At 41.6% G+C, this 144179-nt stretch overlaps 1 protein-coding gene across 2 annotated transcripts; it reads left to right on the top strand.

Moving 5' to 3' along the window:
- Positions 1–97976: 97976 nt before the first annotated feature.
- LOC148012536 (uncharacterized) lies at positions 97977–139677 on the top strand. Of its 2 annotated transcripts, none has more exons than XM_087668938.1 (2): positions 97977–98496; positions 138150–139677. In XM_087668938.1, the coding sequence occupies exons 1-2, from the start codon at positions 98097–98099 to the stop codon at positions 139097–139099; spliced, it is 1350 nt and encodes a 449-aa protein (XP_087525064.1). In that variant the 5' UTR covers positions 97977–98096; the 3' UTR covers positions 139100–139677. The 2 variants fall into 2 exon arrangements, with proteins under 2 accessions (XP_087525064.1, XP_087525065.1); XM_087668939.1 differs by having other exon boundaries at positions 97980–98496; positions 138153–139675.
- The last annotated feature ends 4502 nt before the right edge of the window (positions 139678–144179 follow it).

Genomic DNA, 144179 nt, shown 5'->3' with positions numbered 1-144179 from the left:
TCTGCACATAAGTAGAAGCTGTATTCTAGCATTGGTTCAGGACCACAGAATCAATCATTGAATGCTATAAAGTGTCAGGGCAAGTAGCCACTTTAGAAGAATAGCACTGGAACATTTCATCTATCCTCAACTCCAAATGGTTGACATATAAGACAGCTTGTAAGACCACATCTCCCATATACAAAGCCAGATCTACATCATCTAAAATTAACAAATCACCTCGTAGATACATATAAGATAGCAACATGGTTTCCAAAGTCACAGAATCTTCAAAGACCATATGGACAACTTCTGTCAGCAAATCAGAAGGGCAAGCTCCACTCCAATTATCCTCTGGAAGAGGTAGATCCATCGTTGAGAGCTTAATATAGAAGGCAAACTTTTGCAACTGATAGTGGATAAAAAAGGAATGGTTGAGAGGAACATACTCCTGAAATTGCTCAAATGTGGACCATAATAGATCCATCATGGACTGCAATCTTTCCACTTTATCTTGAAACAACGGACATAATGTGGCCTGTCTCTAGAGAACTGCCAAGTCCTGTTGAGATATAGAAGAAATCATGGGGACACTAGGGCTTAGAGGGATGGACCGCGACTGCGCCAGTTGGTCCTTCAATTGTTTAATTTGGGAAGCTTGGGATTCCACTGTATTGTGAGCAGTCTGCAAAGTTGACAGTTACGTATCCAAAAGAGTCTTACACTCTTGAGCTTCTTTGGACATTTTCTCTTTCTCTTTCGAAACTCTAGTGACCTCTGACTGAGCCTCTACTAACTGAGTTTTCAAATAAGATATTTCTTCTCTCCGAGTCTCAATCATTTGTGTCTATTGCTCCATCTGCTTAAACAGATCGACAAGAGTGTCTTTAACAGAGGCTAACTCAGTGGTTGCCTTATGCATCTGGTCTTTGGATTGCATCAATTCTTCATAGAAAGAAGCATATAACTGTTGAACACAAGCTGTCACTGAGAGTTCAATTGATGCCAGGAGGCATATTCCACGGTGGATTCCGTGAGGTTTTGCGGTAGATTTCGTAAAATTTTATTGCTGGGGCTCATACACAAGGCGGATTCCTTATGCAAAAAGTCGATGGGGACGCCTGTCCTTTTTGGGTGTCTTGTTAATTTAATGTGCAAGTGGGTGATTCCATATCGAGTGATTCTGCAAAATATATATTTAAATTAATAGACGTTTATGAGTTTAGAGTGCGCACTCGTAATAAATTAAGGTTAGGATTGAGTTCTAACCAATTTATTTATTTTGTAGCTGAAGATTGCTAGGTATTCACTTTTGTCAGTTTAATTTTATTATTTTCTAACAATTGTGAATGCTTCAGTTGATGTGTAGAGCAGGCAGCGGTGGCGTTGGGAAGCACTGAAGGATAGCGTGTATTCAAATCATTATCATTTTTTATGGGCACGCATCTTAGGCATGGCATCAATATTTTGACGCGCTTATTTATTGAAGCGCTTGATATTTATTTATTATTTTTGTATGCACATGGATGCACGATTTAAATATTTGTATTAGACATTGTATTTGGGTACCGTCCGACTCCTTGGGCGCCCAATAGCTTTAATTCTTTAGTGAGACAAAAGCAAACACAAAAGCTAAAGCATGCTAATTATAAATTGGGCTATTTTTTGAGCTTTGAGATCAATAATATATCAAATACATACTTTGTGGAGCGCTCACACAAGGCACGGGGGGAAATTGTACCCAATTAGTCTCTTGCTTCATGTCGTGCAAGCTTTCTTCTTTATTTTTTATGCAAAAGAAGAGTTCTTTTGTTCTTGGGGACTTTTCGACGCTCACTACGCTTGCATACAGCGTCGGATCTGTGCACCATTGGGGTATGATGCCAGGAGGCATATTCCACGGTGGATTCCTGAGGTTTTGCGATGGATTTCGTAAAATTTTATTGCCCGAGCTCATACACAAGATGGATTCCTTGTGCGAAAAGTCGATGGGGACACCTGTCCTTTTCGGGCGTCTTGTTAATTTAATGTGCAAGTGGGTGATTCCATAGCGGGTGATTCTGTAAAATACATATTTAAATTAATAGACGTTTATGAGTTTAGAGTGCGCACTCGTAATAAATTAAGGTTAGGATTGAGTTCTAACCAATTTATTTATTTTGTAGCTGAAGACTGCTAGGTATTCACTTTTATCAGTTTAATTTTATTATTTTCTAACAATTGTGAATGCTTCAGTCGATGTGCAAAGTAGGCAATGGTAGCGTTGGGAAGCACTAGAGGATAGCGTGTATTCAAATCATTATCATTTTTTATGGGTGCGCATCTTAGGCATGGTGCCAATATTTTGACGCGCTTATTTATTAAAGCGCTTAATATTTATTTATTATTTTTGTATGCGCATGGGCGCACGATTTAAATATTTGTATTAGACATTGTATTTGGGTACCGCCCGACTACTTGGGCGCCCCCAATAGCTTTAATTCTTTAGTGAGACAAAAGAAAACACAAAAGTTAAAGCATGTTAATTGTAAATTGGGCTATTTTTTGAGCTTGGAGATCAATAATATATCAAATACATACTTTGTGGAGCGCTCACACAAGGCATGGGGGGAAATTGTACCCAATTAGTCTCTTGCTTCATGTCGTGCAAGCTTTCTTCTTTGTTTTTTGTGCAAAAGTAGAGTTCTTTTGTTCTTGGGGACCTTTCGATGCTCACTACGCTTGCATACAGCGTCCGATCTGTGCACCACTGGGGTATGATGCCAGGAGGCATATTCCACGGTGGATTCCTGAGGTTTTGTGATGGATTTCGTAAAATTTTATTGCACGAGCTCATACACAAGATGGATTCCTTGTGCGAAAAGTCGATGGGGGCACCTGTCCTTTTCGGGCGTCTTGTTAATTTAATGTGCAAGTGGGTAATTCCATAGCGGGTGATTCTGCAAAATACATATTTAAATTAATAGACTTTTATGAGTTTAGAGTGCACACTCGTGATAAATTAAGGTTAGGATTGAGTTCTAACAAATTTATTTATTTTATAGTTGAAGACTGCTAGGTATTCACTTTTGTCGGTTTAATTTTATTATTTTCTAACAATTGTAAATGCTTCAGTTGATATGTAGAGCAGGCAGCAGTGGTGTTGGGAAGCATTAGAGGATAGCATGTATTCAAATCATTATCATTTTTTATGGGCACGCATCTTAGGCATGGCGCCAATATTTTGACACGCTTATTTATTGAAGCGCTTGACATTTATTTATTATTTTTGTATGCGCATGGACACACGATTTAAATATTTGTATTAGACATTGTATTTGGGTACCACCCGACTCCTTGGGCGTCCAATAGCTTTAATTCTTTAGTGGAACAAAAGCAAACACAAAAGCTAAAGCGTGCTAATTGTAAATTGGGCTATTTTTTGAGCTTGGAGATCAATAATATATCAAATACATGCTTTGTGGAGCACTCACACAAGGCATGGGGAAAAATTGTACCCAATTAGTCTCTTGCTTCATGTCGTGCAAGCTTTCTTCCTTGTTTTTTGTGCAAAAATAGAGTTCTTTTGTTCTTGGGGACCTTCCGGCGCTCACTACGTGCACATACAGCATCCAATCTATACACCATCAATAGAATTTTGAATGTCGTTACAAAGGAAAGGAATGGCATCCCCTGACACTAAGATGTTAAGTGAAGGAACTGATATTTCCAAAGAACCCTCTCAATGTGCCCTGAATAAGTTGTTGCATGTGAGGTAGGTAGGGAGGTCACTTCCAGAGGTGGCAGGAACTGACACTGAAGGAATGACTAGTGAAAATTTCTCTGCTACATGCTTCAAGCGCTTCCGTTGATTGACCAATGGAGGAGGGGAGTCAATATCCTCTATGTTAATGGGTTCTGAATCTTTTGAAGGTGGAGGGAGAGGAACTGGATCAGATGGAGGAGGAGGTAACACACCCTTCTTAAGGCCTGAATATGTCAAGAAAGCATATAAATATGAACCATAGGTTACATTGGTAACATTCCCTCGAGTCACTTTGACAAAATGCTAGTCCATCTTCATAAGAAGGTAAGTACTCCAGTCAATGGCGACCCCTTTTAACACCATCTGGGAAGCTGTGAAGAGCTCCTTGGACAAAAAGTGAGATGATGTCTTGGCAGGCATGAACTTGTCCTGAAGAAATTGGTAGACTAGCTTCCAAAGAGGATGAGTGATCATTGAGAAAGACACTCCTGAAGTATTAATCACCTTCTTGACATTGAGGACCTCTTTAGTCTGCTTTTATAATAGCTTGAGAATCTCATCATTTAAGAATAACTGTCTGGCTATAACAAAGGGTTCTCCTTTGTAAGGAAGAGACAAAGCCTTCCCTAACCCTCTAGGTATCAAGACCATGGAAATACCACGCACCAAGCCCGATTTCTTACTGTATGACGCAAGAAACTCATCATAAGGGCTGGATCATCTGGAATGAGAGGGAGTGAAGCAGCCATAAAAGATACAAGGCCAGCTTTCGCAATAGGCTCAAAAGTCAGTAGGGAAGAATAATCCCTATTGATCAATGGGACATACTAAACAGGAGGAGGAGCTTGGGGTGCCATTCAGATCGAATATGCACACACACACACCATAGACACAGATAATCACAGTGAATGCCTACAAAACAACAAAATAGCTATAAAAAAGAAATCAACCAAAATAAGCACACATAGGCGTAGCTAACCGACTAACCACCCCAAACAACCCACATCCTAGAAAATTTTCGGCATGACCCCTATACATATGCGACCGAGAGCTTCATACTATGCAACAAGCAGACACCCGAGACCCCGTATCAGGCAGAAAAGAAAACTACAGAGACTGCACCCGTAATCGTATCATACAATCAAACCATAATACATCAATAACCCACTCAGGACATAACCAGAACTTCTGTAAGCAATGACAACTCGAAATATTACACATACCCATCCCACGAAGCGCATTTATTGAAAAGGAAAAAAAGTGCAGTAAGGGGAATGTTTTTAGTGAAGGGTTCATTTTAATAAATTATTAAAAATGGGTGAAATTTTATTAGGTTGTAAACCTTAATAAGAAAACGGTGGTTCATTTTTAAATTGTTAGTTACAATTTATTAATGTGAAACAGTGCTTTTAACGAAGCTCAGACTTTGATACCCAGACTCACGTCTCTAAATGCATATTCATTGATTAAAAATTTAATGTGTCTGAAGCGCTCTTCTTTTTCAAAGCGTGTATTTTTGTGACGGTTGGTTTATTTTTATTCAAAATTAAAGTGCCTCTAAAGCGCACGTAGCGCGTGCAAAGTGAATGGCGGGTTGATTTTAATTTATTAGAAAACTATGTGTTTAGCGCGAGCACGCGTGAAAAAGTGGGTGAATAAAGTTCATTTTAACAATTAACCGTGGTTAAGGGATGACCAAAAATAAATAAAGCACGAAAGATAGATACCTGGTAAGGATGTGTATGCAAGAGAGTGAGGGCACACTGAGTAGTCCCAAATGCAAGGAATCCAACAAAAAAGTAAAAACCACTGATTTGAAAAAATAAAACACCTTATTATTTTTTAAAAAATAAAATAAATATCAAGGTGATGTTAGTGGAATCACATTTGGTTTAGTTAATGTTGATTAGTATTTGGGTGATATTATTATTATTTTTAATTATAATTTAGGTATGTTTTTATTTTTGTCTATTTTTTATTTGTTTGTATTTTTTTTTATTTTTTTGGTTATGTTTGATTTATTAAGGTATCAATCAAACCTAAGTGAGAATGGAGCCATCAAGTTTCAACAATGAATCTGTATTTTTTTTTTTGTAGTTTTGCAACCTATTTTTGGAATTTAAAATGAATTTTTTATGAGTTTAGATTAAAAGTTTATCATTTGGGTCCGAAAATAATAGGGTGATCCTGTGTCAAGACTTTTTCAGCTTATAAAATATTCCAAAAGTAATCAAATGCATTGATGGGATTTTTTGTGATTTTTTTGAATTTAATTCCGATTTTTAGAAAATTTTAATGAATTTTTCTCAATTTTTAGTGAATTTTTAAAAATAATTTTAAATATTTTTAATTTTTTACAATTAATTCTCTATATTATAATCAGTAAGATAAACCAAAAAATTACCCCATTTAGTAATGAATTTTCAATAATTTTTTGTTTTTAAATTAAATTTTTATGAATGTTTTAATATTTTTAAGTGTTTTTAGGTTTTTTAAGCGGGTTTGTGGAAAATCAAAGGAGATACCCGGGCTTCATGTGAACAGCTGCGTGTGATCAGGGACGGCACGCATCACCACACGGATAAGACCAAACACGCGTCCTCATGCGTGAACACCCGCTGGCAGCTCACGTACGCACAGGCACACCGCAACGCCCGCGCGAACACATACACACAAGGGACCACCGGGCAGAAAAGGGCCCGCGTGTGGGGGGTTTTGGTGTGGTTGGGTGAAGTCAGTTTTGTGGTGTTGTTGAGGGGTTTGGGTGTGGGACTGCGGGTGGAGGTTGGGGGAACGAGGACTAGGAGGGGGGTAATGGGGTAGGGGTGTGAAAGGGGGCTAGGGTGGGGGTTAAGTTAGGGAAATGGTAGGGGGAGGTGGGGCAGGGTGGGCAATGGGCAATGGGCAATGGGGGGGTAGGGCCAAAATGGAAGGGGTAGGGGTAAATTGGGTAGGGCCAGGAGAAATTGGGTTGGGGGGGGGGGGGGGGGGGGGGGGGGGGATGGTAGGGAGGGGGTGCAATGGGCGGGGCCCAAGGGGGCGCGGGCGGGCAGGATATACCAGGCAAGCGGGGTGGGGGCCCCAAGGCTAGGCGGCGGGCGAGGTGGGGATCCCACGAGCGAGGCGAGGGCGGTGGGTCAGTCGCAACAAAGGAGGGAGGGAGGGGAGGCATGAGAATGAGGAGGCGCTGCGGCGACGACAGAGCCACGGGCGGTTGGAGGGCAAGGAAGAAGCGCGGGAGGAGGCGGCGACGGAAGGAGGGGACAACAAGGAGGAGGGAAGGAGAGGGGCCGCGGGAGGGAGAGGGCGTGCAGGAGGAGGTGAGGGTGTGGAGGGAGAGGAGAAGGCGCACGGGAGGAGGCAAGGGCATGGAGGGAGAGGACGCGTGGGAGGAGGGAAGAGAAGACGATGACGAGGTAAGGGAGGAGGGCGTGGAGGGAGAGGACGCGTGGGAGGAGGAAAGGGAAGACAACGACGAGGTAAGGGAGGAGGTCGTGGAGAGAGGACGCGCGGTGTGACAGGTAGGTAAGTCAGTTTTTGGTTTTTTTTTCATCTTTTTTTTTCTTTTGTTTCGTGTTTTGTTTTTTGTTTTTTTCTCTCTCTCTCTCTCTTTGTTTGGATTGGTTCTTTTTTGTTTTTTTCTTTTTGTTTGTTTTTTTCATTGTTTTTGTTTTTTTTTCCTTTTTTTTTGTTTTTGGTGTTTTCGTTTTTGGGTGTTTTTGTTTTTTTCTTTCTTTTTTGTTTTTTTTTTTGGGTTTTGTCATTTGTCTGTTTTTTTTGCCTTTTGTTTTTGGTTTGTTCTTTTTGTTGTTTTTCGTCTTTTTTTTGTTTTGGTTTTGCTTGTTGTTGTTTTTTTCTTTTTTTGTTGTTTTTTTCGTGTGTGGTGTTTTTTTTTTTGTTTTTTCATGTGTGGTTTTGTTCTTTTTTTTTTCCGTCTTTTAGGGGTTTTTCTTTTGTTTTGTTGTTTTTGTCGATTTGGTTTTCTTTTCGCTTTTAGTTTGTTCTTGTTTTTATTATTATTATTGTGTTTTTATATATGTATGTGTGTGTTTTTTTTTCTCTGTTTTTGGTGGGTTTTGCGAAAGCCATTAAAAGGTGAGAGCACCCCTATCCCGCGCGCATGCGCGGGGCGGGAATAAAAAAATTTTGCATCGGCGGGATCAGACGGGGAGAGGACGGTGACACGCGAGGCACAGAGGCCACGGGGGTATCCCAAGGCACTTAAAACCAAAAACATACTCGTTTACGTGCAACACGAGAGATGCGGCTACACGTTAAGAGGAAGAAAAATGAATAAAACCCAAACTGTACACCGGATTGAAAGACCGTAAAAAAGAAAAATGTGTCGGGAGACGAGGGGAAGATGACATAAAACTGTGACATGGGTGTTGGGGAAAAATCAAGGTGTTCACATGGAAAAAACACAAAAAAAGGCTTCAAAAATACATACGGGGGTTAATATGGATAAATCTGCTCGTCGGAACGCAAGGCGAAAAGAAGACAAAATGTGCCAAATAACGTGCCTGACAATCTGATCATGTCAACATAGTTTTGACTGAGAGAGGATGCGTTCACATGGAAAAAAACCTAAAGAACGGACTCGAAAATGGGCTCAAAGATGAATACAAAAAGAACCGAGCAGCGAAATGAAGAGCAGTAAAAAGGAAAAATGTCCATGGAAAGGGGATGCACAGCGTTGTCATGTCAAAACTCACTTTCGGTGGAGTTAGAAGGGGTTACATGCGAAAAACACAAAGATGGAACCGAAAATATATTAAAAATTTAATAACAAAAAATACAGTAGTCGAAATAGGGTGAAGAAAAAAGAAAAAATGTGGGGAAAGGCTGGAAGACACAACACTCAAATGAAATTGGAATTCTAGTGAAAATAGGTCATGTTCACATGGAAAAATGTTAAAAATATACACGAAAATGGCCCGAAAATGTGCAAAAATTAATATCGGATGAACCGTGCAGCAGAATGACAAGGAGAAAAAAGAAAAGTGTTAGGGGGAAGATGGAAGACATGGCTATCACGTCAGATTGCTATTCGGAAGTAATAAACGTGTGTTCACATGGAAAATCGTCCAATTTACGAGAAATGCTTCAAAAGTTAATAACTCAAGAACCATCGACCGAAACAAGGATTGGAAAAAAGGAAAAATGGTCAGATCAAAGGTATGAACAGGGTTCTAAGGTTGAATGTGGGTTTCAGTGAACATAGGATGCATTTACATGGAAAAACGTCACAACAAGTGATAAAGGGAAAAAGAGAAGGAACGGCCCCAAGAGTGGGGTGAACATGGACGGGTGGGTGGGGAAGGGACCCCCCCCATCAGGATAAAATCAGTTCATATCATACAGGCAGGATTAAAGTGAGGCATATGTAGGGGGCATCATAGACGTGTGGGGACTCATCCCCCCACTGAAAACCTTAATGGATAGGGTTAAATGTAGCAACACAACCTAGGACTTGTCAACCGACTGGACTCTGGCATCCCCACACTTAAAACATAACGTACACTTGCAATCATAAGGATAAGGTTAGAAAGACTTGGCCCGTTTTGCGTATGGTCGAAGGAACCATCACTGCTACAAAAGGGTTGGAGTCGTCTGCATGAGGTACCACAGCTCGCTCCAGCGTTCAGCCAGCATGGCAGGAACCATGCCGCAGCACCCAGGGAGGTAGCTGGTTGATGAAACCCATCGAGGTAGGTGTCGTTGACGAAGGAGAGTCACTCAACTCACGGGTACTCAAATGGGATGAGAGAACAGTCACTCGCCCCATAACTTACATCACGCAAGTGAATATTGATGGCAACCCAGATCTCACACTCGATTTAGAAATCGACAAGAAAATGGTGCAAAGGGAGTATGCCAAGGTGTACAGTTGATGGTGCATCAGTGTGTCCAACCCGTCTGGCATAGGTGCAAGGAGGAAGGCTAGGATGCCTTGTAGTGCAGTGCATAGAATAGAGTGGCGTGCCCTGTGACGATGGCAAAGACCCATCCCGTGGGTGCATAGGGAAATAGAAACGTACCTGACACCAATTGTCATAACGTCCCTCAACCTCACCTCTCGGAATTGATTGAGGAGAAACACCAGTCACACTCAGCCCACCCTCTGTCTCACACTTTGTTGAAAGATATAGAGGGCAGCCCGTTCCTGAAACCCATTAATGTAATCCTCACAGTCACTTATGCAGAGGTCATATGCCTTATGTGAATTTGATGGTGCAATTGTGCATCCCACCCTGTGCCAGCATATAGTGCAAGAAGGAAGGCCAGGGAGCCTTATGGTGCAGTGCACAGGAACAAATCGTGCATTGTGCATTGAGAGGCCCATCCCGTGCATGCAACACTCAAGTCACACATCTCGCCTCTTATTTGATTTGAAGGGAAAGACTAGTCACTCACCCCACCCTCTGTCTCACTCTTTTAAAAGATACAGAGGGCAACCCATACTCACGTCCCCATCCTGTTAGGATAAAAGCTTGTGTTACTCAGGGGGTTGGTGATGAAGATCACTTTGTTTAGCATTGTCATCAGGATGTTAAAGACGAGGCGTACCCAGGGAGGTAGCCAACAAGTCTGGTACTTCAATGATTTGTATAAAATGTCATTTGTTAAGGAGGACAGACTAACTGATATTGCAGAGACAACACACCAAGGGAGGTGTCTTCAAATTACTTGCGCAAAGATTCTGCTGATAAATCAATTGTCCTGAACTATGGGGTGTTACCACCTTTTCCACAGTCAGCTTCCCGCCCAAGGGTGTTTCCACCTTTTCTTAGAATGAGGCCTGTTATGACAGTGAATCTCTTCCTTTTCTCCCATAACAGTTTTGCATGTTTTGTTTTTTTTCCTTTTTTTTTGTTAATAAAGAGAATGGTAGAAATACCATGTGTCAGGACCAACCTCACCACCGTTGTTGGATCAGATGAGAAGAGAACAAGCTAGGGTTGAGAGGTATCTGTGAGAGGCTAGTAGAACGAGATCGCCTCATGAGGAATATCATAAGGGCTATCAGAAGCACGAAGAGAATGACAGTGCAACGCCCAAAAGGGAAAGGGTGAGTCAACTGTGATTGTCAAGATCCCCAAGGAGGGAAGTACTTCTTTAGACGATAGCCATTTATAAAAAAGGGATCCTTAGAAGTGTCAATGGCTTGCACTTGGACAAAGCCATTAGGATTGACAACAAGTACCTTGTACGGGCCCATCCACTATTGTTGAAGCTTGCCAAGAAACTTGCCAAATCTTGAACCATAGGCCAAGACAAGATCACCTTCTTTGAACTCCTTGTGCTTGATGGAACTGTTATGATAGGCCTTGCGTCACGCTTGAGTGGTTTCCATGCACTGTAGGGCCATCTGTCGAATCTCATCCAAGCATACCAAGTGCAGGAGGCGGCGTTGCAGTGACTCATCATCTCCCAAGCATTCTTTAACTGCCACTCGTAAAGTGGGCAATTCCAGTTCAACAAGAAAGACAGCTTCTGTACCATACACTAGGCTGGAAAGGGATCTATCCTATAGCTGCCTTTGTGGGAAGTTCTGTATACCTAGAGGGCCTCTGTAAGTCGATCGTCCCAGTCACGATGATGTGTGGCAAATGTTCTTGTCAGGATCGAGCAGAGAACATGATTGGTGACTTCAACTTGGCCGTTGGCTCTGGGGTAGTAAGAAGTGAACTTGCGATGGCGGATCTTATATAGCTCCGTTAGCTCCTCCATGATTTTGTTAAGGAAATGAGTACCTCTGTCATTTACCAGCTCGAGGGGACTGCCAAAATGGGTGATAATATTTTCGTATATGAACAGAGCTACGCTGTTACCATCGTCCCACTTCAGAGCTTTAGCTTCACACCACTTTGTGACATAATTCGTACATACCAGGATGTATTTGTTCTGCTTCCATCGAGTGGGTGGATCAATGAGACTCAGAAATCAATCCCCCACTTCTCGAACAGCTTTAGGGGGAGGATAGGTTGCAATGGCATGGCACTGGTCTTGGTGGGTTTTCCCATTCGTTGACAAGCATCACATCTCTTGCAATAGTCATATGCATCCTTGTGGAGGGTCGGCCACCAATATCCCGCCAACAGAGCCTTCCTGGTTGTCGCTTCTCCTGCGAAGTGTCCACCACATGGTTCGTCATGGCATGCTTTCAATACTATTCCGATTTCGTCTCCTGCAACACATCTTCGCAACACTTCATCTTTGCCTTTCTTGTACAGTGCACCGCCTAGCAAGGTGTAGGTGGTTGATTCTAACAAAAGCTTCTTCTTCTCACGGCTTGAGATGCCAGGAGGATACTGTTGAGTTGCTAGGAGGTTGGCTATGTCTACATACCAGGGAGTAACTGTTTCAACTAAAAACAAGGAAGCATCAGGAAGGTCTAGATCATTCTATTCCTCTCTTGCAGTTTGAGGAATCAATGATAGATGATCGGCTAGGACATGGGAATGGCCAGGCTTAGTGACCACTTTAAAATCGAACTCTTGGAATAGAAGCAACCATCTCATCAGTTGTCCTTTGATATTTGCTTTGTTCATCAGGAAGGACAGGGCTTCATGATCCGCGTAGAACTTGAAATGCGTTGACAATAGATAGTGTCAAAACTTCTCCAATGCAAACACCATTGCCAAGCACTCAAGCTCTATCATTGTGTAGTTCCGTTCCCTATCAGTGACCTTTCGGCTTGCATAATATATTGGTTGATCTAATTTAGAGGGGCCCTTTTGACATAAGACATCACCTAGCCCTTCAACTGATGCATCTGTGTGCACATGAAACTCCTTCGTCTAATCAGGAGGCTGCAAGATAGGTGCTTGGATAAGGCATTGTTTTAGGGTATTAAAGGCTTCTTCGCAATCATCAATCTAAAGGAAATTCATATCTTTCCTTAGGAGCTTGTGCAGAGGGGCTGCCTGGGTTGCAAAGTGTGCAATAAATATTCTGTAGTAGCCCACATGGCCAAGAAATCCTCTCAATTGCTTGAGGTTTGCTGGTGCTATCAAGGCAACAATCTTCTCAATCTTCACCAGGTCTGTTGCAATCCCTTGTACAGAGACAATATGGCCTGGAAGAACTCCTGATAAGATGCCAAAGACACATTTGTTGGGGTTGAGAGAAATCCCATACTCTCGGCATCTGTCAAAACATTGCTCTAGGTGTCCCTAGTACTCACGGATTAAACTATAGACACAGAAGTCATTGAGATACACCTCAATGAAATCATGCATATGATTCTGAAAGGTAGCCATCATTACTCGTTGGAAGGTGATAGGAGCATTACAGAGCCCAAATGGCATCACTCTATAGGCATAGGTCCCCCATTCTGTGGTGAAGGTTATTTTGGATTGGTCCTCTTCTGCGATTTGGACTTGGTTATATCCGTTGAATCCATCCAAGAGGGAATACAGCTCATGGCCTACCACTATGTCCAACAGTTGGTCTATAAAAGGGATAGGGAAATGATCCTTCTTCGTTAGTTCAGATTTTGAAAGTCTACACATATTCGAAGTTTCCCATTCTTCTTAGGTATTATCACAATGGGCGAAACCCATTCACTGTTAGCCATGGGATAAATGAACTCGGCTTCAAGAAGTTTCAATAATTCAGCCTTCACCAGCGCAGAATAATTAGGATTCATACATCTTTGTCTTTGCCTTACAGGTTTGGCATCAGGCTCTAGGTTAATATGATGTTGGCATACTGTGGGATCAATCTCCTTTAGGTCTTTGTACGACCAAGCAAACACGTCTAAGTTCTCCTTTAGTAGATCTCGCAGGACCCCTAGTTCTTCTTCTGGAAGATTGAGACCCATTTTTAGGTGACGTTTAGTATTGTCAGTATCCAGGAATGTCACTTTCCTTTCACCTTTCACTTCACGGATAAATGTCCCATGGATTACTTCTGGATAGAGGTCTGACTCTTTCAAGGAAGTAGTGTCCTCGTCTGATGTTCCACTAGAACCAGTGTCCTCCTTCTAAACAGATGACTCATTTGTCTGTTGAGATTGCTGAAAGGGTATCAGAGCTTTGTTTGCTTCTATATGACTAGTGATTTCTTCTAGACTTAGGGATTCATCTTTAGAGGATGCGTCTAGGAATGTCACATAGCACGGACCTTCTATAAGCCGTGACTCTGATGGCTCTGGCTTCTATTGACAAGGGGCATCATCATCATCTTTTCTCTAAAATGAATGGTCAGGGCAACAGAAGCCACTAGTGAACTTAATTTTTATGCCTTTGATCCATTGCTTATGCAGATTCTGCATACTTTGTGGTCCATTGGTCAACCCAAATGGAACCACAGTCATTCCTTCCAACACCCCGAGATCTTCAGTCCTCTGAGGTCTCTGTAGGGACATCAACAAGATCATCCGCTATCAAAGGATCTTCTTCAACTGCACTTTCATAACCTGCTTTGTCTCCTTCCTCATCATTTTTATCCTCTTCCTCTGGAGGCTCTATCTTTGCTTCTGTAGAGGCTCTGTAGGAGAAGAACAAATCTTCCGCCTCTACGCCTGCTTCTGCTTCTGCTTCAGTCTCTGGCTCCATCTTTATTACTGTCTCTACGACTGCCATGTAACATGGAGAACAGTACATCCATGCTTCTATTTCACTGTCAGAGGTGATTTCAGAAGTCAATTCAGGTTGAGGCAAGAGGTATTCTCCCATGGACAAAGACTTTGCTTCCTTTGGTAGTTGGCTTACACTGCCCATTGTTAGGGATTGTGCCTCTGTTTTCTTGGGAAAGATTTGTTTAACAGCCTCTTCATCTCCTGATGTACCATTTGTTACCTCATTGGAGGAGTCAATTATGACTTCGATGGATGTGGATTCATTACCTTTTTGCAATCCATACAATTTCAATACCACTTTATTAGGTCCTTTGCCTAGGGTTAGGGTCCCTTTGAACCAATCCGTCCTAGCTCTTGCTTCAAAAAGCCAAGGTCTTTCCAATAGTAGAGGGTATGAGGTTCCGTAAGAATTTGGTTTGACCACCAAATATGTCAGCCAATAGTCTCTTCTTGCAAGGGTTTTTTTTACGTATGGGAGGATGCCCAACGGTTTAATTCTGCTTTGATCTGCCAATTTGATAAGCCACTATGTAGGTTGAATTCCTTGCAACCCTAAGTCCTTCATTGTCACATCTGTCATTATGTTTACTGATGAGCCTCCATCAATCAATGCATCTGAAATAAAGCATCCTTCTATCCATACACTAACCTCTGGGGTTCCAGAATCTATGAAGGCGTTAGCCACATCTACTTCCTTTACAGGCTCTGGGGCCTTATTGGTCTTGGTCGTTGTTGAAGGAGCAATCCTTAGTCCACGTCTTCTTGTTAAGATGCTTTTGAATTTCTTTCAACAGCTAGGAGACAGCATCAGCAATTGTCGGAATGTTAAGTTTGGTTTAAAAGTGTCTAGGTCTTTTACCAAGTCATATTCTTTGATAGGATCCACTGGCTTCTCCAACCTATTGGGGAATGGGGCTACACCCATTTTCATCTTTCCTTTTTCTTCTAGCAATGGCATCATCAGCACTTCCTCTGTTTCTGGAGGTGCTTCTGCATCTATTTCCTGGATCTCTGGTCCTGTTTCTAGGATTGTCTTTGTGACTGTCTGTGGCACTACAATGCTCTGTACTGCACTGTTATGTCCTGTACTGCACTGTTATGTCCTGTACTGCTCTGTCCCTTTGTTGGCAGATTAAACTTCACAATCTTGGCAAGGGAAATTATTCTCGTTCTGGACAACTGGTTCCTTCTTCTTTTCGTGGGTGATGGCGGTAACTTCCAACTCTACCAAATTGGAGGCAGGCTCTTGTGCCTTCTGTTGGCTATCAGTGGCATTGGCCTTGACAGGGGCTGGACTTGGACAGTCCTTTGCAGTGTGGCCTTCTCCTTTGCATCGGCTGCATAAGGGCTTGTAATCCATAGATCTTCTGGGGTTTGGACAATTCGGTGAGATATGACCCTTTTCTCCACATTTGTAACATTCCACCTCGGATCTCTGACCACCACCAAACTGTCGTCCTCTATAACTTTGAGAGGGAAACCTCCTTGGACCGAAATTAGGACCAAACTCCCTAGGCTTTGGTCCAATATCCTATGTTGTCATTTTGGATTCTAGCAAGTTAAATCTTGCATTTTCATCTTTCTGTCTTCATTCGTGTATCTCTTTCAAAGAGCAAATATCCTCTGTATGGTTCTTTTGCAAACAGTAGGAACAAAAGGCTCTAGGAATGGTTGGTTTTTGGGTACATTCAATGGCTAAATGTCCCACTTGATGACACTTTCTGCACCATGTATTAGAATGCATCACATCTCTCCCAGCTCCCGCAGGGGTGGATAAATTGGCGGTATTCACCTTCAGCGTCTGTAGCTACTCTGTAATCACATCCATAAGCTCTTTCTTGATACTTGCAACTGAGTTGGATAAGTAGTCCTTCAGATTTTCACCTCTTGAAGTACTTGTAGTAGGGTTTTGGAAAGCTTCTATAATTACTGTATATACTGGTTGGGTTGATCCAGAGGGTCCTCTATTTTGGTTCTGATTCAGAGCTCCTGTTGAGACTTGGGGTTGTTGATTCCAGTTGGTAGGGTTCCACTGTTGTTGAATCACCATTGGAGGAATTGTTTGAGGCCACTGTTGTTGTGGTTGAACCATCATTTGAGGCACTGTCGTCTGTGGCGACCACAGTGGATTAGGTGCATTATCTGCGGCATTGTTTGCATGTGGAAATAGGGATAGGGAACTTTCCTTGGGACTACATTTGGTGGGTATACCATTCCTAGCATGGGAGGAGGTAAGACTCCTCTTCCTAGAGTCATCAACATCCTTGCTTCAACTTCATCATACAATCTTGCACCTTCCACTGCAGCTTGCAAATTGAATGGTCTTCTCAATTCCATGAACTTGCGAACTTCTGGTTGTAGGTATCTAAGGAACACTCCTTTCTGGATGCCTTTGTCCAAATGATGGTTAGTCCATCTCTTCAGGATGGATTCCATTCGCGAGACATAAGCTTCTACTCTTTCTCCAGAGGACTGACTTAGGTTCATGAACTCCTCTCACATCCGCTCTTCAAAACCTTCACGCCTGAATTTAGTGAGGAAGGCCAAATTCAGGTCGTCCCATGTATCAAAAGTTCATGTTGCTTGTCTCTCATACCACTGAAATGCCGCGCCTTTGAAAGTGGCAGGGAATATTGCTAACAAATGCTCAGGGGTTCTAGCATTGTTAGCCACACATGCTACCATAAATTCTGCTACATGCAGATCAGGGTCTTCATTGTACTCTCCCTTAAAAATTGGCAGTGGGACTACATTTGTTGGCCTATCATCAATATTTCCAAGACGAATCTGACTAGGAAGGGGACCTTGAGTTGCCATAGGGACTTATGTAAAGAGTGCTTTTAGGGCGTCAAAGGAGCTTCTGTTGTAAGCTTGTTCTCAACCTTGATTCTTGCCTTCTCTCTTCTCACATATCTCTGGACTCCTTCTAGCACTTGCCTCTTGATTGCATCGTTCATCAGGGGATTGGCTCCAACCACTTGGTATGCACTCAGCAGAATAGAATCAGTGGGGGACTTCACTCTTTGGGGGATTCTCTGGCCAACATCTCTTCTACTTCCTTCTTTTCAACATCTCTGAATTCGGCTTTCAAACCACTACAGAGGGGGAGATATTCCGTTTTGAAAGTATCAAAACTCATTCTTCTTAGGATCACTGTTGTGCCATCATTATAATAATGCCAGGTTCTGAGGGTTTCAATAGTGTATGTTGTGAAAAACACTCTGTCTACCAACTTCCAGTGGGTTGCTAATTGGACAAACAGAAGATTTTCAGTGCACCAAGCATCCCATGTATCTTGCTGTTGAGCATCTACGAACAAATTCCAACTATTTTTCTTCTTGTTTTCGTGAACTTCCACTGACCATGACTCCTAAAGCTTCTTCACAATCTCCCACTTGATGATGTCTGGAAACTTCTCAATGAATGCCAAATCTTCCATGGATGGTCATTCTCTCTATTTCTACCCTTCAGTTTGTTCCCAAACAATTTGCCACCAAGATGCAAGTTTCTGCTACTTCAACAGGAAGAGGAAATAGTCCTCCACATAGAGCTTGCATCATGATGGTAATATGTTTTCGCCGTTCGCCATTGTGGGATAAACTTCTTGTGGAAAGTGGCTTTGGCAATAAGAATCTCCAACTCTTCAGTGGAAGAAGGAACTTTGCAAACATCCATTGAATTCTCCTCTTCTTGGCAATGCCATTTCCTTCATTTTCAGCCTCTTCTGATGCTTGTTGATGGCAAGTTTTCCTGGCTGCGCATTAAAAACATGGAGCCCCAAGAGAGACACCAAGGAAAATGGGATTCTACTGCAAGAAAATCTATCTTGTAACATCAACAAGCTTTTATTTCATTCTTTTGATGACCAAAACAAAGAAAACAACAATTCTTCATGCAGCATCATAGTAGATATCTCCCACGGATTTGATAGAATCAACCATAATCTTCAACATCTTCATAGAATCCATCAATAGAACAAGGAACATAAAAGAATACACCATTTTTGAATGGAAATCAATCACATAGTATTCATTTTCAATGTCTTCATTGTTTTCTCTCTTGATCTCTCGTATACAGATACACTCTTTTGATAGAATTGGCTCTCTCTCTCTCTCTCTCTCTCTCTCTCTCTCTCTCTCTCTCTCTCTCTCTCTCTCTCTCTCTCTCTCAACAATACGTCATCTCCTTACTACAATACTAAATAATAGCACTTAATAATCCCTCTTAGGTCGTGGATGCACCTCCCAAGAGGTATGGGAGGTATGAAAGGGCACCAGAGCCATTACAGTGTCTCTTCATAGCTCACTACTGTCACTATCACTTCAGTCTTCTCTTTAGTCTTCAGCAGCTGCTTCTTCCATTTGTTTTAGCTCTTTTGAACTTAGATTCATCCTTCCCAAAAGTTAGAAAACTTTTCGAAAGTCATACACACATTCCACAAAACACTTACAGAAGATCTACAGAACATAACAAAACATGACAAAAGCTCTACATAAGGTTATATATGGTCATCAGAGAACATCAAATCCTTATAATTCATACTAAAACAATTCCAAACTATCAAAAACTATTCAATAAACTTTCAAAAAACCTCAACCTTCATGAATCATCAATCCATGCTTCATACGGAAGAAAATTAGAACAAAATAAAAGCTATACAGAAGGTATCAGAACCAATCAGAACCTCAACAGAACCTATCAGAACATCAAAAAGCCTCATATTTCTACTGAGAATCATCATCAGATTCCAAAACATAATCAATATCATCCAAAACACTCTCAAACACTTCCATTAACAACCAAACATCACTCTAAATCCATAAAAAATCAACCATTCAGACCTCAAAAATAACAAAAATCAACCAAAAAATCTAGTCATTTCAACAACACAGGATAGTTCTAGATAGATCATTAAATTTGGTTCCAAGATTAGTAAAAGCAATTCTAACAAAAATTAGTGGTCATAGGTGGTTAGGGGACTTTATTATCAAGGTCTCAAGACAAAAACTACTCTCACTTAGTCTACTCACATGTATAAAATACAATGAACTAACCTGCTACTTGTTGATGATAGATTAGTTCAAGATAGTTATAGTGACAACACTTACCAAGCTTATTATGTTGTAGTCGCATACCCCTTTAAGCATCACTCCATGTTCCACATGCATCGTCCTCACTCATGTACTTGCTTCTATCATCACCCATGCAAAGAGAGAAGACTTGTAGGCAAGCTTGAGGAGAAGAAGAGGAGTAGAGAGCTTTTTCCCATGCGTCCCTCACTCTCTCAAACAACCCCCCCCCCCCCCCCCCCCCCCACACACACACACAAAACTCACCAAGATGGAGAGGAGAAGAAAATATTTTTTAAAAAAAGTACTTCACTCCTTGTCCCCCACTCCCTCACTCTTTCATACACTCCCTCTCCTTCACCCTCCCTCAATAAGCAATATAAGTTTTTACAATTAGGGTTTCCGCCTCCCCCTTAAGCATCCATCCCACATCTAACTCTCTTGACTTGTCTCTCTTAGCCTAAGCCTTAATCGTAGTAAATTAACTTATACACATTCTCACATTATTGTATGATTCAAAATGGCTTATGGTTTGCACAAGAGGGCACCTGACTCTCAATCACTCACATGAAATATCCAAAGTTGATAGTAAAATAGCTTCTGAATTTCTTTCCATAAAAATTTTTGGCATTTCAATATGCGTTTATAGTAACTGATTTTATATAGAGGATGCCTACCACAATTCAAGGTCACTTCAAAGTATTACACACTCTCAATTCATCTTCACCCTAGTCCATTCTAGCACGTGGAAGTTCAAGGTTGTATTTTCACTCTTACACTATATTTACAACATTCATTTATTCATTCATTTTTCTTTCATTCTAAGTTACTCTTCACCTTTGAGTTATTTTTTGTTTTGTGAGTTGGGTATGCGCAACTAGGTCGTGCAAACTCTATCACAAGGACAAACCCTTAAAAGCCTCTGGTTTTGTCAGACTATGCTGCTTATTTCTACTCCCTTCAATTGATAACTTTGGGGGGGAAGGGAGCATCACAATGGTGAGGATAGGCAACAAGCACACCTTTTAGGGGCCCAAGTAATCCAAGATTTGAGAAAGGATCACCCTAAACCTCACCCAATAAAAAGCCCCATCCCAATAGGTTCCCACAAAGGGGAATGTCATGCCCATATTATTACCTTTGAGTTCTATTGTATAATCATTGTGTTTGGTATACACTTCATGTTTATCTTCTATGGTCTAATATTTCTTTACACTCCAAACAATAAGTGGTAGCATACTATTGGATAATGTTCTTTATACTAGCAAGTTAAATGGGCCAACACCTCCTTTAAAAAAGTGGTCTCCTTGCGACTTGATGTGGATAAAGCCTTCAATAAAGTGCATTGGCACTAAGGATGGGATTTGATAAGAAAATAGTTGAATCACCATTGCTATTGGGCAATAATTTTGTAGGCTTTTATCTCTATGAATGGTAGCCCAATGGATACCCTTGATGTGAAGAGGGGATAAGTCATGGATGTGTGATTATTCTCTTTTATCTAGCTAATAGACCCATTGTTCTACTTGATTGACAATCTGAACCAAGAGTGGTAGTGCTTTAATTATAGGACTCATGTGTATGGGGCAAGGCTTCACAAGATACTCACTGATGATTTTTGGAACTCTTGAGAGAACACCAAGGAAACATGGATCTTACTGCAAGAAAATCTATCTTGTATGCATCAACAAGCTTGTTTTCATTCTTAATGTAACCACAATAGGAAAAAGAACACCATGCACAACAAATATTCATGCAGCATCATAACAAGAATCTCCCATGGCTTTATCATTCAACAAAATTGATCACATTCTTCATGTTATTCTTAGAATTTATAAAAGAACCACAAAAACACAAAAGAATACTCCACTTTGAATGGAATTTCATCACATTGTATTCATCTTCAATATCTTCATAGTCTTAATAGTCTCTCTCAATCTCTCACATAGATACAATGTTTTTTAGTATAGAAAACGACTATCTCTCATACTTGATCTCTCTCACACATATCCTTATCAATAGTAAAATAGAATTACAATCAATAATCCTCAATAACCCTCTCTTAGTTGTGAATACCCCCTCCTAAGAGGTATGCATGATATGAAGAGTCATTACAATGTCCCTTGAGAGCTCATTATTGTCACTATCACCGCAGTCTTCACTTCAAGTCTTCTTCAGCTACTTCTTTTACTTCTTTGAGCTATTTTGACCTTGCATTATTCCTCTTCCAAGATTACAAAACATTCCCAAGCTAAACATCCATCCCACAGAACATTCACATAGTAAATAGAAATAGAAATTGAACATAAAAACCATATGTCTTCAACCAAAACTACTTCAAACCATTCAACACACTCTCAATCAATCCTCAAAAGAGTTATCACCATCCCAACCTCACCAACAAAAAGAAAATTGATCAAAATAGAGGCAAAATAGACCATAACAGAACCAAATAGAATCATCACGAAACTTACTAGGACATTAAATCTCAACCAAAAACCATCACAACTCTCCCAAACATACTCAAACTATCCCAAAACACCTCTAAAGTCATCCAAATTCAAATAACGCACCCTTATATCAACCAAAACCATCCAAAAATCAACAAAAAATAGCTAAAAATACAGTCATTTCACCGCTCAACATATCCTCATACTTAGTCAAGGAGCACCCGCGTGACCTTAGAAAAGGAGAATAGAAGCTCAAAATACTAGCTCATCACTTTATCTTCATTATCAATCAATCCACATTCAAGAACCAACCTCGACCCCATCAACCTACAAAAGAACTTGGATCTAGCAAACAAATTGACGAAAGGAAAACACCTTAAAGTATAGATCAATCCCTAGTTTGCCAAACTAGAACTAAAAAATTTAGTAAAGGATATAAGAGTTTTCTGCATTGCAGCACATAGTTATCCAGACAATCTTGAACTTCAACCTCCAACCAGCTTTAGCTTCAATATTCTTCAATAGCAACTTCATCATTGACAAGGATAATATACACCACACACATCATAGAACATAGAACACAACACCCACAAATACACAATAAAATATAGTTTGTATGGCACCAGTCCCCAAAAATAGAGCTAAAAAGAAGGATAATTGTCATTAAAATGATGGCACATCCAAAGACTACACCATAGCTATGCATGATGAAGATGCTTCTTCTTAAACTTCATGTTAAGCTTGAGACATTCTAAGGTTTTGCTTTCATCCACAAAATGAGAGGTACATTATGAAGGAACTACAAATAACACATCCATTCCAATAAGATAACGAATCTGATAGGAAACTTCTGTGAAAGTAGTAGAGCACATCCATTTGGTCAACAATCACATACTCATTAGGATTTATTGTCAAATTTCAAACGGTCTTCCAAGTGTTCAGATTGGACTATTGATGCATGAGGGCAAGACACCAATAGAAATGTGTAGCAAAATGTACATATGTATCTTTAGACTGAGCATGCACATAAGAAAATTGAAGATATGAGTTCAAACATGCTGAAGAAGTCTCTTAGGACCCAGGAATGAGAGGCCAATTAAATACTACTCCGATTTAAGGGTCATTTAATAAGAATTTATTGTATCACTTATAGGTTAATTTAAACAAATCTTTCATGTTGCACTAAGTTACTCACGGAAGTATGCATACATTCTGAAAATGTTTCGAGGTAAACACCCATCCAAATAGGTAGAGTCAAAAATCTGGTGTTGAAACTGTAAGCTTAGTTCAATGGGACGAAATGAAAACATTCTCCTTGCTTACCTTAAATACATAACCTAATAAAATGCTCTCAAAAACCGGCTCACTCACCTAAACTCTCATCGCCATGAGTTTAGATACCCGAACCGCAATTAAATGGATTTCAGCTCTTCATGCGAAGGCCTCTATACAATAAAAGTAGAGAAGTGACTTTTGCTTTGAACCGGTTAGATTTCGTAAAACATCCAATTGTTGTTCTATTTATTGCTTTCATCCATTTGGATTTGGAGTCAATGCGATGATATCATTTAAGTGTGCAACACCCATTCATGATGATTCATCTGAAAAGAAGGTATACTCTATTTGTTTTTCAAATATACTAATAAGATTTCATGGACATTAGAGTTCATTCTGAAGTGGTTTGTTTGTAAAAAATGGGGTTCATGCTAAAATTGTAATTACTAATTATTGAGAGATAGAATAGTGTTAAGGGAACTTACAAGTGAACTAAGATTTCATGTTAGATAATTTCTTTAGTGTAAGTGATGGAAGAATTGGATTTAGAATATTAGCCGCTTTACTTTAAATTGGGGAGTTAGTTCATGAAATTTAAGAGGTTTTAGTTATATAAGTGAAAATGTTGATTTTACTACATATGCTATCTTAAATGTTTGGTTTAAATTTGGGAGTTAGTTTAGTATTTTTACTTATAAATGCTATTTAGTTTTAGTCAAAAATTAAAATATCCCTAATAAGTGCTCTAAAGCATAGACATTAAATTAATCTTAAAATATGTATCCTCATGATCAATGCACCTTTCATACAAAGTTTTGTTCTTGAATTTTATCAATAACTCTTAATATTCACTAATTACGTTCTAAAAATATCCCAAAGCTATCATTTTCACCCTTGGAAATTATGTATCTTCATACCTAAAACTTCATTATGGCTCAAAATCTACAAGTGGATCCCTCTTAATATAATCAAACACTTTTAACACCACACTCTTAATCTCTCATTACTATTCTCAATTATCCTTAATAAGCATAAAAACTGTCATTTTTCAAACTAAATCCACTATATCTCTTAATGTACAAATAATCTATGCATGAAATAGTGCATGTAGGAAGCATGTTAAATTTAAGAGGTTTTAAATTATATAAGTCTTAGAATATGCTAAGTAAGGGTATCATTTACATTATCAATTTGGGATTCTAAGACTCTACTAGTTCACCTTTGGCCCTTAATTAGCACAACAACTATACATCTATTCATTTTGCCAATGTATCTGGGAGGCTCTTAGGGGCCGTCATTTTTTTCAAAAATGGAGATGCCCAAAGGTTTTAAATTATATAAGTCTTAGAATATGCTAAGTAAGGGTATCATTTACATTATCAATTTGGGATTCTAAGACTCTACTAGTTCACCTTTGGCCCTTAATTAGCACAACAACTATACATCTATTCATTTTGCCAATGTATCTGGGAGGCTCTTAGGGGCCGTCATTTTTTTCAAAAATGGAGATGCCCAAAGGTTTTAAATTATATAAGTCTTAGAATATGCTAAGTAAGGGTATCATTTACATTATCAATTTGGGATTCTAAGACTCTACTAGTTCACCTTTGGCCCTTAATTAGCACAACAACTATACATCTAATGATTTTGCCAATGTATCTAGGAGGCTCTTAGGGGCTGTCATTTTTTTCAAAAATGCTATTTAGTTTTAGTAAAAAATTAAAATATTCCTAATGAGTGCTCTAAAGCATAGACATTAAATTAATCTTAAAATATGTATCCTCACGATCAATGTACCTTTCATACAAAGTTTTGTTCTTGAATTTTATCAATAACTCTTAATATTCACTAATTACGTTCTAAAAATATCCCAAAGCTATCATTTTCACCCTTGGAAAGTATGTATATTCATACCTAAAACTGCATTATGGCTCAAAATCTACAAGTGGATCCCTCTTAATATATTCAAACACTTTTAACACCACACTCTTAATCTCTCATTACTATTCTCAATTATCCCTAATAAGCATAAAAACTGTCATTTTTCACACTAAATCCACTCTATCTCTTAATGTACAAATAATTTGTGCATGAAATAGTGCATGTAGGAAGCATGTTAAATTTAAGAGGTTTTAAATTATATAAGTCTTAGAATATGCTAAGTAAGGTATCATTTACATTATCAATTTGGGATTCTAAGACTCTACTAGTTCACCTTTGGCCCTTATTTAGCACAACTATACATCTAATCATTTTGCCAATGTATCTGGGAGGCTCTTAGGGGCTGCCATTTTTTTCAAAAATGGAGATGCCCAAAGGAAGAACCAAAACATGCCAAAAAGCCAAGTTATAGAGTGGCATCTACAATGCCCAACCTTCAAAATCTACAAAAATTCTTTCTCTTTCACCCATAACAAACATCCATATCCATCCATTAGACACACAAGGGATTGGCATCCTCACCATCTTCAAGCTTGCCCTCTTCCATGGATGGAACACAAAGTATAGAGAGATGCAATAAAATTGTGCTAGAGAGAGAGAGAGAGTGTGTGTGTGTGTGTGTGTGTGTGTAATATTTCCACAACAAAATATTAAAGACCCGAGACCCCGTGTAAAAGCAATCCAAAGTAATCTCTGGCAACAAAAAAAAAAAACTTTGGGCTAAGTGCTCCATCCTCGTGCACTAACAAACACCAGCCCGCGTTGTGCATAGGAAACCCTGGCTCAAAACCGTAGTCCACCGTGGGAACACCCCTTCACGGGAAAAAGGATAATGAATTATTTGAAATTTTTTTAAATAACTCCCTCTCCTTCACCCGTTGCATGGCGGGGAGAGAGAGAGGGAGTATGTGTTGGAGTGTGGAGGGGCATGGGGAGGAGGACATGCAACCTGCCACTTGTGTGGCCACCCCCCCCCCCCTTTCACCCCATATAAACCCCCCCCTCCCAAGCTTGGGAGGGGCATCGTGGAGCTGCCATCGTCGTCTTGCTGCTGCCGCCACCATACTGGCCACGCCGCCTGGATGCCGCCGCCCCCATCACCATCATCATCATCGTCGTCGTCATCGTCGTCATCGTCGTCATCTTCACCATCATCATCTCCCCATCACGTCTCCGCGTCATCTCCCTGTTTATCCAGAAGCTTGAGAAGCTTCTATTGAAGCTTCTCTAGGCCAAGTTCACCCGTGTCTCTCGGTTTTTTATTAGACCGTGTCTTGCAAGGCCAGTTTCCTGTGTGCGGAAGGAAATTCTTAGGCAGTAGTGACTTCGAAACGTGTAAGAGAGCTAAGGGAGAGTTCGCTGAGTCGAAGTTTACTTCGTCAATGGCTCCTAAGCAAAAGTTGAGAGGAGCACACGCGGGAGCTTCCACCCAAAGTACGAGAGTGGACAATGCTGTGGGAGCTTTCGCTCAATCACCAAGACCCTCGGACCGCTTATTGTTTTAAGCGTTCCAAGCCAAGCACTAATGGCTACCTCTCACATAGCCGACGCGCCATCCATATCTATGGGTGTAGTGAGCTTACCTCCATGCCGATCGAGTTACCTCCTCTCTCACGCACTCTGGTAGATCCACTAGTGCAAGCTTCAAGCAAGCTCCATCCTCAAGCTCTACGCTCCAAGCTCCATTGCCACGAGCAAGACAAGAGAAGAGAAGAAAAGAGAAGAAGAGAGGAAAATATGGAGAGTTTCTCCTCCCCAGTCCCTCACCCTCACACACTCACTCCCTCCCACTCTCACACTCCCTCTCTCAAGCACAAGCTCAAGCAAGCAAGAACAAGAAGAAGAAGAAGAAGAGGAGAGCCACTTTTGGTCACACACAAGAATGAGCTTCTCATTCACTTTTTAACTTTATATACAAAACCCTAAATCCCTTTTGGGCGGTCATCCCCTTATCCCCTTTTTTACATGGCCGGCCGTGGCCTAGGCCCTTTTTCCCATTGTCCTTTTATCTTTCTAGCTTCCTTTCCACTGCCTATCTACATTTACAAATTGCACGGGTAAGAGCCCGGCGCTCCTTAGATTAAATCATGATGCGCTTGAGCTCTTTTACAAAAGTAGTGACTTGTGCTTTTCCTTGTGCGCCTTTCTCCCTTATTTAAGACTCTTCTCCTTGTGCGTCTTTGTCTTCCGTTTCACTTTGCCTTGGCCTTTGTCTTCTACTTTAGCTTTTCCAGGCGTGCCTTTGTATTTTAAAATGCACCTTTCCCCTGTTGCATTTGCTTGAACTTTTAAGGTTGCCCTTGCGCTTTTGGCCTTTTCTCCTCTTCTTTCTTCAGTTGGGTTACCTTTTTTCCGCCTTTTCCTTGCGTCTTTTTTATTTCCTTTTGCTTTCTTAGTGTTGGGATTAACATTACTCCCCTCCTAGATGAGTGCCAGTCCCATGGCACTCTTCGTCGAAGGTAGCATGCGGAGCTTGCATCGAAGACGTGGGTGGAAGGGACTATTTTGGTTTGTCTTGGAGGAGTTTTGATGTTAGGTGGTATGAAGTTCGTTGGTGGCACTTTGCTGTTCTGATTGGCTGGTGAAATGATTGTTGTAGGTGACGATAGGGCTACTCTTTGTTGGGAATGGTCACTCATAGCCGGCATGAGTGTTGGTGTTCTCGGGATGCTCATGGTGGATTCTGCTCGTGATGATTCTTTGGTGGTCTTGCATGATGAAGTAAAAGGACAAGAGTTCAGAGTTGAGTGTTGATGTAGAGCTGACGGCGCTTTCATTGGAGTCTTTAATACTTGCAATTTGAGAACCTCTCATGTGGTCTCTCCCTAAGGGGTAGTGCTAGTCTTTTTATCGTGCACAAGACATATTTTGATTAGTTTGGGAGACAGGTCAAACTCTAAGCAAGCCTAGAGTATTGTCCTGCACTTGAGGACCCAAACCGTGTATAGGTTATAGTGTGAATATTAAGTGAATACACGTGCGTATTTAGGTATTATTTAGTTAGAAGACTGTCGGCCTAGTTCCTTGTATAGCAATGGGTCAGTGAAGCAAGGGGCTAAGTTGATGGAAAAATTTATCGATGAAGACGGGGGAGTACACTTGAAGATTGCTTGAGACATCATTATGGTCTTGTCAAGGCAATGTAGCATAATTGAGCTCCTTGATGTCTTAGCTTCCGGTAGGCTAGTGGCTACTTATAGTGCTTGAAAAGTATGGTGTACTTTTTCATTGTCTTTCATGCCTTGCTTACCACTGTTGATTGTAATGGCATTGAGATGGAGTGCAAAAGAATTGTGCAAGTGGTTCAGGGTGATAGGTCTAACCATAGGCGAGGCGAGCTCCCTAGGTATGTCTTGCCCTTGATATGCCCTGAACAATTGTGGGGGATGTACAAAGGGCTAGGGGATTAGGGACGGAGCCAGCCGACCAAGGTCACTGGACATACCTAATTTGAGGACCCCTAGGTGCAATGCTGTAATCGTGTGTGCCTTTTTTTTTCTTTCTTTCTTTCTTTCTTTTTTCCTTTTCTTTTCTTTTCTTTTGTCTCTTTCTTTCTTTTTTTTTTGGTGGAAAAATTGAATACAATCAATGCCATACATTGAGGCTGTCAGCCTTTCATTTGGATTGAGAAATGTTGGGATCCAAAGGCTATGAAGAATGGATATTACAGAGATGATTGTGTCACCAGTCTTGATGCTAGAGAAACTATTGTTGAGATGAAGAGATACACTTGAGATTTTGCAAACCTCTTTGTAACATGTGAGACAATCGAACAATTGAGGTAGCACTTGGAGTGAGCTGTGTACGATAAGGGCAGAGCATCTTGCAAATTGAATCCTGCATGATGAAGAGACGTTCGCCCTTCTTGAGAGTATGGCTCCTGCCCGAACATAGAGTCTGGCCAAGAAGGAGGAGGTAATCGATGATTATGCTTTGGCCATGCTCAGTTGCAATATGTGCTTTCTACAGAGGTGTCCTTGGGTTCTCATCCAGTGGCGCTTCCATCATGGCTTTTGTTTCTTGGTATTCCTGTCACTTCCTCCATAATGGTTCTTTGTGGGGTTGGTGGTCTTGTGGTGACTTGAATATTAAACACTTCTAGACATTGACATGTGTCATTCTGCATTCACTTGGAAAGGCGTGAGAGCACGTGCAAGTCACATGCTTCAACCATAATGAAAATGTCCAACTAAACAAGACATCGCCAACCTGAATCCCTTAGTTTTGACTTGATGCATATCACCTGCACTTGGTCATCATTGCTCATGGGGTGTGTTGGCCTTTGCTTCTTTTGGTATTATTTACACAGTCACAAAACACGTTGTTTATTTATGTACATGCTCATGAAACCATGTCACTTCATGAGGATAAAAACCAATTGTAGAACTCCGGATTGTACTGGAGTGTGGCGCACGCATCTAGTACTCGTGGCAGCTTACTCAATACCGATAGATATTTTGCAACATCGAGTAGCATGGAACCTTGTCTGAGTCTACTGGCAACATGTAACTCCTCCTCAGTGAGAACCTTATCAAACAGAGAGTTCTCTTGGCTAGTTTCAGCTAAGTCCGTACTCCGAATGGCAGTTAGCACTTGAAAGGAAGTTGGTGCCACATAGGTTGGGTCTCTTTGAGACTGCCATTTGGCCAACGCGGTTTTCACACCAACGTTGTTCAAATTGACTTCGACCCTCTGATAGTCGCTTTAGTTGCTCTATCTCTAAGAGGTTTGGTTGGTAGAGCACATCATTGAATGTGACAGTTAAGCGTAGTTCGTTGACTTCCTCATCTCAGAGATGAGTCGTATGCATTCATATAGGAGCCTATTATAATGCTCGTCAAGATGTTCTTGCTCTTCCCAAGATAAGGAAAATGGCAAGTATTCTTCAAGCTGCTCTTTAGGGAATGCATCCATGTCTACCAGGACGTAGACACGTGAGAACACTTTGAGCTTAGCATCCAACTCGGTTAAGCATTCTGTGACACTTCTATATTCAACGAGGGCTTGCTCGGTTGCTATCTCATGCAAGGTTCTAGGAGTTTGCCTGGGCTTTAGCATAGCTGGGGGCTCAGGTCTAGACGAGCAAGTTTGGCCAACGCTAGGATTTCTTATGCTCTAGGGGTTTCCATGTTTCTCCTGGGGCTTCATTATTGCGTCATGGTTCTCCTTGGATGTGACTAGTATACATTTGTCACCCTGTTGTGACAGTGTTGTATCCACTCTTGATTGGTCAATGCGAGTTCTATTGTCGATGGATTGAGTGTTGCAAGCAGCCGTTGATGGTAACGACTGCTTTGATTTTTCAGAGCACATGGATGTGTCTGATGTTTCACTGCTACTAGGAGAGAAATCAATGGGTTCATTGGTGGATGGTCTCGATGCTTTATTCCTCATCCCTCCAGCGCTCTTGGTCTTGATGTTCTTGGGGTCCACAACCACCTGTAGCTGTTGTTGTTTTCGTTGTTTTCTCCTCTTTTTCTTGGTTAGCGAAGGTGCATCTCTCCACAACTCAGGACCCTGGACTAGTCAACTGTTGATGTGCTTGGTTGGGCCTCAGCATTCTCTTTCTCTAGTGTGTCCTTATGGGACATAATCGTGGGCCTCAGCATTCTCTTTCTCTAGTGTGTCCTTATGGGACTATTATGTCAGCACCTTCCTTGCCTTTCCCTATGTCATGAAGGAAAAATACAACATTAATATTTGCACCTTGGATTAATTCCAGCCTTTGTAAATTTAGCTTTAGCCTATGTGTACATGTGTGAACAGCCCTTAAGTTTGGAAGAGGGTTAGAATAAAAGGGACTAGAGGCCAAAGGCAATACATCTTTTGATCATTCAATAATCTTGGCTTTACCATTTTCTTGGAGTTAGCTTCTTATAGCCTATGAAGCACTCAGCCATGGCCGTCATGTATTCTTGAAACCCCAACCATTAATACATGATGAGGATGTCTTGGTGCAATAGATTTGTTAATTCTTTGTTGTAGCTTAGTTAATTTTTCAATTTCAGTTAGATTTCATTCCATGGTTGATTGCTTTCATTACATTGGTATCAGAGCCGTAGCTTAGATCCTTGCAGAAGTCATTTTCAAGTACTAGATTCAGTTTCCTAGGCTAGAGAGAGCAAACCATAGTTAGGAATTTGAGTGACAGGACTTGACAGGACATGAAGATTTCAAACCGGAGTTACATGTGAAGGTCTGCTACAAACAAGGATGAAGATGGTGATTCTTGGCATTACCAATGGAAGAAATGGAAGGCTCCAGCCAAAATAGCAGGACGTGATCAAGTTTTGAGCAAAAATTGGGGTAAGTGGACAAACTAATGGTTACAGGATTTAGAGGAAGGAAAAGTTAGAGTTACTTTTCATGAAACAAAGGGTTTCTTCTCTTTCCCTTCAAACTGTCCACAAGAATCCATGGCCAAGACAACATCAGATCTTCTCCTTCTCACTTCTATCATGAGAATGAATTGGATGACCTTCTTCCCTGCTTCAAGAGCTTCAAGTGGAGTAGCTAATTAAGCTACTTAGCATCATTATGGATTTCTAGTACGTGAGTATGTACTTACGCTGTTTGCGCCGCCTGTACATACTCTTCTAATGCGTAAAAAATTCAGAGTTATGATGCCTCTTAAGCATTGCTAATGATCTTCAAACCCTGGGCAAGAGATCTCTCACAAGTTTCTTCAAGATTCTTACTAGTTTGGAGTTTTCCTCTTCTTCAAAACCCTGGTTATGACAGTTTTGGACAGCACTCATATTTCTCAGATTTCTTCATCAAGATCAAAGGGTTTTTGTTCTATTATACTCCCTGAGGCTTCTACATACATCCTAGTACCAACATTGATTGATCTTGAAGCTTGAAGCTTTGATGGAGCTTGGATATGGAGATTACAAACTCTATGTATAACAGTTTGGGACAGCATTAAAGATTCCTGAAATTTTTAAAGCAATTCATGGGGCTTTTGTGGGCAAAGCATCTCTGAAGCTTCCTCAACCATTTCCCTTCAAGAATCCATCAACATTGGACCAACATTGAAGAGATTGAAGCCAATGGAGGTCTAGGTGTTCAATGGACAGCATGAAGCTTTTATGCCATTAAATTTTGGCATTCCCTCTCAAATTTCGGGATCTCTTGGATACATTGAAGCCCTCTCTATTACCTATTGCCACCTACTTCAAGTAGAGAAGGTAATTGGTCTTCATCAACCCTCATTTGGAGCATTCATGGAGTCATGGAGCTTTCATGGGATTAATGAAGCTGAAGCTTATCAAGGAAGGGATTATCCTTGAATATTGAAGATCTCTTGGACTGATTTTAGACGAATTATCAAGCTCAGCTCACCTATGTCAAGCATTATGGATTGAAGGTCATTCCATCAACAATGCTCTTCTCCAATCAATTAAATGAGGTACTCTAATCACTTTTAATTTCTCTTTACATCCAATTGCTGATCTCATTTCCAATTGCTGAAGAGAAATAAGAGGATTAAATGAAGCTTTCATTCATAGCCTAATGCATTACATGAAGCCTATAGGTTATCTCAGTCATTGTCTTTACTAAACCTCTTCAATTTACTGAAATGGCCATCTCTAAATGTCTCAAACTCTTCCATAATGAATGAGCATTACCCATCTACTTTCATTCACTGAAATCAATAATTTCTTGAGCTTCATTACTCAATCTTTATTGCCTAACCCTGACATGAAATTGATTGTCTATTTTGCCTCTTGATCATAAGAAAATCATTACCCAATTGGTAAGTGAGAAAAGCTTTGTAAAGCAGTGAGTCACTGCTGAGGTAAATACCTCTCCATTTCTCATTTACATTTCGGCTTTTTCAATTCCAATCTTGCATATCATGAAAAGGGCAAATGAAAGGCAATTGTATTTCCTTCCTATTCCATGCATATCATACTGATTTTTAGAGATAGAATTCACTTGCCATATACTTTCCCACGAGGAAAAGTGGATGCCGGGCGAGTCGGTAGGACAAAAGAGAGGTGACCCTCCCCTACCGACGAGGACCCTGAAGGGAGCGCAATCCGGCCCGAGAGGGAAATTTGCAAACCCCTCGGGTCTTGGATCCCACGTATTTTCAAGTTTAGGTGCAGGTACAAATCTCAAAGGCACTTGAAATCAGCCTACAGCATGAGTTATGGGCAGTGAGTTCTTGAGATTTTGGCAAATGTATGGTATGGCAAATGTATGAAGACTTATGGCTACAGTAAAATGTATGCATCCTATGGTAAAGACACTATGGTTCAGCATTAAAGTTTGGAACAGAGTATGTATACATACCCTCATTAAAGATTGCAGTCTACTTTGAGTTTGACAGCCATTTTACTGGTTACATAGGTCATTTTCAGTATGGGCAGACGTATGAGACTCTCCTACAAGGTTATGAAGTTGGTACATGCTTGGTATTGATGGTACAAGCCATTAATTGACTAGAACAGGGTATTCACTGCTTGCAGAAATTTTCAGACAGCAACAGAAAATCCCTTACAGAAATTTCTATACTCATCCATTTTCTACACTTGACAGATCGTTGGATAGAGTGCTCTTCAAGCTTTGAACAAAGCCAAAGACCTCGTAATTTGGAGCTCTAGAAGTGAAGATAATCAGGTTTTTCTATTGCAGGAAATTCAAGATAGAAATCAACCCATGGCTAGGAATAAGAAGAGAGACCCTGTATTGGATACTATCAATGAAGAATTGAAGGAATATCAGCAGGAAAGGGATGAACATCAACAGGAAAGGGGTGAACATGACACTTCTCAAGATGCCATTTACCGAATGCATTATGAGAACGATGAAGTCGATGCAAGTTCCACCCACTCCCCTACCAATCAACCCATAGAGACGTCTCATATCTCAATGAATTCAAACAGTTTTCAACAATTGTCAAATGACATAAAGGATATAAAATCAGGTTTCGAGGGTATGAGATTGGGTATTGACAAGCTTGTAGCACTTCTTGGTGAGAAAATGTTGCCTACAGCTGGTCTTAATATCCCACATCGTCATAGGGCTGAAGAACCACCTACTCCTAAGGTGGTAGGTCAATTTGAAGTCAGAGAGTCATCTAAAGCTAAGGATTTTGTTCATCCCACTTCACTTCAGCCACAATTCCATCAACAAAAGGGTCACTTTCAGCCACATGGGCAGGATCTTCAAGAAAGAGTGCAAACAAACTCAAAGCATGATGAAGACATCCATGGGTGCAACTCTTTCTACAAGCAATTTTACCCTCAAGCAAATGTTGGTGGCTATGAGCAAGGGCATGTTAATTCAGCCCCAAACTCTTATGGGCAGCCCAATAGGCCAAGTCCCGTGTTAAATCATGGTTGGAATCAGCCACAACATAATTTCTCTACTCAAGTGCAGCCCAATAGGCCAAGTCCCGTGTTAAATCATGGTTGGAATCAGCAAAATGATGGGCAGCAACCACCTTTCAACTCACCGATGCATGGACAACCTCCCAATGTGAGAAACACATATTTTCATCCTCAAGGACATTGTTTCCAGCCACAAAGTCATGCTATGCATTATGGACAGCAAACTCCTTATGCACAAGGGCATGGAAATAATGAATATCCTAGGCAAGGACCTTTTGGCAATTCTTATGGGCCACAACACCATAGTGGACAGCAGCACCCTAATGGACAACCTCCTCAATACGAGAGAGAGTACAAGGAGAAAATAATTATCTCAAACTTCAAGGGAGAGAACCCTTCACCCACGGAGTTGGAGGAGTGGTTTGACAAGTTAGAGATGTATTTTTCCCTTTACCCAAGGCCCGAGAATGCCAAAGTAAAATTTGCAGCTCTTCATCTAGAAGGCTATGCTCACACTTGGTGGAGATATATGGCGAGGATGGGACATGACTTCTTGTCTTGGGATGCATTGAAAAATGCTATGATTGAAGTCTTTGTTTTCCCTATTGAAAAAGAGCGGTTAGAGAAAAAGTGGTATGCACTTGAGCAACGTGGCCTTTCGGTTAGAGAGTACTCAAATCAGTTTTTGAACCTCTCAATGTATGTTCATGGGGTTTCCGATAGTGCCAAGTTGAATAAATACATATTTGGTTTGGAACCTATTCTTTCTTCTGAAGTTGGAGCCATGAATCCTACATCCCTACAAGCTGCCATTCAATTGGCTGAACGTTATGGACAGAAATACAAGGGTTTTCAGCCAAAAACAGGGCATTCTTTTCAGCCTACGCAGTTCCCAAGAACATCAGGCCATTATGGGCATGCTAAAACTGATTTTCAGCATATTGGGAAGCCACCAAATACTTTCAGCAATACTTACAGCAAGATACCCACTTTTCCTACTGTGTTTGGGTCAAAACAAAGCAGTAATTTCAGACCTAATGCTAAAAATAGATTTGATGGAAAGAGGACTGATATAAATGCCAAAACTTCAGCCCCTACTCAAGGCAAACATGTATCGAATGACAAGCTCAAAGATATGTATGCTAAAGGTCTATGCTACAAATGTGGAGAGAAATGGTCACCCGATCATAAGTCCAAATGCAAGGCCAAAAATATGAAGATTAGCATGATCATCGAGGATGATTCCGATGTTGAACCTATTGAAGGAAGCTTGGCTCAGCTTGATGTCACAACAACTCAAGAAGAGGCGCATGAAAATGAAGAGAATGGCCATGATGAGTTCTATGATCCGATGGATGGGTTTCCTTTCGACCCGGGTGGTCATTATTTGGATGATTCATGGACTGATTTACATCCATCGCTATGTGCCATATCAAGTGATGCATGGAGTGGTTCAAGAGGGGATAATACCCTACGCCTTAAAGGTCAAATCAAGGGAAGGACCGCTCATATACTCATAGATACGGGAAGTACACATAGCTTCATTAATGCTAAGTCACTCAATGGGCTGAAATTGAATACGCATGAAATGCCTACATCACTCAAAATCCAAGTGGCAAATGGAAATTTTGAGATGAGCAATCAATGCTGTCCAAATGTACCTATCACCCTTTCCCCATTGTGCACTACATCAGTGAGCCTAATTGCATTAGAAATGGGTCCCATTGATATAATACTTGGCTGCAACTGGCTGAAATCTTTGGGCAGATTTACCATGGATCTCAACAACATGGAAATGGAGTTTAAATGGTGTGAACAACAAGTAACACTACATGGAGCTGAAAAGAAAAGAATGGAGATGATCAGTCCCAAGAAGGTTAAGAAAGAGATAAATGCAAAGGCATATATGTTCACCATTCTTCTTTCCAAGATTGAAGAGGATCAGCCCTCTTCTCCTACCAAAAATATGGACCCATGTCTTTGTAAATTGCTGAAAGAATATGATGATATTTTTCAGCCACCTACCTCTCTTCCTCCCAAAAGAGAAGTGGATCATCCCATTGACTTGCTGCCCAATACAAAGCCCATCAACAAACCACCATATCGCCTCTCCAAAGTGGAAAGAGAAGAGGTAGAACGCCAAGTCAAAGAGCTTTTGGAAATGGGTCTCATTAAGGCAAGCCAATCACCTTTTGCTTCTCCAGTCCTTCTTGTGAAGAAGAAAGATGGCTCCTTTCGAATGTGCATTGATTACCGCGATCTCAACAAGGTCACTATCAAGAATAGGTATCCAATACCTAGAATAGATGATCTCTTAGATGAATTGAAGGATGCCAAGGTGTTCTCCAAAATTGACTTGAGATCGGGATATCATCAAATACGCATGAAGGAAGGGGATGAATTCAAAACAGCCTTCAGGACGGAGAGGGGTCTTTATCAGTTTATGGTTATGCCTTTTGGGTTATCAAATGCTCCAGCCACATTCCAGTCTCTCATGAATAAGATACTTCAGCCATTGCTCTTTAAAACAGTTTTAGTATTCTTTGATGACATTTTAATCTATAGCAAGAATAAAGAAGACCATTTGCAGCATGTAAAAGAGGTCTTTGACATATTGAGGATACACAAACTGTTTGCCAAGGCCACTAAATGCTCTTTTATGACAAAAGAAGTTGAATACTTGGGTCATATAGTGGGAGAAGATGGAATCAAAGTGGATCCTAAGAAGGTTCAGTGCGTTAAAGAATGGCCTACACCAACCAATGCCACTTCATTAAGAGGTTTCCTTGGTTTGTCATCTTTTTACCGACGGTTTATGAAGAACTATGCTCATGTTGCAGCTCCTCTTACCGATCGGCTAAAAAAAAAAGCCTTCTTTTGGGATGAGATCGCTGACAAGAGCTTTAATGAGCTGAAGCAATTGCTTGTTTCAGCACCCATACTAGTTTGCCCTGACTTCTCCAAGACTTTTACCATTTATGCAAATGCCAGTGGTAGAGGTTTGGGAGCAGTTTTGGTACAGGAGCATGGTGTCATTGCATTTGAGAGCAGAAAATTTGATGACAAAGAGAGAGAGATGCATGTTTATGAGCAGGAGATGCTTGCTATTTTACATGCAATCAAGAAATGGCACCACTATCTCTATGGGACACACTTCAAAGTCAAAAGCGATCATAGGGTCTTGAGATATTTTCTCTCGCAGTCCAATCTTTCTCCCAAGAAAAAGAGATGGTTGGCCACTTTGCAATCATATGATTTTGAAATATCATACATGGCTGGCAAGGATAATGTGGTGGCTGATGCGTTATCAAGAATGTGGGCATGCAGTCTATCTACTGTGTCTACCATCTATAAGGATTGGATTGAAGACATTCAAGAGGAATATGTGCTTGATGAGCATGCTGCCCATATTTTACAGAAATTACAGCAAGGGTGTGATGCTGAATTTCCTAATTTTAAAGTGCATAATGGCCTCTTATGGTTTAAGGGTAAAGTGTACTTGATTCCCAACAGTAAATTCAAGCTGAAGGTGCTTCAAGAGATGCATTCATCGCCAATGGCTGGTCACTTGGGCCTTTTCAAGACGTTTGATAGAGTTCATCAAAGCTTTTATTGGAAAGGTCTATGGAAAGATGTTAAAGAGTATGTATCTCAATGCTTGGAGTGTCAGCAAAATAAGGATTCCACTCTATTACCAGCCGGCTTACTTCAGCCTTTACCCATACCTACGGGCAAATGGACAGATATTTCCATGGATTTCATAACGGGATTGCCTACTACCAGTCATGGATGGAACAGTATCTATGTGGTAGTTGATAGATTGACCAAATCAGCCCACTTTATCCCAACTAAAGTCCAATATTCAGCAAGGCAAGTAGCCGAGCAATTTATGGAAGGTGTGTTCAAACTACATGGTATGCCTATGAGAATAGTATCAGACCGTGATTCGAAGTTTATGGGCAACTTCTGGAAAAGTCTATTCTCCTCTATGGGTACTTTCCTCACTCCTAGCACGGCCTATCACCCTCAAACTGATGGGCAAACGGAGAGAGTCAATCATTGGGTGGAAGTGTACCTTAGGCATTATTGTCATGACACACAAGCTTCATGGGATCGTTGGATCCACCTTGCTGAATTTTGCTATAATAACACGCATCACATGAGCATTGGGATGTCTCCGTTTGAAGCTCTTTATGGGTATAAAGTCCAACTTCCATCAGTTTTATTCCGTGAAGACATCAACCCACAAGCAAAGGAAGAGTTGGAAAGAATGGAGTTGCTCATGAGGCAATGCAAGGACAGCATAAGGAAAGCACAAGACGTAATGAAGGTCTATGTTGATGAGAAAAGAAGACATTTAGACTTCAAGGTTGGAGATTGGGTATTTCTCAAAGTGCCCAAGACGCATTATGCTTCATTAAAGGGTGGGAATAACAAGCTTGCTCATAGGTTTTATGGACCATATTTGATTTTGGACAAAATTGGAGAGCTTGCTTATAAACTTCAGCTACCATCCTCCACTAGAATACATGATGTATTCCATATTTCACAGCTGAAGAAGTATGTTGGGCCCGATGTACAAGTATTGGAAGAATTACCACCATTGGATGAGGCAGGACTGATCATATATGAACCTGAAAGCATTATTGGAAAGAGAGAGAAAGTTCTCAGAAATCGTACTCTCATTGAGTATCTCATTAAGTGGAAGAATTTGCCCATTGAAGAGTCTTCTTGGCAACCATCCACTTATGTCAGTAACTTTCCTTGGTTATTACAGGATGATATATGATGCAGTATGTAGTGACTGTGCAGAGACAGCTTGCTGTATGAAATTTCTGCAGACAATAAAACTATCCTGACTTCATCAAAATTTGATTCTGATGCTATGGGGTAATGCTTGGGAGTGTATACTTCATTTCCACACCTCATATGCCTTATTTGGACCAATATATCAAAAGTTATGGCAGTTTTAGTGAATCAGCCCTGTTTGGACAGCAGCTAGTTTTCTCACAGTTTGGCATGCAAAAGGTCTTCTTTTCATGGACAGTGCTTTCTTATCATTTGGAAGATGAATGGGCATGATTACTATCATTCTTGACTTGGATATAGGCCATTACTTCTTGGTTTTGAGGACAAAACCATCTTCAGGAAGGGATGGTTTGTCATGAAGGAAAAATACAACATTAATATTTGCACCTTGGATTAATTCCAGCCTTTGTAAATTTAGCTTTAGCCTATGTGTACATGTGTGAACAGCCCTTAAGTTTGGAAGAGGGTTAGAATAAAAGGGACTAGAGGCCAAAGGCAATACATCTTTTGATCATTCAATAATCTTGGCTTTACCATTTTCTTGGAGTTAGCTTCTTATAGCCTATGAAGCACTCAGCCATGGCCGTCATGTATTCTTAAAACCCCAACCATTAATACATGATGAGGATGTCTTGGTGCAATAGATTTGTTAATTCTTTGTTGTAGCTTAGTTAATTTTTCAATTTCAGTTAGATTTCATTCCATGGTTGATTGCTTTCATTACACCCTAGAGGTTGGATGAGGTCACCCTTGCTAAAGGTTGTGACTATCCTCACACCTGGTAGTGTCAGGTGTATCCTCTGTGCTACATAGTCGGCCTCACACATGGTCTCCCTTTTGAAGGGTCTTCCTAGGAGGGTTTCCTTCCCGTAACTAGCACTATTTGGAGGAACATGAAATAGGATAGGCAAGCTTTCAATTTCAATTGTCGCAAGGATTTTACACTTCCCTATGAGTGCTTGTGGGTGTCCCCCGTAAGGGCTAGGAGTTGCATTAGTCTGTGTGAGCTCTGGTTGGCCTAGTAGGGTCCATGATTCATATGTCAAGATATTAAAATCTGCTCCTTCATCAATCAAAGCATCAATAGTATGCTCTCTTTTTGCAGTGAGTTTGACCCTAAGATAAGCAGGTGGTACTATGTCTTCGTCTTTCAGGTCTTGGCTTGTAAATTTAAGCCTTCTGACAAATGCCCTTGAGTCCTCAACTGCACGACCAGATGTGGATTCTCCACCGATGTCTTGGGTCGTCTGTGCAGTGCTGCTCAAGGTGCATCTCTCATCAAGAGTGTCATGTCTAGTCATCTTCGCATTTGTAGCTTGCTGATGTTGCATTTTGCTCTGACTAGACACAATCTGAACACAATGTCTTTGTGTTCTCGTGGTGTGGCCCTTTTGCCTTTGATGGCTAGATTGGCATGTTGAGGTTCTAGGGTCTCTTTTTGTCTCTGTTTGGGTGTGGGCTTCTGTTTGCTGCTTTGTAAGTGAAGATCTATGCTTGTGTAGAGCCATTACTACACTAGGGCCTAATCCAGAGGACCTGTCACAACGTGTGTTTTCTCTCCAACCTACTTGGGGGAGGTGCAGAACCCCCTCTACGGGGGTCTGGGGAGCAGTCCCCCCGGCCCATAGGGCCGTTACGATAAACACCATGCGTAATTTGGAGGACCATTTATAGCCAAATTTTGAACTATTTGCTCTAAGTTTCAGCCCAGTGATGGATCTGTGATGTGCCTTTAGCTCAACGTAGCCTTTGGGATCAATTTCGGGGTTTAGATGCATCAAAATTTGTGTTCTAGATACCTGTCCGATTTTGACAGTTTTCTGTCCGATTCTCAGATGTCCGATTTTCAGGAGTCCGATTATCAGAATCAGACGTCCGATTTTGGGTTGGTCCGATCGGCCCAGTGGTCCGATTTTGGTCACGTTCGATTTCGGGAATCGGACGTCCGATTTTGACAGGTGTCCGATTCTGAGTGGTCTGATTCCCTGTGTCCGATTTCCAGGGTCTGAGTGTCTGATGTTCAAAATCGAATGGGCGAGTGTCCAGGGCAAGTGTCCAATTAGTCGGACAAGGGTGGTCCGATTCTGGGCCCGGTCTGATTCTGGACTAGTCTGATTCTGGGAATCGGAAGGGTGGTCCAATTTTTAGAGTCTGATGATTTTCGAAGTGGTCTGATTCTAGGACTTGGACGGCCTGGTTCAATGGCGTGGATGACGGCCGCGAGTTGGCGATGCCTCTAGGTCAATGTCTACTCCACCGAATCATCCAATGCCTTCCAGATAGGTGTGAAACACTACAAGAAAATGCCAGACATGCCTAGAATCACTATGGTGCTCGAATCAAACGGCACTCCAAGGATCTGTGCCCCTATTTCCTTGTTTCAACATGTTATATAGCAACAAAAAACCCTACTGTTTGCTTCTTTTTCTTTGTTTTTTCCTACCCTAAATGCATACAAATTATAAAGCAATCACCTACACTACTCCAACATGCTTTTCCAAATCTAAAAAACCAAAAATCTACTTGTTAAGGAGATCGAATACCTCTTCAAACTCCCTTGCTTCCTACCTATCTACCTCAAGCACCGGTTCGGGGAAAACCCTACTTCAATACTTGATTCGAAGCGTGCAAGCGCTCAAGGCTTGAATCCGTTGTCCCGGCAACAGAACCAAAATGTGGGAGCTTTCGCTCAACCTCCAAGACCCTTAGACCCGCTTATTGTTTCAAGCGTTCCAAGCCGAGTACTAATGGCTACCTCTCACATAGCCGACGCACCATCCATATCTACGGGTGTAGTGAGCTTACCTCCATGCCGATCGAGTTACCTCCTCTCTCGTGTACTCCGGTAGCTCCACGATCCAAGTGCAAGCTTCAAGAAAGCTCCATCCTCAAGCTCCATGCTCCAAGCTCCATTGCCGCGAGCAAGACAAGAGAAGAGAAGAGAAAAGAAGAAGACAAGAGAAGATGGAGAGCTTCTCCTCCCCAGTCCCTCACCCTCACACACTCACTCCCTCATACTCTCACACTCCCTCTCTCAAGCACAAGCTCAAGCAAGCAAGAACAAGAAGAAGAAGAAGAAGAGGAGAGACACTTTTGGCCACACACAAGAATGAGCTTCTCATTCACTTTTCAACTTTATATACAAAACCCTAAATCCCTTTTGGGCGGTCATCCCCTTATCCCCTTTTTTACATGGTCGACTGTGGCCTAGGCCCTTTTTCCCATTGTCCTTTTATCTTCCTAGCTTCCTTTCCATCGCCCATCTACATTTACAAATTGCACGAGTGAGAGCCCGGCGCTCCTTAGATTAAATCATGATGCGCTTGCGCTCTTTTACAAAAGTAGTGACTTACGCTTTTCCTTGTGCACCTTTCTCCCTTATTTAGGACTCTTCTCCTTGCGCGTCTTTGTTTTCCGTTTCACTTTGCCTTAGCTTTGTCTTCTGCTTTAGCTTTTCCAGGTGCGCCTTTGTATTTTAAAATGCGCCTTTGTATTTTAAAATGCACCTTTCCCCTGTTGCATTTGCCTTGAACTTTTAAGGTTGTCCTTGCACTTTTGGCCTTTTCTCCTCTTCTTTCTTCAGTCAGGCTACCTTTTTTCTGCCTTTGCCCTGCATCTTTTTTATTTTCTTTTGCTTTCTTAGTGTTGGGGTTAACAAAACGCCCCGATTTTGAATGCCCAAGTTCCGAAAAATATTTTCACATGGAAAGAATGCACAAAGCATGTTTTAATTCACATAGGAAACTTAAATGCATTGGAAAATTTGTATACTTGCTCGATTTACAAAGTGTAGTTGCACGACAAGTACTTGCATTTGCTTGCACTTCCATAGTCAAGGGTAGTCACATTTTTGAATGTATGCATAAGTTTAAAGATGAAATTGTGCTAAGACTGCGTCCTTGTTGCATCACGCAAAGGATAGGGCATATAAGACATAATGCACTTATGTAATAATTGAAAGGGAGCGACAGATTGAAGGTTGAGAGCTATGGCGGGAGAGCAAGAGCAAGAAAGGGAGAGACTAGAAATGGGAACTCCAACAGTCACAATGTGTGACCGGGCCTTCCTTTATTCAAACTGTCACCAAAAGAATAAAAAATAAAGTGACGGTATGGGCGCCTGCCACCTGCAATGTGCAATGGCCGTGACTATCAGTGTAGTAATACATGGGCAGCTAGGCAGAGGTGCCTTTATCCCCAACAACCTCCCACTTAAAGGCGAATCTACCCCAGTGAGGAGTGAAAAGAAAAAGAAAAAAGACAGTACAACATGTACACATGTACAACAGGATGAGGAAAGACATCATCTCATCCCACACCCATCAACCTCCTGAGGAAGGAAAAGCACTCTATAGAGAGGCTTTTCGTGAGCAGATCTGCAGGATTCTGGTTAGTCGAGATCTTGACAAGATCAACACACTTGTCCTCAACAACCCCACGTATGAAGTGATACTTCACCTCAATGTGTTTCGTCTTTGCATGGAAGACCGGATTCTTGGCTAACTGAATAGCACTCATAGAATCCGAATGCAGTGTAGGGATAGCATCAATACCAAGGTCAGCAACTACACAACCCAACCAAATGGCCTCCTTGCAAGCCTTAGTGGCTGCAACATACTCGGCCTCTATAGTAGAAAGGGCCGTGCATTTCTACACCCTGGACATCCAAGAAATAGCACCTCCAGCATAGGTGAATACATAGTCGGAAGTGGACTTCCTACTATATGCATGTCCTGCATAATCAGAGTCAGTGTACACACGACTCCTGTATCCTAGCTGCCATAGCATATGCACATATCTCCAGTGCCCTTCAGGCACCTCATGATACCCTTCACGGGATCCCAATGCTTCTTGCCAGGTGGTGTAGCCATATAGCGTGCCACAACACCAACTGCAAAGGCAATATCTGGACGAGTGGCTATCATGGCATACATAAGACTACCCACTGCGGATGCATGGGGAACCTTGGCCATCTCGGCCCTCTGCTCATCTGTCTGCGGACAAACATCCAGTGATACCTTCACATAAGAAGGCAATGGACAACCAATAGGCTTTACGTCCTGCATGCGGAAATGCTCAAGGACTTTATGAATGTACTCCCTCTGTGACAAGTAGAGGAGTCCCTGATGCCTTTTGCATCTAATGCGCATACCAAGTATGTGAGCAGCCTGTCCCAGATCTTTCATCTCAAAGCTCTTCTTGAGCTGAGCCTTAAGAGCATCTAGCTCATCATGAGCTTTCCCTGCTATTAGCATATCATCCACATAGAGTACCAAAATCAATAAAGAACCATCATGGGCTTTCTTCATGTAAAGACACGGATCCATAGCACTCCGGCTATAGCCCTGCGACTGCATAAAGGCATCAAACTTATGATACCACTCCCTAGGTGCCTGTTTCAAGCCATAAAGACTTTTCTTCAATTTGCACACTAGGTGCTGCCTGCCAGGTTCTGCAAAGCCCTTAGGCTGTTCCATATAAATCTCATCATGCAAATCCCCATGTAAGAAAGCCATCTTGACATCCATCTCGTATAAATCCAAGACTAAGCGCAGGGTGGTCATCTTAACCACAGGAGAAAAGACCCCGTCAAAGTCCACACCATGCTCCTACTTAAAACCCTTTGCTACCAATCTAGCCTTGTATGCTGGCTTGGGGTGTCCATGCGTACTTTTTAGCTTATACACCCACTTGCATGGCAAAGCCTTCTTGCCTGTAGGCAAGGAAACCAAATCCCAAGTGTCATTCTTATGCAGGGAGTCTACCTCAGATTGCATAGCCCTCTCCTAGGACTGACTGTCACCCCTGCGTATAGCCTCATCATAGGTGAAAGGCTCTCTTGCATCTGTAACCAAGACATAATGCATCGAGGGCTGAAATCTATCAGGTGGACGTCTGTCTCTAGTAGACTGTCTCACAGCAGGCTCTGCTGCCTGCCCAGCTACCTGTCCAACACCCTAACCATGAGCATCTGCTGCAGCTGTAGGCTGTCCAATTGGTTATGCATGAGCTCTCGGCTCCTCCTGAAATATGACCCTGTGGATCTCAACAACTCTCTCAAGCTGCCTATGCATTTTGTCTTCATGGAAGCCTACATCATGATTACGGATGACTTTTTGCGCGCCTGCAGATCCTAGAGATGGTAACCCATCTCACCTGCATCCCCGTAACCAAGGAAAATGCATTTGACACTCTTGGGATCCAGCTTACTTCTCTTGTCCCTAGGCACATGGCCAAATGCCTCACATCCAAAGACACGGAGATGCGCATAAGAGGGAGGTTTGCCAGTTCATACCTCCTCTACAACCTGGAAATCCAAACTACTAGAGGATGATTTGTTTATGACATGCACAGCTGTACTAACTGCCTCAGTCCAAAAGCTCTGTGGTAGGCTTGCATGGCTAAGCATACTGTGTACACGCTCCTGGATGGTTCTATTCATCCGCTCAGCCAAACCATTCTTGGGGGGGTGTAGGGGGTGGTCAACTGATGCTTAATACCCCTCTCATCACATAACTGCTTAGAAGCACGTGAGACATGCTCACCCCCATTATCTACCCTTAGGTATTTTCGCCTATACTCAAATTGGTTCTCAAACAATGCAAGCCAACTCTGAAACACAGCCAAGACATTGGATTTCAGCTTAATGGAATAAGCCCAAACTTTCTATGAAAAATCGTCTATGAACATAACAAAATACTTTGCATCACCCATAGACTGACAAGGGATGGGCCCACAGACATCTGAATATACCAATGCCAAGGGCTCACTCATGCGTAGCCTACCAAACTTCTTATGCGTAGACCTAGTCTGCCTTCCATAAAGACAATACTCACATGAATCAAAACATGCATAATCAAGGGGTGGTAAGTACTGCAAACCAGAAAGCATTTTCATTTCCTTCAAAGACATATGGCCCAAATGGGCATGCCAAAGAGATACATGTGGGATAGAACCCATAGATAAAACAAGATCAAGGGAAGAAGTTGATACAATCAAGGGGTAGAGACTGCCAGCCTTGGCACCTCTTGCAATCACAAGTCTGCCATGAGCGATCTTCCATGTAGAGTCTCCAAAACATACATGATATCCTGCGTCATCAAGCTGTCCAGCTGACATGAGACTGCATGTCAAAGCAGGTACATGACGTACATCCTGCATAACAAAACTACTGCCATAAGGAAACTACAGCCTAACATCACCAATGCCCACAATATCAAGAGAGCTGTCATCACCCAAGCGCATAGAACCTGAAACAGTATGGTATGAATGAAACCACTCTCGGCAAGGTGTCACATGAAAGGATGCACCTGAGTCCAAGAGCCAACACTGTGCATACATAGAGTGTATCTCTATCATCTGCGAAGCACTGGAAGAAGCTGCTAGGATATAATCATCATCATCAACATTCTCAGGCTGCATAACATTGATCTCTTCAATTTTAACACTGGACTTTGCAGGTACTATGCTGCGATCAAAAGACTTATCCTGCACTTTGTCTTTCCCCTTATCTTTGCGCCTTTCATTGCGCAATTCATGGCATTATGGCCTAATATGGCCCTTTTTCCCACAATGGTGACAAGTAACATCTGCATTTCTGCCACAGGATTTGCTATGTGACTTCCCACGAGAATTGGACCGAGATTTTTGAGAATTTTGTCCACGGCCACTACCACTACCATGCTTTCCATATCCATCATTCCTGCCTCTAAATGTCATAGCATGAGACACACGAGAGGCATCCAAATTCTTACGGTTAACCTCTTCCTGCAGAAGAGCACTCTCAACATCAGATAATTTCAAGGTAGCAGTAGAGGCACATAATGCAGTGTGGAATACATCCCATGACTCATTAAGAGTACCAAGCAAGAAAATAGGAGTGACATCCTCTACAAAAGTGATGTCCTGCGAAGTCAAGTTCTTAAGTATAGCATGGAACTGGCTCAAGTGAGCAGACATAGTCACATTATCCTTCATGCGCAGACCCATAAGCTGCTTTAGCCAATACATCTGACTGCCTGAACTTTTCTTATCATAGAGATTTTTTATCTTTTTCCACAACTGCCATGCACTTTGTTCTTCCTCAAAGACATTATAGTGAACTTGTTCTGTGAGAGACAATATAATAGTGGACTTGCATAACTCATCAAGCTCAAGTCATTCCTCATCTAGCATAGTTGCAGGCGAATGCTCGCTTAACCTCAAAGGTTTGATCTACGATTTCTGCACCAACACCTCCCAAATCTGGCTCTTCCAATAAGAGTAATTCGTACCATCAAGCTTAGTGATGTTGAAAATAGCATGATCAGTGGACGAACTCGCCATAATGCAAGCTAGAAGACTGTGGACAGTTCAAAACTGCTTGCTGTTTACCTGCAGAAAATGACCAAAAAATCACCAAAATCGAGGAAAATGGCAAAGAAAGTGGAATCAAAGCTGTTGCCCACCAAGTACTAGTGAAAGTACATCATTTCAGAGTATTTCAGCATGAAAAATCCATGTCAGTCCATACATACATGCTTGCTGTAATAAATTTCAGATTTCAGTAAAAGAGAGCTAACAGTGCCAAAATCGGATCTCAAGGCAATCATATACTGCCAAGACCAAAGCTAGCATCATGCGGGCATAGCATAAGCATATGACGGTCAATAAGCATGAATCCAACACCCAAGTATGTCATACAAACATCTGCCAGTGAGTAGGCACACCCCCCAGACAACGGGGCAAAGTGTTCCTGCCACTACCAAAACTTGACACAAGTAGGTGTCAGTTCACAAAGATACAGATCCAAAACTGAGACTTAGATCATAAGATTACAGTGAACCAAGACATATGATGTATCATCCCAAAAGGTAAGAAGTCCCAAAGTCTCAAGTGTTTGTAACTGCTCAATAGCATGTAACGACTCAATGCATAAAAGTACCACCTGCTCAATGTCTGATAAGCATTCAAGAATGCTCCCACTGGCACAAAAGCCGTATGTACGAGATCAAGAGCTCAAGCCAAGGCAAGACACAGTGCCAATGACATAAGTCCAAGACAATATATCAATAGTACATCTCGAACATGTAGTGTCAACCACTTCTTTCTTTCCATGACTCCTGAATCCTCAATTTTTTAATTACCCAATTAATATTTGTGTATTGCCATTGTCCTAAGGTTCATTGAACTTTTTAAAAGAAAAAACACCTGGTCTTTTTCCTTTCCACCTTGCATAGCACATGCCATGACTTTATAGTAATGAGTCATGCCAATTTTACATAATGGTTTTATGATAAGAGCATAAATATAACAAAGGAAACAACCAAATGCTTGGCATATGTTGATGTAGAGTTCACTTTAGTACCTTCTTTTCTGCACAAATGTTGTGTCTGACATTTCTCCGATGTTGAGATGTGAAGCATCCTACACGAACAAATAATTGGAGAAGAACCATGATCTCGGCTCTAGCATATATTTATCTTCATCTACCTTCGTTCGTTGTCCTCTTCTTGATTCTTAGGTTGTCTCTTCTTTTGAGGGGAAAAGAAATCACATGCATACATGCATCACAAAAAACACAACTAGGTCATTTGCTTAGGTTCAATAGCACACCACACAAATGGGAAGGCTCTTCACACAATTAAGCAAGCAAGTGTAGCTAGACAAAAGCAATATGGAACGAAATGAAATACTCATGAAGCATATAAATCAACCCATGAAAAGATATTTAGATAGAAAGCACTCTCACAAATGATATATCATTAAGTGCTCCACCCGAGTGATGCAAGAGTTGCTTGGATCTTGGAAAAGAAAAAAATAAATTTTGTTGAGGAAAAGAAACCTATCAAAATCTAACCAAATAGTAAGTATGATATGTATGAGAGTATAGGGTTTATTTTTTAAAGGCGTGGAAGTAATAGGAAAAAAGAAATGTGTTTTAGGGTAGCATGTCTCTGTTCGTATGACAGCAGCATCTACAAATTTGTCTTCTCTTGTAGCCAATAGGCAAGTTGCACCCTTCTTTAATGATCTATGAACAATGGCTCATGATTGAAGGAACTCCTTGAAATTTAATGCACCCAATTCATGAAATCATGGACTCAAAAAGATAAAATCATGCAACCTTACACTTCAGCATGTTATGCCCTTCTCTTATATGATTGAAAACTTAAAACAAAAGGCATGAAGAAGCTAATCATGACTTGTTGGGCATCCAAAACTTAGATCCATCTTCTTTTCTTGGTGCAAATTTTTCTTTGTAAGATATATTTAATAGGCTAAATTTCTTCTTATGTGGTAGCATAGATAAAAGCCTCTTAGCTTCTCTAGAGCTTGAAACTTCTACTTTTCAATCCAACAGTTAGATAAGGAGGAAATATTTCTCTAGAGACAAATGCATGACATGGATGACCCTAAGTAGAATTTTCTACAAATTTCAAAAGCTACCCTGCCCTCTAGCAAGATCATAAAAAATGGAGATGCTTAAGGAAGCACCAAAATATGGCCACAAGCTAGGTCATAGAGTGGCATCTACAATGCCCAACCTTCAAAATCTACAAAAATTCTTACTCTTCCATCCATAATAAACACCTATACCCATCTATTAGGTGCAGAAGGATGGCATCCTCACCATCTTCAAGCTCACCCTCTTCCATGGATAGAATAGAAAACACATAGAGAGATGCATGAAAGTTGTGCCACAGAGAGAGAGAGAGAGTGTGTGTGTGTGTGTGTAATGGGCCATAGGAACCCTCCCTAAAATTTTAAAAGAAAATGGAAAAATATTTTCATTAAGTTCAACTTTTTTTTACTTTCCCCTCTCTCCCCGACAGCAGTCGAGGAAGGGGGAGAGAGAGTGGGAGTGGTGGATGATGGGGGGGAGGCATGCAACCTCCAGGTGGAGCAGTGGCCATGCCACCTACCTCCTCCCCTCCCCTTATATAGGGGAGGCTTCTCCCCTCCCCTGGCGGAGAAAGGGAGGAGGCTACATAGTCACGTCACCCCCCCAACTGCTGTTGTACCACCCCCTGGCCATCTAAGCGAAGTCCTTCCCCCCCGTCAGTTAAGGGTTTTCCCCCCTCTCCTCGTTGGCGGCGCTACTGGGCCCTCCTATTGGGTGTTTTCCCTCCCCATCTGTGCTGCTGAACGTCCCTGGGCCTTCGACTCCAGGCACCATCCCCTCTTGTTACCCGCCATGCTACTGAAACAGCACTAGGCTACGTCCATAACCACCCTCCCCCTGATCACCAGTTGTTGGGCCCCGTGAGGAGGAGTAAAAAGAAGGGAAGTGGTGGGAGAGAAGGAGTAAGGAGAGGGAAGAAGAAGGAGTGTGGAAGAAGAGGGAGAGAAGGAAAAGGAGAGAAGAGAAAGAAGGAAGAGAGAGAAGAGGAGGAAGAGGGAGTGAGAAGGAGTAAGGAGAGGGAAGAAGAAGGAGTGGGGAATAAGAGGGAGAGAAGGAGAAGGAGAGAAGAGAAAGAAGGAAGAGAGAGAAGAGAAGGAAGAGAGAGAGAGAGAAGGAGAAGGAGAAGGAGTGGTAGAGAAAAGGGAAGTAGTGGGAGAGAAGGAGTGAGGAGATAGAAGAAGAAGGAGTGAGGAGAGAAAAGAAGAGGGAGAGAAGGAGAAGGAGAGAGGAAAAGAAGGAGTGGGAGAGTGAAGAAGAGGGAGAGAATGAGAAGGAGAGAAAAGAGAGGAGTGAAGTAGTAGAAGAAGGGGAGAGAAGTAGAAGGAGAAGAAGAGAAGGAAAAGAAGAAGAGGTAGAGGGAGAGAGGAGTGAAGTAGTAGAAGAAGAGAAAGAGAGGGAAGAAGGGGAAAAGAGGTTGGAGAGGGAGGAGTAAGAGAGAGTAGAGGAATAAGAGAGAAGGAGAAGAAGAGAAGGAGAGGGAGGGAGAGTAAGAGAGTAAGAAAAAAGAGGAGAAGAGAGAGAGAGAGAAAGAAGGAGGAGAGGAGAAAAAGAAGAAGAGGAGAGAGGAAGAGAGTAACCGCTACAAGTCACCCAAACCACTCTCTCGGTAATGAACCCCATCCAGCGGTCTTTCCCAACCAAACGTATCAACCCGAAACCGTTAAGGTCCGGACTGCCCAATCTCCGTGAGGCGAATGGCTTCCAAGAAGAAAGTCGCGAGAAGCGTAGGCATCCAAGCCACTGGCAATGTTGGAGGGGCGAGCAGAACGACCAACGTAGCACACACGAATCAAGCTCAGGTTCTAAGCATTAAAATTTAATTTAGGAATTATTTCTCGTGGAATGAATGAAAGGATTGATGTCATGCATAGGGTTTTGTTTACTCTAAGAACTAAGTTGCATGCGCAAAACGGTAGAGATTGGAATTCACATAAGATTTTATGCATAAAATGATAAGGTTATCGCCTTACTTCACATGAAATGATAGCTTTTACTCACATAAAATGATAAGGTTGTCGCCTTACCTCACATAAAATGATAGCTTTTTAACCAATTCAGTGCATGAACAGCCATTTAGAATTCACGTTTCGCAATCATGGTTAAAAGAAACACATGAAATGTTATTTTCTATCCATGAGATATACTTGCATCGTTAGACAAAACCCTAAACTTTCATATACGCAAATCACATGTGATCCGGTGCATTAGAACTAAGTACTTGTTGCCAAGAATAAAGAGAGATAAAAGTCGTTTAGGAGGTACAACTATACTAAACGCACAATGTGCATGATGGTTAAGGTTGGTTGGGAAATCTTGCATAGAACCGCACTAAGAGAATTGAAACCATCGCATGAATCTAGGCTGCATCTTGAGAGTCTAAACGAAGAATCATGTGTTGACGTGTGTGTTAACTGAGCTTGGTTGGAATTAGAGACTAGAAGACCCTTGGTTGGGTTGCGAATAAGGCATGTCCATTGCCTTGACCGACCAACTAATGCGTGAGTTAGGGATTAAGATACCCTAAGGAAAAACCCAAGGGAAAAGGGCAAGTTAAAATTAAGTTATCTTACCAAGGCCATTTGCTTACGAAATCTTGTTTTGGAATTATTGGAATCTTGCCAAGACGTGAAAACACCCAAGACCGGATGCTGGGAGCATCCGAAAAAAAAAGGAGTCACACCTTAGCAGTCCGTTGTACAAACGACCTCCGAAATATTTGTGCTTGTACTTAGGTACATTACTTGATCTCTCTGCTCAAGGAACTAACTCAAGCAAATCACTTAATGCTTTAGGTGATGAGGACATCTCGATTCCTCTAAGGGGGAGAGAATGTAATGGGCCATAGGAACCCTCCCCTAAAATTTTAAAAGAAAAGGGGAAAAAAAATTCATTAAGATCAATTTTTTTTTACTTCCCCCCTCTCTCCCCGCCGACAGCAGTCGAGGGAGGGGGAGAGAAAGTGGGAGTGGTGGATGATGGGGGGGAGGCATGTAATCTCCAAGTGGAGGGGTAGCCATGCCACCTACCTCTAGATGTTAACCCAAGTGGGGTGTGATTGATGATTACATGGCCAGGTCTGAGATGACTGATTGCCATGGAAACAAAAGGGATATTTTCCCTAGTAATTGTTTTTAAGCTGGTTGTTTCAGCTGTGATTGATTTCCTAAAGGGAAAATTAAGGAAGGATGGCGCTAACTACCCCCCCCCCCTCGTGAACCACCAAACCCTAACCAAGGGGGTTATAAATCTGCACCGGGAATGTGGACCAAATCTGCCACGAGAGGTCTCTCCGTGGAAATTACTTGGCGTAGGAGGACGCTTGGGTGCCAATGGGGGCTCTGGCCATAAATCCCAATGCCTCCGGACCCTACACAAGTGTTCTACGTGACTCAAAATGGGATCTCGAGGCTTTGATACTAGTTACAAGGCGGAATCTTGGTAGGATAAACCTTCGGGTTTTGTTGCCGGGAGACGGAAGGATTTTTATGCGGAGGCAGAAAGGAACACTTAATTCTCTTGTATGGGCGGGGGACAAACATTAAACTGAAGATAAGTTAAGGAAGTGTTTGATCTTGTTTTATCTTGTCTTCGTGTCTGTGCCCTTTATTACGTAAAGGAACCTATGACTAACAGATTAATTAAGGAAGCTGCTTTTATGTGTCAAACATAACGTGGTAGGTAATTAGATAATTAAAACAACCTCCGAGGGAAGCATGGTGGATGTGACCAATGGGTCTATCCTACGGAAGGGTGGTCTCGGTTAGCTGAGAGCTTTCCTCAAAGGAAATGTTAACGAGAAATGTTAGGGAAGTCGGTCTATGACCCTAGACAATGTTGATTAGGAACCCGGACCTCAGGTCGATCCTAGTGGGAACGGTCGGATAAGTTTCATTGTGGGGGCAGACTTGAGAGACCCTAGTTGGCGAACCCCATGTCATTCCTTGGGAGTACCGGGCGGCGTCTTCTAGATATATCTCTTGATGGACTGCTAAGACGTGTCCCACAATTTGAGGAGCGGGCACCTTACAATTGAGTTGAAGTATTAGTGTACTTCAATATTCTATGTATTCCAACACATTGTGCCATCGTGTTAGTACTCTTGCAAGCAAATCGCTAAGACCAAAGACCACTTATTACTTTAAGAATTTCAAGCCGAGAGCTACGGCTACCTCTCACATAGTCGTGTGCACTTCTCGACACACAAATGTAGTGAACTTACCTTTGAATCCAATCGAATGTCTCCTCCCACGGATCCTCTAATAGCTCCACGATTCTAGCTACGCTCTCAAACAAGCTCCATCCCAAAGCTCTGAGCTTCGACCTCCATAGCCATGTGTGTAAGAATGGAGAAAACAAGAATAAGATAATAAAGAGAGGAGAAGAAGAGCTTCTCCACAATCCCTCACTCACACACACACACACACACACACACACACACTCTCTCTCTCTCTCTCTCTCTCTCTCTCTCTCTCTCTCTCTCTCTCTCTCTCTCTCTCTCTCTCTCTCTCTCTCTCTCTCTCTCTCTCTCTCTCTCTCTCTCTCTCTCTCTCTCATGCATAAAAGGAAGCAAGAGCAAGAAGGAAGAAGAGAACGAGTTTAGCCACACACAAGAATGAGCTTCTTCATTCACTTTTTGACTTTTATAAATGTCTTTCGCTTTCAATTCCTTGAATTTCCCACCTTGGTCTTCTGAGGGTTAACATTACCCCCTCCTAGCTAAGTGCCAGTCCCATGGCACGTGATGGTACATGCTAAGAATGTGGAGGGTCGGTGTGGACTAGTTCATTGTACCTTTGGAGAGGTAGGTCATGTTGGGGATGCTCTGTGAAGCAGGTTTTGAAGGTTGCCAATGTTGGAGATAGATGGTTGGTTGAAGAAAGCCTCCATGATTGTTGTCTTGCCGTGAAAAAGAGTGCACTTCTCCTAGGGGGTTGTGTCTACCATACTATGGAGTGCACTGCGCAAGTGATGGTGGAATTGGAAGGTGTTGTCCCACACTTGAGAACCTATTTCATGTAAAGGAAGGTGTTGTGAGTGATCTAGGGTGATAGTTCTATCAACATGTCATGCCCTTGATATGCCCTAAGTTGTAAAGTGGGGAAGGGCTAAGGTGATCCCTAGGTGCAATGATTGTGATGCTCATAGATTACAGATGGACAGATTTCAGTTATGTGTTCCTTTTCTTTTTCACTTCTTTTCTTTTCTTTTTTTAATTTTTCTTCTTTTTCTTTTTATTTTTTTCTTTTAATTATAAAGGGAGTACATTAAGTGGCATCCTAGTCATGGGTAGGTGGGCCAAGCTGCGTGAAGGCTGAAGGGATTTGCTTAGGAAGGCCCTACTTTGCATATAGGCCTCCAAGTTAACTCTTACATTAAGGGGGTGTAGATGAAAAAAACGAGTGGTTGTAGCTAGTGAACCTATTGTCACTCATATCCTCTAATAGGCTCATACAAAATACTAGCAAGAGGGTGGCTCGTATTATGGGGCAAATCATTGCACAACTATCTATTCTTGCATTAATATCAAAAAAGAGAGACAGTAATTGTTTTTTCTCTGCAATAGGGTTTTGTTTTAGTAGTATTCACAAAAGTCAGAGATAGTTATAGGTGGTAACGAAAGCAGGATTTGGTCAGTCATGATGAGAATTCTTTGAGGAAACCTACTATTAATGGGAGGAGGTCCCTTTTAGTGAAGGTTGGGCATTCTTCAAGAGATGAAGCATTCACATTGTAGATCATAGAGAAGTCATACCTACCATGCACCTCTCAGTTGAAGTCAACTCCAATCCTCCATGGTTAGGGCATATAGGTAGGTTCATTCCTCCCATGTGTGGTAGGGTGCTACAAAAAGCCATCTAGACCTCTAAGTTAGAGCCCTAGATGTTTCTGCGCCACTTAGGTTGAGCCTCAAACCCTTCCACTTTCTAAGGCACCTCCATCGCCTTGTCTTCCCAATGATCTGTAGGCTCCTATTGCCACCTCGAGGAGTGTCTCATTCTTTCCTCTAACCATCTCCTCCCCAGCCTCGTCGAGAGCTTTATTATGTCCTCCACCACCCTTGGAGATAGTACCCTATCTAGTATTCGAGGAAAGGTGAAGGCAAACTCAAAAGGGTGGCTGCAATTTCCCCACTACTCCCACACTACAAGTTCTTAGCCCCATTTTACAAGATCTCACTTCTCTCCTTGAAGGATGGCCACATGTGGAACTTGCAATAGCTTAACTTGGAGTTTTCTGCATGCTAGTTCTATCTACTCTCTCTGCTTGTGCCTCATCTCCACCATTCTTTTGGGTGGTATGACTTCCTTCACTTGCTCTTCTAGTTGTGCTTGTGGTTGCAGAGGGGGGCTTAGTTCATGTAGTTGGGGTCTTCCTCCACTAAGTCATGATTAAAGTCTGGCCCTTCTTCATGGATTGGCTCTGTCAGCCCTTGTGGAAGAGACTGTATCTATTGCTTCAACTCCCCAAACCCTAGCAATTCAAGTTCTTTCATGGTTAATCTGGTTGTGTGATAAGATGGGCTCTTTGCTCCTCCACTCCTAAGCCGGTGCTAGGTTTGGGTGCTCTGGCATGGAGGCCATATTAAAGCACTCTCCTTGCCAAATCTAACTTCCTTTTGACTTCCTCAAGGACCTCTTCTTCTCTTGTCTATGTTACATTTAGCACTTTGTTTATAAAGCTCTTTTTTGCTCTAATATCCTCATTTGTATGGCTACAACTTTCCTCTCTTCCATGAGGCATTCACTCTCTCTAAATGGACGAGTCTGGTAAGCTAAGTCTTTGATTTTGTCATCATTCTTGGCTGCCCATTCTTCCACCTTCTCTTTGATTCTGGTATTGGGCTGCAATAGCAATTACCTGCTCCTACTCCCATAATAATACATGCATTTGTTCTTTTTCCTAGTTTTAGTGCTCTACTTGCTCCTTTAAGATTGCCTCTTCGTGGAGAGCTGCTTGAAGTTGGCTACGCAGCTCTATCAAGTTCTTCATGGCCTCTTCATCTTTTTGTGTTTTCGCCACATGCAACTCTTTTCTTGCCTCCTCTCTTTGCTTCTTCAACTCCTTTTTTTCCAGCTCTAGGCATCTAATTTTCATGGAGTTGAAGGTGCACATGTTCTCTAAAGCCATACAATTGTCTCTTTCTTCATTATATAGGTCTTTGAGGCTTTCTTTGCCTTTCCTTGCCTTTAGGGACTCTTTTAATGCAATCATTTCCATGTTTATGATGGTCATCACCCTCGTTTTCTCTAGCTAGTAGGTTGCAAAGGCATTCTTTTCTTCTTCCAACTCTGCAAGTGCAACCTTCTTCTCTTTAGTCATCTTATCAAGTTGGCTTTGAAGTTCCTTTACCAACTTGTCGCATTCTTATGTGTTGCGCATTGCGAAGGGCACTGAGGTAGTTGACACTTCCAAGTAGGGTATCTTTGGCCTTTTAGTGTGATTTAGCATTGGTTGTTATGCTATTGGCCTTTTATTTCTTGAAAAGGGGGCTCCTTCTCTTGGTGCAAGTGAAAGTTCTTGCACTTTGCTCACTAGATATTACACCCAAGCCATAACATTTCTTTCATTGACTACCCTTCAATGGTTCTTTACATTGGGATGATTGTTGGGCTGACCATGATAGGGGGGTTTGCATGCAGAGGGCCCTTTCCCTTGCCTTCTGCCACGCGCGCCCAACACTTGTGTCTGGCACATCCTCTTGTATGGGGCTCATCATTGCTAATTCTTGAGATCAAAATGGTTGCTCCACTGATCTCCTAATAGCAAATGTTGTATGTTCCTCCTCTGCTTATATTAGTCTTTCTTCCTTTTACTCTTGTTTCTTCATGCACTCCTCTTCAAGCCTCCTAGATTCTTCTTCCACCCTCTACAATTCTCTATTTTTTTCTATGATGGACTAGGTTCTCTTAATGGGAATTTTTAGTGTGATCTTCCTTCTTCCTCCTTGGCTTGACAACTTTGAGACTTGCTACTCACTAACTGTCCTTTCACTTGAGGTTCCTTGCTGCTCCTGAGAGTGGGTTGGTTATCCTCTTTCTTATTAGTAGTTTGTTTTGCTTCATCATGCTAAACTTTGTTGAATTCTTCCTCCCACTGCTCTTCTGCTGGTGAGAATGAAACGGGAGGGTTCACTAGAGTGGGGGAGTGATGCTCTTCTTGAATCGGTGATGATTTCAGGGCTTCCTCTACTACTTCTTCTCTTTACACCTCCCCCAAGGCTTCCTAGATTATAGCTATTAGTACCCCTCCAAATCCTATGGTTAATGCCTTGGAAGCTGGTTTTTTCTTTTTTGACTCCACTATGGTAGTGGCCAAAGACTCTCCCCCATGTTGCCCTTGTTGGTGTTTTTGCTAGCACCTTTGCTAATGCCTTGATTGCTTTTCAAATGTAGGCATTCTAGTTTACCTTGTCTAGTGTGTTTGCTACAAGGCTCTCAAGCAATGGTTCTCCTATTTTGGGTGTTGTATCTTTGGCTTGAGAAGAGGATGTGGACCATCTTTGCTTATGGTTTGATGGTGGAAGGGGGATATCAGCCAAGCTAATTCCGTCGTTTGTGTAGACTTTCTTCTTTTCCATTCCCACCATTAAAAATCTCTCTTCGGCCTTTTCTCTAGCTTTTCTACTAGTCCCAAGGCCTTCTCCACAATTTTTGGGCTAAGTTCTACTTCCACTCTTCTGGTGGCATCTCCTTGTCTAATTGTTATCATGCCACTATTCTTCTAGGCATCAAAGGTTCTTAGGAACTCAGTGCATCTACTATGGTCAATGTCCTACCCCACCTTCTCCAAGTACTTAGCAAGGCTGCATTGTTCTATTATCCACCTAATGGCCACTTCAAATGTCACCAACCCCCCCCATGTTGTAGATGTTGTGGTATTTCAATTGTTTGAACATGTGTATCTCCATGGCTAAGCCATATCTTTTGTGTTCCTCCTCCAAGAAGGGGATCCTATTGGCTTTATCCTATTGCCCTTCCATTCAGGTTCCTGTCACTACACACAACAGCTCATAATTAGTTTTTCTCAAAGGGCATTGCTTGCATGAAAGGTAGAGTGACTAGAAAGATCAGCATCCGATGTGATGAAAGGTACAAACCGCAAAATGAGAATGTCCACATCAATCAATCCATACATTTTGTACAAGAACTTCATGGAGTATATTTACTAAAAGAAGAAGAAGCATTCATTATTTTCTTCGAAGTTCAACTCCTATTTTGATCTTTCATTCATCTTCCACATTTACCCCCTTTCCCTTTGGAAATGATGAAAATCCTTCCGAGGATTGTGGAAGTAAGGCTATAAGGGCCTTCAATGAGTTTTAGGCATGCCTTAATGGTTCAAGACCTAGTCATAAAACTTTGGCTTATACTCTAGTGTTGCATGACAGTCCATATCTTGTGAACGAATGCCCACTTATGTGATATAAGTCAATATGTCAGTCAAGAGGTCACCTGAGTTGATTCGGCTTGCAATGTGGAGTTTCTCCTTGGTTAGAATTCTATCCAAGTATGGATGTAGCAGGATATCATTGTCTAATGGTTGATTTCTTGTCATGGCTAATACCCTTAATGAGATTGGGGCTACATACATCTGGTCATACTCAAAAGTCCTGATGGCAAGCCATTGCTCCTCATTAGTCATGATTTGATAACCCTCTTGAGCCAATTGAATATGCAAAGTGTACAAAGCTCAGCAAGTTCCTATGGTGGCATAGGAATTTTGCTCTTCGTGTAGGAGGTGATTAAGCATTGGCTTAAGGCCTTTTCTTATGAGATTTCATTTACAATCATCTCTTTGGCAATGGTGGAGGCCTTACTGAAGATGAATTCGTATTCTTCCCAAGAACACAGCAAGGAACATACCTCATTTGCTATGGATTCATCAAGTAGGCCTAGGTCCAAACGTTCGTAACTTCTAGCAAACAACGTGAAAGTTGAGTCCAACCATTAGATGCATATTATAAGTCATCCCATGTATCCATGGCCATATTGGAAGCCACTTCAATAATGGATCATTGTTGTTGCAATGACTTAAGGCCTACTAGTGGCTTTGGTTTACTTGGAGTGGACAAGTTGATACATGGTATTTCCACCTTGGGATTCTCATTGGGTGTGGTGAGCTTGGTTTGAGAAATTTGGGATTCGGTTTATGCTTTGTCATCAGATTTTACAGTGGTGATTGTAACGTGTCCCCCTGTCCATTTGTAGGACACGTGTTAGTAGCCCATCGGGAAGAGAGTCTAGAAAGCGATGCCTGGCACTCACAAGGAATGTCACGGGGTTGCGATCTAGGTCTTCCCGAGTCTGCCATGAAGCGGAAGCATTCCGGCCATTCCCACTTAGGACTGACCTGAATTAGGGTTTTCCTAACGGTCAAGTTCCTAGGAGGTAGCTAGCGTCGAGCCCCAAACGAACTACTTTGCGCAGAAACATCAGGGTCGAAGCGGATTTATACTGCACTTGGTTCAAGGAGAATGGGAAACGAGAGGGATGCGAAGCTCGACCTCTCTGCCCATAAGGCATAGTCCCATTCCGTTCCCCTAAAGCAGGATAAATCGGGTCTCTAGCTCTATAGATTCTAGGTCATTGTTACCTTGTTGTCAATTTCCTTTGAGAAAAGTTCCCAGCTAACCGGGACCACCCTTCCGTAGGACGGACCTAGGGTCACATCCACCGCACTTTCCTCGGGTTGGTTTAATTATCTAATTACATACCACATTTAGTTTGACAAGCAAAAATAGCTTCCTTAATTAACCAAATTAATCACTGGTTCCTTCTCGTAACTTAAGCACTGACACAAAAAAACAATGTCAAGCAAGTTCCTTTTTCAACATTTGATCTTTATTTGTCAGTCTTTGGAATACATCAAATAAACCTGCTCGAAGGCTAGTCCAATAATCCTTAGGGATCGCGATTCCAAGTTCCACCCGTTGACTAGTATACGGGCCTCGAGATCCCATCTCGAGTCACGTCAGTCTCTTATGTAGGATCCGGAGGCAAGGGATTTACAACCAAAGCCTCCCCTGGCACCCAAGCATCCTCTTGCTCCAAGTAGCACCTATGGAGAGACCTCTCGCGGCGAGTTCGGTCCACGTTCCTGGCGTGGGTAACAACCCCCTTGGATATTGTCAGACAGACAGTCGGAGGTAATTGGTACTGTCTCTCCCTCCAGGCTTTCAACCTGAAGCATTAGTTATTTTTCTTGAATTAGTCCTTGAGCAAAGAAGTACAAACAGTGCACCTAAGTGTACAATCACGAGCATTCCAGTGGTCATTTGTATGGCCAACTACTAAGGTGTGATCTTTTCTCCTCGAATACTTCCCGCATTCAAACCTGGATCATTCGTGACTTGGCAAAATCCCAAGGGTTTCGTAAGCTGAGTTGCTTGTTTACCCTTTTTCCTTGGGTTAGGGTTTATACCCTGTTGACCCCAAATTGTATCTACCATAGGTTTCCTTAAATTATAGTCGATAAATCCTGGGAAACCTCGTCGCCCTAACTTGGTTGGTCAACTACTTTCTTCACAAATTCGTAACTCCCCTAGCTTGGAAGATAAGTCCAAGGAAGAGTGATGTAGCAGGATGACTACTCGTCCTCTAGCAAAATTAGACTTGTACTTAGAATTCGTCAAACTTGGTCTAAGGAGTGGCAATACTATTTTGTGATTTAGACATAAGACCATACGACGTTGCAGCTTGTTGCACGAGATAGGTGTCAGCACCTAACTTGTGGGATTATTTTCTCATCACACGGTATTCCTTGGTCAATAATACCTTTGATCAAGATGTAGGGTTTGGGAGTCCTATTGACCCAATCCAAAACCCTAACCCTACTAGACTTGATAAACGTTTGGCCCTAGGATCTCTAAATTCTTGCGGAGGTCTAATATTTAGTCAACTGATCCTTAGGGTGAAATCCCTAGATCATTCTTGCACAATGTTTAAATAATCCTAATATTTCATGGATGTGGGTAGGACCTTTAAGATCGGAAGTATTAAATCAGCATCTCAAGTGCGATACTAAGCAGAATTTTATCATAGCTTAACCCTACCTAGCACATTGAGGTGATCGTCATATGCTAACTAATCATACCTTTATGATTTTCATGTAAGCTACTCAATTATACGTTAATTACTTAGTTGATCTAACCAACCCATGATTTAAGATGATCTTCCCTCATAAAGATGCAAATAATTTCTTCTAAATTTGCAAGTACTTTCCCCTAAAAGATGTAAGTAACTGCAAGATAGGTGAGATGCATCATTCCATGCAATTTTGAGACCATAGACCTTTTTGCCTTTATGCAACTTAAAGGATCTACAGAGATCTTTCTTTTCCTTGCCCTATACTATAACAATTGACATTCAGAGCTAACTCTTATAAACCATACGTTGATGCATCGAATTCAAAGCTTTAATATTTTAATGAAGCTTCAACTTTTCCCAATTTCAACTTTGATAAAAGAACTCCATGCACGGGTGTATCATTCTTTCATGATCAGATGCCATGAATCCATCATTGATTTAATCCTTCCTTTAGCACTTAACCCAACCTAGAATGTAACTATCATCGTATGCGATTTGCAAAGTACATAAATCTTTCCATGCATTGCAACTACTCAGACATCATTTAATGGGCGTCTACGATTATCTTATACACGAGTCACAACTAGGAAATTATTACATAAGTGCATTATGTGTTATATGCCATGTTCTTTGCACGATGCAACAAGGATGCCTTTGCACAATTCCGTCTTTTTACTTATGCATCATACGTTCAGAATTGCAACTACCCTTGACCACGGAAGTGCAAGCAATTGCAAATACACGACATGCAACTAAACTTTGTAGATCGAATGAGTATATAAATTTCCCAATGCATTTAAACTTCCCTACGAGAATTAAAACATGCTTAATGCAACTTTTCCATGCGAGTCTATTTTCGGAACCTGGGCATTCATTATCGAGGTGTTGTCCACTCTCGTACTCTGGGTGGAAGCTCCCGCGTGCACTCCTCTCAATTTTTGCTTAGGAGCCATTGACGCAGCAAATTTCGGCTCAGCGAACTCCACCTTGGCTCTCTTACGCGTTACGAAGTCACTTCTGCCCGAGATTACTTCCCTGCATAGAAATTGGGCCTTGCAAGACACTGTTTTAAGAAAACCGGGAGGCACGGGTGAACTAGGCCTAGGGAAGTTTCAATTAGAAGCTTCCAAGCTTCTGGAAGAAGCAGGGAGATGACATGGATGGGAAGATGATTGTGAAGATGACGACGAGGGAGGTGATGATGATGATGATGATAATGATGATGGGGGTGAAGGCGACGGCAACGGCAGCAACCTGGCGGCATGAGCATGATGAGGACGGCAGCAACGGGCAGCAATGGGCAGCACACGATGCCTTCCTCCTCCCTTCAAGCTTGGGAGGGGGGGTTCATATAGGGTGGGGGAGGTAGCCACACAAGTGGCAGGTTGCATGCCTCCTCCCCATGCCCCTCCACCACTCAAGCTCTGCACATACTCCCTCTCCCTGCCATGCAATGGCTAAAGGGGAGGGTGTTAATACATTAAAAAATTTGCAAAAATTATCCCCTTTTTTTTCCCGTGAAGGGGTGTTCCCACGGTGGCTTGCAGTTTCAAGCCACAGATTCATATGCACCATGCGGGAATGGTATTGTTGATGCACGAGGCTTAAATTCTTAGGCCAGAGTTTTGTTGTTGCAGAAGATCACTCGAAATTGCTTTTGCGTGGGATCAAGAGTCGTTAATATTTCGTTGCGGAAATATTACAGTGATCACATCAAAATCATGAGGTGGGAGCTCATTAATGAGTGGTTGCTCATTGATGCTTTGTCGAGCTTTTGGTCAATATACCATTGGAGTACTCATGGATTGAGCATCCTTCCTCTTTGTTTTTCTCTTCCCTTATTTTGATTTACTTTTTTGGGCCCTAGTTTTTGGAGCATAAGATTGAGAATCATACATGCCACTTGAGAGTTTAGGTAGCCACACCAAGTTATTACCTTCATAGTAGCCTTGTACTCACAATAGGGCTTTTGGGACCTAGTGACTCCTGGTCACCTGTTAATTATAAGAGTGCCAACTCTTCCATTTAGGTCTAGAGTATGAGGCATGGAAACTATGAGTTCCAAATGATCGACCTTTCTGAGGCTATGCTCTATGCTTTGGGACCCACTTGAGCATTTGGTTCGTAGCTTTGGGTGTGGGTTCTAGAGGATGATGGGACTTTGTAACAATGGGTGTACGTTGTGGTGCACTAACCCCCCTAGGATTGATACTAGGTTTAACTACCAATGGCACTAGATGCTCTTGGATGGTGCTTGCTGAAAGTCGTTACTATTCTAACATTGCCTATCGCAAGGTGGATGCACTACAAGTCGTAGTCAACATTACAGTGAACTTGTTTTTTGAACACTCAACCCAACAATGATTCCTTACCAACACTTTTCTTGTTAAGTAGCACATAAAAGATGATGGTTAGGCTCTCAGTCTCTAGATAAAAACCATTAGTTTGCATTTTTCCAAGAGTAGATAGGACTACCCCCCAAACGAGCTAAGTTTCACATTGATTGGTTGCAATTGGGGTTGATCCATGGTGGTCCAATGATCATATGTTAAGATATTTGAGTCAGCTCCCTCATCAATTAGTGCATCAAAAGTGTGTGTCTTTTGAGCAATCACGGTAATTCATAGGTAGGTTGGTGGTAATGCTTCCTTATCCTCCTTCTCTAATTCAGTGATGATTGCACCTCTCACATTCATTGGTAGTTTTATCATCGGAGGTTCATAAAGTGGATGTGACGGAGGATAATACCTTTTTATGTGACTTCCATTGAAAAAGCATATACACTCCCCCTCTAGGGTTTTCCACATTGCCCGTTCTACTGATGTTATAGACCTTGAAAGGTCCCAATCCCCTGAATTTTATCCTTTGCTTATGTCCATAAAAAGAGTACATCAAGACTAGGTCTCCTTGCCCAAAGTCTTATTGCTTGATGTGTTTGTCAAACCAACAAGCATCATGCCTTTTCGTATATTAGAGCATGGGTTGCAATGAGACGAGTCTCAAATAGGTGTTCTAACTCTACCAACCGATTTGTCCATGCTTGCTTGTTCTCCATCTCTCATAGATTGCTACACTAAAGCTTGGAACAAAGAAATCTACAGGTAGAATCACTTCAGTTTCATAGATCAATTTGAATGGGGTCTATCCTATGGCTATTTTGTAAGCTATCCTATATGCCCATAAAGCTACAACAAGCTTGTTGTTCCTATCACTACGTGAAGCAAAGACTACTTCAGTTAGGACATTCACCAAGATCTTTTTCATGGATTTAGCTTGACCATTGGCTTGAGAGTAATATGGTGAGGACTTCTTGTGGATTATCAAGGAGGTGGATAGCAAGTGAGCAATCACTTCATTGATGCAGTGTGTGCCTTGGTCATTTTGACCAACTCATGGGACAACTGAACTGTGAGATTACTTACTCCCAAAGGAACTTAGTCGTGGTCCTAGCATCATTTTTGTGAGTTGCATGAGCTTTTGCCCAGTTGATGAGATAGTCTATGGTAATAATGATGTACTTGGCTTGTGAGTACTATGTCTCAGGGCTGATTGGACCAATGAAGTTAAATTTCCATTTCTCAAATGGTTGGCATGCAATCACTAGGGTCAACTCCAGTTTTTCCTTACGAATAGGAACTTTGGTCCATTGGCACTCATCATAGTGCTTCAGAGACCTAGGTGCATCACGAAATAGCATTGGCCACCACAATTGAAACTTGAGCACCTTGCATGATGTGATGTCTCCACTAAAATGGCCTTTAGCAATCCCGCCATGTGCTTCCATGAGCACACCATGTATTTCATGTTCATAGATGCATCTCCTTAAGAGTCCATCCTATCCTAATCTATACAATTGACTGGCTATCAATTGATAAGGTTAGATCTTCAAGATCTATCTTTTTAACCTAGATTTTTATATGGGTTGTTCAGGAAATCCATTCTCTAGGGTGTGGACTATATCAAGTGCCCAATACGGTGTGAGGTCTACTCTAAACAAATCTCGTCTGCTCGACATTGTAAAAAGATGTGCATCTAGTAGGTCATCAATGATGCCTTGTCCAACCACTTCACCTATGGGTATGTGGGATACATAATCTACCATATAGTGTTGTTTACCTTTACATACTACCACAAAGAAATCAAATTCCAAAAGCAGAAGTAACCATTGAGCAATGCGTCTTGTTGCATATGGTTTATTCACAAGATAAAGCAATGCTTGATGATCCGCAAAGAAGGTAAAGGGTGTCCCTGGAAGTGTCTAACTTCTTTTCAAAAAATACCATGGCTAACCCTTCCCTCTCTATTGTGAAATAGTTTATTTCAGTATCAAAGAGCTGTCTACTAGCAAAACTCACTAGATACTCAAGGTTATACTCACCAAGTTGGCACAATACTACCCCCATGGCAAACTTTGATATGTCAATGTGCACATGGAAGGTAATGGACTAATGTGGGGCTTTAGGATAGGGACTAAAGTTAGAGCCTGTTTTAGCCTTTCGTAGGCTTGTTGACATTCTTCAGTCCACTTGAATACTATCAATAGCTTGTATAAAGGTCTGGCAATCAATGCATAGTTGAATACAAACCATCAGTAGTACCCTATGTGGCCTAAGAAGAATTGAACTTCCTTATATTTGGTCGGAGGGGGAAGGTCTACGATTATCCTGACTTTTGAGGAGTCTGTGGCTATCCCATTCCTTTACACAATGTGCCCTAAAATACAACTGTGCTTCACTCAAAACTTGCACTTTAAGGGGTTCACTAAGAGACCATATTTCCTATACTGTTCAAAGACTATTCAACACTTTTTCAAGTGCTCTTCCTAGTTGGTGTGGATGCACAAGTTATCAATGAATACTTCCAACCATTTTCTGAGCATGTCCTTAAAGATGGCACACATGAGTCACTGGAAGGTAGCAAAGGCATTAGTCAGCCCAAATGACATGACCATGTAGGCAAACACCCCGTTCAGATGGACTTGCACTTGGTTATAGCCTGAGAAGCCGTCCAGAAAACTATAAGCTTCCTTTCCTGCCACTCTCTCTAGCATATGCTCAATGTATGATAATGGGTAATTGTCTCTCTATGTAAGTGCATTGACCTTCTTATAGTTCACACACACTCGAATCTTCCCATTCTTTTTTATGGCTATTACTATGGTGTGATACCAAGTCTGTGTGCTCTATCTCAAAAATGAATCATGCCTTTAATAGCTTATCAATCTCTTCCTTCACTACATGTGCATGCTTAGAATTCATCGCATATGATGGTTTCTGCATTGGTACTGCATGAGGGGTCATAAGAATGTTATGAGTCATGAGACTTGGATCTATTTCTATCAACTCATCTAAGGACCATGCAAACACATCGAAGAATTTCCTTAAGAGATTTATGAGATCATTCTCCTCCTCCTTAGTTAGGTCATCTGCTATATACACAGGTCGAGGCGGCTTGTCCCCTTCCCTTGTACCAAGTTGACACATTAACTTTGGATGGTCCTTCGATGGGTTAACTTGCTTGCCCTTTCCACTTGACTCCTACTAACACCACTATTTGATCACCCTTCTTAAACTTCGTGAAGTGTTTGGATAGGTCTTGGGGTTTCTTTTGTCGTTCAACCTTTCAAGACTTCGACTATTTTCCTCTCACCTCCTTTAGCCTCTTGTGCCTTAGGTGGACTAGGAGGTTCCCCTTCGTGCGTTTAGTCCCAGTGGAGGTCGAGGCATTTCCAGATCGCTATCAAAGCTCACCTCTAACGACTCGGAGCTATACTCACCATCCTCGCTAAAAGAGGCTATTTCCCCTAGTGGTCGTAGCTCTGAGTCTGACTCCACTCCAAATAATGATGTGGTGCAAGGCTGAACTAATCCCACTTGCTCATAATCTACTACCTCTAGGCATTCTAGCCAAGCTTGAACAAAATCTACCTTGGTAACTCCTTTGTTCACTCTAAACATGTTAACCTCTCGGGGTTTTTTGTTTGCTTTGATTTGCTCAATCAATCTTCCATCTATGTCATATTCTATGGTCTCTACTTCCTCTTCGCTTCCCTCTCATTGATGGAACAACAATCTTCATACTCCTCACTAGAATCCTCAAACTCAAATTGTGTGTTGTTTTCAGGGTTCCTATTCTCAAGCTTTTTCTCACTTATCATGAGAGTCCAGTTGTATGATAGGTTTAAGTCATACACCTTAGTTCATTCCCACTCCTTTCTTTCCATGAGATCCTTGAGGGGCTTTAGGTTTGTTGCTAGGTTGCTAGCTAGCCCACTTGATAGGTACTTGAAGATCCTATTATGGAGTTCCAATTTGCTAGTTGGGACATGATAGTGATTGGTGTTGGTCAACTGATGGAACTCCTGGCCATCATGCATAGGGGCACTATGGGTAGGTTTGAGGTTGTGGCTTTGTTGGGTTTACTAGCTAAGTCTATAACTTTCCTACATTCATCCTCATCATCCGAGAATAGGAGATCAATGGCTGCCAATACATGTATCCAGTCACACTTATCCTAAAGACAAGGAATGTGCTTTGTTATAGGTCCATAATCACTTTTGGCCTTTGAGCTACCCTTTAACATGGTAGAGATGGCATCTAGGTCCACTAGTGAGGTTTTCCAAGTGTTCATCTCTACTCTGACTACTTTTGATCTATTGCCTAAGAATATCATAGCCATGTGCACGAGAAAGAAGAAGATAAGAAGATGATGATGAAAAGAGGAGAAGAAGAGCTTCTTCATAGTCCCTCACTCTCTCACACATACTCTCTTCCTCTCTCACACTCCTGCTCTTCCTCTCTCATGCACAAGAAGGGAGCAAGAGCAAGAAGCAAGACGAGAACAAGTTTGGCCATACACAAGAATGAGCTTCTTCATTTACTTTTTGACTTTTATACATGCCCTATCCCCTCCTTGGGTGGCCATTCCCTTTTTGGTCTTTGGCCTTTGTCCATTCCTCTACTCTTTTTCCTCCTCCTTCCCATTAGTATTGACCTTGACATGTGTTTCTCATTCTTTATAACTTGCACAAGAGAGAGCCCAATGCTCTTTTACAATATGAATTACAAGGCACCTGGCGCTCTTTTTGCAAAAATATTAAAGTGCACTTATTTCTGTGTACCTTAATCTTACATTTAAACGTTCCTGCACTTTGTGTCTTCAAATTTTCCTTATTACACCTTTGTCCTCTATCTTTCTCTTGCCTTAGGACTGTGTTCCACTTTTGATTTCTCTGATTTATCATCTTGGTCTTCTTAGAGTTAACACATCCATTAAGCCACCATGATTCTCAGCCCCACACAGTGGTTGGTATGATGATGAATGTAGAGAGATATGGACATGCCTTCAATAGGAGGTGGAACTTAATGTATGTTCACATGGGCAATGCTCAAACACGATACAGACTTATTCTATGTTTTTGGGACAAGAAAGTAAAAGAGTATAGAGAATATTTCATGGAAGATAGCTATCGATATAGATTACTAGTCTTGATGGCTAGCATGCATATGCTTACCCACTTTATGATGTTCTAGGTTAGGACCCTATGCCCCTCTCCTTAGTTTATAGACAAACACTACAATTTTTTCATAGAGAAGAGAGTGAAAAATACCATATGGCAGTTAAAGAATGGGATAGCTCATGATCATTATGGCTCATTGGTAGAGCACTTTGCCCATGCTTATGAGGACAATCGTATCACTCTTTAAGAGTAGAGACCCTATGATACCTAGTAATTACATGACCATTATGGTTGACCACATGCTAGATAAGATATGTGGATCTACTGTGGAGCAAGCCTTGAGAAAATGAGTTGAGATGCATAGCATAAGATTGACGGTCAAGTTGGATTTAGACATGAATACACCACATTGGACCATATTTTCAAGTTGATGGTGATTGTTGAGAGAAAGTCAAGCAGCATGCAAGAAAAATATATATTTTCACATTTACGGTGATTGTTGAGAGGAAGTCAAGCAGCATGCAAGAAAAATATATATTGTTGTTTTATGGGTTTTCATAAGGTACCTGTTATGGTGCCACATGAAAGACTCATGAGGAGACTACATATCAGTATCCTTGCAGAGATACAATGGAGTATCTATGCTACTCTATACAAGATAGTGACACAGAAGGTACGGGCACCTTAGGATATTCAAGATTCTGTCAGTAGCACTATTAGAGTGAAACAAGGATGCTCGCTCTCACCCACTCTGTTTGAGCTCTATGTACATGAGATTTCAAATTTTATCAATAGAGAGGGAGGGATTGGAACCACTTTAGCTAGGATGTAGGTATTAATATTACTCTATACAAATGACATTGTGCTTACACTTAGACTCACTTGAAGAACCACTGAGACACTTAGATACACTATTGGCTTGATGCAAAGATAGAGACCTTAGGGTGAATCTTAAGAAAACCAAGGTTATGATATTGAACACATTAGCCACATGGGTGATGAGATCTGAGTATCATTTTACTTTTGATGGAAAGCCTGTGGAGACTATTACACAATATGTATACTTGGGAGTCACTTTCAAAGGGCCATAATTCTCTTGGAGAGAGATGTGAGAGGCTTGACTAGCACGACCATATGTAGCATTAGGCGCACTAGAGAGACTATGTGCACACATACAATTCCGTGCTTAATACATTGGTTACATGCATAATCCTCTATGGGGGCAACCATTTGGGGCCTAGGCCTCTATCATACAAGGTGATAGCCACTAATAAATCATGATGAACTAGGGAGGGAATTTTATGATGGATGGAAGCATATGGAATGATGCACCAATCATGATGATATCACATATGATATAAGCAAAGGGCTCAACCCCACATGAGATCATCAAAGCAGATATGGAAGCAAAACCTATGGTGGTTGAGACCCTACTTTAGGCAATCACTTCATAGATGGATTGTAGGATCTCCCTCAAGATAGATACATGCAACTAGCATTGGCTTCATCTAGGTAGTTAGTAGCAGAAGGTGATAGACATTGCTAATAAGCTCAAATGGGTACATGGATAAGCTTGCATGGTTTGCAAATTGACAAATTGGACCCCTATGACTACAATCTAGATTGCCCTACACTCGATCTTAGTTGATCAAAGCTAAATCATGTGATCAAAGTAGACATATTGAGATTAGATATTGAGAGGACTTTTATTACACCACTTTCTCCACACATTCTCTTATAATCATGATCATCAAAATGCAAATGAATAATGATACAAAGTACAACTGTAACTGATATAATATAGTTAACAAAACCTTGTAACCACCAAGAGAAAAGTCGTCCCCTCTTATCATTGGATATAGAAACAAAAGCTAGGGACTTAGATCTTGATGATAATTTCAAAAAGGGTCAACTATATAAGCAAAATCTAAGCCAAAAGCCAACAGATCATCAACATAGAGTGGTAGATTGTTGACCCTTTTTGAATTGATTTTTATATATAAGTACCCCCATCAACCTCCCACTTAAAGGTGAGTTGGTGGCTACCCATCATTGTCACTTCATTCTTTATTTTTCATTAACTAATGAATAAGGGAAGGCTAGTCATACATTGTGATTGTTCAAGCTCCCACATCCGGAGTCTCTCTCTCTCTCTCTCTCTCTCTCTCTCTCTCTCTCTCTCTCTCTCTCTCTCTCTCTCTCTCTCTCTCTCTCTCTCTCTCTCTCTCTCTCTCTCTCTCTCTCTCTCCATAGCTTGCACCTCCCTTGCTTCCACTAACTCGTGCTCCCACATAGGGTTCTCCCTTCACTATTGTTGTTCTTACATGTCAAGAATGATATTGTACCCCTGTCACTTATACTTGTTGTTGGTTCAAGGGAATATGTGTTAGCTTAAAATATTAATGCAAATGTTATCTTGGATTTAACACAAGAAAAATCTTCTTCAAATGTATATTTATTATTTACCATACGGTGCAATTGTGCTCAAAACAAGTCATTAGTTGTTGGCCAATACTATTGGAAATATTGTGATGATTTGAGCATGATTTTGACACTTTATCTAGTTTAAGGAAATATGCATTCACCAAAGTTCTTTAAAAGTAATCCTAGACTCTAGGCATGCAAACTACTTTATTCACATTATCTAGTTCAAGAAAACATGCATTCAACAAAGTTATTGTAAAAGTAATCCTAGACTTCAGACATGCAAACTACTTTACAAAAAATGCTACACTTGTTTCTTGCAATTTGCAAATGTTAAAAGTCAAAAATTATTATTTTTAAATATCTATTTGTTTCATGGTTGGCCCATCTATCAAATAGACATTAAAACACATTTTGAATGGCTATTTGGAGGAGGAAGTCTATATAAAGTAGTCTCTTGGATTTTCTCTTCCAAACCATAAAGGTGTCTATTATTTGTAGAAAACCTTTATGGAATGAAGCAAGCATCATGTTTCTAGTTTCATAGAATGGATGAATTTCTTAGATTATTTAGTTTTCATTCTACCCTTGATGATCCAAACTTATGCATAAAAATCAATTCAAAAGGGGTCAACTATATACCACTCTATGTTGATGATATGTTGGCTTTTGGCTTAGATTTTGCTTCTATAGTTGACCCTTTTTGAAATTCACTCCTCACAAGAGGCACATTTGCCTTTAAGTGGGAGGCTTTGGGGGTAAAGATACATATGCCTGCACCAACTCTAGTGTACCCCATGACTCCTATATCCTAGCCATCATAACCTATCGACATATCTTTAGTACCCTTAAGGTACCTCATGATACCCTTCACGACATCCCAATGCCACGTGCTAGGTGTAGCCATATAGTGTGCCACAATTCCCACTGCAAATGCTACATCAGGATGAGTGGCTATCATGGCAAATATCAAACTGGCCATTGTGAATGCATAAGGAATCTAAACCATTTTGGTATACTTCTCATTAGACTGCAAATAATTAGTCTGACTAACCTTCACATGAGAAGGTAAAGGACAATCAATAGGCTTAACATTCTACATATGAAACTACTCAAGGACCTTCTAAATGTACTCCTTCTCTGACAAGTAAAGGAGCCCTTGAGAGCAATCACATGTGATGTGTATCCCAAGAATATGTGAGGCATGCCCCATGTCCTTCATCTCAAAGCTCTTCTTGAGCTGACTTTTCAAGGCATCTAGCTCATCATGAGCTCCCTTAGAAATCAACATATAATCCACATAGACTACCAAAATTATAAAGTTGCCATCACGGGCCTTCTTCATATATAAACATGGATCCATACCACTACGGGTATATCCCTATGAATGCATGAAAGCGTCAAATGTATGGTACAATTCCCTAGGTGCTTGCTTAAAGCTATAAAGACTCTTTCTCAACTTGCACACTAGGTATTCCTTGCTTTTTCCCTCAAAGCCTTTAGGCTATTGCATATAAATCTCATCATGCAAGTCCCCATGTAAGAAAGCCAACTTTACATCCAATTGATAAAGGTCCAAATCTAATTATGCAATCAAGGCCAAAATCAATCATAGGGTAGTCATCTTGACTATAGGAGAGAAGACTTCATCAAAGTCAATACCATTCTCTTGCTTAAAACCATTAGCAACCAATCTGGTCTTATACACTAGCTTGGGATATCTGGGAGTACTTTTTAACTTGTACACCCACTTGCATGGCAAAGCACACTTTTGATTAGGCAAAGAAACTAAATCTCATGTATGATTTTTTTGCAAGGAGTCACTAATGCATGGCCCTCTCCCAAGAGTGACTATCACCCTTGTACATTACATGGCCTCATCATAGATAAGAGGCTTATGCATATATGACCATAACATAGCCTATGGAGGGCTCAAACTACTTAGAAGGATGTCTATCTCTCATAGAATGTCTCAAAGTAGGTTGTGGAGCTAATATATCTTATCTAATAGCATGGTCATGGGCAAATAGAGCATCAACTACTGTTGTTGTATTGTTGGCTATCTAACTAAGTGTATGGGAGTATAAGACTCATTTTCTAAAAATCATCATGCATAATACCTCAACTACCTACTCAAGCTAATTATGTATTTTCTCTTCATGGAAAACAACATTATGGCTGTGCAGATGACCTTCCAAGCCTACAAATCCCATATGCAATAGCCCATCTCACCTACATCTCCATACCCAAGAAAGATCCATTTCACTGACTTAGAATCCAGCTCTTATTATGCTTGTCCTTGGGAAACATGGCAAAAAGCCTCACAACCAAAGACATGCAAATGAGCATAGGCTTTCCAGACCATACCCCCTCTACAATCTAACATGCAATAGTAGTGCATGGGGATTTATTAATCAAATGCATGGTAGTAATAGCTAGCTCAACCCGAAAATATTGTAGTAAGTCTGTCTAGCTACAAACTCTCTCCTAAATCGTCATATTCATGCACTCAACCATACCATCCTAGGGTGGGGTTGTATAAAGCAGTCAACTGATATGTACTACCCTTCTCCCTTCTCATCATAGAACTACTTAGAGCATTTAGATACATACTCACTCCCATTGTCAAATCATAGGCATTTCAACCTATACCCAATTAGTTCTCAACAAGAGCAAGCTAATGATGAAACATAGCCAATACTTCTGATTTTTGCTTTATGGGGTATGCCTAAACCTTGCGTGAGTAATCATCAATGAAAGTAACAAAATACATCATGCTACCTAATGACTAACAGGGCATAAATCCATAAACATGAAAATGAAAAAGAGCTAGAGACTCACCCATGCACATAATGCCAAACTTTTTATGCAAACTACATGTATGCAATACATAAAGATAATAATTGCAAAGAATTAAAATAATTATACTCAAGGAGCAAAAGAAACTGCAAACATATAAGCATTTTCATTTGCTTTGATGACATGTACCCAAGGTGATGATGCCATAATGATACATATGGTATTCCAGCCCCGATATTCCCATGGGTAATCTTCCATGAGGAATCACCAAAAGATATAGAGTAACCTGCATCACCCAACTTTCTAACAGAGAGTAGACTTATAGTCAAATTTGAAACATGGTGTACATCATGCAAAGTAAAGATATCGCTTGAAGTAAACTACAATCGTACATCTCTAATACCAACAATATCCAATACTAAATCATTACCCAATCTGATAGATCTTGACATGTGATAGGAGTGAAACCACTCTCAATGAGGGGTAACATGAAATGAACCCCCTAAATCAATTAGCCAACACTGAGCATAAGCAAATGAGGCATCAATCGACTATGAAACATCAAGAGAGGAAGTTATAATATGTAATCATCATCCAAATTAGTCTACACCACATTAATCTCTTCAATCTTGATGATGGACTTACTAGGGGTAAGGTTATGATCATTATTCTTTTCCTATGCTTTGCACTTTGCCCTTTTCCTTTTCATTGTGCTTGTCATCATGCATTTTATGGCATTTTAGCCAAATATGACTTGGCTTCCCATAATAATGACAAGCCAATGCAGACTCACAGCTAGGGGGCTTACTGTGAGACTATCCACGTGACTAACAATGAGAGTTTTGAGAGTCTCCCCCATGGTAGTCATTATTACTCTTGGCATTACTACCTCTAACTATCAAAGCATAAGAGCTACAAGAAGCATCATAATTCCTTCTATTAACTTCTTCATCCAATAATGTACCCTCTATATCTTGCATTTTTAGCCCATTAACAAGCATATTTGCATAATAGAGCAATACAAAATATATCCCATGATTTAGCCAATGTAACCACTAGTAAGAACAATGGTGGAAGATTCTCCTTAAAGCAAATCCCCTATAAAGAGAAGTAACTGAATATAATGAAACTCATTTAAGTGAGTGGACATGGAAGTCTCCTCCTTCATACGAAGGTCCATGAGTTGCTTCAATCAATACATCTAAGAGGCAAGGCTTTGCTTATCATAGACATCACAGATCTTTTCCCATAATTGCCATGCAATCTACCCTTTAGAGACAACATTGTAAAATACTACTTAGAGAGTGACAAAATGATTGTAGACTTACATAAGTCATCTAATTCATCAAAATCCTCCTTATCAAAGTGTTCAAGCCTTGTATCCCCATATCTCAACGTCTTAAGCTACAATTTCTACACCAAACTTGCCATATCTATGCTTTCTAGTAGCTACAATTAATGCCATCCTATTTATCAATGTTAAAGATAGCACTATCATTTAATCCATGAGCCATGATGCCAACAAATGAAAGCACGATACAAGAAGATAGGCTGCTATAAATGACTGCAAATCAACCCCAAATCATAGCCAAGATAGGGTCTAAACAAAAGAAAACACCGAAGTGTAGGGATTCCACTAACTGTCAGTAATAAGCTGTCAAGACAAAGCATCTGCTCTCATAAAGAATGCTTAAAGGAAATCCAAGGTCAACTATGGACAATCGATCATGAAAATCAAAACTCACACTGCTATGTATATCCTACAAAAAGTGGGATATGTAAGAATAGCTAGCAGCAAATATGCACAAATTGGTACCAAGGTTTATCACAACCTCAATGTGTCAGTAAACCATACATCTAGTAGGCATATACATCATGTATGTAGTAGGCCTGAAGAGAAATAAACGAGAATTTCCAAATGCACAATCCACGGAGCAAGGGTAACAAAGCTCAATACATAGCCAAGCAAGGTGTATACATCACTAACATCACTCCGATAGAAATAGGTGTCAGGTCCAAAGCATGAATCAAATCATCCCACTAGGCAAGTAACTACATCTAAGAAGCATCAAGAGGGCATATACATAACTCAATGGGTCCCACTATCTCAATAAAAGAAACTCAAGCTCATGTGTGTAATAAATCCAAAGCTAAATGTAAAAAGCCAAGTGTCAAGTGACTCCCACTAGAAAAATCAAATGCCAATTGAGCCAGACAAGCTCAATACATCATGTGCATGACATCCAAGCATCCAAGTTGTATCAAGTACATAGCTGTCGAGAGCATAAAACCCAATAAAATCTTCAAACCCATATGTAATAATCACTATAGCAACCAAAGCATGAAACTACAGGTAATACAAATGCCAACAAGCTCAAACTCAAAGCTCAAAAGCTCTCAAGAGCATGCTTGGGTGCATAGAATCAATGTCACACATCAACAATATATCCAATGAAGTACCTAAATGGCATCACAAAGCAATAGGCATATATTTTCCTTATGTAAATGCTTGCTGCCCTATTTAGTACAATAGTGAAAATGCATGTGTAAACTGAGAAATGGAAGCTCAAAGCAGCCCACAAGACATCTCAAAACATTACCCAAGCATATGTCAAAGATTTAGCATCAATGTGAACATCAATATGAGCAATAAAAGAGCCACAATCTCTAACAATAGACTATTCCAAGTCTGTAACAACAATTTTGCTATATATTATAGCAAATGATAGAGGTGTAGAGGCTCAAATCAATGCCTAAAGCCAAGGATTCAATGCTAGGAGTAATGCCAAGCCTTGCCAAGAGGCCACATTAGCGAGACATGTATCCACAATTACTGTGAAGAGAAGGGTTTGGGTTGGTGCAAATCACATTGGTGCAACATGGCTTCTTGTTGCTATAGTTGTTGTAGATGGAGCACAAGCGGCACACAAAGGTGCTCAAAGAAGCCTAATGAAGACTTGAACCAAGTCTAAGAAGGCCGTGAAGAAGGGGAGCATCAATGTTTACCTTCAATGGAAGAAGTCGCGGCTATCCTGAATGAAGAGCTGTAGGTATTCAAATCCGAGCTGAAGTAAGTGACAAGGAATCTCTTGAATCCAATTTCTAATACCAGCTAAAGGGAGGAGCCCAAATGGGAGCACAAGGAAGCAAAAGTAAGGGATGTGCAAGCAATGGAGGATGGAGCAAGATTGAGAGAGAGAGAGACTCAAGATGTGGTAGCTCCAACAATCACAATGTGTGATTGGCCTTCTCTTATTTGTTAGTCATTGAAAGAATAAAGAATGAAGTGGCAATGATGGGCACCCGCCACCTATAGTGTATAGGTGTGTGGGTACTCTAAGTGTAGTGAATACACGGGAAGCGTCAGCATAAGCAGCTTTACCCCCCAATAAATAGCTCTCATGCTTTGGAGGTTGTATCATAGAAAAAGATCATGTACTGACTGTAATAAGATACTAGAGTGGACATGTAAAAAATATTTAGATGCTTTGGAGATTGTATCATAGAAAAAGATCATCTACTTAAGTTATTGTAATGAGATACTAGTGAACATGTAAAAAATATTTAAATGCTCAAGTCAAAGATTAGATTTAGTTGTATTCTTTTGGATATTTTTTATTAATGTATTAAACACAAAAGAACAAGTGAATGATGATCAAAAGAGTTAGTAATATGATGTTAGCAAAAGACAAATTGTTATCAAATATATCTTTAAAAATTCAAAAACAAGCTTCAAAATATAAATCACGTGTTAACATTAAATCATAGTTTGTTAATTGAATACTATTTTTAAGATACACATGTGGTTGAGAAAAGATGAAATTTTGTTTTTAATATCATTTACATGTAACTCTATTGTATTTCAATAATATTGATCAATGTGTCAAAACAAAACAACACTATGTAAATGAACATGTTAATGTTTAATCATGGTTTCTTGATTGGATATTATCTTTAAGATAGGGCAATAATTAACTAAAAATAGAAATCTATTTTTTAAATGGATCACATGCTACCACATTTTTTCAATGCTATCAATCAATGTATCAAAAACAAAACACTAAATAAATAGTGATCAAAATACTTAGGAAATATGTGAGTTGCAAATGGCATTAACTTATATTATGCTTTTTAGTGGTGTTGAGCTTAGAATCTATAGCAATATACAACATACCTAATATACTTTCTCTAATTAGTAATAGTTGATATAAATTAATTTTTGGAAACATGTTAGCAGAAAATAGCTTTTCAAATTTAATCTAAAGATTAGAATTTCTAGTAACATAAAACATATCTAATAGAGTTTCCCAAAATGAATTGCTTAATATAAATCAATTTTTGGAATACGTTAGCAAATACCTTTTTAGAGCCTATATTGTAAAGTCTGCATATTTGAAAAAAAAAACCACACACACACACACACACACAGAATTTCATAAATTGCATTGGATCACTACAATTTAGGTTGCATGTAGAAATTGTGAAATTTTTTCCATTCATTTCATTTGCATTTGCATTTACATTATTTATATCAAGCAAAATAATTGAGGCTCATCCTAAGGAGCATTCTTACATTTCAAAGCACAAAGTCGCACTTATCTTGTTTTTCTTTTACCACCTCTAAGTTGATTTCAACAAGCAAGAGAAAACTTAAGGATTGCTATCCTAGTAGGTTATTTGTTAGCTGAGTCTAGTTTAGATCAAGGGTAATGTCAATGTGTGCAATGTTGTCTACCTTTCGTGAAATTAGACCTATCGATTGATTGCAGTTTAAGTGTGAGGCTAGCTTCTTGCATTTCTTCAAGTCACTGGATGTGGTTCTTGTTAAGATGCTTCAAAGTATCAACTTATTTAGAATACTTAATGTGCCAACCCACTCAAAATAAGGCCTATGAATTGCTTATAAGAGAGGTTCACTTAGCTGCAATTTGGTTAAGGAGCGTAACTCAACCAAAAGGTTCCCATACAAGCACAAGGATTTCATGGTTAAGCTCATGATAATCATGGCCTAGCCAAGCATACACAATGGCATTGCAATTATTGCATTTGTAACTACACCATCTACTATGTTTACAAGTGACTTGGGCAAGCCTATGAAGCACCATTATGACTATTGCATTTGCACGTATACTGTGATTTACTAGATTGACAAACAATGAGAGTGGAAGACCATAATACTTTGCCTAGTCCTAATTAGAATGCTAGAATCAAGATCCAATCTTGTGTTTTGTTGACATAGTTAATGCTAAGAAGCAACATTCCATGCACATGCACCCTCATCAAGAGGTTGGATATCCAAGCTCTAATGCAATTCAAGAACATCTTTAAGCTCCACAAGGATCAAGGTATATTCTTGCTTTATGACTTGGGACTTTGCTATTGATTCATGAAACCCAAAACATGCATGTATATTTGAAATGAGAAAATATGATGGAACATATTCCTTATGTTGAAACATACATTGAGAGATTTGAGCCTTTAGTATCGTCAACATTTTAAGATTTTGTGATAGTAGTTGATTGTGTAAGAAATCGAGTGATTTTAGTTGTGGTGTTATTGGATATCTCAAGTGTAGCATCAATCGCAACAATTATGGCTCGTCCTCACGAGCTTTTATACATATCGAGTGACAAGGTACCTACTAGGAGATCTTCAAGTAACCCTTCGGCTCTTAGTGCATCACCATTCCAACAATCATGTCAATTCATGTGCAAAGTAGACAACATTAGACATCCATGTATGGACACTCTTAGGAGGCATAGTGTACTATCTTGTGTATTTCTACATGGATATCTAGAGATTGACCCACACTCTTCTTAGTAAGAGCATCAAGTCAATTAAGATTTTTGTGAATGCTAGTACGTGATAGAATCCAAGGAAAAAACAAAGTGATCAACACCATGCTCAATGTGCAATCTTGGCAAGAATTATGTTGATCCAAACTATAATCCATAGCTTGGCAATAATGTTCTTGTTACAATTTGACATGAGAGACCCAAACCATGGGTGAGCAAGATCATGGGCAGCATGTATGATACAGAATTAAGAAGAACTACCCCTATAAAAGGTTGAAAGACAAAGAAGGCGAAGGATTGAATCATGTATAATTGTGCAAGCAAGGAAATGCATTGATGAAAGAGAGAGAGAGCCTTTGTGTGGATATGTGCATACTCATAATATATAATTTGTATGGAATGTCTAACTAGAATCTAGTAGAGAAACACAATTGAGAGGAATTCTTGTGTCTATCAATGAAGGCTATTATGTAAACTAGACTTTTGTCATGAAAGATGCAAACCATGCATGAGCACAATCATGGGTAACATGTATGAGACACAATCAAGAAGAACTATCTCTTTAGAGGCAAGGACAAAAGATTGAAAGACAAAGAAGTTGTGCAAGCAAGCAAAGTACTAATGTGTGAGTGTGTGCGCGCGCGCGTGGGTGTGTGTGTGTGTGTGTGTGTGTGTGTGTGTGTGTGTGTGTGTGTGTGTGTGTGTGTGTGTGTGTGGCTTTGTGTGGATACATGCATAGTCATAATATATCATTTGAATGGACTCTCTACAAAAAGTAGAACCTAGCAAAGCAGCAAAATTGAGAGGAATTCTTATGCCTATCAATGCAGTCTATCATGTCAACTAGATACTATCAGCACAATTTAGCATATTGGAGAATTTCTACATGGATATCCAAAGACTAAAAGTGATGTGCTTGTTCTTTATTATTGCAACAGACCAATCCAACTTTACTACTGCTACTACTACTACTAACATACCATTCATCATTCTTTGCTATGCTGATCATTGCCAAAGGGTGTCCTTGTTCTTCATGGCTACAATAAACGAAGAGGACCGAGGTATAGCCTAAGAGCACCCCTGCATCTAATATGGTGATTGTGTTTATCTATCTATATTTTTTTTTAAAAGAGAAGAAGAAAAAGAGAGATAAAATAAAAGAAAAAAAAGAAAAAGAAAGAAAAGGAAAGACTCGATCTCTAAAATCATGCGAGTGCCACAATCACTACACCTAGGCTTTTGTACCCATCCCCATCCCCCACTTCACACTTAGGGCACCTCAAGGGCAGGACTTCCAAACCTATCTTTCTAAGCCACACACTGCACCTACAATGATGCATGAACTGGGTCCTCAAGTGTGGGACAACACCCGACCTAACTCCCAGTTCCACTAGCACAAGCCCAATACACCACACGATAAGGTAGACACACCCCTAGGTAGTGCACCTTCTTTTCTTTTAGGTAAATGCAAATGCTGCAACCCACCAACTTCGAAGGCCCCATCATCCACTCAATTCACTCTCAGGCCCCACCACCTCAACCGGTTGATCAATTTCTTCCCAATGCCAATCTCCACAAAACCCCATCATCATCAACTTACACGATTAATGTTGCATGGCATATCACCATGTAGTCGAAACAAAGCAGAGGAAGACCAAGGAAGCCCAAGTCAAAAAGTGAATGAAGAATCTCATTCTGCTCAGGCAGGAAAAGTATAGGAGAAGGCAAGCTCAGAAAAAACATGGGAGAGCTCCGACTATTTTGGCAAGGTTCTCTCAAGGATGAGCAAGGTCCTGTCAAGGATGAAGGATGCTCTCTCAAGGATGAGGAAAGCACCGAATATTCTAGCAAGGCTCTCCCAAGGATGAGGGAGAACCTCCGAGGGCTCTCGCAAGGAAAGTGCGGGGCGCAAATATAATTCATTTTATAAGAGTGCCAGGTTCCCTCCTATGCAAGTGGTAAAGTCTAAATGGACATAGGCGAAGGGATAAGGCAACTTGAAGGAAATAGGGAAAAGCCATGTTAAGATCGCGTCGTAGCGACCTCAGAGGGCGAGAAGAGGGATCCGTCCAACACCATCATCAATTTCAAAGACAAATCCGCCCATCCGCCATTCTCCAAGGGGGATCCGTCCAACACCATCTTAAATCTCAAAGGACCAATCCAACCACCATCAGTGTCAAGCAGGGACCACCCTAATACCATCTTTGATTTCAAGGGCAGATCCATCCAACACCATCCCCATCAAGGGCTTATATACAAAGTCAAAAAGCCATCTGGCTACACCCATCCCAACTACTACCCATTAGTGCCATGGGACTAGTACTCAACTAGGAGGGGTTAATGTTAACCTCAACATGAGAAAAAGTGAAAAAAGTGGAAAAGTGCAAGTTGGGAGCTAAAAGAGGCGGATCAGAAGAAAATTGGACACAACGGAAGATGCAAGAAGGGAAATGGCCAAAAGCGCAAGGGCAGCCTCAAAAGCTAAGTCAAAGGCAAAATCACATTTTTAAATGCAAGGCACCCCTGAAACTTTTGTAAAAGAGTGCCAAGCTCCCTCCTGTGCAAATTGTAAGGGTAGATGGGCAGTAGAGAGGAAGCTAAGAAGATGAGAGGACAATGGGAAGAGGGCCTCGGCCATGATCGGCCACGTAAAAAAGGGGATGACCACCCAAAAGGGATTAGGGTTTTGTATATAAACTCAAAAATTAAATAAGAAGCTCATTCTTTGGTGTGTGGCAAACATGATCTCTTCTTCTCTCCTTACTTGCTTGTGTGTGCTTGAGAGAGGGAGTGTGAGAGTATGAGAGAATGAGTGTGTGCAGGTGAGGAATCAAGAAGAAGCTCTCCATTATCTCCTCTCTTCTTCTCTTCTCTTCTCTTCTCTTGTCTCGCGTGCGGCTATGGAGGATGGAGCTTGAAGGTGGAGGCTTGAGCTCGCATCTAGAATCACGGAGCTACCAGGTTGCTTGAGGGAGTTTTAGTGAGTAGTTTTGCAAAATTCTTATCAGTTGAGATTTTGACAAGCTCAACACACTTGTCCTCTACCACCTCCCTAATGAAATGATAGCACACTTCAATGTGCTTTGTCTTTGCATGGAAGACTGCAATTAAATAACACTCATAGAATTTGAATACAGTGTAGCAATAACAGTATTATCAAGGTTTGTTGCCACTGTATGTCCTAGCCATAGGGCCTCCTTGTAAGCCTCAATGTGGGTGCAATATACTCCAGCTCAGTAGTAGACAAGGCATGTATTTTTGCACCTTGGAACTACTATTTGCATGTCTTGCATAATCAGAGTCAATGTAACCACAACTATAGTATCCTAGCCAACATAGCAAATTTACATATTTGCAATGCCTTTCAAGTATCTCATGATACCCTTCATAGTACTCAATGTTGCTAGTTAGGTGTAGCCATATAGCATGCCACAACTCCCACTATAAATGTGATGTTAAGGTGAGTGGCTATCATGACAGACATCAAATTACCTACTACAGGTGCATAAGAGATCTTGGTTGTCTCAGCCTTCTATCATCTGGCTAAGGATAATCGACTTGAGTGACCTTTACATGGAAAGGTAAAGGAGATCCAATAGGCTTAATATCATCTATACAGAATTGCTCAAGCATCTTCAGTGTCTACGCTTGGTGCAATAGGTAAAGGAGCCCCTAAGAGCGATTGCCGATGCATATACTAAGAAAATGTGAGGATTATCCCATATCCTTCATCTCAAAGCTCTTCTTGAGCTAAGTCTTCAAAGCATCCACCTCATCATGATCTCTCCTAGCAATCAACATATCATCAATATGAAGATAATAAGGCTATCATTATAAGCCTTCTTCGTATATAAATATGGATCCATATCATTGTGAATATATCCCTATGAATACATGAAAATATCAAACTTACAGTACCATTCCCTAGGTGCATGCTTAAGGCCATAAAGACTCTTTTTTAACTTGCACACTAGATGTTCCTTGCCCTTTTCCATAACACCCTTGGGCTACCACATATAGATATCCTCATGTAAGTTCCCCATACAAGAAAGTTGTTTTCACAATCCATGTAATAAAGGTCTAGATCTAACTACGCAACCAAGGCCAAAACCAATTGTAGGATAATCATCTTGACTACAAGAGAAAATACTTCATTAAAAAGATGTATAAGCAGTCTAAGTAGGTTGTCAAGGTACATAGGGTGATCTTTCAAGAGGAACCTCCTGTTACCATACAACCCACTAAATAGCCTATAGTTGATATTCTAGTGGCTCGTGATCATGATGTTGGACAAGATGTATAAGTTCCATGGCTTGTTTTGAGATGTTCTACTAGATATAGACATCAACCTAATTGGTTTGAGCCCTCCATGGACTATATTATGGTGACAAATTCTTGTGAGCCCCATACTTATGAGTAGGCCATGCACATAGGTGATAGTTGCTCTTAGGAGAGGGCCATGCAATCTAAGTTTGATTCACTACAACTAAATTATACATGTGATTTCAGTTCATTTTCCTAGTGGGAAACATGCCTTACCGTGCATGTGGGTGTACAAGATGAAGAGTATCCTTGGATGCCCCAAGCCAATTTATAAGGCCAAATTGGTTGCTAAGGATTTTAAGCATGAGCATGGTGTGTTCATGGAAAACAACATCATGGTTGCGAATGACCTTCCAAGTTGCATATTCTATAGGTGATAGCCCATCTCACTTGCATCCCCTTAACCAAGAAAGATGCATTTCACTGACTTAGGAACCAACTTATTGCATTTGTCCTTGGATACATGGCAGAAAGCCTCATATCCAAAGACTTTAAGATGCACATATGAGGAAGGTTTTGCAGTCCATATGTCCTCTGCAACCTAACAACCAATAATAGTACATGGAGATCTATTTATCAAATGTATAGCAATAATAACTACCTCAAGCTAAAAATGTTGTAGTAAGATTACCTGATTAAGCATGTTTTGAAATCTTTCATGAATGGTCATGTTCATGGTAATATCATTCTGGGGTGGGGTATATGGGGCGATCAACTAATGCTTAATACCCCTCTCATCACAAAGCTTCTCAAATGCTTTGGATACATATTCTTCCCCATTATTAGACCTAATGCATTTCAATTAATACTTAGATTGGTTTTCAACAAGAGCAAGCCAATGCTGAAAGGAAGATAAGGTATCCGATTTCTACTTAATAGGATATACCCAGACCTTATGAAAATAATCATCAATGAATATAATAAAGTACTTTGTACCATCCAATGAAGACTGGTAGGGCATGGGACCACGTACATTAGAATGAACCAAAGACAGAGGCTCAACCATACACATAATGCAAGACTTCTTATGAGAACATGTCTGCTTGCCATCAAGACAATGGTAACAAGAATCAAAATATTTGTCATTAAGAAACAAAAGATACTACAAATAAGTAAACATTTTCATTCCCTTTAAGGGTATACGGCCAAGGCCATGATGCCATAAAGACACATGTGGTATGTCAACCACAACCAAAACATGGTCAAGAGACCTAGATATAAATAAAGGATAGAGGCTACCAATATTGGCACCTCAAGCAAAGACAAGAATCCCATGGGTAACCTTCCATGAGAAATCACCAAAAGATAGATAATAGCATGCATCATCCAAGTGTCCAACAAATAGAAAGATTTGTTCAAAACTGGTACATGACATACATTATGCAAAATATTGCCTAAGAAAACTATAGCCTTACATCCCTTATACTAATAATATCCAATGCCAAGTCATTTTCCCATCATACAAAACCTATCATGCTGCAATAGGACTAAAACCAATCCCTATGTGGAGTAACATGAAAGGAAGCCCTGGTATCAAGCAACCAAAACTAAGAATATATAGATGAAGCATCAATCAACTAAGCAACATAAAGAGAGGAAGCTACTAAGATGTACTCATTATCTAACTCTAGCTACCTGACTCTGGTGAGCTCAAATGAACCCAATAAACATATCAATACATTATCATAACATTGAGCATCAATGCCAAGATCCAGAGACATCACATAAGTAACGAGAAGCTCAATACATGCTATGCTAGAGCATTTATAGCATGCATGCATTGTTCCCAGTCAATGGCTGAGGTATTTTGTCTCAAGGAAGCATCAATGTTGGAGTGATTCAAAGTATTGAACAGATTGTCCACGGAGTGCAAGAGCTAGAGGAGTGCTGGAGCAGAGCAAAAAAGTGTTTAGAAAATCAAGCACAAAGAGCATGTTTGCTATTGCCCTAAATGCCAATGCCTTATACCTTTAGTAAGGCACTTGAAGAGCTCCAAAAAATCTTAGTAAAACCCATGGAGTAGGCCTTAACAAGTGGGAACAAGTTGGAAGAGTGTTGAGCATCAATGGTTACCTTAGGAAGAAGAGGACTGAACTGCCATGAAACCTTTAAGCTAAAGCTTTTGTTAAGGACTAAAGAAATGCTCTATGAAGCTTCTCAATTAGTAGGCTCTGATACTAGTTGAAGGGGGAGCTTGAGTGAAAGCATAAGCAAGAGAGGAGCAAGAGAGATATGAGCTATGGTGGATTGTAACAAGTGGGATACAGAGAAACTAGGGGTTAGACACCTAGTCACACTGAGCGAGGTATATAAGGTGTAAGAGTCCCAGATTAGGGCAATCAATTATTATCAAGAACATACTCTTCACCTTCATCTCTAACTTTCATGGCTTTCTCCTTCTTTCTCCCCTATTTTTTGTCTTTCTCTCTCCTCTTCTAGTCTTCCTTTCTCTTCTTCTTGCTCTTTTCTCTCTCTTCATCTCTTTCTTCTCTATCCACTCAGCTTCATTTATCACAAGTGGTATCAGAGCTTCAAGCTTTGGTCCTTTTCTTCTTTCCCCTTTCTCCCTTTTCAAATCTCAAAACCCTAGTTACTCAGGTCACAAGTACATGTACAACAAGAAGGACTATAGTTAATCTTAGCTTTTTGAAGCAAGCAAGAGCTATGGCTAGAGACTCAAACATATTTAGAGGTAAAATGGCTAAACTAGCAGGTCGTCAGTTATTTTCATGCAAATTTAGGGGCTCCAAGCCAAGTTTAGAGACCCAGAAGTTAGAAGAGGGAAAAAACCCGAGTTAGTTTTTGCCTCAACCCTCCTTCTCTCTCTTCTCCTACAACCTGCCATGGCTGCCTGCCACAAAAACAACCAAGAACTTGCTTGAGGTTGCTCCATAACATTATCCATCCCTACAACCTTGTTCCTGACTCCAGTAGCTTCAGATCAAGTAGTGGGGTGGGGGGGTTGTTGCCCAAAAGGCCTATAGGGCAGCCCCTATAATTTTTTGCACATTTTGCGCTAGCTACCCTACTTGCTCCAACCCTCCTACCTCCCCCCTCCTACTGCCCTTTGGCACTCTTGCCACTCCAAGGCGCTTGTTCAGCACTCCTTCCTCTCCCCTCTTGGCACTATTGGTGGCCCTGGAACAAAATTGCAAGATGGACATCAACTGGATAGTTTGGGCAACCATGGATTCTTCAACTGAAGCTATCTTAGACCATTGAAGCTCAACCCAATCCCTTCTATCTTTGAGAGCTTAGCCCCCCACAAGCCCCTTTAGCCCCCCCTTTTGCTTCTTTTACTCTCTGACTGAAGACATGGAGTTCAACATGCAGAGAGTTTTGTGGGCAGCCATGAAAGCTCCGTTTGAAGCTTTCCATCTTTGAAGTTCAAGCTCGGGAACAAGCATGGGAGCCTTCATCATTAGTGGAAGCATTCAAATGCTTGAAGTCTTCTTTCATGGGAATGCTCCAACCAACTGGGCTTGCTTGATGGAGCAAATGGGCATCATGATGGGCTATACTTCAACCATCCTCCCCAAACACTACAGAGGTATGTCAATCCGATCTTAATCTCTCATTTTTTTCCACTTGTTGAGCTTAATCCTCTTGTTGGAGAGATTAAAGATTGCATAAGCTTTATTAGTTCAATCTCTCTTTGTATGCATGAGTACTGAAAGTCAATATCCTATTTGCCTCCTAATGCATCATAACTAATCCTGAATCATTTGTGATTGCTGACCTTAACCCCTCTTTATCTTGTGTGCCTTGGATAAATCTCAAAGAGAATCATAGACCTTTGTAAATGGGTAAGTCGCAGCCATTGAGTTACTGGACTGCCAACGTAATCCCTATCCAAGCTCTTGTTCATCCTTGAATCTCAGGAAACGGCCCAATGTTTGCTTCCCAATGCATCTCATGTTGATTACTTAATAAAAATGTCTACCATGTATACTCTAACTGAGCAAAAAGGTCGATGCTAGGCAAGGTGGTAAGACAAAAGAGAGGTGACCCTCCCTTACCACTTAAGACCTTGAAGGGGTGCACAACCTGGCCCGAGAGGGGAACTTTGCCCACCTCTCGATGATCTAGAGCCCGATACTTGTATGCAAGTGCAGGTACTCTCCCATGATTACCACCTCTCTTGATGCAATGATCCCCCTTGGACACCCTTTCAGTGCTAATGGCACCCATGTATGACACTTGAAGTGCATGCAATTAGAAGAGATGTATGGCAATAAATTTCACTTATGCATTGATGACATAGTAGATGGATATGCGATGATTCTTGGGATAGTGATTAGTATGCTCAGGATGCTATTCATGGTGTTGGTCAGGCCTCTCAACATATGACTCATTCCTATAATGCTTTTGCACAGTGTTTTTGGTCATAGTCAAGTAGGACGGTCATAAAGACCTATTACAAGAAGTTCTATATTGCACTTGGGAGTAAACCCTATAGCTCTTCTCAAAGAGGGCTTTCTCCCCTCCAAATTGAATAAAAAATCTCTCCAATCGGAGCTAGGTTCTAAAAGTTATGCTCATTTTTTGTGCACTAGGGTCACTATGGTAGAGTGCAAACCACTCCAGGACGGACACAAAAATTCCATTGCAAAATATACTTATAATTTTCTATCATAAATATTAATAGCTCATCTCAAAGAGGGTTTCTCCTCTCCAATCTGAATAAAAAATCTCACTAATCGGAGTTTCCTATCAAAAGTTACACCCCATTTACTGACAGCGGGTCTTGTGGATTGCATCCATATGGCTAGCCAAAAAGGCAAAAGTAAGGCCCATGAAGAACTCCAAAGGGAGATTAGAGAATCTATGACCTCCATGAATGATGAACCAAGATCGACACAAGATTACCATGGTAATATGTAGGAGGAAATACTTGATATGGATCCCCATAACCTACTCAACCACACCCTATGTCAACATGAGCTTCATCACATGGAACAACATAATGACATGGTCACCAACCAGCACCAAATGATGTCCAAGTTTGATTAAGCAATTGAGAAAATGGCCCTCTCAAACTCGAGAACTCAACAAATCTTGGAGCAACTCACCACTCTTGTTGCTCAACTAGCTACAACTTCATCCCAAGAGAAGGTAAACGACTCCAAGCGCGAATCTAGATGTCCACCACCTCAGGAGCCATTGCATGGCCCAGAGGACATACTTGGTGCTAAGGGAATTCCCCCTTCTACCTATGAGATTGGTGAACCCTCTCATGCGTATGATGAGCCCTTGTTGAGATCCCCCATCAACCATGTAGCCAACACCCCACTAAGGCCCTCTCCCACCCTTGGTAGAAGCTCCCCCACTCTCCCTAGGAGCCCCCATGCAACTTGTATGAATCAGCCCCATCATGGAAAGTATGGTACTAATGGCCAGCATGGCAATCATAGGCAGCATGGTTATAATGGACAGTATGGGATAAATGTACCACATGGTATGTATGTGCAGCAAGGTATGTATGGACATCATGGGATGTATGGACATCAAGGGTTTCATGAGCAACAAGGCCCTCATGATCTACATGACAAGATTCTCCTCACTAAGTACAATGGGCAATCTCCCTCACCATCAAACTTGGAGGAATGGACGTCAAAGTTGGAGTCCTGCTTTAATATCTACCCTCACACTGATGATCAAAAAATTATCTTTACTTTTCTCCACTTGGAAGGATTTGCCCACACATGGTGGTGCTATATCAATCAAAAGAATCATCAGCTCCATTGATTGGGAAGACTTTAAAGTGCATATGGTCCAAGTATTTGTGTCCCCTGTGGAAAAAGAGTGGTTGGTAAGACGATGGTACACTCTTGACCAACATAATCTCACTGTTCACATACACCAATTAGTTTATGAACTTGACCATCTATGTGGAGAGCATTAGCGATGATGCTAAATTGCATAAGTATATCTATGGGTTGGAACCGAGCCTATCGGCAGATGTCATGGCCCAAAAGCCTACCACACTATTTGAAGTAATTGAACTAGCTGAGAGATATGCAAGGAAGTACTGTAATAATGAACATTTTCAATAAGGTTCTGGACAACCCCGTATCCCCTCAAGATTAGCCCCATATGGAGGTGGCTTCTGAGGCACTTCTACGCCTACTAACAACCCCAAAATACCCACTTACCCCACCTTCCATGCTAATAGAAAATCGAGCACTTTTGGGATAGCATTTGGCTCTAATACTGAGAGTAAGTATGCTGAAAATAAATAATCCATTGCATCACCTTCCCATGGCTCTAGTGGCCAATGTTTCATTTCACCATATGTTCTGAAGGAACGGAAGGAAAAAGGCCTATGCTTTAAATGTGGGGATAAGTACATTGCTGACCATGCCTCCAAGTGCCCTTACAAGATAATTAAGGTCAAGGTTCATAGCATGTATGCCATGGAAGATTGGCACAATGATGAGAATGACCTACTCACTAACCAAGTTGAGCATATTGAGGATGTGGATCACTAGTAGTTCTATGACCTGGAGGATGGGTTTCCTTTTGACGACCCAGATGGTTGTCCATCACAAATGCTTTATCTAACACCCTACCCACCTACCACTTCCCTTTGATCCATCTCCTTGGATGCTTGGATGGGTTCTTGGAGCCCTAGCACCTTGCAAATTCAAGGTAGTATCCATGGGAAGCATGTCTTCATCCTTTTGGACAGTGGTAGTACTCATAGTCTTGTTAATAAATCAACCATTGACCAGTTGAAATGCACCCCTATAGAATTACACCACCCTTGAAGGTCCAAATAGCAAATGGAGAAGAAGAATTTAGCACACATGTATGCCCTTTAGTCTTATGCTTGGCTGAAAATTATGTGGCATTTGTTAATCTAATTGCCCTCAATATGGGCCCCATTGATATTGTCTTGGGTTGTGATTGGCTGAAACAATTGGGGAAATTTGATATGGACTTCTCTCAACTCTATATGGAGTTTGTGATGGATGGCTAGCTCATCCGCTTAGAGGGAGTTCAAGATCATGCTGATTACACAGAGTCTCCAAGTATGAGCGTGAAGAGATTGCAAAGCAAGTTAAGGAGTTGTTGGAGATGGGTTTCATTGAACCAAGTTCTTCCCCTTATACATCCCCTGTCTTGTTCGTCAAGAAGAAAGATGGCTCTTTTCGCATGTGCATCGACTACAGAGGGTTGAACAAAATCACAGCCCACGAATTGATGACTTGCTGGATGAGTTGAAATGGGCGTGTTTTTTCACTAAGATTGATTTACGCTCGGGCTACCATCAAATTCATATGAAGGAGGGAGATGAGATCAAAACAGCCTTCAGGACTGATCGTGGGTTTTATCATTTTCTAGTGATGCCTTTTGGGTTGATTAACACCCCTACCACATTTCAGAGCCTCGTGAACAAAATTCTTCAACCCTGTCTATTCAAATTTGTGCTCGTTTTCTTTGATGACATCTTCATTTATAGCAAGTCACCAGAGGAGCACTTGGCACATGTCAGAAGGGTGTTTGACATATTGAGAGAGCATCGACTCTTTGCTAAGGAAAGCAAATGTATCTTTATGCAGACATCTATGGAGTACTTGAGACACACTGTGAGCAAAAATGTTATACAGGCTGACCCAAAGAAAGTGCAATGTGTTAAGGACTGGCCCACTCCATCCAGCACCACTTCATTGCATGGCTTCCGTGGTCTCTCTTCATTCTATAGACGCTTCATTAAGCACTATGCCACCATTGCAGCACCTTTGACTGATCGATTAAAAATGGAATCATTCTTTTGGGATGCCAGTGCTGATCATAGCTTCAAGTAGTTAAAGGACGTGCTTACTTCTATCCCCATCCTCGTCTGCCCTGATTTCTCTAAATGTTTACCTTTCATTGTGATGCCAGTGGTAGGGGGATTGGTGCAGTATTGCTGCAAAAGCATGGTGTGATTGCATTTGAGAGCCACTAGCTTGATGATAAGGAGATGCAGATGAATGTGTATGACTAGGAAATGTTAACCATCCTCCATGCTATCAAGAAATGGCACCACTATTTGTATGGAAGTTGCTTCCAAGTAAAAGTGACCACCGTATCCTCCAATACTTCTTGACTTAGTCCACTTTGACTCCTAAGCAAAGGCACTGGGTGGCAACCTTACAAAACTATGACTTTGACATTTCTCACTCTTGGGGCAAAGATAATATAGTGGCTAATTAATCTATCGGATGCGGGCATGCAGAGTATTCTCCATTTTAGAGTTGCATAGTGATTGGATTGAAGAGCTTTAGGAAGCTTATTTGTTAGATGATAACTTCAGCCACATCTTCCAAAAAATTTTGCATGGGGTCATGGCTGAAAACTCACAACATTAGCTCAAGCATGGCCTTATTTGGTCCCATGGCAAGATCGTCATCCCACACACTTCCCTCTTCACACAGAAGATCATGGAAGAGATGCATTCTTGTCCCATTGCTCGTCATTTGGGTGTTTTCAAACATATGACAGGATTGCCAAGAGCTTTTATTAGACAGACTTATGGAGGGATGTCAAGGACTTTGTGACCAAATGTATCCCATGCCAACAAAACAAGGATAGTACACTTAGGCTTGCTGACCTCTGGCAGCCCCTCCCTATTCCTAAAGGGAAATGGACTCATATCACAATGGACTTCATCACTGGCCTTACCGTGACCAAGAAAGGTTGGAATAGTATCTATGTGGTGGTTGATTGCCTCATCAAAGTTGCCCACTTTATCCCTACTAAGACTCAAGACACTACCTCTCAGGTGGCCACTCAATTCATGGAATATGTCTTCAAGTTGTATGGCTTATCACAAGTCATAGTACATGATCGGGATGCTAAGTTTATGAGCAAATTTTGGTAGATAGTTTTCACATCTATGGGTACCAAGCTTGCCACATCCACTGCATACCACCTCAAACTGATTGTCAGACTGAAAGAGTAAACAAATGGCTTGAGACATATTTGCAACACTTTTTCCATGATGTACAACACAGTTGGGATACATGGCTCCACTTGACTGAGTTTGCTTATAACAACTCCACCCACTCTAGCATTGGAGTTTCTCCATTTGAGGCCTTATATGGGTATAAGGTTCCCCTCCCTATAGGTCTCATTCAATAATAAGATCAACCCTCAAAGTCAAGTTGAGTTGGATCGCATGTCTGCCCTACTTCAGCAATGCAAAGTAAATATTTAAAAGTCACAAACTCACATGAAACTCTATGCTGATGAGAAAAGAAGGCATTTGGAATTCCAAGAAGGAAGTGCCTAAGTCTTGCTACTCCACTCTCAAAGAGGGCAGTAGTAACAAGCTGGGCCACCGCTACTATGGCCCCTACTGGATCCTAAAGAGAGTTGTTGACTCGCCCTATTGATTAGAGCTTCCCCCCACTACCAATTTCCACAATGTTTTTCATGTTAGCCAGCTGAAACCCTTCATGGGCACCTCAGTGGACTATGTGGAAGAATTTCCCCCCATACATGAAGAATGTATCATTCAGTGTATCCCTGAGGCAATCATTAGGCAATGAGATAAGCACTTAAGGTCTCGATCTATCAATGAATACTCATCAAATGGCAAGGCCTACCCCTAGAAGAAGCCTTCTCATGCTTAGCCACCATTATCAATGAATTTTCTCACCTCCAAAGAGGCCCAATGGACTGAAGACTAGCCATTCATGCCCTGTTTGACCACCCCTACCTACAGACTGCATACTATTTTAGAACAGTTTTGTACTTTCTCAAATCTCAAGAATGTGCATCCTACCTAGGTTGAAAGTACTTGTCATAAGCTCCGTTTCGACATGTGGCACACCCCATTTGAAGCAGTCTATCAAAAGTTATGGCAAATTTACCTCAGCATGCTGTCCCTAGCCTTTACCCACCAATTTTCATTGTAATGTGGCTCAGAGTAGTACTTTGCACCCCACTCCCTAAACCCATCCATCACTCCCCTCCCAGTTCTCTTCATTTTTTAGGGCAAAAACCTTTCGGGTGGGGATGGATTGTAACAAGCGGGATATATATAAACTAGGGGTTAGACACCCAGTCACACTGACTGGGGTATATAAGGTGTAAGAGTCCCACATTAGGGCAACTAGTTATTATCAAGAACATACTCTTCACTTTCATCTCCAACTTCCATGGCTTCCTCCTTTTTTCTCCCCTCTTTTCTATCTGTCTCTCTCCTCTTCTAGTCTTCCTTTCTCTTCTTCTTGCTCTTTTTTCTCTCTTCACCTCTCTCCTATCAGCTTCATTCATTACATGGATAAAGCAAGAGAGAAGAGAGAGAGACACACGATGTGGTAGTCACAATGTGCGATTGGCCTTTCCCTATTTAAAATTCATTGAAAGAATAAAGAGTAAAGTGATAGTGATGGTGCCCGCCACCTACAGTGTACATGTGTGCAGTTTTGGTGTGTGTAGTAAATACATGACAGTATAGGCATAGACACTTTTACCCCCAACATGCATGCTACTGAAGAAAAATAAACTCATTCATCCCACTCATTTGGAGCCCTTCACACGGTCTTCTATCGTGGGACTAAATCCTCAAAAAATGTTAAAATCACATTCTACTATCATTCTATAATCGTTGATGAATGCTATGCACCCAATATTAATCTAATGCTAAAAATCCAATTAATAGCCTCGCACTGTGACTATATAGAGCACACGATAAACTAAGAATCATTAGGTTCATGTATGGCTACTCAGGTGTGCACATGCTACCTAAACCTCAAATGGTTCAGACAACACAACCTAATTTAAGGTCTACCTTAAATCAAGTAAGAGCTTGTGAAATACTTTAGGTAGTTGGACCTTAGTTGTGAAGATAAGCTCCAAAAACAAAAACACACACACACACACACACACACACACACACACATCTCTCTCTCTCTCTCTCTCTCTCTCTCTCTCTCTCTCTCTCTCTCTCTCTCTCTCTCTCTCTCTCTCTCTCTCTCTCTCTACTTAGTTAAGCTTAAAAAATGGAAAGCCTCAATGCATTTGTGTGTACTTGCTCTAGTATATCGATTTCTCCTAGTTCAACAACAACATCTAGAAGACACATGCACTCACTATCATGGAAAAATGTACCAAAAATAACACTAATTTTCTAAGTGGGATAGTTTTCATAAGTCAAACAATGGCTTTTAGCAAGGTAGAATCAATGCTCACAGAGAGAGAGAGAGAGAGAGAGAGAGAGAGAGAGAGAGAGAGAGTATGTGTGCATATCTCAAGCTAGGAAAGTGAAGCATGTAATACATAAAAGCATCTTTGGGTATCTCCTTAAATATTATTTTTATGGCTAAAAGCAAGATTTCTTTTTTTTTCTATATCAAGCTACTATATAACCTACTAAGAATTTTCAGCTCTTTTCCTATTCCAAGATAGCTCGTACCCAAAAAAGAAATCCATACCTCTTAACATGAAAAGTGGATCACTCAACTTAAGAAAATGAACCACTTTAAAAGAGTAAACTACAAGTAATTTTTTGGAGACAGGCACCACTTTGCCACAACACCATTGTATAAGCATATGGCCTATGCTTTTTGAGAATATTGTATAGGCTCTCAATACATGCATAGAATTCTAGTTTCTATTATTAGTGAAATTCTGACCTGTTTTATTCTTTGAGATAGTAGAATAGGAACTTTGTGGACAATAACCCATGGAAATAATCTACAAACTAGAGAAATTCACTGCTTTTCTTTCATTGTATTTTTGTAATAGCATCAAGAAAATTAGTATATCTTGATCCCTTGACCTGATATCTCATGTCATCCTTCAATCCTTCAATGAACTTGCTTTTTAGGGCATCTCTGATCATTTCAGGAGCATACTTATGGAGTCGCAATAAATTTTTTAAATAGGTACGTGAGACAAAAAGATCATGCTTATCCTCTTCAAATTTCTTAAAATTACAAAATTTCATCTTCTTTTCCATATTATAGCAAGGAGAATAAGATCTCTTCTCCACATGTATGTGAAACTCCTCCCATGTGGTAGGGCCAATTTGAGTCTTAGTTTGTATATAGGACTTCCATCATAGCTTTGCCACACTGCGTAGTGGCAGAATTGCAAGCTTGGCTTTTGATTCTTCAAAAAATTCTCGCAGCACAAAGAAATCTTCAAGCTCTTCAAGCCATGCTTCCAAATCTTCTCTAGTATTCTTTTCGTCGTCAATTTCACCTTCTTAAATACCTACTTAATAGCGAATTCTCCAATGTCATCTTTAAAAGATCTTTCTCATCTCTTCATTTGCAGCGGTTGCGACCAGGATTGTTAAGATGGCTCTTCAATTGATTTGCCCATGCCAGTTGTATTCGCTTCATCTCCTAGATCCACAACAGTCTCCAGTGTCTTTGTAGCTTCTTTATCGGCTTGCTCTTTTTTCAAGCTAGCAATAAGACGTTGAATGAGTTCTTGTTTCTTGACTCTTTGTGCCAAGTTTTCTATCTTCACGGATCAAGACTGCTTTGATATCACTTGCAACACGACTAGTCACAATCTAATAAAAATCAACACAATTTTCAATAGAGAGATGCAAGTAAAAAGACAAAAAGAGAAATCTATATTATAGTTTGAAAGAAATAGAGGAGTAGCAAATATCACAATCGGAAATTGCATTGATACCACTTGCAACATGGCTAGTCATGATCTGATAAAAATCAACATGATTTTTTATAGAAACGCAAGTGGAAAGACAAAAGAGAAATCTATATTATAGTTTGAAGGAAACAAAGTAGTAGATACGTAATCAAAAATTGCACTTCGAGGTGAAGCTCAAATCTTCCAACCACCCTCGAGTTGATTTCGTGTATGTGAATGAATTGTGATTTCACTCTCAATCATACTCTTGTTCACAATCGCAATTGCAATCACAATCACAATCACAATCACAATCATAGTCTCAATCTCACATTTTGGAAGAAGAAGATGATGAAGACGACGCTTCATTTAGCTTTTCTGCCAAAACAGCCTCATGCATGTTTTCCAAGAAAAGCATGTACAAAAATTGTGGCAATCTTCCCAATTTATCACTTGTATGTAAACTTGTCGAAAATAAAAAGAAAGCACAAAAAACACATGTTTTTTTTAAATATTGAAAATTTTCTATTTTTCAGTTTTGAAGGCTTACATCTCCAAAACGATAAAGAATTGGACCAAGCCTGTGATATTACAAAATATTCTCCTCGATCTCCTCTTCGAATTCTGTTAAAGGAACTCTACTTCATTTGGTCACAAACCAACTTCTAAAACAAGTCTTATACCTAAAAGTTGGAAAAAAAATAAAAAAAAAATAACTATCAACAAAAATTTTCGAAACACTTAAAATGATCTAAAAATCATTTCCAAATATTATCTACACACATGTAAAAAAGAAGTTCAATATGGTTTCGTTAAAGCATGTCACATTCTCCCCTAAAGTACAATACTACCAAAGAGTACAATACTACCAAATCAGAGATGTTACTTAAGATGATTCACAATGCTCCTAAGCTATTATAAAAGAATATGGCCTCAACGTTCCGAGGAACGAGTTAAATAGAGCGTAAGGAGTGTGTAATAAAGACGGAGGAGCTGCTAGAAGTTGGGCTCCTTGCGAGACAACAGGATGCAGACTGGCGACGTTGAGAGTCGGCTTATATGCTTGGTTTGCCGGAAGCAGTTCTCGCAGTACACATGCCCGCGATGCAATCTCCGCTACTGCTCCCTGTCTTGCTACAGAAATCATAGCTCCCGCTGCACAGAGTCCTTTCATCGTGACAACGTTCTTGCTGAGATGCCGCTCCTTGGACCCTCTCCAGAGGCCCGTGAACGCATGATCGACACCCTCAAGCGCTTTCACGTACAGCAGCAACTGGATGAAGATTCCACAACTGCTTCCGTGGACGTGGATGACGACGGTGATTCAGACGACATCGCCGGCGATGGTGTTGCTGCTGCCGAGCATGATGATGCCAGTAGGCCGCCCTTAGCTCTGTCCGAGAACGTACTTAACAAGCTGGCTTTAGGTATTTCAATTGTCCATATCTAAGTAAATTCGATGTATGAATTTAATTAGTACATCAACAGGATATGAAGTTTACTTGCGCAATTAGTAATCTGCAACGAGGCCGAGAACATGCACCGATTCCTGCGCCCATACAGCTCTTAGGACAACACAAGATAAGGATGTGCGCTAAAGGCATACACCCTTGAGCCCGACTTTGCCATACATTAGCATATATGGGTTATACCCAATGGACGAAAGCTTGTTGTTGTAAGAAAACTCTATCTGTGGAATTTAATGCTGGCCGTGAGACACATGTACACAGTACATCCTACATAGTATGTTTTGTCCGTCCAGTCTGTCCATCAGTTGCAGGGTGCTTGGAGGACAATTGTTAACTGGTATACATTGGATCGTTCAAAACTCTTTTCCAAATTTTATATTATTTGCAAGCTGGTTGCAAAAGAAAACTCAAATTGAACGAAGAACCGGGAACTTAACGATGCATTAAGAACCTTTCATACAAGGGGTGTATTTATGGGGGATATGATAGAATATATAAGAACTCCATTTAATGGAACTATTCATTTTGATGAAAATTTGATCATGTACGACTATGTGACTTGAGGATTCGCTGTGTTACCACTTGGCAAAGTCTTGTGATTTTAATAGTCTTTAGCTTTTGGAAGACTAGTTGCTAGAAGTGCATTTCTTTGGCTAAGCCATTAAGTTTATAGAGGTGCTCGACAAAGACACCAACTAACTCATGGCTTTTAAGGGTTGTCTTTAGTGGAATGAATTGAGCCATCTTAATCAAACAACAATGCATTTCTAATGGAATACTTTTCCACCATTTTTCTCTTAGCCAGCTTTTTGGAGTTTGAACCACCAAAGCTTCTTGAGCTACTAGGTTCATCCTAGACTAACTACCAAACTCCTATAAAAACGAGGATCAGTTTGGAAATGCTCCTTGAGAGAGAGATGGAAATTAGTGGAGATCTCAGAGAAACAATGTTTTGGCCTTAGGGATTCAAGTAAGGGTATCAACACCCTTATTGGTTACACTTGCTACACATCCTTATTGGTTTCACCTTTGCGGCAACAAATCTCAAAGTTAAACTCCTACATATGCTTTTTCCATCTTGCCTTTTGGCCATGGAAGGAATTTTAGCGAGGATGATCAATTTAAATGATGAATTGGGTGCCATACAAATCATGATGCCAAATTTTAAGCACATGGATTATCACCAACGATTTCTTCTCAATGTGTTTGAGCATTGTTGAACTTATGACTCTCAAATGCAATAGGTTGGCAGTCCTGATAAAGTACACCACCTATAACATTATCATTGTAATGAATGCTCAAGCACGGACAACCCTTGGTTCATTGCAAGCTAGGACAACAACTAGTTTCATAAAGTTTCTAGAAGATTCTAGAACATTCTAAAACATATTTGCATCATCGCTTGAAGAGGGTGGTAAATCTATTCAATCACTTAATTATAGCAATTAACAAATGAACATAAACTGAAATGCACACTTTACCATAACATTCTTGGACATTTTATACCTTGTTGGCCCTAAAATTGACATCTCTTGTGGAATTTCTTTAATTTGTATTGTTATTGGCCGGAGCACAACTAAGATTTCACAATCTCCTCCGTTGATCCAAAAGCTGCTTTTTGTTACAACTAATAGCAAGCCTTTTGGGCAATTTGCCTCTTGATCTTTACCTAGTACTTGTACAAATTGGACCCTGATTAGCCAAATGCTACCCCAAATCAAACGGGATGGGCTGGCATTTGAAATCCTCGACAATTCCTTGAATTTCAGCTGCTGATTTCAGTGTATGATGCCTCTATTTGTTGGCATGAGTTCTAAGATGGTTGTTAAACCTTAATTTTTGTTGAGAATTAGGGTTTATAGTAGGAATCTCACAATTGTCCACTAAATTTGATTGAGAACACCTTCAAATGGTTGAGAAATACTGAGATACTTAGAGAATGGATTGGAGAAGATGAGAGATCGTTGAGAAGAGATAGAAATCAAAGTTTCCTTGTGGGAAAACTCCCAATTTTGATTGCTGCCCTGTTTGATCAGCAACAAATCTTGTTGCATGTTGCCATGATGCCTCCAAGATGTTGTTGCTTGCTCATAAATGCTGTTGCTTGGTATCCTTGGTGCATTAAATGTTGTCACTTAATTTTTTGAGGCTTCTTGGCAGATGTCACCTGCAGCAAATGGCCTCCAATAGCTCCATAAAGTAATTAGTAGCACCTTTCCTCTCTCTCACAGCTAGCCAATGCACTGAATGAGACTCCCAATCCCAAATAACCTTCTCCCCCATTGCATGGGTATTTTTGCCAAGTGATAGCCTTCCAATCTCATTTTCCAATAATTTTCAGCCAATTAATTATTTTTGAGAATTAATTAATTATGAAAATTAATTTCAGGCCTTTTGACCTTGTCCAAAATTAGATGTGCCAATCCACAATTGAATTGGCTAGGCCATTTGCAACCACAAGTGGTCCCCAACCTTAATTGACCCTTTGACAAGTATGTTAATTAGTGCCTAGTCCCTAGTGTCATGAGGACATGCATTTTTGAAACCTCACTTAACATGTGGATTAATTTTTAATCACATGATTAAGTAAATTTTGCACATGTGAGGTGCAACTGGGGTTAAGTAAATTTACGAGCCTGGGACCTGAAGAAATCATGGGATATCAAAGACAAAAGTTGCTATAAGTTATGCCGCACAGGTACTTGGAGGTATCTGGTGCCAGTTGTTAGCCTAGGTTATTCATTTGGCCATAAGTGTCAGTTGGTGACACTAGAGAAGTGGCATTTAATGGTACCTAATGCCAATCTGATGGTCAAAGATGGCACAGAGACACTCGAGAATGGAAGTTGCCTAGCCAATTTAATAATTGGCCAGTCAGATTATTTTTTAGGGCACTGAAATAATTATTAGATTAATTTTCAGTATTTAAAGGTTGAAAATTAATATTTAAAGGCTGAAAATTAATATTTAAATATAAAAAACGTTGAAAAACCATTTGGGGAGGCTATCACTTGTCAAAAATGCCCATGCAAGATTGAAAAACGACTTTAGAGACTGGAGTGAGGCATTTTATGATTCAGCCTGCAAGAGAGAGAGAGAGGAGAGGCTGTTGGTTTGATTTGCAGCCATTGGAGAACCTTCTGAGGCAGTCAGGGGCAGAAGAAGACCAATCAATAGTAGGTGACAACATCTACAGGCTTTTGAGACATGGCAATAGCAGTAAATGACTGATTTTCTTCAGTGATTTGCATTTATATGCTGTTATGGCAAGGCAACAACTGCATTTGACTGATTGCTAGTCATTCTTTGCGACAAAACTCTGATTTTTTTTTTTGGTAAAAGGTAATTGTATTAATTACGAGAAAAAGGTACAAGTTATGATTACAAGATACACGAGGGCTCTAAGCCAACGTGTGTAAAATCCCAGTGCGAAGCCACGAAAAAGTTACACAAGTCATGGCAAAGACCCAGAGGAAATTGCCATATGCTAGGGAAGTAAGTTGTCCCGAGGTAGCAAGTCCGAGTGCCGAATGAGATCTATCTGCCAATGCAAGAGACCTTTAAGCCTGGCAATGTGGCTCGGTACATTAGAGGCCGAATAAAAAAGAAAGGCATTCCGAGTGGTCCAATTGTGCCAGCATCCCCAGTATTTAAAAAAGTGGAATAAGATCTTCATATGCAACTGTGGCGGTGTGGGTATTTTGGGCGTACAAAAACCCAATTGAAAGGGGTTAGTGAGGACCCCACCACCGTGCGCCAAACTTGTGACAAGAGCGACCGGATATTCTTAGCGAGTGGGCAAGAAATAAATCAATGTCAAGCCGATTCCACAATAGTGGTGCAGAAGAAACAATTGCCGTTCGAGATTCGACGCTTGGAAGGGGCCGAGGCAAGAGGAAGACCACCAATCATCACCCGCCAAAGAAAGACCTTACATTTGAATAGCCCTCCATCATAGTTGCCTTCTACCATGACTGAGATTTCTGCAATCCCCATATAGTATTAGCTTTAACACCCAGCCATTGATGATCTTTAATCAGAAGATGATACACCTGATTAGCAGAGGCCTTTTCCAGACTCAAGCGGCCTGCAAAGTCCCAGTCCTGCCAAGGACAATCCACAGCAAGGGCAGGAAAGGGTTGCTTGCTTTGAAGCACTAACAAAAGCTGTTCCCATAAATCACGGTATCCACGCGGGATTCTGAAAAGTCTCCTGGCAGTACGAAACGATGCGAAGACATTACGACTGGCAAGGGTGGCATCCGCAACTGAAGTCACACCCAAATGGGCCATGCAGTTAAATTTTGGTCTGGGCTCATATTTGTCTTCCTATGAAAGTAATCTCGAGACTGCCAACAATTCCAGTTGAAAGGAGTTAGTATGCAAGCGGTCCTTCACTGGATGCCAACGCGCCTTTTGGAGCACCACTTTCTAGGAGCCGATCAAATGCAGTACAGAGAGGAGGACAGACTAGAAAACCGAGAGTCTGCATTAAGGACATGCCACTAGGAGCTCCGAAGTTGTGTATTACCATGCCGAAGCCCGCTGTCCTCAAGAAAATAACGGGCTATAATGGCCCATGGGTGATGATCCACACACATAGCGCGAAAAAGAGACCAACGAAGTGCTAGCATATGAGTTTCGGCATCCAAAATAGCTCCACCACCCAAGCGCTTGGGGATACATGTATGTGACCACGAAATCCACGAAATACCTGCGTGCAATGAATCCTTCTTCCATAACATGAAACGAATGGGGCGAGTGAGAGCCTTCAAAGTAGTAGGAGTCCACGGCAGCAATGGCAAGAAATATGTGAGCATTGGCAGCATAATTGCCTGAGCCACTTTGAGACGGACATGGAAGGGCCACGCTTGGGACTTCCAATACATAAACTTAGCTGCCAGTTTCTGTGAAATCCACTCCAGTAGTTTCTTTGGCCGAACATCAACACCCAACGGGTACCCAAGATGCCTGACAATGGAGCCACGGGGAACAACCTGACCCTGCCAGCCCAATGACTGTAAATCAGACTCCGTGCAACTGAGAATGGCTGATCTGAAGGCATAGATACGAAGATCAGAAGCATGACCAAAGCGCGTCCACACATCTAATGCCTTGCGAATGTTGTCCTTGTCCACACGCAAAATCATAAAGCTATCATCAGCCAAAGATTGGCTAATGAAGTGCTGTCCCAAAGGAAGAGACATTTCGGCCAGCTGAGAAGAAGCTGCCATTGAAGATAACATTGAAAGAACTGGGTGGGTCACCAGGGCAAAGAAGAGAGGACTCAAAGGGCAACCCTGTCTCACCGAGTGTGCAAGGACATATGGCTCTGTAACCCCACCATTGAGCATAACGCGCGAAGAAGCTGCAGCACTAATGGTGTAGATCAATCGGGACATCCGAGTACCAAAACCCATAGCAGACATAAGTTATGCAATGAAAGACCAGTCTAAATAGTCAAAAGCCTTTTCCAGATCCAATTGAATCAATACCACTTCTTGACTAGAGTGCCTTGTATAGTCAATGGCCATTTGCACATTTAAGATATTATGCAGAATGTTGCGGCCCTTAATGAAACCATATTGAAGAGGATGCACAATAGCTGAAAGGTGCTTGTGGAGCCGGTTCGCCAGCACTTTGGAAAAGATTTTATACATCGAACCCATCAAAGAAATTGGTCTCCAATGTTGCAACATTGACGGCGAAGGAACCTTTGGAAGCAGTTTGATAAGGCCTTCTTTCCATGAGGAAGGCATGACCCCTGTTTCCCAAACCTGCTGAAACATAGCCACCAATGGCTTCACCAGTTGGGTAGCCAAGCTCTCAAAGAATTCATTGGTGAGACCATCCCAACCAGGGCTTTTATCCTTAGGCAGGTGTAACAAAACATCCATAACCTCCTCCTCACAAATATCTGCCTCCAAAGTAGCTTGCATATCAAGTGGAACCTGATGGCGGACCAGATCATAGAAGACTGAGTGTGCATGCGTAACCCGATCAGAAGGCGACGGAGAAGAACTAAGAAGATCCAGAAAATAATTCCTGCACATATTGACAATGGTCTGCGGATTTGTGACCATGCGACCTTCTGAATCCTGGAGTCTAGTCATATTTTCTCGAGCAGGAGAAACATGCAAGGCGCGAAAGAACTTATGAGTCTGGCAAGCACTATCTTGTAAATTGTCAGTCAAGTTGTGCAGTTTGGCTTGCTGATAAGATTTCAATTGAAATTCTCTAATAAGATCAGCTGAATGCATCGCCAGTGTCAACAGAAATTCATCATCTGGGGTGTCCACCAGCAGCGAACGAACCAAAGCCAGTAAGTCCTCCACTGCGTGTCGATGCTGCCGACAAATAGAGACATGATGGATCCCATATTGCCAAGCAACCTGCTGCACATTAGAAAGTAGTCGTGCAAAGGAAGCCGAGCCCTCAGCAGCGAAGTCCAATAAAAACCTCTCAATCAATTGCTGCATATAGCCCTGAAAGATTGGGTGCTTCAAATAAGACGAGTTGAAACGTAAAGGGAGTCTATTCAGCAACTGCATAAAAGGTGCAATGGGTTGTGCAAGTATCTCAAGCTGGAGAGGGAAATGGTCCGACAAGGCATATTGCTGCAAGACTTTCATTTCCAGCATCTCAGGAAGAAAATCATCATCCTGCATGATATACATTCGGTCCAACCGCGACCATGTAGTTGCATATTGTGCGGAATGAAAAGTAAACCCTGTCGAAGAAGGGTGGAGCCAAGACCAGAGATCTTACTTGAGTACCGCAAGAGCAAAGGCATTCCACACCCGACTTTTCAGAGCATCCATCACCGAATGCCCTGAAGTGGACTGAGAAGAGTCAACACACATATTGAAATCCCCCATAAAAAAACCCCTTCTGCCAAGTGACATGGAGCTTTGCAAAGTCTTCCAAAGATCTCGTCGGGATGAAGGGTCATTCGGAGCATAGAGGCCCAGCAACCATAAGATCTCTCCTTCAAATAAAACTTCGATTACCACAAAGCGGCCCTGTACATCATTTTTAATAAGAACAAGCTGGTATTTCTCATGGACAATCATAAGCACGCCAGAATAGTGCATAGTATGAGTCCCTGCATAAAACAAGCGAAACCCATGGCAATCCACAACTTTTCCTGCTTCACTGTGACTCTTGTGCTCAACCGCACACAAGACATCCCACTGATTCTCATGCAAGATAGTCCACATGGCATGTTGCTTATGGCGAGAACAAATACCTTGCACATTCCACGTGGCTATCTTCATATATCTTCAAAAAGGGAATCATGAACGAGGCACCGCTTGCCTCGATTTAACCTTTTCCGCTAGAATGTCAAGGACACCTTCATCCAGAAAATCAGCTAACACAGCAAAAGAATTCTGACGGCCCGCTTTAGAGGTAGATGGATTATCCACTGCCTTGGGAGTGGAACGGGGATAACGACGATCCCAGGGTGTAATCACATTACCTCTAGTATCAAAAGCCAACTTAGCAGGTGGGCCCTTTGGACCGTTTGTATAAGCTTTCTTCATAGACTGATTACGGGGAGTAGAAGGAACCATAGTACGCGCAGCATGCTGGGAAGAGAACATTTCTTTCCTGCGCATATATGTGCGCACGGAATCCTGTGAAACATTAGGCCCAGAATCTGCCAGGCCAGCATCCAACTTTTAACCTTTTTTGGGACGTGCCTCTAGCCAGTCATTGCTACGGGAATCCAAACCCAGGACCTGTTGTTTACCTTTATCCAAAACATTAGGTGGCTGGGTGGCCTCCTGTGACGGAGCCTCAAGCACCATGTCATCCATAGGCAGCACAACATGTGCATCATCTGAAGACTGTTGCCTCTTTGGGCATTCGGCCATAAAATGCCCCAATTTTCCACACAAAAAGCAGTGTCCTGCAAAGTTGGCCCATTTCAAGCGAAAGTGCAAAGGATGCATGCCAGAGCAATTAAGGCGAAGCCATGCAGGCCTTTTCCTGGCAGTGTCCCATAACATATACAAATGGTTTCGATTCATGGCCCTTAGGCTTGGGGGAACCAGCACCGTTCCCACAACGGCCATGGCATCCTTTAACAATGGCCAATAGACAGCCGGACAATTTTCCACTTCAACCCACACCGGGCATTCACATTGAAGCAGGCGCTGAAAGTCTGCCATAGGGCGCCATGGCACAACATGGACCAAACGGCGATCAAAGAACAATGGCAGTTTGGACAGGAGCTCAGCCCGATGCTTCTCCGATTTCAGCAGCACCTCATAGAAGCCTCAGGGCCCAACAAAGATCTCAACACACTCCCCTTGTAGTAAATGGTGCAGCCACTGGCGAATATGGGAAAGCACTGGGATCCTGCCAGTGAAGAAGAGTATAACCGCACGGTCATAAAACACCGAAAAAGAGCGCAAGACAGTTTTCGGGTCCACCGTGGCTTCCAGAACCTCTTCAGTTCCCGAGTCAGAAAAAGCTTCATGATTATGCTGGACATAATCGCCAAGCAGAGTATTGGCAAATTCCAGCAAATGCTCCCAGTCAATCTCTTGCGAATCCATAGAATCAGAGGCAACCTACGCATAGGAACGTTCCTGAGGACCCATTGTCTCGTCGGAAGTATGCTTGGAGCGTTTGCCTGCAGGCGGAAAGTTAGAACCAGAAGGCATCTCCTCCGTGCAAGGAACCATATCCTCCGGTTCCTCTATATCAAAATACGGACCAAGGGTTGCCACCGTCTGGTCGATAAAAGCCATATCCAGCCCAGCCATGCTTCTATCCTCTCTCTCTCTCTCTCTGCCTGCTGCCTGTGAGTTGCCTGCAAGTCTCACCTGACACGACCTGTCCTTGCAATCAGATTTCTCTGTCCTTGTAGATTCCTGTATGCAAGCCTTTTGACCGCAGGTCTAAGCCTGTAAGACTGGGGGCCTGTAACTGTGCGTTTATACCCTGCAGGAAGTTGTCCAAGCGTGTGTTGAACTGAAGCCGCAAAATGTGTGCCTGACTACCTGCAGAAGGGCGCACAGGGACTGTGCTGAAGTCTGGGCTGCTCGCACAACAGGTCTGTACCTGACTGGGACTGTGCTGAAGTCTGGGCTGCTCGCACAACAGGTCTGTACCTGACTGGCAGTGAGAAGACTGTTCACACAGGGGCAGGGCAGAACTGCACTTCTCTCTCTCTCTCTTGGCGGACAGGTCGATGAGCAGGTCAGGTTGGATGGCGAGTAGGGCCGACGAGCAGGTCTGACGGCGTGCAGGTGCGATGGCGGACAGGTTGAACAGCGGGCGGGTCGGATTGCGAGCAGGACCGACGGCATGCAGGTCTGAAGGCGAACAGGACTGACGGGCACCGACGGTGACCTAGACCCGTAGGTCTAATGCCCGACGGCAGGCAGGCGTGATGGCGGGCAGGGCCGACAGGTCAAACGATCGACGGCAGGGCGGCACGCGCAGGTGGCGACATCTCTCTCTCTCTCTCAAAACTCTGAATTTTCTCTCTCTACATCTTTCCCTCTCATCTTCTAGCCATTTCACAGTCTTGCTCCGAAGATCTCAGCATTTGGACCCTTGGAGGCTTATAAATTTCAAATTTTTCTGTTGTAAACCTTAATCTATAGCAGAAATTAGGGTTTAGCAGCAGCCTTGGGAAGTGTGCTAGAAATTGGAAGCTCCAAGACTTGGATTCAACAGGGCTAAAGGTGTTTTCAGCCTATTCAAGTGGAGGGACTTTGGGGCATTTTCCATCTCCATCAAAGCCGGTGAAGACCAATTGATTGCCCGAATCAAGGGGCAAATTAGATTAAAGACTTGCTGGTGATTTTGAACAGCAAGGGGAGTTGGAATACCGAAAGGGATTGGGAGAGTTGTCAGAGTGCAGCGATGCGGAAGCGTGGGACCAAGACTGAGAGAGAAGAGAGAGAAAGAGAGTGGATGATGAAGATTTGCTGTATAAGTGTGCTGTATACAAAGATATGCAGATATATACACGGGCGCAGTGCGCTGGACTGTGTGTCTCCACCTCGACGATGCAACTTGCTGTTCACCTCGAAGTCCGCTGCAGTCTGCACGATCTCCTGTCTGAAATCTGCGAACAGAGACGGAATCTGCACGTATCTCCAGCCTGGAACCTGCGTACAAAGTGTGGAAGACTGCTGAAATCTTGGCTATAAGTAGCCAAAAAACTGGGCGCCAAAATATGCAGGTCGGCTGCATTAAATGCAGCCGACTGTCCTGAATCAGGTCGGACTGCCACGTGGCAGTCCGACTGGCTGCCGACAGCCAGGATCTGATCGCCAACACCCTCTCAGAGTTTGGGCGGGGCAGAAGCCTGAGGGATCTGGCATGTCTCCGAAGTAGAGCCTGGGGAAGTGCCTTCGTAAACAAATCTGCAAGATTGTCCTCCGTCTTGCAGTACTCCACTGTGATGGTCGCATCCAAAAGCTTCTCTCTGATGAAGTGGTACTGGATCTCTATGTGCTTTGTCCGGGCATGGAAAATAGGATTCCGTGCCAAGGCAATGCAACTCTCATTGTCGCATTGCAGCAAAGTAGGACGAGTCTGGGGGCAGCCAAGCTCCTCCAACAATCTCCGAAGCCACACAGCCTCACATGTGGTGGAAGACGCGGCTCGATACTCCGCCTCAGTAGACGAAAGGGCTACCGTGGGCTACTTCTTGCTACTCCATGAGATAACACCTGCACCCAAGGTAAAACAATAATCGGTTGTAGACCGCCTGTGGTCCACATCACCAGCCCAATCCGAGTCGCTCCAACCTGCAAGTACAAGATCTGAACCACCTGTGCCTGCTGGATAATGAATCCCTAAATCAGATGTCCCCCTCAAATACCGAAGTATTCGCTGGGCAGCCTGTCAATGCACGGTCTGAGGGTCACTCGTGAACCCGCCAAGAGCCCAACAACAAAACAAAGATCAACACGAGTGTTGAGGAGCCAAATCAATGATCCAATCAACTGACGATAGCGGGAAGCATCCGCCATGGGAGAAGCTGAATGTGAAGTGGCCTTCCAGTTCGGATCCATAGGAGTAGAAATGGTCCGACAATCCTCCATCGCAAAAGAAACCAAGAGCTCCTGTACATATCTCTATTGAGAGATGAAAATCCCCCTCTGAGACTGATAAATCTCATGGCCTAAGAAGAAATGGAGGAGACCCAAATCCATCATCTCGAACGTCTGATGTAAAGCTGCCTTCGTCTCTTTGACCTTCTGTGCATGATCACCTGTGACAATCAAATCATCAACATACAACACAAAAAGCACACAACCAGCCTCGGAAGTGTGTACATAAAGTTGCGGATCGGCCTTGGAAGGCCGATATCCCAACTGTGACTGAAGGAACGAATCAATCTTCTCGTTCCATGCACGCGGAGCCTGCTTGAGGCCATACAAGGCCTTCTTCAACCTGTAGACTTGCCCATGTGAAGATCCAAAGCCAGGAGGCTGCTCGACATAGATCTCCTCCTTCAAATCACCATTGAGGAAGGCCGACTTACATCCAACTGGTAGACAGGCCATCTCCTATGGCCAGCCAAGGCAAGAACAACTTGAATAGTCGCCATACGAGCAGTGGGGGCAAAAGTGTCATGACAATCAATCCTTGGGCGTTGTGCAAAACCTTTAGCAACAAGGCGAGCCTTGTGCTTGTCCAAAGAACCATCGCTAAGGTACTTGGTCTTGAAGACCCATTTGATGCCAATCACCTTATTATTCGGGGGGCGAGGCACGAGTGACCAAGTGCCATTCCTCTCAATAGCCTCCAACTCGGCTTCCATAGCTTTCTTCCATGGTGTGGACTGTAAAGCCTCCTTCACGGAGGTGGGCTCTTGATCCTGCATAACACGGGTCATCAAACAATAGTTAGAGCAAACAAGCCTCGTAGAATGTGCCTGGTGCCGCTGTGACCGCCGCGGACCATCCTGCGATCCCTACTCCTCAGGGACCCCCTCGATCCCTGAATCACAGAGTGTCACGGGCCCAACGAGGAGGAGGCCGGACCTCTCCTCGTCTCTCTCCATCAGCTGAAGACTTTGGGATATCCACCGGTTGTAACTCATTGGGGGTGACTGGGGGAATAGTAGACTCTGTATCGGAAACAGAATCGGAATCAAAAGGCGCGGGCTTCAAAGGAACTGTCTCGGGAGCCCAACTCTCCCCTGGATCTCCAAGAGCGGGATGCTCCTCACCCGCTACTATAGCCGGAACCTCCACGAACCGCACATCTCGACTGGTGTACACATCCCGCTTGACGGGATCATACAAATGATAGCCTTGGGACTGAGAGCTGTAGCCAACAAACACCTGTCTTTAGGAAGCTGCTTCAAATTTATCACGATGAGCCTTGGGAATGTGAACATAGGCATCACACCCAAAAACCCTAAAATAAGAAACACCGGGCTTAGTCCTAAAGTAAGCCTCAAAAGGTGTCATCCCATCAACGGCCGAAGTGGGGGATCGGTTAAGGATGTGAACTGCAGTAGCCACAGCCTCGGTCCACAGAAACTGAGGTGTCTGTTTGTGCTCCATCATGGTGTGCGCCATCTCGATCACACTTCGGTTCTTCCGTTCAAGAATGCCATTTTCTTGAGGAGTGTTGGTATTAACAAACTCCTAGTGAATACCTTTATCTGCACAAAAATGAGCAAACTCATTAGAAACAAATTCACCACCCTTGTCGGATCGCAAGGTCTTCAATCTCCGGGCCGATCGGTTCTCCTCAAAGAGAAGCCAATCCTTGAAGTGGGAGAAAGCTTCTTACTTCAACGCCAAGAAATAGGCCCATGTCATCCTATTGTAGTCATCTACGATCAACATGAAGTACGAGCTTCCTCTCAAGGACTTGTTCCTCATAGGGCCACAAAGATCCGTAGATACAAGCTCCATCGGTGAAGTAGACCGCTGCGAAGCTTTGGTGGGAATCGCATCCCTATGCTGTTTCCCACGAATGCAGGAGACGCATGGCTGTTGGCTCACCACCAACCCTCGAACAAGCTGTCCACGTGACGCCCTCCAAAGATAATCATAGTTGAGGTGACCAAACCGAGCATGCCATAGCTCTGACTGTGTCTGAGAGGTAAGAAAAAGAGTAGGGAGGGTGGTAGAAGACGTCAGTTTGTAGATGCCATTCTCCTCATATCCTGATGAGAGAACCTTCCTCGACCTACGATCAAGGACTCACACCGAATCACTGTCAAACTCCACCAAAAGTCCAAGGGAACAAATCTTATGAACTGACAGTAGATGATACCCTAAACCTGGTACATGCAAGACCTCTGAGGTATGGGTACCACCACGTCCATCTGGAATAAGCCGCATCTCACCCCGTCCTGCAATAGACACCGAAGAGCTATCTCCAATGAGAATCTGCCCACGCGAAGGTCGTAACTGGGCAACACCATCTGATGAAGGAGTCATGTGCCGGGAGGCACCACTGTCAACGATCCACTCTCGAGCTAGGGGAGCTGTCATCGCAGCATCAGAAGCATTCGGTGTAGAGTCCTCAATGACAGCTAGATGAAGAAACGCAACTTATGAGGGTGCAGCCACCGCTCCAGAATCCTTCCTGTCCTTCTTGTTGGTGTCCTTGTCTTTGTCAGGGCAATCCTTTTTCCAATGGGCAGTCTTTCCACAAATATGGCATGTGGATTCTTTGTTCTTGTCCTTCTTTGACTTGTTGTCCTCCTTCTTCTTCTTTTGGTCCTTCCCCTTCTTCTGAGAGGCTTGACCTGTCAAGGCTTCCGACTTGGAAGCATGCTGTCCCTTCAGTTGTTCCTCTTGGTCCAAGACCATAGGAACCAGCTCTTCCCACCAAAGAGTAGACTCTCGCCCCAAAGCAATAAGGGCGGAGTAGAAAGCACCGAATCGTGGTGGCAACTTGGACAAGAGTGTGATCGCCATGTCTTCGGAGGAAATCGGCTTCCCCGCATTCTGAACGTGCATTTGAAGCTGTCTAAGCTTGTTGATGTGCTCCCGCAACGAAGAAGACTTGTTTATGGACAAGGTCCACATCTGCACCTCCAAAGAAACCCGCTTCATAAGGGTCATCCGGTTATACATCTGATCAAGCTCCAGCCATATCTCGCGAGTCACCGTCAAGTGCTCGATGTGGGCTATCACGGCTGTAGTACATGACAGAAAAAGAAAAGATTGAATCCGGGCATTCAGTTTGTGCCAGTGAGACTGTGCCTTGGTCAACTCCGCACGAGCATCGGAAGAGAGTTTGGACTCATCTCTCACCGAGGGCCGGTCGATCTCCTCCTGTACAAGCTCCGCCAAATTGTAGGACTCAAGGATGGCTAACATCATCACGCGCCAGATGCGGTAATTGTCGCCATCGAGCTTTTGATCTGCGGGAAGAGCCGGTAAGACAGGCACCTTTCGGTCCATGATTGTCTGGAACTCCAAGTCAATCTCTGTAGACATCTTCACCTGTAAAGCCTTCACAAACACAAAAGCAGCCCCCTCTGACTGTGAAAACACAGCCTGCTAGGGCTCTTTCTTCCACATCCCGAACCTTCTTCACCCGCCGGAGGCGATGAAAAAAGCAAAACCTGCACTTGAAAGCTGAAAACTCAGCCTTCCTCCTCTTCAGACAGCAGCAAACAGCAGCAAATCCACCAACTGGACTCCTTTCCCGCGCGCCCACGCTCGCTTCAGCCTTGTTCCGAGGCGCAGCCCTCCCGCTCGCCCTCGAACGCTGGAAACGCAGCCTTGTGTCGCGATGAAAACTTCTCTTCAGGTTGGTTCTTCACTCAGCCAGCCCTTCTACACTGCTCTGATACCATGTCAGAGTGCAACGATGCGGAAGCGTGGGACCAAGACAGAGAGAGAGAGAACGCAGAGAGAAGAGAGAGAAAGAGACAGTGGATGATGAAGATCTGCTGTATAAGTGTGCTGTATACAAAGATATGCAGATATATACACGGGCGCAGTGCGCTGGAGTGCGTGTCTCCATCTCGACGATGCAACCTGCTGTTCGCCTCGAAGTCCGCTGCAGTCTGCACGATCTCCTGTCTGAAATCTGCGAATAGAGACGGAATCTGCACGTATCTCCAGCCTGGAACCTGCGTACAGAATTGTGGAAGACTGCTGAAATCTCGGCTATAAGTAGCCAAAAAACTGGGCGACAAAATATGCAGGTTGGCTGCATTAAATGCAGCCGACTGTCTTGAATTAGGTCGGACTGCCACGTGGCAGTCCGACTGGCTGCCGACAGCCAGGATCTGATCGCTAACAAGAGTCCCATTGTAAATCAACTTCTTCTTCATTAAAGCTAAAGAAATACCGAAAGGGGCGCCAATTTTGGGGCCAATCGGGTGTGCACTGTCCAAGATCAGTAGGTAAATTTGTATTTTCAGATTTGCATTAATTGTTTGCTGCTATAATTAAGCTGTAATCAGGGATTTACCACCCATCCATGAAAGGAAGGCTGGTTACACCCTAGTGTCACCACTGACACTTATTAACCAATTGATTGTCCTAGGGCCAAATTGACATTGCAATGTGCCAAAGTAAAAATATAGTGCATTGGAATTCCCATAAGGCATCACAATCAACACAACATTGGCCATTGCTATCTACTCATCTAGTTTCTCAACCTCAGGCTGAATTTCAACAGATACGTCCTTTGACACATCATCATCTCAACAAATTGATATGAAAGGTATTGCGTATCCACCAATGTGGAGATAATTTCAGCCGATATGCAATACCACTGATCCTCTCCAATACTTGGAAGAGCCCATAGGATACAACCTCTCTCTTCCTTTTATCTTTTTTAGCCTTGTCTTTTCAAAATGTAGCAATACATAATCGCTCTTTGCAAATTGCAAAGTACATCTATGGCGGTCAACTGTCTTCTTTTGCTTTTCCTGTGATCTTTGGAGTGCGTTTATCTTTGCGTAGGCTACATCCAATCTTTCCATATAGTGATCAACCTCAAAGATCTTATCCTTAGTGTGCAAAATAGGTGCTATCTTCTTGTCACCCTCAACAATCTCAAACGGTACTTTGCCAGTGAAACTATGCACCACATTGTTGTATGCAAACTCAACTGATGGCAAATATGTTAGAGGCTGTCATCCCTAGACATGCATTTTTCTCAATTAGGTTGTGTACATATGTATTTTCCAGCCAAGCAGCCCTTCGAGAGTGTTACAGTGTGCAGAGCAGGTTGATGGATCCGTCAGGGTCAGATTAGGTGCACATGCCACGTCAGCAATAGACACGTAGATGCCACATCAGCAGCCATGCCATCTCTGCTAGGTCAGATGCCATGTGGTAGTTTGCAGTCCGACAGTTTTGCATCAGTCAGCTGCATTTAATGCAGCCAACGTGGTCATTATTTGGCATTTCTTTTCTGCTATATATAGCAGCTCTCCAACACATTGTTCCACACTTTGCGATTGCAGATTTCAGGGCAGAGATTAGGTAGATTGCATCATACTTCGAGGTGTACAACAAGTGGCATCATCGAGGTGGAGATACGTAGACATACGCACTGCGTCCATGTACATATTTGCATTCCTTTATATTCAACATACTTCATACAATAGATCTTCTTGTTCTTCTGTCTGTCTGTCTGTCTATCTCTCTCTCTCTCTCTCTCTCTCACCCCTCTCTGTGTTCACTCTACTCTCTCAGTCTTGGTCCCATGCTTCCGCATTACTGCACTCTGACAAAATATTGCTCCCACTGTCCCTTATGGTGTGATATATAGCACCTCAAAAGATCTGACACTGAGGAATGTGGCTCTTTAGACTAACCATTTGTGTGCGGATGGATGATGATGAGAATTTCAATGTGGTATCCATATTCTCAAACAAATCTTTTCAAAATAAATTGGTCATTTGAAGATCTCGATCATTGACGATTGACTTTGGCATACTATGATACTTAAATATATGCTACAAAATCAAACGTGCCATATGATCAGCCTTTATTTTTTTCCTCACCAAAATGAGTTCGGCATGTTTGCTAAACTTGCAAATAATAGTTTATATCCCATCATTCCCTATAGGTGTCCTAGGAAGTTCAAATATGAAATCCATAGCAATGCTCTGCCAAGGCCTATTTGGAATAGGCAAGGGTTGCAATAAACCCGGCTTCTTTTGCCTATCATGCTTTACGTTTTAACATAGGATGCATGTCCTGACAAATTACTCTATGTCATGCCTCAAAGCTGGCCAATAAAAGAAATGCTCCATTGGCTTGATTGTGGCATCAATCCCTCTATGCTATGCATACAGAGAAACATTACTTTCAATGATCACTCTAGGCCTCAACTGCTTTGTGATACGTAGTCATCCATGCATCATCAGAAAACCATCTCTAAGCACAAAGTTTTCGTGCCTCTGGCCATTGCAAATTTGATCATAAACATTGGGAAAATCCAAATCAGTAGCATATTGATCCTCCGTGGTATCCAACTTAGTGCGTGAAACTATGCCAACAGTTGAAATCTGAGGTTTATGCGATAGTGCATCAACCTCAATATCCTTTTTACCATCAATGTGTACAATCTGAAAATGAAACATAGAGAGAAAATTTGCTCATCTCATATGTTTCTTTGGCAACTTTGTTTGCATGAGAAAGTATCTCAATGTCTGATTATCTGTTTGCATTGTAAAATCAGCCCCTAATAAATAGTGTTTTCATGTAGATAGTGCATGAATTACAGCCAAGAGCTCTTTCTCATAGGCCTGCAAATTCCTCTCTGTATTATGGAGTAGTCGGTTCTCATAAGCCATAATACGGCCATCCTGCATTAAAACAGCCCCAATGTTGTTTTCACATGCATCACATTGAACCACAAATGGATTTTTTAGATCAAGCAACACAAGCACAAGATTTTGAAGTTATCTTTTCTTTTAACTTTTGAAATGTTGAAATTTTCATAGCTGTCCATCTAAATGGTACATTTTTCTTTCACAAAGCATGCAATGGAGATGCAATTTTAGCAAAATTGTATACATACTTTTTATAATAGGAATATAAACCCAAGAAGCTGCAGATCTCATGTACATACTTTGAAGGTGACCATGAATGTATTGTCTCAACCTTTGCAAGATTCATATGAATACCATTAGTCGATATAATTTGGCCCAAAAAGTGGATTTTATGTAAAAAGAATTCATTTTTCTCGTCATTAATGACCAACCTATACTTATGCAACCCACACAATGTTGAAATGCTTTCTATGCTTTGTCTCATTCTTTGAGTAGACAATCATGTCATCAAAGAATGTGCCCACAAATCCCTATGTGGCGTGAAGATGCAATCCATCATCCGATTAAAAGTCGCAAGAGCATTCGCAAGTCCAAAAGGCATAACAAGAGACTCATATAATCCAAAAGATGACTTGAGAGCTGTCTTAGGCACATCCTGATATCTAATGCATATCAGATGATATCCACTTTTCAAATCTATAGGGCTGAATATGGTTGCTCCTTACAATCTATTCATAACATCATCGATTAGATGGATTGGAAACTGATTTTTTATCGTGATTTTATTTAAAGCACGATACTCAATGCATATATGCCATGAGCTATCCTTTTTTTGCACCGAAAGCACTGGAGAACAAAACGGTGAAGAGCTGGGCTGAATTGGCTCTTTTTCTAACAGCATATTCACTTAGCTCATAATCTCCTTTTGCTAGGCTGCACTGACTCTATAGGGTAGCTTATTAGGTGGGCCACTTCCAGGGATAAGGCCTATGCCATGATCTTCTGACCTTTCAGGCAGTAGCTACCTTGGAAGTGACCAAGAAAAGCAATTAGCACACATTTTCAGAAATGAGATGCAATTCTTATCTAACTTTGACATATTCCCAACATTTTCATTATCAATCTTATCCTTAGTTTTTTTTAGAAGTATGTTGAAAGATGATTTTTCATTACTCTAGAAATGGCAACAGTTGATACAAGAAGTACATATTTCCCTTTCAACTTTATGTCAGGTGTATGGGTCTTGCCCTTATGTTGAGAATAGTGATCACTTACAAAATGTGAATCAATCACTGCATGCATACAATGGCACCATGGCATACCAAGCAAAACATCACAACCCTTAAGTGGAGCAATAAAGCACCCTTCATTGTCCATATATCCTTGAATGTGCAAATGAAGCTTTTCAACGAGTAGTGTAATAGGCTTTTGCATAGCCTTTGCATACCATTTTGATTTTCCCCATGGGTCCCATCTCATCATCTTTGATGCCTAGATAGGCTGCCATTTTGTAGAGATGAAGTTGGCTCGTGTTCCATTATCAAAGAAGATCAAAGCATGCTGATTTCTGATTTTGCCCCATGCTCTGCATAACTTAGTAGCATTATCATTGGTTTGATCACTAACAATATCAGACACCAAATCAATTGATGTTTTGGGCTTCTTAGCCTTGGGATCTCCCTAATTTTTTGATTTTCTAGTTTGGTGCTTGTTGGGACAATCCTTAGCAATGTGATCCTCTTGTCCACAAACAAAGCATTTATTTGTAGGCATTAATTCCCTACGTTTTGCAAGCGATTTTCGGCCCTTTCTTTGCCATTTTGACATTTTTCCAAGCTGATTTTTAGATTTGCCCCTTTTCTCAACCTTTGACAACTTTTTATTCGACTTCTCCCTGTTGTCTTGAAAGCCCAAATTCTTTCCATACAGCAAAGCATTGGCAGTAGCAACATGCTGTATGAGTTGAGACATGCTAAACACGGTGGATTTAATGCTAAAATCCCTGATTCCATTAGGCAATCCACATGCTAAACACGGTGGATTTAATGCAAAAATCCCTGATTCCATTAGTCGATCCACATAAACACTTTTCCACTTGCTCATGAAGAGGAACCAAATGATAAAAAGTGACAGTCAGCAATGCATCCCAAAACTTCTTATTGTATTGCTCTAAATTCTTGCATTCCTTTGCATCTAGCTTATTCCAAGTTGTCATGATATCCACCTCAAAAGTACTTGTTAACCAATTCGATGCAAACATTTACTTGAATTGTACTTATGTTGATGGTGCTCTTCCTTGCATCAAGCATGTGGACCACTAGTGCAATGCATTTCCCTTCAAGAAAGTGGCTGCCTTTTGAATCATAGAGGACTCCATGAAGTTTCCCTATGAATAGGTTGCATCAAACTACTGAATGAAAGTCAAGCTTTCAGCTCATCTTTTGCACCACTAAAGGACTCAAATATCGCCCCTTTTCTGCCCTCATCAGTCTTTTGTGGCCTTTGGAAGTCAAGTTATTATACATTGGTTGTCGCCAAAAGGATGCATTTGCTGTATTTACATCATGATCAAGATCAAATGAAGCATTTGTATGACTAGCACTCGTTCCTTGAGCTCCATAAGCATTCAGGGTTGTAGATGAATTACCAAACATGTCGCTTTGTGCCCTAGGCATCCAACCAATGCTCCCATACATAGGGTTTTGCACATTTCCAGCTATACCCAAATACATTTGGCCTTGCGCACTATGCATTGGCTATTGCATACCATAGGAAGTTGTGCCATACATTCCTATATGCGGTCCTTATCCAACCATTGCATGAAAAATAGTGCTATCACCAAAGGATCCTAACTACCCCATCATTGTATGCATGCTCAGCTGTCCAAAATCCATTGGATTGGCACTACCATGATGGCCTTGCACTTGCACACCTTGCTGTGTAGATACCATCTGTTTCTCTTCATTGGCTTCTTTGGGAGCTTTAACTGAAGGCTTTGGCACTATCTTTGGTGCACCTTGTTGTCCCAAAGGTGTAGAAGATGACTTCTTCTTCTTGCCCTTGTTGTCGTTTGTTGGAGCATTCAAAAATCGAACAAACTGAGGATCCTTTTCCAATCAACAAATAGATTTGCAGTTGTCCTCATCTAAGTCTGGAATTGGTCATCAAATTCCTCTTCCTCTTGTTGGTCAACAGCCTCATTTTCCCTTGAAAGTACTACATCCTGACCAATAGCAATATTTTCAACTTGCTGTCCATTATGAGAGCCTTGTCTAAGATCAGGCATTGCATTTCCTTCTTCCCCATGTGAATGTCCATACTAAGAGGCATTATCATTGCTTGATTCCATCTCACCGTATGATGACATCTTTCTTTAATTACTTAGTTGAGGACAAAATTAGCACTAGCACAAAGCTTTGGCTTGCAATTAGGTGCCTCGGGCCCAGCAAGTCAAAAGATTGAGTGGTATCCCGGCAATGGAACCATGAAACTAGCCTTCTTCTCGAAGAGGGTGGTAAAACTTGGTCAAGCACTTAATTACAATAACTAACAAATGAACATAAACTGGAATGCACACTTTACCATGACATTGTTGGAGATTGGACACCTTGTTGCTCCCAACACTGGCGTCCCTTGAAGTATCTCTTTAATTTGTATTGCTATTGGATAGAGCACAATTGAGATTTCACAATCTTTTTTGTTGATCTTCTTAGTCAAAGACCCTTAAGTGGTCATATGAAGCAGGTTTGCCAAACCAAACCTCTTCAGGGATGCCACTTTCAAGTGCATGATGTGGAGATCGGTTGCTAATATGCACTGCGGTTTTAAGTGCCTCTTCCCAAAATGATTGCAAAAGATTAGCTGTGAACAGTATGCACCGAATCTTCTCACATTACATGTGATTCATTCGCTCAGCCACACCATTAGGTGACGGATTATAAGGAGCTATAAGCTCTCGTTTAATCCCATTGATATCACAAAATGTAGTGAATTCTTTAGATATATACTCTTCCTTCTTTTTTGTTCTTAAGCATTTTAATTTTAAGCCCTTTTGAGTACTAACAAATGCATAAAACTTTTTAAAGGCGTCCAATGTCTTACTTTTCTGCTTGAGCAAGTAAACCCATAGCTTTCTAGAATGGTCATCAATAAAAGATAAAACAATGGAAACCACTATGAGTTTTTATTGGCATGGTATATACATCAGAATGGACTAAATCCAAGATATGTGCCTTCCTAGAGGCTCCATGAGAGTATGAACTCTTTACATGTTTTTCCAAAACACAGTCATCACAAAAGTCAAGCTTTGAGATTCTCACATCAACTCTTCTAGGTGAAGAAAGTGTCTGTGAACCTTTTGGCTCATGTGTCCAAGATGCTTGTGCCATAACTCCATGTGTGACTGCACTTCAGCAACTGATGGGAATAAAGGCCTCGTGCCTTTTAAATGTGCTCGGGTGTGAACACACCCTTAGCACTTATACTTACACATATATATCTATCTAAAAACCTAAAGGTACACTCGTCATTGTACCTGAAAACATGCTCATTCTCTACTCTGCTCTCTCTCACTCTCTCTGTCTCTCACTGTGCTTAACGACATTTGTCTCGATCTCCGTGTCTAACCGGTCCCTACAAACTGGTATCAGAGCGCAGGCGTGGGCGATAGGACTAACAGGGGCGTGTAGCATTGACGGACGGCTGGACTGTGTGCGACAGGTTGTGGATAGGCGATAGTTGCTCGAGGCGATAGTTCCATTGTGCATCCGAGTTGCAGTGCAGATGTGTGACGGGCAGCAACAGTCGACTAGTGCATAAGGGGACATCAGTCAGCAGGACTGGTCACGGCGGGCAGTAGTCGGCGGAGTGTTGACCAGCGGGTGTTGACGATGCCCGTTGGCAGGCGCGCGATGGATGGAACCGTCAGCGGGGCTCACGTCGACGCCTGGCGGATCAACGGACCTGTCATAATCTTTGACAAAATCAAAATTTTTTTTGAGATTCCTTGTGCCCACCGATGAGTGTTCACGCGTGGAGGCATAGCTTCCGAATTTCATGCAACTGTGGCCCAGAAATTTGGGGCTTTTCCCGAATTTGGGGATCTTAACACAAATTTGGACAATTTGACTTAGAAATTGCGAAGTCGGTGCACATTTGCCTGGGAATTTTGGAGCTTTTCACATTTTAGTGAAATTCTTTCAATTTCATTGAAATTAGTGTACGAAGACTTGGAAAATTTGGGAATTTGTCCAGATTTGGTGCGAACAAGATGCAACAGTGATATCCGTCTCAAAAATTGCAGGAATTTGTGACATTTTGTCCCTGACATTTGGGGCTTTTAATGTACATGTGCAAATTGGGCTAAAATTTACCCAATTTCTCGACATCGATGCACATTGGACCTCGTGCAACTTGGGGCTTTTGCAGTTTGGCAAATTTTGTGCAGCATTTGGTCATTTTATGTACATGCAGGTTGAATTCCGCGCAATTTGGACATCAACACTTGGTAAAATTTGGGGGTTTTGCTGAAATTGCTATTTTTTGGCAAAACTAACCTGTCCTATGCATGATAGAAGAAATGCAGATGTGTGTATGATGCTTTGAGCACAAAATTTTGGGGCTTTTGACTGTTTGTGTCAAATTTTATGCCCGTGGGTACATGTACAACAGAAATTGCAGCTGAAATTTTGGGATTTCTCATGTAATGTGATGCATATGCCCTTGGAACAGCTGTATTCAGTTGGATAATGCTGTAGCACATGGTTTGGTGCTCCTGAAAATTTAATTACAGATCTGAAATCTGTGCTTCTGCGTGGTCATTTATTGCTGATTGGTACTTGTTTGTACCTTGGTCAGTTGGGTGACAGTTTGGGCCTGCATTTGCTGGTTTTTTGGTCACATTTGGGCTGAAAATCATGGCTGGCAGCAATGACAGCAGTAATCTGATGTACATAAAGAAGCTTGAAGGCGCACATAATTTTGCAGTTTGGCAAAAACAGTGCTACAATATCCTGCTACAAAAGAAGCAGGCAAAGCCGATCAAAACCAAAGGGACAAAGCTTGTGGACATGGATCAGGACAATTGGGATGAGTTGAATGAGCTTGCACGCTCAACCATAGAGCTATCGATTTCTGATGCCTTGCTCTCCAACATTGAAGGTTTGGATTCCGCATATGCTATATGGACTAGGCTGGAAGAACTGTATGCACATAAGAGTGCTGGAAGCAAAGTGTTTTGGCTGAAAAAGCTCATGGATTTGTGTATGAAAGAGGGTACAGCAATGTCTACTCACTTGAGTGAGTTTAACTCCATTTTCAGCTAGCTGGTTGCCTTGAAGTTCATGATTGATGAGAAATTCAAGGCTACTTTCTTGCTTTGCACTCTACCAGAGAGTTGGGATATATTCAGGACTGCTATGAGCAATTCTAATGTAATCCTTTTGTATGCTGATGTAGAGAGTGCTCTACTTATGGAAGAGATGAATCGGCAGAACAATGCATCCAGTAAATCTTCCAATGCTTTGTATACTAGGGGCAGATCACAGCAAAAGGGCAAATATGATGGCAAGGGATGCAATAAATCATGTGGCAAAGATGTTGAATGCCATCATTGTGGCAAGAAGGGTCACTTTAAATGTGACTGCTACAAATGGAAGAAAGAGAAAGGAAAAGGCAAGAAGACAGATGATAGCAAGAAAGAGAAGAAGGAAAGTTAGCCTAAGAAGAGCAGTGTAAAAATTGAAGAGGTGAATGTAGTCACTCATGACAGTGACAGTGGGAGTGACGCACTTTTTGTCTCTTCACACTTTGGTGCACATGCTTTACTTGCAGATACAGATGATGACATGCATACCTGGATTCTTGATTTAGGTGCTTCCTTTCATGTCACCCCTCATCGTGAGTGGTTTTCCGCCTATATAGGGGGTCGACATGGTGTTGTCCATCTTGAGGACAACTATGCATGTGAGATTGCAGGTATTGGCAGTGTGCAGTTACAGTTTCAGCATGGCTCTGTCTTTACACTTCAACATGTACGGCATGTACCTCAGCTCAAGAAGAGCTTGATTAGCACAAGGTAGCTAGATGATGATGGTTTTCATACCACCTTTGGTGATGGAAAATGGAAGATCTGTAAGGGATCTAGGGTTATTGCTAGGGGTTGCAAGAGTGATACTTTGTATCTAGTTCATGTATCTAGTGTGCATGACCATGTTGTTGCTATGACCGAGCAACCAAGTGTTTCTTTGTGGCATGGCCGGTTGGGACACATGAGTCAAACAAGAATGAAAGTGCTTTCTCATTTGGGTTACTTGCCATCTCATGAGATGGATGGAGATTGAGACAATGGTAAGTTTGCATGAGATGGACTTGATTGACAAGAGTTGTATTCTCATATGCAGCCTTGAGTTTCTCCCAAACTGCATAAGTAGTGGTAAGTCCCTTGACATCAACCAATATATCGTTTGTGACAGCCATTTCAATGTAAGTAATGGCTTTCTTATTCATTTTAGCCCAATCCTCATCTGACAAAGCAACAGGCTTATGTTCTGCCAAAGCATCATCGCAATCCTTCAGTAAATGTATACCCTGCATACGATCTTTCCAAAGATCAAAGCCATTGCCATCAAATTTACGAATCTCAAAAAGATTCTTTGTGTTAGATGTAGATGCACTACCAGCCATCTTCAATAATAAAGGACTGCAATTAAATGCTGAATACTTTCAGCCAAAAGCAAGGTTGCTGAATATAACAGCAAGTACACACTTGTACTTTCCAAGGTGTCCAACAAGCAGATATTTTTGCTGCAAATTTGAGTCCCAAGTGCTGATTACAGCATGTACATGAATCAAATCTGATACATTTGCATAAATGATAGCTCCCACTTCAATAATACATCAACATAATGCCCAAACGCAATAACCCAAGTGTTGTATGCACCATTGTTTCACTGCATAATGAGCATTCAGCAATACATGTACCAAGAGAAGCTGCCCTTTTACAACATTTAATGCAACCCAAGTCCAAAATTTTCCAAGTCAGCAGTAAATCTGCTGTAATTTCATTGTCATAGCACAAATTGACTCAAAATGCATTATCAATGCAAAAAGCCCCAAAATTTTTGCAATGAATCTACCCCACTTGCATTAATTCATCATCTTGAGTGTAAAATACTGATAAATGTTGCAGAAATTTCACAAAGTCTGTAAAACCCCCAAATTTTGAGGGTCCAAATGTGCACAAGTCACAGTGAAATTGGCTCAGCTGAGCAAAATTTCACTTGTGTAAGAAAAGCCCCAAAATTTTAAAGAAAATGCACACAATATTTGCAATTTTTGGGTCAGATATCAATATTCAGCATGATCAACATCAAATTTGGGAAAAGCCCCAAATTTCCAAGCATAAATCTGCACAGATCTGAGCCCTGTGCTTGCATGCATGAACCCCCATTAATGAACAGGAGGACCTACTTGCTAGAAGGAAATAAAAATATCAAAAAAATGTTCGAAAATTGACGAATGACCCAGCCATTTACCTGTCAATCACCCGCGTATCGTTGCTATTGTCGATCGTGCCTACAACTAACCCCACCAGCCTGTCGCCTATCCCGTCGATTGTTGAATGTGCCACCAGTAGTTGTGCCTTGCGAGCTGCTCTCGACAATTGTCTCTTGCAGAAACTACCGCGCTTACCTGTTACTTCAAGTTTGCTGTCATGACTGCCATGCCTGTTGCAGACTATCATGCTTACTGTCGCCTCGAGCCTGTTGGTCAAACTGACCACTGATCAACCATGGCTGCTTGTCTTTGTCCTTGGAAGCGTGCACTCTCTTGCCAATGCTTTGATACCAGTTTGAAGGGCATGTGAGGAAGCACTCGGGTAGTGTGCACATCAATCGAGCTGTGTTCAGCTGTTGTGTAGTGCAGTGAGAGTGTGGAGAGTTGAGAGATGGGTGTGTACTAGTTGTGAAGAAAACTGCTAGGGTTTGCACTGAGGACACACAGAGAGTATGACCACGATAGAAACACAAAGAGACAGACACAGACATAGAGGGGAAACTCAAACCCTAAATGCAAAACTCAAAACTCAAACACAAACAGAAGAAGGGAGAGAGAGAACACAACTCTAAAGTGACTGAATGCTGTAAATGAATGTAAGGGTGTACAGTGTGCTCAAGGGCAGAGCAATGTCGGAGTGTGACGTCCACCGGAGACGGATCCTAAGTTTGTGACCACTAGGCGAAGTGTAGGAGTACTGAATAGTGAATGGCAGAATGCTGGTCACCAAAACGCAGCAGTTTGGAGGCTGGAAGTTGGTAAACGCAGTAGTGTACCGCCGATCGGAAGTTGGAAACTGTGCATAGGTGCTGTAAACAGCAGGGTGATAGCTGGAGAAGGTGTGTCGGAGTGTGTCAGGGCTTGCAATGCTGTAAACGCAGGCTAGGGATAATGTGGCTGCAGTCGATGATGGCTGGACAGCAGATGGAGGTGGGTTGCGGGCTGGAAATTGGGCGCCAACAGCAGCAGAGGGTGTGTGGGCTGGTGTAACTTGCAAACAAGAATGATGGCTGAATGGTGGGCAGCCTGTCTATTTATAGATGCGGATTGGAGCCTCCCAAATTAGGGTTTCCTGAACTCTCTCGAACGGCTCCCCGTTTTAGGGTTTCCACTGAACTCTCTCGAACCGCTCTCTGTTTTAGGGTTTTACTCTAAAAGAGCATTTTAAAAGTGTGTTTTGGGGCTTCTTAAGAGGCTAAACAGCAAATAATGCATATTTTAGTTCAATACCCCCTCTCAGGCTCAAAATTGAGCCGAAAGGTTAGGCCAACCACTGTGATGTTTATTGACTCCAAGGCATCCCATCCCAAAGCAGCCAGGGCATCAGACAAAGGATGCACATCGGCTGCCCAGTGGCCTACCAAGACTATAGAGGTGATGGTTATCTTACTAAGGGAATCCAAGTGGTCACCCCAGAGAGGACAGGGCATTGGACAAAGGATGCACGTCGGCTGCCCAGTGGCCTACCGACCCCTACCAAGGTGGATGGAACTACATGGAACTTTTTTTTTTGAATAAGTGAGGTAAACTTTATGGGATGCGGCTGACTGAGTAATAGTGACCCAGAAGATAAGAGTAGGGAGGGTACACCCAATGCATCACAAAATAGAACAAGCTAACTCAACCACTCAGGGTGTCGATGACGAGGAAAAATAGGTGATGAGGTATCCATGTGATAAAGGAGGATGGTGGTGGGGTAACAACAACCGCCGGTGGAAACAGCTTAGGATCCGCTCAAGTGGTGCTTTGCACAATGAGATGCAAAGTATGTTACATGCTAAAGAATGCTCATGCAGTAGTAGGTGCCACTTGGACATTGTCCCTCGTGAGGAAATTGTTCACTTGCCCAAGCACCCTAATACAAAGATGATGAAATCATGCAATGCAAAGGGCAAGGTACAACAGGGGGGAGAAGCCGATGTCGGAGACAAGGTGCTGAAGCCTGTAGAATACCAAGAAGGGTAGAAACCCCCTCTCAATTTGGATGTAGATGCCGAAGAAGGAAGAGGAGCCTGATATCGGACTTCTATGGTGTCGAGAACCATAAGGAATGAAAGAAGAGGAAGTGGATGAAGCACCCTGCTAGAAGAGCAAGGTAGAGGTTGCCGCCATGATAGCATTGAGAGAGATGCTGTACAATCCGCCTCGAGAGGGAAAACTGCCATGCTGGAAGAAGAGCAAGCACTCCTAGGATGATGAAACCATGAAAGGAACGGTGTGCATCCCCATGTCTCTAATCCAGGTAGGACCAAAGCAATTTGCAAATTAGCCCCACTGAAAGATAAAACCTTGCAAAAGAGATGAGAATCTGCAAACACAGAGGTTAGTGGTGAGATGCTCCAAAGCAAAACATAACAGAAAGAAAATCTAACTCAAAATAAAAGCAATGATGTGGATGTGTGTGAGTAAATGTAGCGGAAGACAAAAGAATGGAAAAGCTAAGGACAATGAATTCTATGGGCCCGACTCTAGGAGTGCAAAAAATGAATGCTAGACTGACCTAGGGTATCTGAAAGAATCTAAGAAGGTGGCCACCATCGTGTACGTCGAGTAGTCGTGTACGTCCAGTAGCAGGGCTTTGCCAAGGGAATGCGTGACGAGGTGGGAAGGAAGGTGAGATAGATACATGAAGTGCAACGGGATCAAAACCTGCAAACCAATCAGGTAGTCCCTCAAGGGTAGTGAAAGAGATGGGTTGTTGAGGCTGTACTCAGCACAAAGTCGAGATTGATGTGCGGAGTACGATCACGAGCCGCATAACGGTCGAGAAGGTGACTCCAACTCTCTGATGCGAGGGGGAAGTGCTGCAATTGAGAGTGAAACTCAGCAAGCAACCCTTGCATGAGCTCAACATTGGTTGTGGCATAGCAGGCTCTCCATTGATGGATGTAGTCGGGGTGAGCTAGTCGAGGGTTTAGGCATAAGCTCTAGACCAATGATGAGGTCCCGACCCTGAGACTCAAGCACTTGTTGCATGAAATTAGACCAAGTGGTGAAATTTGACCCGTTAAAATGTGTCTTATTTGTGAAGGCATTCTTGGCCGTTGCAACAGAAGTGGTAGTGCTCGGAGATGGATAGTGTGAAAAAGTGTAGCGTGGGTAGGATGGGGAAGTGGTGTACACTTGGGAAGGGGCCCTAGAGTGCCCACTAGGCATGCGGGTAGTGTGGAAGGTGGATCCATAAGTAGGGATGGGCTGACTAGGCATGGGCATGGTAGCCACATGAGAAACCCAAGGAGATGGAATGGGAACACGGGGAGCAGAAGATGGGAATCCCTGCATAGGTTTAACCCAAGGAGAGTGTGAAGACGCACCATAAGCTGAGAATGGAAACCCTTGCGTTTGAGTGGTTATGTGAGATGTGAAGCTGGGGATAGTGAGGGGGATGCCCATCACAGTTGACCCAAGAGTTATGGGTGTGCTCCTTTGCTGAAAGGTGAGAGGCACTGTGTTAAAGTGTGGCATTCAGATCCAACCCCTAGGGTGTGTGATGCAGATGCGAGTGTAATCCAAGGTTTGGGAAAGATGATGAGAGGTGATCAAGGTGTGATATAGAAGAGGGTGGGATGGGAAGGAGGTGAGAAGTGTGTGTGATATGCTCAAATGAAACAAAAGTTGTAGGTGCACTTGAATTTTGTCTGCATCGTGAGCCCCCTCTATTGAAGTTTACATACACAAAGCCATCCGGATCCTGTACCTCAAAAGAAGAAACAGGCGAGGGTTTTGATTCATGCAACTCAAAAGAATTGTACAAACCTGACATTGGACCCGGTTGAGATGATAAAGATGGATCGCTAGACGATTCGAATGTTGTATGTTCTCCATGATCGAAGAGGTGGCCAGCCTTACCAACCGGTCCGGATGTGGTAGCAAAACTGGTAGGAGGGGTGTAAACATCACCGTACTTGTTGCGATAGTACTCCTCAAAGTCCTCTGTCATGTTAGTGAAATCTGGAATAGGAGTAGAATAAGGTGAAGGTGAAAGTGGAGTGTCGACCTCCTCACCAAGTCCATAATGCTGTCTTAGGGCCTCCAATGATGAAGCAGCTTAATAAGACATCATAGGAACTGGAGAAGAAGGTATCCGGGACATTGTGATTCGGTTACGAGTCGTATTGTGTGCCTCACCCAAAGACTAGCTCTCCACAATATCCGCAGGACACTCTTTACAAGAGCACCGGCTCTGATGCCATGTGAAGAAAACTGCTAGGGTTTGCATTGAGGACACACAGAGAGTACGACCACGACAGAAACACAAAGAGACAGACACAGACACAGACACAGAGGGCAAAACTCAAACCCTAAATGCAAAACTCAAAACTTAAACCCTAAACGCAAAAATCAAAACTCAAACTCAGAAACTCAAACACAAACAGAAGAAGAGAGAGAGAGAATACAACTCTAAAGTGAATGAATGCTGTAAATGAATGTAAGAGTGTACAGTGTGCTCAAGGGCAGAGCAATGTCGGAGTGTAACGTCCACCGGAGACAGATCCCAAGTTTGTGACCACCGGTCGGAGTGTAGGAGTGCTGAATACTGAATGGGAGTATGCTGGTTACCAAAATGCAGCAGTCTGGAGGCTGGAAACTGGTAAATGTAGCAGTGTATTGCCGATCAAAAGCTGGAAACTGTGCACAAATGCTGTAAACAGTAGGGCGACAGCTGGAGAAGGTGTGTCAGAGAGTGTCAGGGCCTGCAATGCTGTAAATGCAGGTTGGGGATAATGTGGCTGCAATTGATGATGACTGGATAGCAGATGGAGGCGGGCTGCGGACTGAAAACTGAGTGCCAACAGCAGCAGAGGATGTGTGGGCTGGTGTAACCGGCAAACAAGGATGATGGCTGAATGGTAGGCAGCTTGTCTATTTATAGATGTGGATTGGAGCCTCCCAAATTAGGGTTTCCTGAACTCTCTCGAACCGCTCCCCGTTTTAGGGTTTCCACTGAACTCTCTCGAACCGCTCTCCGTTTTAGGGTTTTACTCTAAAAGAGCATTTTTTAGTGTGTTTTGGGGCTGTTTAAGAGGCTAATCAGCAAGTAATGCATATTTTAGCTCAACACTAGTGTGGTGCACACAAAGAATAAAATAATGTATTTATACTTAGGGTACGATACACTTACACCTGGAAGGGTGCGTTCACGTGGTGTGTAAGGATATCCATGCCAATCATCAGGTCTAGTAATTTGTGTTGGTGGCCGACTCTCATGAAATCTTTGGTATGCTCTTTTACACGTCCCAAGAACATAGAATATATCTTTGTCTCCAATCTAGCTAAGTATTCATGTTTCGTTTCTTAAATTATGTGTCTAAAGAGTGTCCAAGCATGCCCATGTATGCATACATTAAGGTTTACCTTTTGCTAAAGGTGCGTCCATGTCTCTCTACATATATCATTATACTAACCATTTTGTGGGGCTATCTTGAACATTCTTGAGATGTGGCCATGAATGAATTGCCTCAACTTTTGTAGGATCCATATGAATGCCATCAGCCCATACAAGGTACCCCAAAAAGTGGATCTCATACAAGAAGAATTTGCCTTTCTTGTCATTTATCAACAACTGATGCTTACGCAACTTATTGAATACTATTGCCAAGTGCTTCCAGTGCTTGGCCTCATTCTTCGAAAAGACAATCATGTCATCAAAGAAAGTATCCACAAATGCCCTATGTTGTCGAAAAATGCAATCCATCATTCTATTGAATGTGGCAGGAGCATTAGTAAGCCCAAATGGCATAGCAAGAAACTCATGTAAACCAAAAGATGTTTAGAAAGCTATCTAGATACATCTTTAGGCCTAATTCGAATCTGATGGTATCCACTTTTCAAATCTATATGGTTGGAAATGGTTGCCCCTTGCAATCTATCCAAGATATCATTGATCCTAGGGATTAGAAATTTGTTCTTTATCGTGATTTTATTCAATGCACGATAATCAATGCACATGCACCATGACCTATCCTTTTTCGGCAGTAGAAGCATTGGTGAACAAAATGGAGATAAGCTGGGCTTAATCAGCCCTTTCTCTAATAATGCATTCGCCCGACTCATAATCTCCTCTCGTTGGGTTGCACTTTGTAAGGTGGCTTGTTAGGAGGGCTATTGTTGGGGATCAAGTCTATATCATGATCCTCGAGCCTTTTAGGAGTTAGCTCCCCCAGAACTGACCGAGAAAAGCAATTAGCATAAATTTTCAGAAATGACATGCGATCTTTATCCAAGTGAGTCGCATTTCCAACATTTTCATTATCACTTTTATCTTTCGTGAAAACTAAGGAAGTATTTTTCATCCCTTTGGAAAGTTGAGAAGCAGATACAAGGGGGAAAAATGCCCTTTTTAATTTTACATCCAAAGTGTGAACTTTGCCTCTATAATAAAGGGTCACGATTTTATCATGATTATCAACAACTGCATACACAATGGCACCAAGGCATCCCAAGTAAGACATCACATCCTTTCAAAGGTACAATAAAGAACTCTTCGTGCAAATGAAGCTTTCCAATGATAGGAGTGCGTAGCTCTATGTGGCCTGCATGCCATACTAATCTCACCCGTGGACCCCATCTCATTCTCTTTGATGCCTAGATAGGCAGCCATGTCAATAGAGATAAAGTTTGGTCATGCTCTTGGATCAAGGAAAATAAGTGCATGCTGATGTCTAGTTTTGCTCCATGCTCTGCAAAGCTTAGTGCTATCATCATTGGACTGATTTGGCACCACATGAGACACTAAACCAGCTGATCAGCTTGTTGTGTATTAGGACACCTCCTTGTTATATGCCCCTCCTCACAAATAAAGCATTTATTTGCAGCCATGAGTTCCTAACGGCATGCATAATTTTTTCCAAACTTTCTTTGCCATCTACTCCTCTTTCCAGTCCTATTTTCAGATCTGCCCTGATTTTCAGCTTTATTTTCAAGTTTGCCCTTAGTCTCATTTCTTACCTCTTGACATTTGACTTAACACATCAGTCTTGGAAACGTGCATCCTTACCATGTAGCAATGTATCAGCTGTAGTAACAGTTTTTATAGGTTGTGACATATTGGAAACAATGGATTTAATGCAAAAATGCCAAATTTGGCAAACCACATGCATACTTCTCCACTTATTCATGAAGGGGAATTGACCGATAAGAAGTAACGGGCAGCAAAGAATCCCAAAACTTCTTATTGTATTGGTCCAAGTTCTTGCCTTGTTTTGCATCTAATTGGATCCATGTTGTCATTATGTCCGCTTCAAATGTGCTTGTGAATCAGTTTGAAGCAAATATTTGCTTGAACTTTACCCAAGTGGTAGGTGCTCTTCCTTGAATAAGAAGTGTAGGCCACCATTGTAATGCATTTCCATTCAAAAATGTGCTTGCCTTAACGAATTTTAGATGCCTATGTGAAGTTGCCTCCCGAATAGGTTGCCTCAAATTGTTGTATGAAAGTGAGAGCTTTTAGCCTATCTTGTGTACCACTAAAAGGTTCAAACTTCATACTTTTGCCACCCTCATCATAGTCCTTTGCCGGACCTATGGGAGTCAAATTGTCATAAATAGGCTATTGCAAAAAGTGTACACTTGCTACATATTCATGATAACTAGTACTATCAGATGCATTCACATGACCGGTACTAAATCCTTGTCCTTCAACAGTCCCAAGGGTTGCAAATACATTCCCATGGCCCACTTTGTGTTGTGCCCTAGGCATCATGTCTATGCCTGACATGTCCAGATACATTGGGTGTTGAGAACCATGCATTGATTGTTGCGTATTGTAGGGATTTGTTCCATATATTTCCATATGCGGTCCTTGACCAACCGTTGCATGAAAAACGGTGCTACCACCTAAGTACCCTTGTTGTCATGCCTATGTTGCCATACATGGGATTGCACATTTTGCCTGACATGCCCAGATACATTGGTTGTTGAGAACCATGCATTGGTTGTTGCGTATTGTAGGGATTTGTTCCATATATTCCCATATGTGGTCCTTGATCAACTGTTGCATGAAAAACGGTGCTACCACCTAAGTACCCTTGCTGTTGTGAGAGTGCACAACGGAAGAACACGAACACAGAGGAGAGGAGAGAGAAAGCAGAGAATGAAGGAAGAAAGTCTGCACTGACTGAGATGAATGCTGAATACACTGAAATGGACAGAGCAGTCCCTGCACGCAGCCCGGAGCGTCAGTGAGGGGACCAGAACAGACTGGAAGCAATGGCAACACCAATGCCGGAGACGGAGATGACGGAGACAGTGCTGAACCTGCAGAGAACAATGCTGGAATGACTGGGGGGGCTGCTATATATAGCCCCCAGGCCAGTAAACTGGCCGACCTGCCAAAACTGGCCGACCTGGCCAGATTTGGCCGACCAGTCAGATCTGGCCGACTTTGGCCAGATCTGGCCGACCTGCCCAAAAACTGGGCCGACTGCAGAATAACAGCCCAGTTTGGGCTGTATGACTCCCACAGGCTGCAGACTGACAAGGACAGCCACTAAACGAACTGACAGAGCTCCTCTGTCTCCTGTCAGACTCTGACAGGAGCTCACAACCAAGAGATGACAGACTGAGAATGATAAAGAGCAGGCTAACAGCTGTCCCATACTTGAATTTGCATGAATATCTTGTTATCCATATTCCCATGGATTGGCACTATCAAGTTGGCCATACATTTGCACTTGTTGTCCCATGGGTAGCAACTATTTGTGCTTATTAACAACTTTGGCCTCTTCCAATGGAGGTTTAGGCATTTCCTTTTGTTTTTCTAGCTGTCTTGAAGCTCTAGAAGATGTCATCTTCTTTTTGCCTTTGTTGTCCTTCTTTGCGGCATTTAAGAATTGAGTAAACGGAGGATCCTTTGCCAATTCAGCAAAGAGATTTGCTGCTATCCTCATCCAATCTTTGAACCTATCATTAAATTCTTCACCCTCTTGCTGGTCATCAGCATCTTGAGGTATGGAATTCCCTACATTTGGGACATTTCCTACATTTTCAGCTTGTTGTCCATGCTAAGAACCTTGTCCAAGATCATGCATTGCATTTCCCCTTCACCATGTGAATGATCAAGTTGAGATGCATTATTATCACATGATCCCGTATCACTGTGTGAAAGCATACTTGCTGTAATTAGTAGCTGAGCATAATTTCAGCAATAATCCAAAGCTTTGAACTTGCAATCAATTGTCTCTAGCCCACCAATTCGAAGGATTTAATGGTATCTCGACAATGGAACCATGAAACCAGCCTTCCTTTCGTGAAGGGGGGTTAAGAACTTGATTATAACTTAATTACAACAAGTAATAATTAATGAAATGCTGAAACACAAACATTTACCAATCAATCTTCGACATTAGACACCTAATTGGCCCAAAAAACGGTGCCCCTTTTGGTATTTCTTTATCTTTGGATGCAATTGAACTTAAATACAATGGATTTCTTCAATCCCCTTCACAATCCAAAAGCCCCTTACTGTTAACAATGACCAACAAGTCTTCAAGTTGATTTTCCCCTTGATTTGCTTGGGCAATTGATTGGCCTTCACCAACTCCTTGGCCCAAATTTGAATGTTGGCTGGTCCCTCACTTGGATTAATTCTTGGTTGTGAAAATTCAAGACTTGAGGCTTTGATCTCCTAGCATGCTTCCGAAGGTTGCTATCAAACCCTAATTTCTGCTGTAAATTAGGGTTTACAGGCAGTAGAGAAAAAAATAATTTCTTAGCCTTTGGGGATTAGAATGCTGAGATTTTCAGAGCAAGGTTGGGAAATGATTGGAGAATGAGAGAGAATGTTGAGGAGAGAGAAAATTTAGAAATTCTTTGTGACCTCAAACATTATGATTTATATTTATCACACAAAGAAAATTGAAATAAATATGTAAATAGCTCATGTACAATATGGACCAAGTCAAGTTACAACATCATGATTCTCATTCCAAAACAAACTGACAATATCAAAATTCAGAACGAATCATAATATATCTTAAATAACTCATTAATGAGACTAAAGTTGTATAATAATAAACTCTTAAGACAAGAATAGAATCTAGACACTAGATTGACAGTGTCCAATAACTAAACAAAATCCCAAAAAAGTAAGTCTATCATCCAAAATCTTGAGTTCTCATGAGTCATTACTTATCATCATTATCATGTTTAACCTTGCCGAAGGGTTTTTGTTAAAAAACCCTTATTTTTGGGTTCTCCCTTCCAAAAAAATCCCCATGTTTTTTACTATTAGAAATATTTGTTACTCTAAGAAACATTTTGTAATTTTTAAACTCAAAGAAATGCGTTTCTTTGCTGCTATGCTAGATACCATCTAATATTTGTGCAATGTTACCTGAGTCAACTTTTGCCTTTAACATCCACTAATTTCCTCAAGTCCTTGGCCCATAAATATGAAATAATCTCAATTGCTCTTCATATATGCAACACATGCCTAACCCGTAAATATGAAATAATCTCAATTGCTCTTCATATGTGCAACACATGTCTAAACATTTGATTAAAAATTAATCCAATTGTTAAGTAAAGCAAACAAAATTTCATATCCTCGTGACAACCCTTCCCCTTGAAATCCTTGCAATCATCCTTGATTGCATTGTTGAACGTATCAAATGCAAAGTATTGCACTAGAATTTGCACAAGGGATCATAGTAAAGACAACATTGGCTACTGCTGCTAGACCATGCTATTGCCAAACACATGCTGAAAATGATTAGCGAGCATAACATAGCATAAGACTTACCAAGGATCTCAAAATCATTGCTGGAATATCATGGGATTCATGCATTACTCATGAGCTTAACTCATTTGGCAAAACTAATGACCATTTATCGCAAATCAATGTAAGATAAACCATTCGTAATTTTTGATGCATGATGTTGAGTGGTTTATCAAGATATGCATTGTGTGTGAGAAAGTGAAGTATGATAGGCAAAAGATGCCAAGTTTATGACAGTCCTCGCATATTCGAGACAGGCCTTGGCAAAGCATTGCTATGAATTTTATCTTTGAGCTTCCTCCTACATCTACAAGGATGGTGGAATATAGACTATAATTTGTAGGTTCAGTAAGTAGACCCATTTTATTCCAGTGAGGAAGAAGATAAAGGCTGATCATATGGTATGTCTTTTTATGCAACATGTGTTTTAAGTACCATGGCAGGCCAGAGTTGATCATCAGTATTTGAGATCCACGGATGACCAGTTTGTTTTGGAAGGGGCTATTTGAGAACATGGGTGCTGCACTAAGATCTCTTCATCCTTCCATCCACAAACTGATGGTCAATCTAAGGAGACTAACTCCACAAATTTGGATCTTTTGAACTGCTATGTATTAGATCACAGATTGTAGTGGAACTCCGGAGGTCAATAAAAGAAGTGCTCCACTTTCTTAATTGTGGCATCGATATTTTGTCTGTGCATGGCTCCTCTACATTCATCACTTGTAGCTGCTCTAGATCCTCAAAATTATATTTCTCACATTGTTTGCTTTTTATCCTGGCGTAAAGTCTCCTACTAGGAGAATCTCTCCTAGTTCTAGTAACGTACAAGCTTGTCTAAGAGGTTTGTGAAAGGGGACTTTCCTTCTCCATCTTCCTCTCTCTCATTGTTGGGGCACCTCAATAGCATATATCGACCCTTACAAGGGAAAGTAGTAGAGGGCAATGTATCGTGCAATAGGATCTTGTGCCATGATGCAGACTCTATCCTTGAGCTCTTGTCTAATCAACACTGCCCCTCCTACTGATCCTAGGTGGTACCTTGATGTCTCGTGCAACTCCTATGTGTGGACTCCCAGGTGTATCCTTGGTACTCTAGGCAGTCCTCCTCTCAAGACTTTGATGTGTCTTTGTGACTTGAATCAACTCATGGTTTTCTATCATCTCCTCCATTCTCCTTGGGTGTGTCTATAGTTCCATATTGTCATCCGTATCTCTGAGGTGTTTCTCTCATAGGCCATGCATCTTAGTAAGATCATCATCCAGGTAGATGGGACCCCTTGGGAGTCCATGTAGTATGGCCTTCTTCATAAAGGTTATCCTCTCCATCTCATCTCAAAACCTCAAAATGATCGTGCAATTTTACGGTTCTTTCCCAACTCTTTAGGCTTTTGTAAAGGGGAGGGCATCTTCCTCTTTGTATGCGAGGCATATACAAAAATTCTTACCATCCTTCTTGAGCCTTGAGCCCTCTTTTTTGGAAATGAATGTACTAAATCAATGAATGAAAGTATAAGGGTCAAATGACCAGAATGAAAATAGAATAACCAGGTGACCACAATGATGTGCTAAAATGTGCAAAATAGGGCTATACAGAAAATGCTAGTACTAAATATCTCAACTGTCATAGGACACCCTAGCCCTAATCATGCTAGAGGCTAGCTAGGATGTCCAAACCAGGAGACAAAGGGCATCAATGCAGAGTCCATGAGATAGCTAACACACTATACAATAGATAATAAGTATCATTTTGATAACTTGGCATATTAAAAAATGTTAAGAAGTTTTTTTCGAAATTAAAAGATATGTAGAACAATGCATTAGACTTGGCCATTGATGAGTGGACCTAGGTTATGGTGGACTTGCATAGTGGGTTAAAATAAAGACAGTGTGCACTTCCATGTATATGATCGAATTGGTTGCTTGTGGTTGGAACTCAACCACGTTGTAGGCTGAAATTGTAGAATGAATGTAGAAATCTCATATTGGAATTTTGATACTGTTTTTGAATCGTACTTGGAAAGAACTTTTATTTCATACCTATATTGCAATTCTAAAATTTGGGATGTCTTGACAGATTTTAGTAGAAATTTTTGTTTCTATTCTTAATAGTTTCCACCCAAGGACACACGCTAAAAATAAAAGCTATTAGGAAACTTGTGCAAGCTTTTAAGTTTTCCTTCCACGTGTCCTCACTTCATAACATGTGGCTGGATACTTGCTCCACGTTCCTTTTTAACTCTTAGAGACTCCTTTTTCCTATAAATGATGCTCTAGGCCTCTCATTCTGCAATCAACTTTCTTTGCTGTAATCTTGTGCTCTCACTTAGGTGGGCCTCTTTAAGGCATAGCTAAACTTACTTAAGTCCAACTCTTTGTATGTTGATGGATTCTGCCTAGATTATTTAGTTGAGATTGTGTCGGTCCTTAAGAGTGACAGTCACATTGACTTCAGCACATGCCTACATTTTATCTGTGCAAGAAACAAGAAGATTCTGTATCAATTTCTTCTAAAAAGTTTTGTATATTAATTGCTTCTTTAATAAGCTCATGGTGAATTATTTGTGAGTGTCATCCAAGCAGCTTTTGATAGCAGGTAAGGAGATTAAGCTCGATGATCTGTCGCCATTTGAAAGAAAGGCATTTCTACGAGCTGTGGCATCTGGGGAACTAAGCCGCATGATAAAGCCTTGGGAACCTTGGTGGTTGAGTCCGTATGCAAAGACTGTATCTTTGAACAGAGATGGCAATCTTCTTGTGCAGCCTGTGAAGGTTGAAGATGGTAGTAGAACATCAATAGACAATACAAGGGATATTTCTGATGTACCACTGCCTTTAGAGTCTCCTTTACCTCGTCTGAATCAGCTTACCCCTGTACAGCCGTCTCCCTTGGTCAAAGTGCATCTTTCTGATATTTTATATAGCTATTGTTTCACTCTTCGATTGTACAATGGGGACTGGTATTGTGACACTCTTGATTCAGCCTCGTCTTGTTTGGCTGTTTCCAAAGTTTTGGGAGAAGGTGAGTCTCCAGAAACAGTTGCTGGAGCACTAAATAGTTGTATAGAGATGGTATGCTCGCCTTCCTTCAAGTCTGCAGGGGGGTACAAGTTTGCAATGGCATTAGTAGATGATACAGCTGCGTTATTGCAGCTTGGAAGACCTGGTGTGATTTGTGCACTGTCTGATTTATACCAGCTGTTTGACAAGGCAATTAAGGATCTACAGAAGGACAAAGATGATGAAGTGCCCTTAAAAAGACACGCAAGTGTGAAGCATCCAAAGAAAAAGGATGCATTGAAGGTGTCACGTAAGTCTTGGAGAAATGAATTGCAGCAGATTGTAGGTGCTTGCAAAAAGGTTTATTTTTACCTGTGCTGGGTTAATGAACAGCCTGATGAGGCACTCTCTTCTTTAACCTTGCTCATTGAATCTGAGAAGTCGTTTTTTAGTGAGACTGATGGCTCCATACCTGGTGGAGTAAAGAAAAGGGGAGAGAATGTAACCAACAAAGGGAAGTTGATTATCGAGGAAATTGCTTGAAGGTTCTAAATTGCATTTATATAATCCCGTTGATCCTTGCTGGCAATCTTTACCTGTTCTTGAGGATGAGACATGCTATCAGGCTTGAGGATGATTCTGTATGCTGGAAGTTCTGAAAATAGTTCTCATCAATCCTACTAATTAATGCTGTCAGCTTTGTCATACCAGAGTGGGATATATGTGGGCAGCCATTGCAACACGTTTGTGAATCAGCTTCTGAAAATATAGTTGCATTGGTATGACAGCATTCTCCTTTATAACATGATCTTTTACCTTATAATACTTGCAAACATTTGAAACTCTTTTTTCTTCTCATCCTTATCAGCCTTCTTTGTGCGAGCAACATGCATGAGTCTCTATATGTCTACTATCCCAATGCATCCTCAATATCATCTATTTCTATCGCTTCTATTACAGTTGTAGCTTGTGAAATACCACGAGGATGTCTTTTTAATTCCATGTATAATGTTTCAAAGCCCCTTTGCATCCAATACATGATGCAACATATAAGCCCACAATGGATAGTTGCTTTCATCGAACTTATCCTCAACAACCAACATATGGAATACATCATTGTTTCCAACCATGGCCATTAAGTGTACTTGATGTAAAAGTTGCTAGTATAGAGAAAAATATGTACAAAACTAATGTGTGCTGTGTAGCATGGTATAAAGGAGACTACATAGTCTCTTATTTGCAAAGATGACTCGTGTAAAAAAAATTGCACAAAGGATAAAATAGCATTTGCTATGCTGACAATAGTACAAATTGAGGCCAAAATGAATCTAAATGAAAAACCTGACGCCAAGCCCTTATCGACGTACCTGTAGTATTTATCGACTTGCAAACGCTTGTAAAATCTCATTCCAATGTGAAAAAATCAAGTAAAGGGTATTGACAACTCTACCCTACCCAAGAGGTCAAAGCTCACTTTAACACCAATTGATGGATTTAGGGTTGTAGGAATACAAGTACACAACTTCAAGAAGAAGAAGCTTGAGATAGCACAACTCAAAAGTATATTGAGAGTCAATCAATAGAGAAGAGTTACAGGACTATGTCTTAAAAGTGAAAAGGCATATATATAAGGTTCAGGGAAAAACTCCTTAAGAGGAAAAAAAATGCCTTGGTAGTCTCAAGTGTGCTCACACACATCACTATCAAAATATACTAACAATATATTATGTAAGTATATATGTACACTTATGTAGTTAGTCAAAAGATGGCTAAACTAGTTTTTCATGGTGGCATACTCAATAAAGCAAGGAAAATGGCCAAGGATGGGAAGAATTTCCAGTGTTGAGGAAAGGAATACTTGGAGAAGATTATGAGAAGGTGCCATTAGTAGGTTGAACAAAGAATTGTATCCAAGCTAAGTGACTTTGAAGAATAGGGTCTCCAGTGGTCTCATTAATGCACGTGGTAGTTGAAGAAATTGGTTTCTTTATCAAGTGTCCTTTCCACATTGCTTTAATTGAGGTGAATTGAGAACTAAAGAGAGAGAAGTGCAAATGACTTAAACAAGGAAGTTTAATCATAGATAACTCAAGAGACCTAGATATGTCTTGCCCTTGATGGGCCTTAAGCAAATCTAGGGGAGTTGGGAGAAGGGCTACAAAGTCAGAGAGAGACCTAACCAACTAAGGTCACTAGGGATATCTAACTGGAGGGCATTTAGGTGTAGTTCAAAGGCCTAGGAGGTTAGAGATGGAGCTGACGAACTAAGGTCACTAGGGATATCTAACTTGAGTACCCCTAGGTGTAGTTTAGTCCCCATGGGTGCACATTTATTTTCTTTTGTTTTATCCCTCTCTTTTAAAAAAATGAAAGTGCTTGATGAAGAGTTTTCTAGAATGGGCCAAAAGAGAACATTTTGGCTACATCAAGGCTTATAAACCACGTGTGCCCTTTCTTACCCATGCAAAGCCCAAAAGCTTGCACCTACTTTGAGTCTCAAGTGAAGTTCCTCGGCCTCTCTACTCTTTTCTTACAATGGTCTAACGTTCTCTTGTATCTCTTTATCTTTTGCTTGAATATTTGAGCATTGTTATGATAATTTAAGTCCATAGTATGAAAGTCATAAGGAAAGTAATATCTTGATGAGTTTAATAGAGTTCATACATGACATGTTGAGATGAGACTCTAAAGACGTGCCCTCACGAATATTGATTCAACCAACACTCTCAACATCATCATAAAATGACTCATCATCAATGAACTAAAACTCATTGTTGAACTCATCATCAATTCACATCTCCCACATACTTGTTTGAACTATTTGATGAAGCTTTATGGATCATCTTCGGTGCAATATTTGTCAAGCTGCTTAGCAACTAAGGGGACTTTGTCTCGGTTTCTCTATTTTAGAGTATTTCCCATCCCAAATATTAGGGTTTGAGTGTTTCATACTCCTTCATTGAGCAAATTATTGTGATCGAATAGCTTGCATTGAACTATGTCCATGAGGGTGCTGTTAGATTATCCCACATCCCAACATTCACAAGCATATTCTGCATCCCATCTAGTTTTGCTTGCATGACCCTCAACTATTGTTGAATGTCCCATGTGTGGATAAGAAGCTTACCAAAATTTGTGATGCCTTGGTCTCTCAAAAATTGGAGTCTCTTCCATGCCTTTAATTGTGAGTTTTGTGATGTCAAAACATGCTACTCCATTAAAGCTAGCTGGACAAATGGAATCATCCATGGTGCTTCTTGTTTTGTTACAACTACGATCTAATTGATGAGGTCCATTATTAGCACTTAGGTTGTTTTAAAAATTCATATCCGAGTTGACCTCTCATGAATTAGGATTTCTTTCCTTCTTTAGGGTCAAACTTACTTGACCACTTCTCACGTGCATGCACTTGCAATGTCCCTAAGCTCTTTTTAGCTAAGTGTGTTGTGATGGGGTTTGGGTTTGTTACAAATGTTGTTTTCAACTTTATGCTTGTTCTTGTTGCGTTTGTTTGGTCTTAGCAAATAGACAATTTGCTAAGATAACAAAAATTTCTTCTTAGCTATATAACGTAGTGCAATAATGATTCTTGTGCTTAATCATGCTTTCTTTTTTCACATAAAAATTGTAATTACATATGGTCAGCCATGCTTTCTTTTTTCACAAACAAATTCCATTTACATGCTCAACCAAGCTTTCACTTTTCCAAACAAAAGGTGTTATGCATAACCAATGCAACATGGTTTCAACATTGTGTACTTTTGGTCTTGGTTGCTTGTGCACCCTAGTTGTGACGATGTGAGTCCTACATGCGACCTAGTTACCCTAATCCCTAGGTGATTATACAAAGTGATGCATTCACGATTATACTTCTAAGTTATTACGGTCTTACTCTAAATTATGTGCCAAAAGAGTGAGTTTTTAGATTTGTCCCTAAGGGAAAATCTAACTATGGATTTGCAAGGAAGCACGGTTTGCAAATGCAAATTGGCGACTCCTAGGGTGCCCCAAATAAGATAAAAGGTTTAAGGTGTAATCCTAGTTTTCACATGTAAGAGGATGTGTGCCTTTATGGTGTGATAGAGGTCTAAATGAAGGGTTCAAACATGCCTTAAGCTAGCCTAAGGATCAAGACCTAGGCTTGCACGTGCCTTTAATAGCCCTAAGGACTTAGCAAAAGGGTGCAACTACTTGGTGCCTACAATGATTCCTAAGATGCAAGGGTAGCTTAGTGGGTTTGAGTGTGTGTGGTCTTGTCATGAGTGCATGTGAATCCACCCCTAATGTGTGTATAAGGTTTTACCCTTGTGACTAGCTAAGTCTCCCAAATTACCTAAGGCCAAGTGCCTTAATTCCCTTATGCAAGAGCATCCTAAGCTACATGTACAAGTACCTAACTAGGGCACATTATTGAATGTGCCCTATTAATGTTCTCATAAACCTAGTCTATGTGTTTGCAAGTGCGGTGTGTGGCTACTGCCCTATAGTGTGTATGTGCCTTGTGAGTGAGTGTTTAGCTAGTGCCTAATGTGCTCTATCTTAAGGTGCATGAGTGAAACTTGAATGTGTGTGATTGGGTGTTAATCTTAGTATGCACGTGTGCACTTGACTAGATGTGCATTAGTGAGTTGATTTGGTGTGCACAAGTATTGACTACTTCAAAAATGAGATCCTAAGGCTAAGTTATCCTAATGTAAGGGAGTGTCCCTATTTCTATGTGCACAAGCACTAATTTGTGCATAGTTGTGCTTAAGGCCCCCAAGTGCATTAGTGTGTTTCGCTAGGTTTAGTTGAATGTGCCATTACTTAATGTGCATTAGTGAGTTGATGTTAATGCACACTAGTAAATTGATGTTGATGCACACAAGTATGATTTGCTAATGTGCTTCAGAGGTGGCTTTGCTTAATTGACATGTGCACTAGTGCTCGAGAAGAAGGCATGTGCACAAGTGAAAAGGATTTGTGTATGCACATGTCCAATCAACTGCTATGTCTATGAGTGGGGTGTACACGAGCACTAATTGGAGTGCTAAAAACCAAGGCATGACTACTAGAAGGATAATGTGCATGAATGCCTAAGGTACCATATGCCTGAGTGCACTATGTTCTTATTTAATTTTGTGCACTTATGTGCCCAATGTGCCTAAGTGACCTAGATTCTTAAGGTGCAAGCATATGTGTATAGGTGCTTGATTCTTGTGCATGAGTGCCTACTTTTTATGATGAACGAGTGCACTAAATGCACAACTATGTCTTGAACTAGAGTGTATATGGTTTGCAATGTGCTCAAGTGTGGAGTGAATAGGGTGCAAAATTAACTTACAACAACATGCATAAAGTGAGGGCTTTGTAGGGTGGTGGTTAGGTGCGACCAAGTACCTATAAAGAAATGTGTATGAGTACATCAAATTTGAGTTTGAGGTTCTCTCCATAAATTGGGCACCCTACCCACTTCTTGGATTCTTGACTAGTCCTTTTTAATGTAAGCATACATCTCATGTTGATCGGATGAATCTTATCAAAAGTAAATAAAAGTTTAGTGCACAGAGCCTCATATAGCTATGTATCTCTCTATCTAACATTGGGATATTTTAGAATTTGTGTGGGAGTGATCTTGGGTCTC

Source organism: Lygodium microphyllum, chromosome 27 (genome assembly GCF_053477565.2).
Source record: "Lygodium microphyllum isolate KBCC chromosome 27, Lygodium_microphyllum_v1.1.10, whole genome shotgun sequence".
Classification (NCBI taxonomy): domain Eukaryota; kingdom Viridiplantae; phylum Streptophyta; class Polypodiopsida; order Schizaeales; family Lygodiaceae; genus Lygodium; species Lygodium microphyllum.
Note: the sequence above shows the minus strand (reverse complement) of the source record. Positions and strands in the feature narration are given on the sequence as shown.

Excerpts from the sequence above, each read along its gene's own strand:
- LOC148012536 (XM_087668938.1), top strand. The coding sequence starts at position 98,097 with ATGCAGACTGGCGACGTTGAGAGTCGGCTTATATGCTTGGTTTGCCGG. Across the intron at positions 98,497-138,149 it reads ACTTAACAAGCTGGCTTTAG|CAGGTAAGGAGATTAAGCTC; the intron begins GTATTTCAATTG and ends AGCTTTTGATAG.